We start from the raw sequence: 144,179 nt of genomic DNA on the forward strand, positions 1-144,179 counted from the left end.
ACATACACATTCATCCAAACATGTGTGCCTACGCAACTGCATTTGGCATGCAAGCCTACACACACAAGCACCATCCATGTCTCACACATGACAGCCCTCGCATGTGTTAGCCTCACGGTCCTGTACACCCCCACCCATACTCGGCCCCATACAAAGAGATGTGCAACCGGCACACTACTGGCACATCACCACACGTACAGCTTACAATCATGATGCATGTACACTTACCGCTCGACTCCAGACGGGTCTGCCTCTCAAGGACCTGGACGTGGAGCACTGGGGATATGCGTTCCAGGACCCTCATCTGATCTTCCGACAAATGGCCCCGGCGCCCCTTAGCATCCGCTGCCTTCAAGAGGCGCCGGGCCTTGTTCAGGGTCCTGGACCTGAAGTCCTCCCAGCGCTTCTTGACATGTTGGAAGTCGCGGACTGCCACCCCCTCCGCCTTGATGGCAGTCACGATGTCGGTCCAGATCCGAGTCCGTCCTTCCTGTCGGCACGCACCCTTCCATAGAGGGCATCATACTGCCCCAGGACTTGCTCCACCAGGACACCAACTTCCCTGGCATTGAAGCTGGTGCCCCTCTGCCTCTCTGGCCGGGGGCTGTCAGTGGTGCCAGATGTTGCAGTGCCCGACATGACAACCCCAGAAGCAGGAGTGGGTGGGCAACTGGGTCCTGGGGCTGGGCTGTGGAGCGATGGAATCCCAGTCGGGAGTCTTCGGTTCGAGCAGGGGTGGTCACAGCAACAGCACCCCTGGCTGATGTGCAGGCAGCAAATGGAAGGGCACGTGGGCAGCAGGCAGTCAGGCAGCAGCAGATGGCAGGTGGGAGCGTGCTCGGGGCTCTGGGGGGCAGTAATTCGGCCTTGTGGGCAGGAGCGTGGTCTTCCGTGTGCTTACGCGTGGCCAGCTTGATACGGAGTGATTTGGCACGTGAAAATCCTGCACGTCTGCGTGTAAATCGAGGAAAGGCCCTTAGCGTGTATGCACGTCAGCACGCATATGCGATTTCATTGGACCAAAGGCCCTTAGCGCGTGAGTGCGTCTGTGACGTGACGTGACGCGCGCGGGTGTTTCCCTCATAACACGTGATGACAGAGCACACGTGGATTTCCACCAATTGCGTGTGGAACTTCCCGCGCACCCCGAAGTACACGTACCGAGGCCAATCGCGTGTACGCTCACTTCCCTCCGATTGCACGCGATGACACTCGGACGTGCAGTTTCACCACGTGTGCTCTGTGTGTGTAGGCTTGCATGCCAAATGCAGTTGCGTGGGCACACATGTTTGGATGAATGTGTATGTAAGTGGGCATGTTCGTGATGTCACGCATGTATGTTGTTTTCAGCTGCATGTATCAGCACTGTGTACATGCGCATGTGTGTGTATTTGACAAGGGTGCAACAGTGAGGTAACATGGATGCATGTGACAGCGGGATGTGGAAGCCTGATTGGCAGATGTGACATGGATGGCCATCGGAACACTGCGACAGTTGGCTGAGGTGTACACATGCATGCAAGTGTGGTGGTGGCGTGCATGTGTAGTGCACTCCCTGTGTTGCATGTGATGTCTGGCTCATGTGTGCAAGTTGAAATGACATGTGTGTTGCCGATTGTGATGCCATGTCTGAGGTTTGCCAATGCCACTCATGTGCAACTGTCATGTGTGTATGTGTCCATTGTACAGTGCCCTGATGCCTGTCTTTTATTTCTCCCTGTCTGCAGCGTCAACTGATGAAGAGGGCGGAGAAGGTGCTGTGGAGCACAGCGGCGGGGATCGCACCGCCAGCCGGAGACGCAAGGCCCGGCTCCCCTCCCAGGTTGTGATCTCGTCGGGGAGTGAGGAGTCCGGTGCCGCGTCCCAGGCCGCAGCTTCCGGGGGGAGGTCCAAGAGGCGGAGGTCGGAGTTGGACTCCTCGGCAGCAGAAGGGGCAGCTGGGACCCCACAGGGCCCAACGGGGGAAGATGGCACAGAGTCATCCCGGTTGGTGGTGGGTTTGGTGGGGGAGGAGGCTGTGCAAGCAACAGAGATGGGGTCTAGAGGTTGGGATTCCACTGGTGCTAGTGGTGCAGTGCAGGACCAGGGACAGGAGGCAGCACAGGTCGCCGCGGATGTGCCTGTGTGCAATCCTGTCTCTGATCCTGTCACTGCATCATCTTGCACCAGCAGGGATGCCTACGTCCAAACCCGTTTTCAGGCAGGGGATGAGCTCACGACAACTGGCCTTCCTCTGCCTGCGGACGTGGCTATCCGGGTCCGGGTTGAGCCTGTCCTGACTGGTGTGGCGTTGCATCAACGGGCCATGCGAGGTGACCTGCAGTCTTTTCATGAGGAGACTGCACGTCATCTCGAATGGCTCGTTGACCGGGTCGGCCTACTGGGACAGGTCACCCAGGCCGGATTCCTCCGTTTGATGGGGCTTGCTACGACCCCCTCCTCAAATGAACCCCCTATGCGCCAGTCGTCCTCCGTGCCATCTTCCCACCCATCAGTCACCTGGGTGCCCTGTGGAGCTGCCTCTGCCGGTGAGGCCAGGCTGGTGGAGGAGGCATCCTGCCACAGTCGGGAGTCGGACGTCCAGCAGGGGTGGCCACATCAACGACTGCACCCCAGCCAGCGGAGGATGTGCAGGCAGCAGGAGGCAGTGCACGGGCAGAGCCGCAGCAGCAGCAACGTGGTGGGAGCCATGATGGCTCGGGGCCTTCCACATCGGAGGGGCAGGCATCGTCCGGAGGGCAGGAGGACCCAGGACGGGAAGTGTCTTCCGTGTGGCAGCGGTTAGGCCACGCCATAGATGCGGGGCGGCAGCTGGCGGAAGAGGCACGGCTCACGATGGTCAGGGCGGAGAACTCCATGCGGAGGGCCTTGAGGCGTGCCGAGTGCCTCGAGGCAATCCGCAGGGAGTTTGGGGGGAACATGTGGACGGCCCTGCGGACCCTCGGGGCCATGGAGGAGGAGCGCCTCCGGGACATTGTGCAGGAGTTCGATGATGCCCTGGCCCGGAACATCCCAAAGTGAGCCATCGGACTAGCCCGCTGCCCTTGTAAATAGTTATATAGTTAGTGTTAGGTTTCCTTTGGTTTAGCATTTTTTTTGGACCTTTTGGACAATGGGCCACATGTTTGTATATAGTTATTTTTTTTAGGTAGTGTTATTAGATAGGTTTCATTTCTTCGGTTGGGATCATGGACCCTGGATTGTATATCTGTACATAGTTGATTTTGGGATTTTCAATTTTTATTATGATTTCCCCATGGAGCAATGGTTTTCGATTTTATTTTTCCATTGGATTTACTTTTGTGGACTGTGACTTTGGACACCTTTCCTTTGCATTATGATTTGTGGTTTAGCATTATTTCACGGACCTGCTGTTTTTTTTTTTTTAATTTCTATTATTGTTTGTTTATTTTTGATTCAATTTATGTTGCTTTTAATACATATTTTTTCTTCAAAGTTCAATGTGTAGTATCATCTCATTGGTTTCATGCATATCATGATATGGGTTTTGACATTCACTGACACCCATTGGGTGTATGTGAGGGCCATGTGTTCATTTCCAAACTTGCAATTGGGCTTCTATCATGTTTTTGCCATTTCTAAGTGGGTGGATGCAATACTCGGGTGGGTGTTTGGCATTTGGAGGCTGACCATAAGGGCCAGGGATCTACATTGTGGTGACATGTTGGCTGGGGGACATGAGTGGGGGCCTGGTGGAGGCTGCCCCTGGTGGCTGGGGGGTGGGGGTGGTGGGAGACATGGGTGGGAGCCTGGTGGAGGCTGCCCCTGGTGGCTGGGGGGTGGGGGTGGTGGGAGACATGAGTGGGGGCCTGGCGGAGGCTGCCCCTGCACTGCTGGGGGGTGGGGGTGCAGGGAGACATGAGTGGGGGCCTGGTGGAGGCTGCTCCTGCACTGCTGGGGGGTGGGGGTGCAGGGAGACATGAGTTGGACATGAGTGGGGGCCTGGTGGAGGCTGACCCTGCACTGCTGGGGGATGGGGGTGGTGGTTGACATGGGTGGGGGCCTGGTGGAGGCTGCCCCTGCACTGCTGGGGGGTGGGGGTGGTGGTAGACATGGGTGGGGGCCTGGTGGAGGCTGCCCCTGGTGGCTGGGGGGTGGGGGTGGTGGGAGACATGAGAGGGGGCCTGGTGGAGGCTGCCCCTGCACTGCTGGGGGGTGGAGGTGCAGGGAGATGAAGTGGGAGAATGGAAAACCAGGCTCCCGTCCTTCACCTCTCGCGCTTGGCCTAGAGGGTCACGACCCAAACACCCGCCACGAGAAGAGTTTGCCCATTTACCAGACGACCAGATACCCTGGTACAGGAACATACGGGTGTGTCCATCTGCCTGCCCAGCAGCCCGCACTGGCCATGCCGACACCTGCGGCACGGATCAACTAGACTAAAATCTACACGTCGTTAGAGATGCCATGACGACCTAGACAACGGGAAGCACATCTGTACAAATATACACACTGGACATTCCCACACCACCCTACACGAAGAATATACTCAGTGCTATGACGTAGGTGACAGGCATATTCACGGACGTGCATCTTTATTATTTTTATATAGGCTTTCAGAATGCAGAAACGCAAGACGCGTCATGAACTTTTACTAGCTTGCTCACGCTTCTCTTTGAAATCAGGTACAACGATGAGAAATATAATAAAGACAATACCGATTATGGAATTATATGCTCCTATAACTTAAAGCACCTGTGCACCAAACGGACAACTTATGCACCGGGCCAAAGTAGGCCTCAAACAAGAGCTCCCGTGGACATCAACAAGACAAGAGTCAGTTGCTGATCCTACAGAATGAGCTTGGCGAAGCAACCAGCCAAGGTCGCAATGTTGCAAACCCACGTTCCAAGAGCAAATCATCAAAGGCACGATGTTGCAACCTCGCACTCCGCGCACCAACGTTAAAGTCACATCGACAAATTAAACCAGACGCGCAGTAGAAAAACAATATTAATTGTGCAGAATTATGCCTCTTTCACGGTCCCTCCCCACGTGATCAAGCCGAACCTGACGAGATGCCAAACCCGGGAGAACAGAGGCGTCTGGATCCCTCGCTACGAGACACTGGCAGATACACTTGAAAGGCTCAATGGACATCTGCAACAGTGGGAACGGTACCCCGTCTAGCTATGAATAAGTCCTCACATTGTCTGCATGTACCCATAGTGAAACATTGTTGCAACTTACAGGTACACCGAGAGCTGGGAACGACGGTGGTCCCAGGCTGGGAAGCTCACGGGTGCACCAATCAGAACATGGGGCTCTTATCACTGACGCCAGCACATTTAGCCAATCCTCAGGAGCCTTCATGTAACAATTTTCATGTATCTAATTGTAGGGACAACCCAGATATACCACCTGACTACACCTTGTCCACTAATATCTTTCTCTATATGTGTGCTATACTAACCCTACCACTCGAACACCCAATTAAGAGTGGCGATAGGTTTTTTGTTAACTTTCTGAAGTGACGCAAGTAGCGCGTCATAATACAGTAAAAAGGGCCTGCGAGCCCCACAATTGAGTGTGTGTCAGGACGAACGCGTGCGCTCCTTGACCCATCCCTGCCGTTTTGTCTAATAAACAGCAGAGTCACCTTGCTCCTTGTGTGCGTCTCATACTCTATCTCATCTTATCTGGGATACACACGGGAGGAGTTGGGGCCTCCCTGCCTGGAGGTCTGCGGACGGTCCGGCCGACCCCGGCAGAATTTCCCCCCGACAAGTTGGAGGCACTGCTGAGATCTGTTTAAGATCGACTTTTATTTTTACTTTTTCCAGGCACTCCCGTTGCGAGGAGGCCCGGCGGCGCGGCCCCCTCTGCCGTTGCCCCCTTCTGAGGACTACAGGACCATCGCGGAGCTGCGAGAAGACCGGACAGCGCAATCCGGATATTGGCCCTCGGGAGCCGGTTGAGAAGTATCCCGCCCGCGGTTGGCGAGTGTCCAGACGTGGTCCAGACGAGGGGAGGTGGCGAGCCGCTTGGAGGGGTGCACGCAGTCGAGCGGCCCTGCATCGAGAGAACTTGGTGAGCATGACACACACAACGAGCAATGCGAAATTGTGAGGGAGGGGGGAGGAATTAAATGAGGGAGGAGGGAGGTGTTGCACAGGTGCGCGGCGAAGGTTTGACAATATAGTGTTGGCAATGGAATAAAAGGGAGCGAAAAGAGTGCGAGAGCAGTGACGTGAAAGAGGGGGGCGGAGCACGAAACATCACGTGTGGCCGCTCGTAGACACTGATTGGCCTAAATCGCGACTAACGTGTAGGGGTGGGCGTGTGTGGTTTCCTACGATTTGGCATTTATTGATCAATGAGTAGATGAGGTTCCCTATTGTTCGAGCAAGAAACTCGATAGGTAGATGAGGTTTCCTATTGGTCGAGCAAGAAACTCGATAGGTAGATGAGGTTTCCTATTGTTCGAGCAAGAAACTCGATAGGTAGATGACGTTTCCCTGTAGGGGGTAGCTAGTTGCATAGTTGCCAAATACGGAAGATAATTGGCTGGTTAAGCCCTCCTGTTGAGGGGCGTATCACACGCGAGGCGACGCAGCGTGTGCAGTCCAATTATATTATTGATGAGATTACCTTGTTCCAGGAGAGACAGGAAGACAGCTGTAGGGTTAGCGGGGGTAAATTGCAAGTGTATTTTGAAACTAATAATGAGACTGTACTAGTAGCGTAGAGACATCGGTGACGTCACCAGTAGGGATTTTATAGGATATCACGAGCACAAGGAACATTGAGTTTTGAAAGTGGTGGGGAAGAGAAAAATGATGAGGGAGCGGGTACGAAGATAAGCAATAAACGAGTGGATTGGAAGAGGAGAAGGGGAGAGGGGCGTGGCTGAGCACGGAGAACGCCAGCAACGGCAAATGTAAAAGGGTGAGGAGAACGAGGAATAAGGACGACTGTATAAGATCGTCGTAAGGGGTACGCAGTCACAGGGGGCTGCGTGCGCTTCGGCCGCAGGGGGCCGTAGGGGAAGGAATATACAATACAAAATTATACATATATATATATTTGTGTTTTATTATTTCTTGTTTTTTTTATTATTATTGCATACTTTGTAAAGGATTGTCGTAAGTCCCCACACTTACGGGGCCAGGTAAACAATATAAGGTTGTAAATTGCAAACTGATAGCGAAGGGAGGAGTAACAAGTGGGGCACAACTATGTCATATGGGACAGGGTCGGGAGGGTGGGGGAACACCCTCACTACCCCACTACAACACATATGCACAACACTGCCACCCCATAGGGAGAAATTAATTAAGTACAGTATAGAGTGGACCCAGGGGACGGATAACAAAATGTTAACACCATGGCCGCCTAATGGTAGTTTCGATCCATATGCCCAACATTCATTGCTAAACCATCTGCACAATACATACAAGGGGAAGAAGTTGGCGAGCCATATGGAGGTGTTTAACTTATGGAGGATGTTCCAGGGATCCCGACCAGGACCAAATGGAATGTTTTCTATGGGAGAAACACCGGAAGTAAAGGAGATTATGAAAGAGGGAACGGATGGGGAAAAGGGGTGTGAAAGGAAAAAGAATGCGGAGAATGAAGGAGAGGGAAGAGAAAAGATTGACACATTAGAAGACATAAAAAAGGAACCGAGCAACGAGATACCCATAACACCGGGAGTGAAAACAGAGAGAGAAGGGTTGTACCCTTTAAGAGAACTAGGAGAAATGGAAGGACAGTTAAGGGCGGCTGAAGGATACTCGAACCCGGCATACAGCCCTCCACCATATGTGGCTCACAGGAAGATAGTGGGGGAGGGGAGGATTGGAGAAGAGCAGATTGTAGAGATAGGACATGATGAGTGGGTAGCTGCACAGATATTATTAAAATTACGGGGTTCACTAACGGGAGAAGAAAGGGAGGCTGTAAAGAGAACAGGCGAGGATAGTAGAAGGGAGAGTGAGATGAAGGGGGAGGAGCTACTAATACAAAGAGAAGAGATTTTGGAGGAAAAATTGGCAAAACTAAGGGATGAGCAGAATGAATTACTAACACAGCTTGAGAAGGGGGAAAAAGAGAGAGTGAGGAAAAGGAAAGAGGGTAAAAACGAATTGGACAAATTAAGGGAACGAAATGAGGAGCAAAGGATAGAAGATGGAAGGGTAAGAGCAGCAGCAGAAAGGGTGTCAAGAGTAGTATTGAGAGAAAAAAAGAAGGAAGAAGAGGAAAAGGAAAGGGAATTGGAAATATGGAGGAGGAGGGTAGTATCAGAGGCAGCTAAGAAATATGAAGAAGAGAAAGCAATAGAAAGAGAAAGGGTGAAATGGGAAAGAAAGAAAGAAGATGAAAGAATATTGGAACAGATGAGCAACGAAGTGATGGAGGAATTAAAAAGGAAAAGGGAGGAAAATAGTAGGGAAGTGGAGGAGAGGAGTGAAGGGGAAAGAGGAGGGAGAAATAAGGAGAGTGAAAAATGGGGGGATGTATATAGAAGTAGAGAAGTAGCAACAACATCAACACCCGGGGGAACAGTTGGTAACAAAGGAAGAGGAGAAATGGAGCTAATAGACTTAGAAACAGTAACAGTAAAGGGGAAAAGAACAGAGTGGGGGATACCATCTATGACTGATTTTTGCAGTGAGGAGGAAGAAGGAGTAGAAAGGGTAGGAAGAAAGAGTGAAAGGGAAAGCTTAGATAAGCTGTACCTCACTAGAACCAATATAGACTCGCCATGGATCCGTAAGAGAAGGGAGGAGCTGGAACAAAGTGAGGAGAGGGTGCAACAACTAGTGGAAAAACAAACCCATGAAGCCACACCATCGCCATCTCCATCACGCCCTCCCCCATCGCACCCTACATGCTCAACCACCACACGCACGCTGCGCAAAATAAAGCTTGCGCCATTCATGGACGAAGTGACTCCCTATGCGTGCCGGCTTAGAGACCTCCCTAGCCGCAGGCAAGACAGACAGATAAACATACCCATATTAAACACATGGGATGACGAAACAAGGGGAAGGGACGGAGAGGTAGGTAGGAGGAGGGGTAGCAAGGAAGAATTTGAAGTGGTAAGGGAAACAGGGGAGGAGGAGGGGTGTGAGGACTCAATATTATGGAACATAAAGGGTGACACAAGACACAACTTAATGCCACTGTTGGAGAGAGGAGGGGTTAGACCGCAGTATGTACCATGGAAGCATACGGATAAAGAAAATATAAAATGTAGGCTCCCATCACTAAGTGGAGGTGCGGGTAAGTGGATATATGAAATGGAAAAACACACCGCAGGGCAGAAACTAGCAGTAGGAGATGTGAAAGGCCTGTTAATATCGATATTAGGGGATAGAGCGGACGACATCTGGAAGAGAGCGGGATTCCATGGGATAACAATAACGAACACATCGCATGATGGGGCGCCATTTGCAAACTGCAGACATGCGCTATGGCAGGCACTGAGAGTACAGTACCCAGACACATCAGACATAGGAGCAATCACTTCCCGTAAGATGCGTGAGAATGAAGATCCCGTTGATTATATACAGGATATTCAAGAGAAGTGGCGCATGGAAACGAGAGAACAATGGGATAAAACACCAGCCATATTTTATCATATACTAGTACAAGGGCTCCCAGAAGGAGTACAGAAACAACTAAAGAAAGTAGTGGGAATGGAAGTAAAACTATGGCCTGAAATACAGCTGACAATAGTACATCACTGCAGGATATGGCAAGGAAAAATGAAACAAAAGGAAGAGGACAGGAAAACGGAAGAGGCCAAACTAGTACAGAAAAAACTAACTAAATATACAATGGAGGGGGCACTAATAACTGCGCCCACAACAATGGCCCAAAGCCCCACGCAAATAGTGGCTGCACAAGACCCAGCTCTAATAGCACCTCGACAAAGTATAATACAGCAAATGCCGCCACTACAATTACACGCACAAAACGTGGGAGGAGGGTACCAGATGCAAGGAGCTGGGTATTATGGTTATAACAGAGGGAGAGGAGGATTTATGAGAGGGAGAGGATACGGATATAATACCCAACAGCAGGTGGGGGGAGTTGGAAGTTCATACCCCACAGGGCAACAGGTATACCAGGACAACACAGGGAGCTTTCCATGGCAAAACAGAGAACCACCCGTGTGTTGGAGTTGTGGACTACTAGGACACATGTCACGCACGTGTAGGGTCAGGCCAGGAACACCAGCATGGAATGAGCAGGCACAACCTAGGTTACCACAAGAACAACAGCCACTGCAGCAACAGCAATTAACACAACAACAGCCACTGCAGCAACAGCAATTAACACAACAACAGCCACTGCAGCAACAGCAATTAACACAACAACAGCCACTGCCACAACAACAAGTAGTGATAACACAACAACCCCAAAATGAACAAACGCAATTGGGTAGGGTGACGGTATTGGGACACAACCCTTACACAGGAAATGGCCAATCATTGTACCCCCAATAGGACAGCCCACAGACGGCCTTGGTGTGTCCCATCCTGTCAGTAACACCTAATAGTGCGGAGGAGCCACGCATAGAGGTAACGATAGGTGACAAAAAGTTATCTTTCCTTGTTGACACCGGGGCAACCCGGTCTTGCATAAGGGAAGGTAAATTTAAGATGTCAGGCGAAGCCATGAACACCCAAGGATTTTCTGGGGCTAAAGGATTGGTTCCTTTTACTGATAACGTTCCCTTATCTATCGGAGATTACGATCTGTCAGTTCCACTCTTGTATTATAGTGCCTCACCAGTAAATATACTGGGGAGGGACATAATGAATAGGTTAAATATGACAATCTCCTTTACAGAGGATGGTATAATTTGCTCTACTCCAGGGATTAACATGCTAGCAGCACGACAGATTATGCAAGCATACTGTGGGCAGACAGCGATTAGGGCGGAACCAGTAGATGGCGAGATATTCCAGTATGGGACAGACATGGCAATTGCATGGATGCCAGGGATAGAAGGGAAAATATGGAGGAGGCCAGCAGCTTACCTGTTCCGACCAGAAACACCTGTTAATGAACAAGAAGGAAAGGTGTTTGCAATAGACATTGAAAGCATTATTACAACAGCTGAGTATATTGCTGTGCACGCCCAAGACAAAGAAGGAAGAGCATGGAGGGCAGTGATAGCACTAGCAGAAGGATGTAGGTTGACCCAGGTGTCAGATGAGGAACTGTTTTCAGAAGAAAAAGAGGAGGGGGAAATGGTGTTCATGATGAGTGTAGAAATATGGTTACGAGTGGCTCACAAACATATAGCGCAGAAAATTGCTATGGCACTTGAGGCACCTGCATGCACCCCAGTCCCCTTCTTTAAGGAGGATATGTCAAAGGTGCCCAAATCATTATGGACCATTAGCCCTTATGACGTAGGATGCATTAAAAGCATAGGGGGTGTACGGATAAAATTGAAAAAAGGTGCAATACTACCAAGAGTAAAACAGTACCCATTGTCAAAAGAGGCAGATGAGGGCATATATGAAACTATAACGGCCCTTATAAACAATGGCATATTGGTCCCCTCAGAATCACCATGTAACACGGCTGTGTACCCAGTGCGCAAGGCTAAAGGGGGGTCTTGGCGCTTCATACAGGACCTAAGGCCCTTGAACAACATAGTGGAAGCAGAATATCCAGTAACAGCAAACCCGGCCACAATATTGTGTGGCATTCCAGCAGAGGCATCACGATTTACAGTAATAGATCTTAAAAATGCTTTTTTCTCAATACCATTACACCCCGACTCACAAGATCTAACAAGTTTCACTTACCGAAATACTAAATGGAAACATACCAGGTTACCACAAGGGTATTGTGAATCACCCTCAATTTTCAATAGAGTGATACAGATGGATTTGGGTAACGTTGAGGTGGAAAGCACAGTGTTACAATATGTGGATGACATAATAATTTGCAGTATAAATGAAAGTAAATGCAGAGAGGACTCGTTAAAAATGTTGACTATATTGGCTGAAAAAGGGTATAAGGTAGACATGGAAAAAATACAATACTGTCAGGAACAGGTACTCTACATTGGCCAACTGATATCCCAATATGGAAGAAAGATTGCACCACAAAGAGCACAGGCCATCTCAAGCACTCCCATGCCACAGACTGTGAGAGAACTGCAGCAATTTCTGGGGCTATGCAACTACTGTAGAGCATGGGTATTTGATTACAGCTCATACATAGGACCCCTGCTTGAGGGGTTGAAGGAAGCAAATAAAGGGGAGAAAAGGTTGGGGTGGACTATGGAAATGAGGGAGGCATTTGACGAATTGAAGGACGCGATATCAACAGCTCCAGTACTGGCATCCCCAGACTATGAGCGACGATTTTTTATATTTTCACATTGCGACTCAGCAGTAATGAAAGCAGTATTGGCCCAAAAAACAAGCATGGGCTATAAACCAGTAGCATTTTATAGCGGTCACTTAGACCCCGTGATGTTAGGCCACTTCCCTTGCGAACAAGGCCTCGCTGCAGCTGCTTTTGCAGTAGAAAAGGCATCAGCAATAACCATGGGGTGTCCAACTACACTGTTTGTGGAACATGCATTATTTGCAATATTGAATAAACCCAAGTCCACACTAACGACACAAAGGGCATCAGGTTATGAGATCATTTTGTCTAGGGCTGAACTAGCGATTGTTAGATGTAGCACTGTTAACCCTGCAAAATTTCTAGCAGAAATAATTGAGGAGGGAGATTACGCCCACGACTGCACCCAACTAAATGAAATATATTCATGTACTAGAAAAGTTGAAGAGAATGCACTAGAGGGAGGTGAGCTTTTGTTTATTGATGGGTCATCAACTATTGATCAAGGAGATGGGATACGGAGAACTGGGGCAGCAGTGGTAAAAATGATGGAGGCTCCGGTGTGTGTGGCCATGAAATGTGTACAGTTACCGCAGCATTACTCTGCTCAAGCCGCTGAACTAGTTGCACTAATATTGGCATTGAAAGAAAGTTTTAACAAACGTGTAACAATATATTCCGACAGTGCATATGTCACATCCACTGTCCACTCAGGGCTAACAAAATGGAGGAGAAGAGGGTTTAGGAGAGCTGACGGCACTCCAGTGCAACATGCCCTCTTGTTGGCTGAATTAATTGAAGTAATAAACGACCCCCAAGAGCTAGCCCTAGTAAAATGCACCGCACACACCAATGGTGAAGACCATGTCTCAAAAGGGAATGCAGCAGCAGACGCACATGCGAAATATGCTGCATACTTTGGTGAGATATGGGACCCCACAGACTCACAGAGAGGGAGAGGGAGGGGAATGGCTAGGGAGATGTTAATAAGAGAAGGGTATGCCCACCTCCCAGCCACACAGATTATGGAATTACAAGCAGCAGCACCAATGGCCGAAAAGGAAATATGGGTAAAAAGAGGATGTACAATGTCACCAACCGACGCACTATGGCGCCAGAGTGGTACTGGGAAAGTTGTAATACCATTGGCACTTTTAAATACCGCCCTGAGCCAATTACATCACCCAGCCCATACAGGTAAGGAAATAATTGCAGCACGAATTAGAGATGATTGGTTCTGTCCCGAGTTAAATTCTCATGTTTCAAATTTTATCAGCAATTGTCTCACATGCCAACAGTTTACGGCCGGTCATACCCTAAAAGTGATAAGAGGTACCATACCCCGGCCAGAAGGACCCTTTCGGCACCTCCACATTGACTATGTTGATATGATCAACATATGTCAAGGTAATAGATACATGATTGTAGTAGTATGCCCATTTTCTAGGTGGATTGAAGCAGGGGCCTGTTCACACCCAGATGCATTTAGAGCAGCCAAATTCATAGTAAGGGAGGTCTTCCCCAGGTGGGGAGTGTGCGAAGTATTAAGATCAGATAATGGCCCACATTTCGCAAATGAAATGTTCCAACATATCACAGCCCTGCTGAGCATAAAGCACAAATTTGCATGTGCATATCACCCACAGGCTAACGGCGTATGTGAACGCCTAAATGGCTTATTGAAGGAGGCAATTGCAAAGATACAACAAACAACAAAGAAAAGTTGGTTGTATTGCCTTCCGTTAGCATTGTTCGAGCTGAGGAACAGGCCAGGGTCCGACCACCACCTCACCCCAAACGAGGTGGTTACTGGACGTCAAATGCGCCTTCCTCTAACGCCAACGTCAAGGGCATTCACTGACCACGAAAGTTCAGCGAGTATACTAGGTGATGAAATGTATCAATATGTGTCATCTTTGATTACTAGTGTTGTGTTTGTGTCTCAACAGCTCGAGCGCACGCGGGGCGGGTCCACCAGAGATAAAGAAGAAGGCGCCAGTACAGAATTAGAAAAAGAGAACTTGTGCAACCTTGCCAAAGGTGACCACGTGCTACTTCGCAATTTCAATAGAAGGTGGAACGACAAAAGGTTCACCGGTCCACATCTGGTAGAAGACGTATCAACAAGAGCAGTAAAACTAAAGGATAAGCGTGCTTGGAACCACCTACATGATGTAAAGATATACAAACTGCAGACCCGCCCCAGCGCCAACGACAGGTCCATTGGAACAACAGCAACAACATCCCTGACAGCGGAAGGAAGTTCTACCACAGACAACGACCCAATTGTTCCCTTACCTTCTCACTACCCAGACACCCCAGAGACAACAACTGACGAAGAAAGGGGTGATCACTACACTGCCCACCCCATGGTCACACGTTCAAAGAGTAAAAATAATTACGCCATCCCCCCCCCAGGACAGTTGTAACATAAACTGAAAGACATTGGCCGCACAAATACACATGTAAACACGTGAATGTTCTCTTTTTTCTCTCGCACATACAGGAACTGCGTATTATTGTATTATTAAGTAGAAAGCTAACTAACAAAGTCCACTGTCCAGGCGTAGATGGTACTCCCAGACGATAACTACCCAGAAGAATTGTCACACCAATTTGTATACGAAATAAAAAGGCCAACATACCTAAAAAGAAGAAGGGTACGTGTTTACTACACAGCCTTCCTCCTGGCCATAGAATATTACATGCCCCACCTCCGCCCATACTTGCCGGTCTTAAGAGACCAATCACTTAGAGTAGCATGGGAGCAGCTCTTCGCCTGGGCACTGAATGACTATTTGATAGGGAGAGCTTAAACAAAACAAAACTAACATTTAAAACGAGCATTTCTGAGAATTTTTAGGCGGGCAACTTTAACGTCGCAAGAATAAGCTGCCAGGACTGCAGCAAGGTAAGAGCAAAATGCCGGTGAGATTAGCAATTGTAATAAAAATAATAGGGATTTTGATAATCACCGGATTTTTGGCTGCTTCTGTATGGCAGTATAGCTGTGCTATCAATTTTGTTGCTGCACCCAAACCTAATATACCCCCGTTCCTTGCTGCAACAGGTGTTACGTCAGGTGGTAGTAGTAACATTGCACCAAAGAAAAATAGAGTTAAACGCAACACATACTCAGACAATAAAGGTATTGATAATTATGTACAAGATTCAGCACACGTCACAAACAATATATGGTACCAACACATGACCCGCATTGGTAAGCAGACAACTGAGGATAGCTGCTACGTCTGCTCATTAATACCATACGCCATGAGTGCTTCACGAACATTTGTTGCCACAGAAATAAATGAGAAGATAGCACAGTGCATAATATACTTGGCACTGTTCCAGACGAAAGGAAGGAGGGGAATGGCTAGGGAGATGTTAATAAGAGAAGGGTATACCCACCTCCCAGCCACACAGATTATGGAATTACAAGCAGCAGCACCAATGGCCGAAAAGGAAATATGGGTAAAAAGAGGATGTACAATGTCACCAACCGACGCACTATGGCGCCAGAGTGGTACTGGGAAAGTTGTAATACCATTGGCACTTTTAAATACCGCCCTGAGCCAATTACATCACCCAGCCCATACAGGCAAGGAAATAATTGCAGCACAAATTAGAGATGATTGGTTCTGTCCCGAGTTAAATTCTCATGTTTCAAATTTTATCAGCAATTGTCTCACATGCCAACAGTTTACGGCCGGTCATACCCTAAAAGTGATAAGAGGTACCATACCCCGGCCAGAAGGACCCTTTCGGCACCTCCACATTGACTATGTTGATATGATCAACATATGTCAAGGTAATAGATACATGATTGTAGTAGTATGCCCATTTTCTAGGTGGATTGAAGCAGGGCCCTGTTCACACCCAGATGCATTTAGAGCAGCCAAATTCATAGTAAGGGAGGTCTTCCCCAGGTGGGGAGTGTGCGAAGTATTAAGATCAGATAATGGCCCACATTCCGCAAACGAAATGTTCCAACATATCACAGCCCTGCTGAGCATAAAGCACAAATTTGCATGTGCATATCACCCACAGGCTAACGGCGTATGTGAACGCCTAAATGGCTTATTGAAGGAGGCAATTGCAAAGATACAACAAACAACAAAGAAAAGTTGGTTGTATTGCCTTCCGTTAGCATTGTTCGAGCTGAGGAACAGGCCAGGGTCCGACCACCACCTCACCCCACACGAGGTGGTTACTGGACGTCAAATGCGCCTTCCTCTAACGCCAACGTCAAGGGCATTCACTGACCACGAAAGTTCAGCGAGTATACTAGGTGATGAAATGTATCAATATGTGTACTAGTGTTGTGTTTGTGTCTCAACAGCTCGAGCGCACGCGGGGTGGGTCCACCAGAGATAAAGAAGAAGGCGCCAGTACAGAATTAGAAAAAGAGAACTTGTGCAACCTTGCCAAAGGTGACCACGTGCTACTTCGCAATTTCAATAGAAGGTGGAACGACAAAAGGTTCACCGGTCCACATCTGGTAGAAGACGTATCAACAAGAGCAGTAAAACTAAAGGATAAGCGTGCTTGGAACCACCTACATGATGTAAAGATATACAAACTGCAGACCCGCCCCAGCGCCAACGACAGGTCCATTGGAACAACAGCAACAACATCCCTGACAGCGGAAGGAAGTTCTACCACAGACAACGACCCAATTGTTCCCTTACCTTCTCACTACCCAGACACCCCAGAGACAACAACTGACGAAGAAAGGGGTGATCACTACACTGCCCACCCCATGGTCACACGTTCAAAGAGTAAAAATAATTACGCCATCCCCCCCCCAGGACAGTTGTAACATAAACTGAAAGACATTGGCCGCACAAATACACATGTAAACACGTGAATGTTCTCTTTTTTCTCTTGCACATACAGGAACTGCGTATTATTGTATTATTAAGTAGAAAGCTAACTAACAAAGTCCACTGTCCAGGCGTAGATGGTACTCCCAGACGATAACTACCCAGAAGAATTGTCACACCAATTTGTATACGAAATAAAAAGGCCAACATACCTAAAAAGAAGAAGGGTACGTGTTTACTACACAGCCTTCCTCCTGGCCATAGAATATTACATGCCCCACCTCCGCCCATACTTGCCGGTCTTAAGAGACCAATCACTTAGAGTAGCATGGGAGCAGCTCTTCGCCTGGGCACTGAATGACTATTTGATAGGGAGAGCTTAAACAAAACAAAACTAACATTTAAAACGAGCATTTCTGAGAATTTTTAGGCGGGCAACTTTAACGTCGCAAGAATAAGCTGCCAGGACTGCAGCAAGGTAAGAGCAAAATGCCGGTGAGATTAGCAATTGTAATAAAAATAATAGGGATTTTGATAATCACCGGATTTTTGGCTGCTTCTGTATGGCAGTATAGCTGTGCTATCAATTTTGTTGCTGCACCCAAACCTAATATACCCCCGTTCCTTGCTGCAACAGGTGTTACGTCAGGTGGTAGTAGTAACATTGCACCAAAGAAAAATAGAGTTAAACGCAACACATACTCAGACAATAAAGGTATTGATAATTATGTACAAGATTCAGCACACGTCACAAACAATATATGGTACCAACACATGACCCGCATTGGTAAGCAGACAACTGAGGATAGCTGCTACGTCTGCTCATTAATACCATACGCCATGAGTGCTTCACGAACATTTGTTGCCACAGAAATAAATGAGAAGATAGCACAGTGCATAATATACTTGGCACTGTTCCAGACGAAAGGAAGGAGGGGAATGGCTAGGGAGATGTTAATAAGAGAAGGGTATACCCACCTCCCAGCCACACAGATTATGGAATTACAAGCAGCAGCACCAATGGCCGAAAAGGAAATATGGGTAAAAAGAGGATGTACAATGTCACCAACCGACGCACTATGGCGCCAGAGTGGTACTGGGAAAGTTGTAATACCATTGGCACTTTTAAATACCGCCCTGAGCCAATTACATCACCCAGCCCATACAGGCAAGGAAATAATTGCAGCACAAATTAGAGATGATTGGTTCTGTCCCGAGTTAAATTCTCATGTTTCAAATTTTATCAGCAATTGTCTCACATGCCAACAGTTTACGGCCGGTCATACCCTAAAAGTGATAAGAGGTACCATACCCCGGCCAGAAGGACCCTTTCGGCACCTCCACATTGACTATGTTGATATGATCAACATATGTCAAGGTAATAGATACATGATTGTAGTAGTATGCCCATTTTCTAGGTGGATTGAAGCAGGGCCCTGTTCACACCCAGATGCATTTAGAGCAGCCAAATTCATAGTAAGGGAGGTCTTCCCCAGGTGGGGAGTGTGCGAAGTATTAAGATCAGATAATGGCCCACATTTCGCAAACAAAATGTTCCAACATATCACAGCCCTGCTGAGCATAAAGCACAAATTTGCATGTGCATATCACCCACAGGCTAACGGCGAATGTGAACGCCTAAATGGCTTATTGAAGGAGGCAATTGCAAAGATACAACAAACAACAAAGAAAAGTTGGTTGTATTGCCTTCCGTTAGCATTGTTCGAGCTGAGGAACAGGCCAGGGTCCGACCACCACCTCACCCCACACGAGGTGGTTACTGGACGTCAAATGCGCCTTCCTCTAACGCCAACGTCAAGGGCATTCACTGACCACGAAAGTTCAGCGAGTATACTAGGTGATGAAATGTATCAATATGTGTACTAGTGTTGTGTTTGTGTCTCAACAGCTCGAGCGCACGCGGGGCGGGTCCACCAGAGATAAAGAAGAAGGCGCCAGTACAGAATTAGAAAAAGAGAACTTGTGCAACCTTGCCAAAGGTGACCACGTGCTACTTCGCAATTTCAATAGAAGGTGGAACGACAAAAGGTTCACCGGTCCACATCTGGTAGAAGACGTATCAACAAGAGCAGTAAAACTAAAGGATAAGCGTGCTTGGAACCACCTACATGATGTAAAGATATACAAACTGCAGACCCGCCCCAGCGCCAACGACAGGTCCATTGGAACAACAGCAACAACATCCCTGACAGCGGAAGGAAGTTCTACCACAGACAACGACCCAATTGTTCCCTTACCTTCTCACTACCCAGACACCCCAGAGACAACAACTGACGAAGAAAGGGGTGATCACTACACTGCCCACCCCATGGTCACACGTTCAAAGAGTAAAAATAATTACGCCATCCCCCCCCCAGGACAGTTGTAACATAAACTGAAAGACATTGGCCGCACAAATACACATGTAAACACGTGAATGTTCTCTTTTTTCTCTCGCACATACAGGAACTGCGTATTATTGTATTATTAAGTAGAAAGCTAACTAACAAAGTCCACTGTCCAGGCGTAGATGGTACTCCCAGACGATAACTACCCAGAAGAATTGTCACACCAATTTGTATACGAAATAAAAAGGCCAACATACCTAAAAAGAAGAAGGGTACGTGTTTACTACACAGCCTTCCTCCTGGCCATAGAATATTACATGCCCCACCTCCGCCCATACTTGCCGGTCTTAAGAGACCAATCACTTAGAGTAGCATGGGAGCAGCTCTTCGCCTGGGCACTGAATGACTATTTGATAGGGAGAGCTTAAACAAAACAAAACTAACATTTAAAACGAGCATTTCTGAGAATTTTTAGGCGGGCAACTTTAACGTCGCAAGAATAAGCTGCCAGGACTGCAGCAAGGTAAGAGCAAAATGCCGGTGAGATTAGCAATTGTAATAAAAATAATAGGGATTTTGATAATCACCGGATTTTTGGCTGCTTCTGTATGGCAGTATAGCTGTGCTATCAATTTTGTTGCTGCACCCAAACCTAATATACCCCCGTTCCTTGCTGCAACAGGTGTTACGTCAGGTGGTAGTAGTAACATTGCACCAAAGAAAAATAGAGTTAAACGCAACACATACTCAGACAATAAAGGTATTGATAATTATGTACAAGATTCAGCACACGTCACAAACAATATATGGTACCAACACATGACCCGCATTGGTAAGCAGACAACTGAGGATAGCTGCTACGTCTGCTCATTAATACCATACGCCATGAGTGCTTCACGAACATTTGTTGCCACAGAAATAAATGAGAAGATAGCACAGTGCATAATATACTTGGCACTGTTCCAGACGAAAGGAAGATTTCAAGGAACTGTAGTGCACATGACATGGAAAACACGAGACTCATACCCATATGAAAACAACTTCCTCAAGACCTACTTGAGTTATCACAAGACCAGTTTACATGCTGAAGCATTCAAATATATAACAAGTGGCCCTGCAAAAGGAGAAACACAGAAAGTAACACTGCAGTATCTACCATGTGATTGGTACGCCACTGAAATTCCGGGTAAACAAGGATGCTGGGAGAGGCCGCTACTGACGATAACAGGAAAGGTGTATCTGGATAACAGCTGGGAGATAGGAGTGATTGGCAGCAACATGGTAACAAAAGAAACTATCTCAACCATCGAGACACACAATCACCAATGTTGGACGACGTGGTTCAAGTATGTACCAATGCTCACATGGGTAGAAGAAGATGAAGACCCAATAACGATACTACCGTTGACTGCGCCCAAGGTATGTTACCAGCATAAAGGAGAGGTGGACGTAGGATATAACACCAATTGCGCAAGTGTGACGGAGTTACCTGAGGGGGGAGCAGGAACAGCAGTAATAATGGATCATTATTGGGCCTGTGGAGAAAAGGCATACCATACACTGCCTCCCCTGTGGAATGGTGTGTGCACAATGGTACACGTCAATGTACCATCACTAGTGGTACCTAAGAAGCACGTTGATGTGGCGAAATTTCCTAGAATGAATGAAGGGGATAAGAGAAGAAAGAGATCTGCACCACTCCAGGAGGAGCAAGGGAACAGGACCAACAGCAATGGCACTGTCCTAAATAGAAGAAAAAGACAAGGAGAGCCGCTGACAGGAAATTACCTGTGGGGAAGGTCGGAAACGGCACTAACATCAATACCGCCAGAACACAGACTATTCAGCAGAGCAGCAATGTTCTTCTCCTCAATAATACACCCGGGATTACAGGCTTACGCAAACGCAAAATGGCTCCAAATAACTAGATGGGAACTAATGATGACCATCAATTCTACAGTAAATGGGTTCAACGCAATAAAAGAGGAGCTGCGAGCTGTAAGGATGGTAGCACTACAGAACAGATATGTATTGGACCTTCTCACAGCAATGGAAGGAGGAGTTTGTGCAAAGATAGGACAATCATGCTGCACGTTCATACCTGCCAATGATGCTGACAATGGTACACTGACAGAAGCAGTTTCACAATTAGCTCAGATGCACTCCAAAATGACGGATGAAAGCAATGGTTTGAACAAGGATGAGAGCTGGTTTTCACTATTATGGTCATGGATGCCATCCTGGCTGTCAGATGGACTGAAAATAATAGTGGGCTGTACTATATTGGCTGGAGCTACCCTGATCATAATTAGATTTTGGAAGGCACGAAAGGCACGCACTACTGACGAATTGCTGGAAATGGTGGGAATGCACCCCTTGATGCCAGCAGATGACGGCCAGCATACAGGTGTAATTATACAGGAAAGGGAGAAGCTGCGCACCCAAATAATTACCAACCATCTAGACCCACCGTCAGTAAAGACCGAGAACCCAAGAAACCCCAGGAGCTACATAGGAAGATGGGTATACTGTACTCCTGGGGGTACCTGTGAATATATGTATTGGTCATTTGAAGATCATGTAAACCACTATGGACATCTCGGAGGAATAACTAAGATATGGCGAGTAAGAGGAGATAACGAGAAGGATATGTTTGTGGTCGACAAGTCGACCAGAGGGGGGACTGAAGTGGGAGAATGGAAAACCAGGCTCCCGTCCTTCACCTCTCGTGCTTGGCCTAGAGGGTCACGACCCAAACACCCGCCACGAGAAGAGTTTGCCCATTTACCAGACGACCAGATACCCTGGTACAGGAACATACGGGTGTGTCCATCTGCCTGCCCAGCAGCCCGCACTGGCCATGCCGACACCTGCGGCACGGATCAACTAGACTAAAATCTACACGTCGTTAGAGATGCCATGACGACCTAGACAACGGGAAGCACATCTGTACAAATATACACACTGGACATTCCCACACCACCCTACACGAAGAATATACTCAGTGCTATGACGTAGGTGACAGGCATATTCACGGACGTGCATCTTTATTATTTTTATATAGGCTTTCAGAATGCAGAAACGCAAGACGCGTCATGAACTTTTACTAGCTTGCTCACGCTTCTCTTTGAAATCAGGTACAACGATGAGAAATATAATAAAGACAATACCGATTATGGAATTATATGCTCCTATAACTTAAAGCACCTGTGCACCAAACAGACAACTTATGCACCGGGCCAAAGTAGGCCTCAAATAAGAGCTCCCGTGGACATCAACAAGACAAGAGTCAGTTGCTGATCCTACAGAATGAGCTTGGCGAAGCAACCAGCCAAGGTCGCAATGTTGCAAACCCACGTTCCAAGAGCAAATCATCAAAGGCACGATGTTGCAACCTCGCACTCCGCGCACCAACGTTAAAGTCACACCGACAAATTAAACCAGACGCGCAGTAGAAAAACAATATTAATTGTGCAGAATTATGCCTCTTTCACGGTCCCTCCCCACGTGATCAAGCCGAACCTGGCGAGATGCCAAACCCGGGAGAACAGAGGCGTCTGGATCCCTCGCTACGAGACACTGGCAGATACACTTGAAAGGCTCAATGGACATCTGCAACAGTGGGAACGGTACCCCGTCTAGCTATGAATAAGTCCTCACATTGTCTGCATGTACCCATAGTGAAACATTGTTGCAACTTACAGGTACACCGAGAGCTGGGAACGACGGTGGTCCCAGGCTGGGAAGCTCACGGGTGCACCAATCAGAACATGGGGCTCTTATCACTGACGCCAGCACATTTAGCCAATCCTCAGGAGCCTTCATGTAACAATTTTCATGTATCTAATTGTAGGGACAACCCAGATATACCACCTGACTACACCTTGTCCACTAATATCTTTCTCTATATGTGTGCTATACTAACCCTACCACTCGAACACCCAATTAAGAGTGGCGATAGGTTTTTTGTTAACTTTCTGAAGTGACGCAAGTAGCGCGTCATAATACAGTAAAAAGGGCCTGCGAGCCCCACAATTGAGTGTGTGTCAGGACGAACGCGTGCGCTCCTTGACCCATCCCTGCCGTTTTGTCTAATAAACAGCAGAGTCACCTTGCTCCTTGTGTGCGTCTCATACTCTATCTCATCTTATCTGGGATACACACGGGAGGAGTTGGGGCCTCCCTGCCTGGAGGTCTGCGGACGGTCCGGCCGACCCCGGCAGAATTTCCCCCCGACAGAGACATGAGTGGGGGCCTGGTGGAGGCTGCCCCTGCACTGCTGGGGTGTGGGGGTGCAGGGGGACATGAGTGAGGGCCTTTTGGAGGCTGCCCCTGGTGGCTGGGGGGTGGGGGTGCATGGGGACATGAGTGGGGGCCTGGTGGAGGCTGCCCCTGGTAGCTGGGGGGTGGGGGTGGTGGTAGACATGGGTGGGGGCCTGGTGGAGGCTGCCCCTGATGGCTGGGGGGTGGGGGTGCAGGGAGACATGAGTTGGACATGAGTGGGGGCCTGGTGGATGCTGCCCCTGGTGGCTGGGGGTGCAGGGGGACATGAGTGGGGGCCTGGTGGAGGCTGCCCTTGGTGGTTGGGGGGTGGGGGTGGTGGTAGACATGGGTGGGGGCCTGGTGGAGGCTGCCCCTGCTGGCTGGGGGGGTGGGGTGGTGGGAGACATGGGTGGGGGCCTGGTGGAGGCTGCCCTGGTGGCTGGGGGGTGGGGGTGGTGGGAGACATGAGTGGGGGCCTGGTGGAGGCTGCCCCTGGTGGCTGGGGGGTGGGGTTGGTGGGAGACATGGGTGGGGGCCTGGTGGAGGCTGTCCCTGGTGGCTGGGGGTGGGGTTGCAGGGGGACATGAGTGGGGGCCTGGTGGAGGCTGCCCCTGGTGGTTGGGGCGTGGGGGTGGTGGTAGGCATGGGTGGGGGCCTGGTGGAGGCTGTCCCTGGTGGCTGGGGGGTGGGGGTGGTGGTAGACATGAGTGGGGGCCTGGTGGAAGCTGCCCCTGGTGGCTGGGGGGTGGGGGTGGTGGGAGACATGGGTGGGGGCCTGGTGGAGGCTGCCCCTGGTGGCTGGAGGGTGGGGGTGGTGGTAGACATGGGTGGGGGCCTGGTGGAGGCTGCCCCTGGTGGCTGGGGGGTGGGGAGGTGGTAGACATGAGTGGGCCCTGGTGGAGGCTGCTCCTGTGGCTGGGGGGTGGGGGTGGTGAGAGACATGGGTGGGGGCCTGGTGGAGGCTGCCCCTGATGGCTGGGGGGTGGGGGTGGTGGTAGACATGGGTGGCGGCCTGGTGGAGGCTGCCCCTGCACTGCTGGTGGGTGGGGGTGGTGGTAGATGTTAGGGAGAATTCTCTGTTTAGGCTGAATTTCCTAACCTATTGAGTCCCCCAGCAGCTTTGCTGGATTTCTGGAGTTTGTTTTTTTCATCCTGCCAAGAGTGAGACTCTTTTTCTCCCACTCTTGGACATGAATGTGTGTAATTCCTTTGAATGTCAATGTGTTCTATGGGCTATGGGGTCTTTTACTCCATAGGGTCTCATATGTTTTTCTATGTGTGCTACACCGCACCCTACGTGCCGTAACACTGGGGCGTCCTAGCGGACCTCCATCATAGACTCCATACCCGGGGACTGACTACTGTCTCCCGGGCATGTAAAGTCACCATTGGCTTTACTAGACCTAAATTTACTAACAGAACTAGTACAAACCATCCTATTGTGGATGTACTAGTAGGGGTAATTCGATTACTCCTAGGTCTGTTATTTGAGGGGGCACTGTCCCATCCCCCCTCGTCGAGTTTTGGCTGGTGGCAGTGGAAACTACTTGTTATATTCGACCCTGAATATAACCCTATGGGATTCTTCCCATTGTTAGAGATTGATACTGTTTCTCGTTAATCTCTAACATACCACCGGTCTACTTATCTTAAATAAGTCTATCGGATGGTATTTTCTGCCAGAACTCGGTTTTTAAAATGGCGTCTGTGTTCGTCTCTGTGACTCCTAAACCAAAGGTCGAGCCCTTTGTTCCACTTTTGGCGGGCTCTGTACAGAGACCCTCCAAAGTGGTGCCATTCTGTCTGGGTTACCACAGGGGTGTGGGAGGGGGTTTAGGCACCCTGGACCGAGTTGCCTTGCCAACTCCGGTCGCACTCTGGTGTGATTGGCCCAAGTGGTGAGCCTTTCCGCTCACCACTTAGCATGTGTTGATTGACAGCTAGGCTGAATGAATGGGGGTTTTCTGCATAAAAGCAGCGCTTTTGGGACTGGATCTTCAGAAGTCGCCACAGGACCTAAGAATCCGACGAGGGTAAAGCTGAGCCGACCTGCAACGACGACACCTCCGGTGGAGCCCTGCTGAGCCGACTCACCACTTCCCGACGACAGAGGAGATCTCCCTGCCGGAGAGTCTCTTCCCCTGACTGGTGGGAACAACCAGTCCCCTTTGCTTTTTATTCGCCTCAGGACGCAGTGGTCGAATTGCCCGTGCAGAGCACCTCGGCAACCGGATAGCCACTACCCCTGTACCGCGACCAAAAGGTGGTGCCTTGTGACGGAGCACTCCGTGGCTGGTCTCTTCCCTGGTGGTGCACCGGACTTCACTTTCCTTCGACGACGAGATCATCTCTACTCTTGGCAAAGACCCGACGTGCATCAACCACCAGGAACAACTGCCGCGCCGTAGCTGCCCTCCACAACAAGGTACCGTGTCCGCCTGGCTTCCCTTTCGTTCAGTTCGAGTGAGGTGTCTTAATCCTCTCCGTTCCGCTGGGTCTCCTCCAAGCTTTGCTCATTCTTTGTTCTGAACTGGTTCAATCTGCCGATAACAATTTGCTATAAAGACTTGAATGCATCTCCACTAGAGACTTTTTGGGACACTCTCCGAGTAGGCCTGGCCTCTGAACTTTATGATCTATTGTGATTCTTGCCTTCCTGCCTTGCATTTTATCCGCGTAGGATTGAACTGTGTTGATTTCATAACCTGCCTATCTTTTTCTCTCCCTTCCTAACTAATATTCGAGTGTCATCTAGGTTGAGGTATACACCTCTGTCTGAAAATAAGTGGTAGCAGTAGAACCTAGAGTTGTCGATATTTTACTAGGGGGATTGATCAATTTCTACTTCGTAGAGTAATTGTGTTTGATTTGTTTGCTGTGATTTGCTTTAGTGTTTTCCACAGATGTTGTGTTATAAATAAATACCTCGATATCTTTACACTAAGCCTCGTTGCGTGTTTGCTTGTCTTGCTGTGAAGAATTGCCCTATTTTGTATACTCCACATACTGCTCAACTTTTCTTGAGAGAAGTCTGACTGCTCAGCCACAGCTACCAAGTGAATCTGTGTGGTGCAGACTGCTACCAAGTGGGTTCACCGCCAACGCCTGTAGTCCTAAATCTTTTGCAGTGGTCCCAGAGGGAACTGCACAGGTTTCCACCTAACAGTAGACATGGGTGGGGGCCTGGTGGAGGCTGCCACTGCACTGCTGGGGGGTGGGGGTGCAGGGAGACATGAGTGGGGGCCTGGTGGAGGCTGCCCTTGGTGGCTGGGGGTTGGGGGTACAGGGAGACATGAGTGGGGGCCTGGTGGAGGCTGCCCCTGGTGGCTGGGGGGTGGGGGTGCAGGGGGACATGAGTGGGGGCCTGGTGGAGGCTGCCCTTGGTGGCTGGGGGGTGGGGGTGGTGGTAGACATGGGTGGGGGCCTGGTGGAGGCTGCCTCTGGTGGCTGGGGGTGGGGGTGCAGGGAGACATGAGTTGGACATGAGTGGGGGCCTGGTGGAGGCTGCCCCTGGTGGCTGGGGGGTGGGGGTGCAGGGGGACATGAGTGGGGGCCTGGTGGAGGCTGCCCCTGGTGGCTGGGGGGTGGGGGTGGTGGGAGACATGAGTGGGGGCCTGGTGGAGGCTGTCCCTGCAATGCTGGGGGGTGGGGGTGCAGGGAGACATGAGTGGGGGCCTGGTGGAGGCTGCCCCTGCACTGCTGGGGGGTGGGGGTGCAGGGAGACATGAGTTGGACATGAGTGGGGGCCTGGTGGAGGCTGCCCCTGCACTGCCGGGGGGTGGGGTTGGTGGTAGACATGGGTGGGGGCCTGGTGGAGGCTGCCCCTGCACTGCTGGGGGGTGGGGGTGGTGGTAGACATGGGTGGGGGCCTGGTGGAGGCTGCCCCTGCACTGCTGGGGGGTTTGGGTGCAGGGAGACATGAGTGGGGGCCTGGTGGAGGCTGCCCCTGCACTGCTGGGGGGTGGGGGTGGTGGTAGACATGGGTGGGGGCCTGGTGGAGGCTGCCCCTGGTGGCTGGGGGGTGGGGGTGGTGGGAGACATGAGTGGGGGCCTGGTTGGCCGACGTGCATCAACCACCAGGAACAACTGCCCCGCCGTAGCTGCCCTCCACAGCAAGGTACCGTGTCCGCCTGGCTTCCCTTTCATTCGGGTCGAGTGAGGTGTCTTAATCCTCTCCGTTCCGCTGGGTCGCCTCCAAGCTTTGCTCATTCTTTGTTCTGAACTGGTTCAATCTGCCGATAACAATTTGCTATAAAGACTTGAATGCATCTCCACTAGAGACTTTTTGGGACATCGCGCCTTGCCTCTCTCCGAGTGGGCCTGGCCTCTGAACTTTATGATCTATTGTGATTCTTGCCTTCCTGCCTTGCATTTTATCCGCGTAGGATTGAACTTTGTTGATTTCATAACCTGCCTATCTTTTTCTCTCCCTTCCTAACTAATATTCGTGGTCATCTAGGTTGAGGTATACACCTCTGTCTGAAAATAAGTGGTAGCAGTAGAACCTAGAGTTGTCGATATTTTACTAGGGGGATTGATCGATTTCTACTTTGTAGAGTAATTGTGTTTGATTTGTTTGCAGTGATTTGCTTTAGTGTTTTCCATAGATGTTGTGTTATAAATAAATACCTTAATATCTTTACACTAAGCCTCGTTGCGTGTTTGCTTGTCTTGCTGTGAAGAATTGCCCTATTTTGTATACTCCACATACTGCTCAACTTTTCTTGAGAGAAGTCTGACTGTTCAGCCACAGCTACCAAGTGAATCTGTGTGGTGCAGACTGCTACCAAGTGGGTTCACCGCCAACGCCTGTAGTCCTAAATCTTTTGCAGTGGTCCCAGAGGGAACTGCACAGGTTTCCGCCTAACACTGGTGTACAGCGGTGGGATTTGTATCGAGTATACAGCTTAGAGTGCTTTTCGACACTGTAGGATAACTAACCACAAAACTTTGCACAAAAAGCAACTTTCAAAAAACATGTCTACGATGGAAACTTACAGTCAAGAGTCTTTGTCAGGTGAAAATACTGAGAGTTTGCGAGCTCTCTGTAGGCAAGCAAATCTTTCTGTAAGAGGCAAGAAGTTAGAACTAATAGAGAGATTGCTGGCGAACCAAAGTCTGGGTCCTGGTTCAGAGGAACCAATCTCCCCAGCGAATGTAGACGACAGGAATGGTGTTGATCTGAATCGTAATTCTGATGATAGCGATGAAGAGGCTGACGAGGACGGAGAGGCTAATGAAACTGTCTCCCCCGCTCCTCTACCTGCCTTACCAGCTGTGCCTACGGGGCCCATACCAGGTCCCACAAGTAACCCTGCTTATTTTGAACTTGAACAAATGAAGTTCGAACTAGAATACAAACGGTTCTTGGCTCAATCTGAACGAAACCAAGAACTCGAGTTCAGACAGATGAATGCCCAGGCTGAGCAGAAGCAAGCTGAGTTAAGACTCAGAGAAATAGAACTTAATCACGAATTAGAGATGAAAAAGTTGTCTATGGAAAATGCTTCTCTCTCCTCTGGTTCCTCTAGGAGCTCCAGTCCCAAAAGACCCCGGATGCCGAAGGAATTAGTGGGTATGTATGAACCGAGATTGGATGTGTTGGATTGGCTGAAACTGTTTGAATACAATCATGGGCTCCAGGACATCACCGGGAATGCTTTGCTTCCCTGGTTGTTCTCTAGGCTCCCTCCTGTTGCAACTGATGTGGTAATGGAGTTGGGGGAGGCGGATAAGACGGATTACGAAAGTGTGAAACTAGCTTTGATAGCTAGATTCGGGAAGACCCCTTCCCAGTATCTTAAGAGGTTTAGAACCCTCAAAAAGCATGATGGTACCCCTTGGGCTACCTGGGTGAGTGAAGGGTTGAAAAACTTAGAGGGATGGATTAAGGGTTACAAAGTGAACACTTATGAGGGTATGAGAAATCTTTTTATGTTGGAGTCTATTTATGATGCCTGTTCTCCTGAGCTCAGACAGCACTTGGCTGATTCGAAGGAATTGGATTCCAGGGCACTAGCTAAGGCTGCTGACTTGTGGGTTGCCAACAGGGCTACTCATAAGGAGTCTGGGGCAAATCAGAAAAAGGATGAGGGAAAACAGCCTTAAAAAGACTCAAAAGAGAATTCGAATAACTCACCTTCCAAAGAGGGCCCCAAACAAAACCAGAAGGGTAAGCCACCGGGAAAACCACAGCAGAATAGTGTGTCTTCTGGTGCCAAACCGGAAGGAGGTCAGAACAAGCCACCATTCCAGAAAGCATTCGGTAAATTCTTTGTTTGTGGCTCGACTGACCACGTGAAAGGAGATCCCAGATGTAAGGGTAAACCTTCAGGGGTCCAGCTTGTCTCCTTAGCCTTCGCTCCAGAGGAGGAAGTCCAAATGGCAAGTGGAAACTTTCTACTGCTAGCTGACGAACCCATTGGAGTCTCAGCCAGCGTTTCTTTAGTATCTCTGTGGTTGTGGGAACAACAAAATTTAGATGTCTATAATTCTATCCCCGATAATACTAAAGAGTATTATAAGGACAGTGTCCAGGTGAATGGTCAGGAGACTCTAACCAGACCCGCAAGAGAGAACCATGCGCGGTACTCTCCAGGATATGATGAAGAAAGAAATCACTCCTGCTCCACTGGAATTGTCGGCCGCTGTCTCCAAGAAATCAGAAGCAAAGGGGAAACCTAAGACTTCTATCCCGAAACCAGCAGCCAGCATTCCAGTGCAGCTGACACGGACTTCCCCGCGGTTGTCCAACGTCACACCCATAACTCCACCTCCAGCGGAGGCTGAGAGGGAGGTACAACCCTGCGTGGTAGAATTAGACTCTGAGGAAGAGCTAATGGAAGGCCAGGAACTCATTGGAGATCTGGATCCTGTTGACCATCCTGAGCTGCAGTCTTTACTGGCAGAAGGTGGACCCAGCAGGGCAGACTTCAGTAAGGGACAGAGAGAATGTCCAACTCTGGAAGGTCTTCGCCATCAGGCAGAAGCTCAGGCTGAAGGGCAAGAGCCTGGGAAATACAGGTAGCACTGGGAAGATGGCCTCTTCTACAGTGAACCGTCCGAGTCTGCACCTGGAGACTACAAACGACTTGTAGTACCCCAAGAGAACAGACCACAGTTCTTGCAGTTAGCCCACGAGATTCCTTTGGCTGGTCACTTGAGTTTAAAGAAGACTAAGGAAAGGCTCTCTCTCTATTTCTATTGGCCAAAGATGGGGGCCGAAGTAGAAAAGCACCGCAGGAGCTGCCACACCTGCCAGACCTCTGGTAAGGTTGGCTCCAAGAATGTGGCACCTTTAGTGCCTCTCCCAGTCGTGGGAGTCCCATTTGAGAGAGTAGGGATTGACATCGTTGGTCCCCTTGATCCTCCAACCTCCTCAGGCAACAGGTTTATACTTGTTGTAGTAGACCATGCTACTAGGTATCCTGAGGCAATTCCTATGAGGACTGTTACAGCTCCGGCTGTGGCTAAGGCCCTCCTTGGTATTTTTACCAGGGTCGGGTTTCCTAAGGAAGTAATCTCTGACAGGGGGTCAAACTTTATGTCCCACTACATGAAAGCCATGTGGAAAACCTGCAGAGTAACTTACAAGTTTTCAATGGCTTACCACCCACAAACCAATGGGTTGGTAGAACGGTTCAACCGAACCATGAAGAGCATGATAGGTGCTTTAGAGGAACCCCTTAAGCGTAAGTGGGACCTTCTACTGCCATGCCTTCTTTTTGCTTATAGAGAAGTCCCTCAGGAGGGAGTAGGCTACTCTCCCTTCGAACTACTCTATGGTCATCCCGTCAGAGGTCCATTGGCCCTGATTAAGGAGGGGTTGGAGAGTGCTCCTTCCCCCAAGCCAGTCCGAGTGACTGACTACGTGATAGGGCTCCGGAGGAGAATGTCGCACATGATGACGGAAGCAAACGATAACTTGAAAGCTGGACAAGCATTGGTCAAGCACTGGCACGATCAAAAAGCTAACATGGTTGAGTTCGCTCAAGATCAGCTCATTCTCGTTATGATCCCAACAAGGCAGAGGGCCTTGCAAGATAAGTGGATGGGACCCTACAGAGTAGTGGGTAAACTCAGAGAGGATAACTATCTGGTGGACTTGGGCAATTCCAAGGAGGCTTCGACAGTCTTTCACACCAACCGACTTAAAGCGTATGTCTCGCGACCTGATGTAGGAGCGTTGCTTCTAGCATCATCCGAGGAAGAAGAAGAGAGTGAAGCTCTTTCGGATCACCTCAGAGGCTTACCTTTAGATGAAAAAATTGAAGGAGTGAATCTCTCCTCCAAACTGACACCTGAGCAACAAGAAGAGTGCAAATCTATGTTGAATCAGTTTGCCTCTCTGTTCTCGCTTTCAGCAGGCTTGACCCCTTGGGGCCAGCACGACATACTCACTGGTGACTGTCTGCCGGTCAAAAGCAGAGGATACCGCATGTCAGAAAACGTACGAACCCACATCAAAGGTGAGGTCAGCAAGATGCTCGATCTCGGGGTAATAGAGCCCTCTACTAGTCCATGGTCTAGCCCAGTTGTGTTAGTACCAAAGGCTGGATCTAAAGAACTTAGATTCTGCGTGGATTATCGAGCTCTTAATGCAGTCACCAAGACTGATGCCCACCCTTTGCCAAGAACAGATGGGTTGGTGGATAAACTTGGTGCCGCCAAGTTCCTGAGCACATTTGACTTGTTGTCAGGCTATTGGCAAATAGCCCTGACAGACCATGCCAAGGAGAAAACTGCATTTTCTACCCCCGTTGGCTTAGACCAGTTTAAGGTAATGCCTTTCGGATTGAAGAATGCACCTGCTACGTTTCAACGGATGCTAAACAAGGTTCTGAATGGGATGGAGGACTTCTGCATGGCATACTTGGATGACATCGCAGTGTTCAGCAATTCCTGGGAAGAACATGTAATCCACCTGAGATATGTTTTGCAGGCTCTTGGACGAGCCAATCTGACCATAAAGGCGAGTAAATGCCAAATTGGACAGAGTAAGGTAGTCTATCTTGGGCATGAGGTAGGCGGTGGAGAAATAAGGCCTTTGCTCAGTAAGATTGAAGCTGTGCAAAATTGGACAACACCGACTACTCAAACCCAGGTGAGAGCCTTTCTAGGCCTCACTGGGTATTACAGGAATTTCATAGAGAACTATGGGACCATAGCTTCTCCACTGAATGTCATCTCCTCGCCCAAATTCCCTAAAAAGGTTAAATGGAACGAGGAGTGCAATCAGGCTTTTGAAAACCTGAAACAGGCTCTTTGCCAAGCCCCAGTACTCAGAGCTCCTGATTACCGCCAACACTTCATTGTGCAGACAGATGCTTCAAATGTAGGAATAGGTGCCGTACTCAGTCAACTGGATGGGAAAGGTAGGGAGCACCCCGTTTGCTTCAACAGCCGCAAGCTGAAGGATCCTGAAACAAGGTGGGCAACAATCGAAAGAGATTGCTTTGCTATCGTGTGGGCTCTGAAGAAGTTTAGGCCGTACTTGTATGGTTCTACTTTTGTTATTCAGACTGACCACCAACCCTTGAGATGGTTAATGCAAATGAAAGGGGAAAACCCAAAACTATTGAGATGGTCAATCTGCCTGCAAGGGTTTGATTTCATCATTGAGCACAGGTCAGGGTGTCACCACCAAAATGCTGATGGTCTCTCTAGGATGTATGTCATCGACTAGAGGTATGAGATTCATCCAGGAGTGGATTAAATCCTCCTGTCCCTTAGTCTGGGGGGGGCGAGTGTTAGGGAGAATCCTCTGTTTAGGCTGAATTTCCTAACCTAGTGAGACCCCAGCAGCTTTGCTGGATTTCAGGAGTTTGTTTTTTTCCATCCTGCCAAGAGTGAGACTCTTTTCCTCCCACTCTTGGACATGTATGTGTATAATTCCTTTGAAATGTCAATGTGTTCGATGGGCTATGGGGTCTTTTACTCCATAGGGTCTCATAAGTTTTTCTATGCGTGTGTTACACCGCACCCTACGTGCCGTAACACTGGGGTGTCCTAGCGGACCTCTACCATAGACTCCATACCCGGGGACTGACTACTGTCTCCCCGGGCATGTAAAGTCACCATTGGCTTTACTAGACCTAAATTTACTAACAGAACTAGTACAAACCATCTTATTGTGGACGTACTAGTAGGGGTAATTCGATTACTCCTAGATCTGTTACTCGAGGGGGCACTGTCCCGTCCCCCCTCGTCGAGTTTTGGCTGGTGGCAGTGGAAACTACTTGTTATATTCGACCCCGAACATAACCCTATGGGATTCGTCCCATTGTTGGAGATTGGCTCTTTTTCTCGTTAATCTCTAACGTACCACCGGTCTCCTTTCTTAAATAAGTTTATCGGATGGTATTTTCTGCCAGAACTCGGTTTTTAAATGGCGTCTGTGCTCGTCTCTGTGACTCCTAAACCAAAGGTTGAGCCCTTTGTTCCACTTTTGGCGGGCTCTGTACAGAGACCCTCCAACGTGGTGCTATTCTGTCTGGGTTACCACAGGGGTGTGGGAGGGGGTTTAGGCACCCTGGACCGATTTGCCTTGCCAACTCCGGTCACACTCTGGAGTGATTGGCCCAAGTTGTGAGCGTTCCCGCTCACCACTTAGCTTGTGTTGATTGACAGCTAGGCTGAATGAATGGGGGTCTTCTGCATAAAAGCAGGGCTTTTGGGACTGGATCTTCAGAAGTCGCCACAGGAGCTAAGAATCCGACGAGGGTAATGCTGAGCCGACCTGCAACGACGACACCTCCGGTGGAGCCCTGCTGAGCCGACTCACCACTTCCCGACGACAGAGGAGATCTCCCTGCCGGAGAGTCTCTTCCCCTGACTGGTGGGAACAACCAGTCCCGTTTGCTTTTTATTCGCCTCAGGACGCAGTGGTCGAATTGCCCGTGCAGAGCACCTCGGCAACCGGATAGCCACTACCCCTGTACCGCGACCAAAAGGTGGTGCCTTGTGACGGAGCACTCCGTGGCTGGTCTCTTCCCTGGTGGTGCACCGGACTTCACTTTCCTTCGACGACGAGATCATCTCTACTCTTGGCAAAGACCCGACGTGCATCAACCACCAGGAACAACTGCCGCGCCGTAGCTGCCCTCCACAACAAGGTACCGTGTCCGCCTGGCTTCCCTTTCGTTCGGTTCGAGTGAGGTGTCTTAATCCTCTCCGTTCCGCTGGGTCTCCTCCAAGCTTTGCTCATTCTTTGTTCTGAACTGATTCAATCTGCCGATAACAATTTGCTATAAAGACTTGAATGCATCTCCACTAGAGACTTTTTGGGACATCGCGCCTTGCCTCTCTCCGAGTGGGCCTGGCCTCTGAACTTTATGATCTATTGTGATTCTTGCCTTCCTGCCTTGCATTTTATCCGCGTAGGATTGAACTGTGTTGATTTCATAACCTGCCTATCTTTTTCTCTCCCTTCCTAACTAATATTCGAGTGTCATCTAGGTTGAGGTATACACCTCTGTCTGAAAATAAGTGGTAGCAGTAGAACCTAGAGTTGTCGATATTTTACTAGGGGGATTGATCGATTTCTACTTCGTAGAGTAATTGTGTTTGATTTGTTTGCCGTGATTTGCTTTAGTGTTTTCCATAGATGTTGTGTTATAAATAAATACCTTGATATCTTTACACTAAGCCTCGTTGCGTGTTTGCTTGTCTTGCTGTGAAGAATTGCCCTATTTTGTATACTCCACATACTGCTCAACTTTTCTTGAGAGAAGTCTGACTGCTCAGCCACAGCTACCAAGTGAATCTGTGTGGTGCAGACTGCTACCAAGTGGGTTCACCGCCAACGCCTGTAGTCCTAAATCTTTTGCAGTGGTCCCAGAGGGAACTGCACAGGTTTCCATCTAACAGTAGACATGGGTGGGGGCCTGGTGGAGGCTGCCACTGCACTGCTGGGGGGTGGGGGTGCAGGGAGACATGAGTGGGGGCCTGGTGGAGGCTGCCCCTGGTGGCTGGGGGTTGGGGGTGCAGGGAGACATGAGTGGGGGCCTGGTGGAGGCTGCCCCTGGTGGCTGGGGGGTGGGGGTGCAGGGGGACATGAGTGGGGGCCTGGTGGAGGCTGCCCTTGGTGGCTGGGGGGTGGGGGTGGTGGTAGACATGGGTGGGGGCCTGGTGGAGGCTGCCTCTGGTGGCTGGGGGGTGGGGGTGCAGGGAGACATGAGTTGGACATGAGTGGGGGCCTGGTGGAGGCTGCCCCTGGTGGCTGGGGGGTGGGGGTGCCGGAGGACATGAGTGGGGGCCTGGTGGAGGCTGCCCCTGGTGGCTGGGGGGTGGGGGTGGTGGGAGACATGAGTGGGGGCCTGGTGGAGGCTGTCCCTGCAATGCTGGGGGGTGGGGGTGCAGGGAGACATGAGTGGGGGCCTGGTGGAGGCCGCCCCTGCACTGCTGGGGGGTGGGGGTGCAGGGAGACATGAGTTGGACATGAGTGGGGGCCTGGTGGAGGCTGCCCCTGCACTGCCGGGGGGTGGGGTTGGTGGTAGACATGGGTGGGGGCCTGGTGGAGGCTGCCCCTGCACTGCTGGGGGGTGGGGGTGGTGGTAGACATGGGTGGGGGCCTGGTGGAGGCTGCCCCTTCACTGCTGGGGGGTTTGGGTGCAGGGAGACATGAGTGGGGGCCTGGTGGAGGCTGCCCCTGCACTGCTGGGGGGTGGGGGTGGTGGTAGACATGGGTGGGGGCCTGGTGGAGGCTGCCCCTGGTGGCTGGGGGGTGGGGGTGGTGGGAGACATGAGTGGGGGCCTGGTGGAGGCTGCCCCTGCACTGCTGGGGGGTTGGGGGTGCAGGGAGACATGAGTGGGGGCCTGGTGGAGGCTGCCCCTGCAATGCTGGGGGGCTGGGGTACAGGGGGACATGAGTGGGGGCCTGGTGGAGGCTGCCCCTGCACTGCTGGGGGGTGGGGGTGGTGGTAGACATGGGTGGGGGCCTGGTGGAGGCTGCCCCTGGTGGCTAGGGGGTGGGGGTGCAGGGAGACATGAGTTGGACATGAGTGGGGGCCTGGTGGAGGCTGCCCCTGCACTGCTGGGGGGTGGGGGTGCAGGGAGACATGAGTGGGGGCCTGGTGGAGGCTGCCCCTGCACTGCTGGGGGTGGGGGTGCAGGACACATGAGTTGGACATGAGTGGGGGCCTGGTGGAGGCTGCCCCTGCACTGCTGGGGGGTGGGGGTGGTGGTAGACATGGGTGGGGGCCTGGTGGAGGCTGCACCTGCACTGCTGGGGGGTGGGGGTGGTGGTAGACATAGGTGGGGGCCTGGTGGAGGCTGCCCCGGCACTGCTGGGGGGTTGGGGTGCAGGGAGACATGATTGGGGGCCTGGTGGAGGCTGCCCCTACACTGCTGGGGGGTGGGGGTGGTGGTAGACATGGGTGGGGGCCTGGTGGAGGCTGCCCCTGCTGGCTGGGGGGTGGTGGTAGACATGGGTGGGGGCCTGGTGGAGGCTGCCCCTGGTGGCTGGGGGGGGGTGCAGGGAGACATGAGTTGGACATGAGTGGGGGCCTGGTGGAGGCTGCCCCTGCACTGCTGGGGGGTGGGGGTGCAGGGAGACATGAGTGGGGGCCTGGTGGAGGCTGCCCCTGCACTGCTGGGGGTTGGGGGTGCAGGGACACATGAGTTGGACATGAGTGGGGGCCTGGTGGAGGCTGCCCCTGCACTGCCAGGGGGTGGGGGTGGTGGTAGACATGGGTGGGGTCCTGGTGGAGGCTGCCTCTGCACTGCTGGGGGGTGGGGGTGGTGGTAGACATAGGTGGGGGCCTGGTGGAGTCTGCCCCTGCACTGCTGGGGGGTTGGGGTGCAGGGAGACATGAGTGGGGGCCTGGTGGAGGCTGCCCCTGCACTGCTGGGGGGTGGGGGTGATGGTAGACATGGGTGGGGGCCTGGTGGAGGCTGCCCCTGGTGGCTGGGGGGTGGGGGTGGTGGGAGACATGAGTGGGGGCCTGGTGGAGGCTGCCCCTGCACTGCTGGGGGGTGGGGGTGCAGGGAGACATGGGTGGGGGCCTTGTGGAGGCTGCCCCTGCACTGCTGAGGTGTGGGGGTGCAGGGAGACATGAGTGGGGGCCTGGTGGAGGCTGCCCCTGCACTGCTGGGGGGTGGGGGTGGTGGGAGACATGAGTGGGGGCCTGGTGGAGGCTGCCCCTGCACTGCTGGGGCTGGGGGTGGTGGTAGACATGGGTGGGGGCCTGGTGGAGGCTGCCCCTGGTGGCTGGGGGGTGGGGGTGGTGGGAGACATGAGTGGGGGCCTGGTGGAGGCTGCCCCTGCACTGCTGGGGGGTGGGGGTGCAGGGGGATATGAGTGGGGGCCTTGTGGAGGCTGCCCCTGGTGGCTGGGGGGTGGGGGTGGTGGTAGACATGGGTGGGGGCCTGGTGGAGGCTGCCCCTGGTGGCTGGGGGGTGGGGGTGGTGGGAGACATGAGTGGGGGCCTGGTGGAGGTTGCCCCTGCACTGCTGGGGGGTGGGGGTGCAGGGAGACATGGGTGGGGGCCTTTTGGAGGCTGCCCCTGCACTGCTGGGGTGTGGGGGTGCAGGGAGACATGAGTGGGGGCCTGGTGGAGGCTGCCCCTGCACTGCTGGGGGGTGGGGGTGGTGGGAGACATGAGTGGGGGCCTGGTGGAGGCTGCCCCTGCACTGCTGGGGGTGGGGGTGGTGATAGACATGGGTGGGGGCCTGGTGGAGGCTGCCCCTGGTGGCTGGGGGGTGGGGGTGATGGGAGACATGAGTGGGGGCCTGGTGGAGGCTGCCCCTGCACTGCTGGGATGTGGGGGTGCAGGGAGACATGAGTGGGGGCCTGGTGGAGGCTGCCCCTGCACTGCTGGAGGGTGGGGGGGCAGGGGGACATGAGTGGGGGCCTGGTGGAGGCTGCCCCTGCACTGCTGGGGTGTGTGGGTGGTGGTAGTCATGGGTGGGGGCCTGGTGGAGGGTGCCCCTGGTGGCTGGGGGGTGGGGGTGCAGGGCGACATGTGTTGGTGACCAGTAGTGCAAGGTGACATGTGGGTTGGCTGGGGGGCATGGCCATGGTGGATGGGTTGCCTGTGGGACATGAGCAGGGGTGCAGGGTAGTCCCCTGTGGTGTGGGCTGCCTGCAGGGGCTGTGGAGGGTGTAGAGGGAACACCTGGGAGGACCCACACGGCCAAATCACGTGTAGCATTCCCAGGCACCACCTAAATACATGTACCCTGCTGAAATTGCGTGTGAATCTTCCCGCGCACCTCGGAATACACGTACCCTGCTGAAATCGCGTGTGGAATTCCCGCGCATCCCGAAGTACACGTACCCAGGCCAATCGCGTGTGGAACTTCCCGCGCACCCCGAAGTACACGTACCCAGGCCAATCGTGTATGGAACTTCCCGCGCACCCCAAAATACACGTACCCAGGCCAATCGCATGTGGAACTTCCCACGCACCCCGAAACACACGTACCCAGGCCAATCGCGTGTGGAACTTCCCGCGCACCCCGAAACACACGTACCCAGGCTAATCGCGTGTGCAATTTCCCGCGCATCCCGTAGTACACGTACCCAGGCTAATCGCGTGTGGAACTTCCCGCGCACCCCGAAGTACACGTACCCAGGCCAATCGCATGTGGAACTTCCCGCGGATACCGAAGTACACGTACCCAGGCCAATCACGTGTGGAACTTCCCGCGCACTCCGTAGTACACGTACCAAGGCTAATCGCGTGTGGGACTTCCCACGCCCCCCGAAACACACATACCCAGGCTAATCGCGTGTGGAACTTCCCACGCACCCCGAAACACACGTACCCAGGCTAATCATGTGTGGAACTTCCCACGCACCCCGTAGTACACGTACCCAGGCTAATCGCGTGTGGGACTTCCCGCGCACCCCGAAGTACACACCCAGGCCAATCGCGTGTGGAACTTCCAGCGCATACCGAAGTACACGTACCCAGGCCAATCGCGTGTGGAACTTCCCGCGCACCCCGAAGTACACGTACCCAGGCCAATCGCATGTGGAAATTCCCACGCACCCCGAAACACACGTACCCAGGCTAATTGCATGTGGAACTTCCCGCGCACCCCGAAACACACGTACCCAGGCTAATCACGTGTGGAACTTCCCGCGCACCCCGTAGTACACGTACCCAGGCTAATCGCGTGTGGGACTTCCCGCGCACCCCAAAGTACACGTACCCAGGCCAATCGCGTGTGGAACTTCCCGCGCACCCCAAAGTACACGTACCCAGGCCAATCGCGTGTGGGACTTCCCGCGCACCCAGGTACACACGCACACGCTATTTTTCACACAGCGGGTGTCCGTGTTTGTCGGTACCCCTTTGCACCTCCTTTGTCCTAGAGGGCCACTGTATGGACCATTCATCATGGCTGTATATGGGTGCTTTTTGTTATCGCACATTTTGGCGCACATTTTTTCAGGCGCAGGGACGCTACCGCCTGCTTTCTTGTGGTGTACTTGTTTGGCCCTGTGCGCGTCTTTGACCGTGCGCTGGTTTGCCCTATTCGATTCCATGAATACGGGTTGTAGGCGAGCGTGTGGGCGTTCCGCGCACTTGCCCCCTGTACTTCCCCCGTGACGTCCATATTTTCACACGTTGTTCCCCATTCCGAGTGTTACGCCCCGTGTTCCGCTATGTGCGATTTTGCAGTGGCCGTGGCGCACGCTGTTGGATGACCTGTGCGCCGGCGTGCGCGGCGCACATTTTCAGCGAACATCCAATGTTTTTCTCGCGCACGGACTTCCATGAATCTATGTGCGCTGGATTCCCTGCGATTTTCGCACTTGCACTGCGATTTTCGCACTTTTACTGCGAATCGCACGTTTTGGCACCTCTGCGCGGGAATTTTCGGCGCACATTAATTCCATGAATCGACCCCTTCATTTCTTATAGTTGAATGATGTGTTGATATCCTTTTGATATCATGGAAAGTGGTTTCACAAGTAGGTCCTGTAATGCAGGTCAATGAATTTCCTTGTAGTCCTGTGTACTTGCGCACTGGACAGGTATCCAAATTTTGCAGTAATTTAATTTTGATTTTGTCTTTGCTTTTTACATATTTATTGAGGAATTGGCGTAAAGATTTGAAACATTGTTTGGGAATGTTACACATTTGACGTGCATGGCCATTTGTACACTAGACGTTCTGATTCAGTTGAATCGAGGGGTAACTCTAAGTTTTCAGGGAATATTTTTGTAAAGAGTACTTCTTGTTCCATTATGGTATTATTCACTTTTTCATAACCTCGACCACTGCTATGTATGGCAATTGTATTTGTTTGCTTTTGTTTGTACGCTTCTCCATTAAAATATGCTTCTGTGCTCGTAGTGTGATTCCATTCACCTCCGCAGATACTTAAGAAGTTCTTTCTGTTGACATTTCGCTTATTGAGAAGTCTTTTTTGTAATTTAGTTATTAGTTTTGTTAGTGGTTTCATTTTGTTTAACAGTAAAATAAATAACTTTCTTTTCAGAAGAATTTCACTGTCCATCAACGCTTCTAAGATTAATTTCCTACGATAGGTTTTAAGCATTGAACCTGATTTCTCTCCTGTTTTTATAAGATTTTGAAGGACTTTGTGACGGTACATTTTGGCTAAAATACTTTGCACTATATTAAAATTTGAAGAAGTAGTTTTATCTGTAGTGATAGCTGATTTTCTGTTAATTGTTTTTTGGTTTGTTTTACATTTTGATAGAGGAGGCAAAGTTTTGATACTTGAAACTTCTTGTGTTTCACTAAATGACTGTATTAGCTGTTTTGTTTCAACATTTTTTACAAATTCTGCTAGAGATGGATGCTTATGTTGGTCACTTTTATTTTAATTTGCTCTACTTTTTGCGTTGCTTTCTACGGACTTGACTTTTGGTAGGCATTCTTTAGGGTCTGTTGAAAAAAATAAAGAAGATATGGGTTGGGGTGTTCTGGAATGTATGTGTGCTGTGTGCATGAGTGTTTGAGTAAGATGATAAAGATGTATGTAATGGTGTGTGATTGTGCATTGGGAACTACAACTAGTAGGGATAGGTATTCTTGAATTTATGTGTTACTAAACTGGGTTCAGATGACAAAAAAAAAGTAAGCTAGTGGTGTGGAAAAGTGCAAATAGTAAATCTAATGTATACAATTAAAACAGTTGTTTGTTCGATAATATGAAAATTGTAGCGGTTCAGTTGGGTAATTTGTGTGTCCAAAAATAGGAATTTGTGGACCATTCTGGCTGTAAATCGCTGTTTAAGACATGGAGATTTTTGGAAAAAATGGTATAGTATGTTTGATTAAAAATACAAATATTATGGTGATATTCTACTTACTTTTTTTCTTAAATTAACAGGTAACTTTTTAGTTCTTCTTTGTTCTTCAAATTCGGCTGCTTCTTTTCAGTAGACTGGTCTTCACTGCAATTGTAAAAGCTTCAAATTAGTAACTTTGTTTGTATATAGCGCTGTTTTTAATTTAGATTTGATTTTTTAAATTGCAATCCTCAGTGCCTTCTTTAAAACCATTAAACTAATTTATTTACATAAGATACATTGCATCAGTTCAGTACATATGATATGTTCTTAGTGAACAAATTGTATTGAATGACTAACTGTAGCAAAAAAAATATCTTTACTATGTCTTGTGAAATTTATAATATACCAGTGAATACTACTATTTCTGTAAGTAAGCTGTTCTAGGTAATAGCGCCTCAATGTCATGTCTAAATTAAAGTAATTAAGTAAATAAATGAATAAAACCAAAAAAAATGAAATTGTATAAGTATTTTTTTAAAGATTTAAACATAGATTGTGCTTGCATGCAATTTTGTTTGAATATATGTAGTCTACATATTTCATTTAAAAAATGTTAGTTTAACATTATTTGAGTGTGTGTGTATATAGAAAGTAAAGAGTATAAAGGTTTATAAGTGATAGTTGATTTTAGGATATTGAAAAAAATACAGTAAATTCATTTTACAGATTACACAAGCTAAAAGTCTGTTTGAAAATGTGTTCATCTACTGTACAGAAAATATGCATAGCTGAAGTTTGTGTTCATGCATATGGATATGCATGGAGCTGCAAGTAGAAATCTTGGAGCCTTGTACAGTATTTCTGGTAGATGGTGCTTGCCAATGATATGACACTTGTACTCAGAGAGATTCACAGTACATTTGCAGTGCTGATCTATGATGATGCAGTTAGATCTAGAGGTCTTGAATGTGATTGGTGCATGGTCATGTGATTTTTTTTAGCTACATCCAATGAGGGAATGGCAGAGAGAGTGAAGTGGAAATGGTAGAAGGGCTGTTCATGTTACGATATGTCCGCAGACATGGCGGTAGTTCATGGACATCAGGAGTTACATCCGGGGATTTTTGGGTTCAGAAGTCATGCAAATGAGAATAAACACTGAAAGGGTTTAGTGGGTGTGTTGTGCCAGGAGAGAGTTTCTCAGATACTCTTTTTGCTGAGAGAACAAAAGATAGCTATGGCTGTGTGTTTCAGAAAACAGATTGTTTGGATTTTGGGAGATTCGTGGATACATTGGTTGAAGGTGCATGCAGAAAGCTGTGTAGCTGTAGATCTTGGATTCCCATATGTGGAAGTACACTTGCATGGAGTATGTGGAATGAAGTGGTTGGACTTGCTACCTCTCTGTGCTACTTTGGAGACAGAGCAACATCCAGACATAATTGTAATTCATTGTGGAGGGAACAGTTTAGGACATGTGACTGGAATTTATTTGCAATTTGCTATGAAAGAAGGACTTGGGAAGGTTATGGACATGTTTCTTAATTCTCAAGTGATATTTTCACCGATTGCGCAGAGACAAATGTGGGTTCGTTCTTCTTCATTTTGTCCACAAATGGAAAAAGCAAGGCGCAATGTTAATAAGGCTGTTTGTGCCTTTCTAAGAGATTTTGGCATGTCCTCTTTTCACAATGAAAATATTATGTTTCGTAGTACATACATTTTTCGCAGAGATGGAGTCCATCTTACTTATGCTGGCAATCAGATTTTTCTGAGAAATGTACAAAATGCATTGCAACCTTTTTTGGAATTACAAAAACCATTTTGAAGTAGGTGTTAAGCATTTATATTTTTTGACTTACAAACACCACCCAAAGGCTCTTTTCAGAGCCACCACTTCTTCCCAGAGAAAATTGCAATGTTTGTGATGGGGTAGCAACCCAATTTTTTAAATGTTCGCGACCTGTCCGCGGACTTCTAAAAAATACAAAGGGCACTGCTTCATTTATTTTCACTTCTATTTTTTAACTGTGAAAGGCGGCTCTGAAAAGAGCCTTATTTTTTTTTATTTTTGATTTTTTGTATCTTTTTTGGTTTTCTATACACGACACACTAGGAGAGGAGAGGAAAGGAAGGTAAAGGGGGGAACACCAACCACAGGGATACGAAAGGGCGAGCTGAGAGAGGAAGATGTAGAGTGGGTTTTATTTGGGTAGTTAGCAGATCTTCCCGTGCTCTGAGACGATAGTCTCAAAAGCACTACGAAGTCGCTCCCCCCTGCAGAGTACTGTGTCACAGTACATACATACAACTGTGACCCTCGAAAAGGTAAGGGTCATCAGCATTCTGTTTGGCCTGTGAGGCAGCTTGAGGAAGATGCTGTCCGACAGAGGTGGTCCTTGTGGTGACAGGACAAGAAACAGAGGATGAAGTAGAGGAAATCAACCTGCTACGTTCTTCGCAAGGTACAACCCTGCAAATAGCCCCAGAGTGAAATAACCTCAGGTGTCGCTTCATAGTAGTGTTCCCAAAGCTGTACTTACCGTGCTTCCCACGACTGAGTATCATTTTGCACTCATTGCAGGTAACACGGTTCGCACGAGCCTTAGGAACATTACCATGAATGGTAAATAACCGCCACACCCAAGACTCACGCCTAGTGCGGGTAGTAGGGTTTTCCTCTACCTCATTCTCATCATCCTCTTCTTCCTCCTCCGCATCCTCACTCCTGTTCCCCTCTTCAGGCCATTGGGAGGTGGTGGTGGTGGAGGGGGTGGGGGTGGTGCTGAAGCAGGTGCAGCACCAGGTGGCAGTTCTGCAGCCAGGGATGCCATCTCGATGGTGTAATCAGCAAGTTGCTGGAGAAATAGCTGTGCTCTGAAGAATAGCCAGAAACACAATGAGAATAAGCTCTAGGGCGTGGTCTTTTATAGGGGTGCCTGTGTGCGGTTCGCGGACATGCGCGCTGTCCACGGACAGATCGAACACAAAAAAAAGTTTGAAAAGTTTCAAAATGTATGTAGAAACTCAGGATTACTATGTGGGACTTGTGCCATGGTGAGATTTTATTGAAAAATATTATGGATTAATTGAAAATGTACTTTTAATTTGTTCGGGGACCCGAACAGTGTCCTCATTCAGAACACGCGATCAGCGTGGGCGCGGTCATATGATCCGTTCGCGAACAAGTCCGCGAAGGAAGCACATGTCCACAGGACACCAAATGCACGGAGATTGGCTAGCGCATGCGCGTTGATGTTCTTCGGACACTGTTCGGGTCCTGAACTAATTAAAATTGCGTCACACGTGAAACGAACATTTCAGGACACTGCGTGTGTTCTTAGAACAGTTTAAATTTGCTAGCGAACAGTAAGGACAGATATACTGTTCTTCAGGACACGTTCAATTTCGTTTATGTACAAACATTTCAGGATACCAATTGTGTTCTTAGAACATTTTCAAGTTGCAAGCGAACAGTACGGACAGGTATAGTGTTCTTTAAGACACCTCCATTTTCGTTTAATTACGAACAATTCAGGACACCGCGTGTGTTCTTAGAACAGTTTGAACTTGCTAGCGAACACTACGGACACATATAGTGTTCTTTAGGACACTTTAAAGGCATGGTCTAGTAAAACATTTTATTTAAAAAATAGATAGGCAACATAAAAAAAATACTAGCATTCTCTTTTTTAAAACTTCCTATGTAAAATTTTGAGCTATTCAAGCTCAAAATTTGCAAAAGCAAGCACATGGGCGCATCCATTTTGTGAAATGGAGGCCCTCCTGTGCTGGCTTTTGCTTTTGCGGCGCTAATGAAGGAAAAGCCAGCCAGCTGTAGTAAACAAAGGTTACCGCTGGGTGGCTTTCCCTTCATTAGTGCTGTACGCGGAGGACGGGGACCGGAGACCAGAGCAGGAAAGCTGCAGCTGAATCTCGGTAAGTGTTTTTTATTTATTTTTTTAAAATAAGCACTAGCTGCGGGTTTTTTCTAAGTTTTCCGGGCTGGAGGAGCCCGGAAAACTTAGAAATAAAACCGCAGCTTTAAAAACGTTGTATTTATGTTTGCGGTCGTTTTTGAAGCGACCGCAAACATAAATACAATGTTATTGTGTTCGAAAACGCTGCAGTTTTTCTTTCCAAGTTTCTCAGACTCCTCCGGCTCGGAGGAGCCTGAGAATCTCGGAAAGAAAAACCGCAGCGTTTTCCAACACAACCGCGTTGTTTCTGCCTGAATCTGCTTTCCCATTTGGGGCTCTGGTTCTCCCCACGGGGAGCCCGAGAGCCCCAAATGGGAAAGCAGATTTAGGCAGACACAACGCAGCATTTAGCATTTCCCATTTGGGGCTCTCGTTTTCCCATTTGGGAAATCAGCTGTAGGTAGAAACACTATGCGGCATGTAAACATAACCGCGTTGTGTTTCTGCCTGCTGTGGCTTTCACTTTGGGTCTCCGGTGCTCTCCTGGGAGCACCGGAGACCCACAGTGATAGCCACAGCAGGCAGAAGCACAACGCGGTTGTGTTGGAAAACGCTGCGGTTTTTCTTTCCGAGTTTCAAAGGAGGCGGAGGAGCCTGAGAAACTTGGAAAGAAAAACTGCAGCGTTTTCCAAAACAATAACGTTGTATTTATGTTTGCGGTCGCTTCAAAAGCGACCGCAAACATAAATACAATGTTTTTAAAGCTGCGGTTTTATTTTCTAAGTTTTCCGGGCTCCTCCAGCCCGGAAAACTTAGAAAAAAAAACGCAGCTAGTGCTTATTTTTTAAAAAAAAATAAATAGCACTTACCGAGATTCAGCTGCAGCTTTCCTGCTCTGGTCTCCGGTCCCCGTCCTCCGCGTACAGCACTAATGAAGGGAAAGCCACCCAGCGGTAGCTTTTGTTTACTACAGCTGGCTGGCTTTTCCTTCATTAGTGCCGCAAAAGCAAAAGCCAGCACAGGAGGGCCTCCATTTCACAAAATGTATGCGCCCATGTCCTTGCTTTTGCAAATTTTGAGCTTGAATAGCTCAAAATTTTACATAGGAAGTTTTAAAAAAGAGAATGCTAGTATTTTTAAATACATTTTTTTACTAGACCATGCCTTTAATTTTTTTTTACGAACATTTCAGGACACCGCGTGTGTTCTTAGAATAGTTTCATCTTGCTAGCGAACAGTAGGTATAGTGTACTTCAGGACACCTCCATTTTCGTTTATTTATGAACATTTTAGAACACCTGCACTGTCCGCGGACGCCTACATTGGTTTTAAAAAAAAAAAAACAAATCTATTTACAACACAATATACAAATTAAACTTTATTTAACATATATTAATAATTTATGACAGAGAAGGTGAGGCAGAAACAGAAACAAAAACAGGAGAATTAGGGGTTTCATCATGATTGTTATTAGGTGAAGAAGGGATGGAAGTCTCATCAAAATGTTTTGGGTTATGGAGAGGGTTTGGGGATAATTGACTGGGATATGGTGAGGGGGGACAAGTACATGTGGGGCAATGGTATGACGTTTTTGTTTTAAAATGATCTTCAACACAAGTTTTCAAATTATTAAAATTGGTCAACAATAAATCAATTTTTTCTTTTATGCTGTCAAGCGTGTTTTCCATAACAGCTTCGGCAGAGGTAGTTTCTATTTTGTTATGCTCTGTACAAAAATAAATATATATATGTTAAATGTATACAAAATAATAATAATTAAATGGTTTATATTTATAAAGTGTTTACCATTAGTTTCACTATCTTGTGGCATTTCTTCATGTGGGAAATGTTCCTCTAGCCATTCCAGAGTGCTAGACATTTCTGTGAGAGAGAAAAAAAAAAGATAATATATTTTTTTATCTAATACAGAAAGTTTATAAATATATGTATACAATTAAGTACACTTACTATTTCAGGTAAGATATGTCCTATGTACTCAGTGGGTCTGCTCTTGTTCTCAGTTCTGTTGTGTTTGTGAGGTAAATATGTTGGAAGCCAATTTATTTTCTTGTGGTATATTCCATTTTAGAACATAGTGCATTTAAATGAATGGTTAGTGTTTTGTATATATGGGTTACATTTCTTATGTATTAGTATATATAATGTGTTTGTGTGCTTTTTTATAAATTTGTTAAATGTTCCTATGTTATGATATAACAATCAACATACCCCCCCAGAGTTTTTTAGGTAGTGGTACTGTTCTTCGAACATGTCCGCGAACATTAAATGAGTTCGCGGACATCAAGTACAGTAGAAGAGATTCAGTCAGTTCCATATGATATGTATATAAAGTAAAAGTCATTATTGTTAAGTTGCACTACTAAAAACCTATGAAATTCAGTGAAAAAACTTTGTTAAAGGTATGTTATGGTTAAGTTGCGCTACTAAAAACATATGAAATTCAGTGAAAAAACTTTGTGAAAGGGACATTATGGTTAAGTTGCGCTACTAAAAACCTATGAAATTCAGTGAAAAAACTTTGTCAAAGGGACGTTATGGTTCCAAGTAAAACCGAAGAACCCTTGAAATTCGCCAGTTATGGTAAGCTAAGCAACCATAACTCGCGCCACCACCGTGCACTGCTAAGACTAACACCCAGGACATCAAAGATGACATCACAAATGTCATTGATGACATCACTGATGACATCACATGTCTGGCTCGCTCTTTTTTCTTTTGCTGACATGTCTAGGCCACATGGTTTTCTTCAGTAACAGTCAGAAACTAAACATTTTATTTTATTTGTAGACGTATCCTTCAAGTAGGTTCTTAGAGTAATTCCCTTAGAGTCCAGTCACATCATATGAAACATATACATACGGGAAGACACAAGCTTGAAAGACAGCAATCCTTTTTGTGCATAAAGATAATCAATAGACTTATGAGCACTTCCTGATAGTTCTGTTTTTTTTTTTTATGGCTGTACTTTCCCTGTGGGTCCAATTACATCAAGTGATACATATACATAGGGTAAATAGCAGCTTTGAAACAGAGCAATCATTTATTTGCATGAAAATAATCAGTTAAGTTATGAATTGTTTCTGCTACTACTTGTGCTTTTTTGCTAACTTCACTTTCCCTGTATATACCCATATTGGTGTGTGTTCTTGTGTCTTTGTGTTTTGTCTATAGTAATGCAATCATGTAATACATGTGTTTTATTAGCTACGTATTACATATTTCACAGTACACAAAAATCTATTAAGAAAACAATTATCATTTCATTATTCAACATATTAACATTACGAATATTATACCTTCATCTTGTATGCTGCACACAATGTTATGTTTCTGTATGAGTAGCTTAGCATACCAGATAGAACCCTGTAATAGAATGCTATTTATATCAATGCATCGTTCAATGCACTAATTAGGGTATGATATTTATTGCAATGATCCTTGACACTTGTTTCGCAACATTGTAATAAGAATCCCTTGTACACATATTTCATGAAAAGTACATACACATGTGATGTCATCAGTGATGTCATCAATGACATTTGTGATGTCATCTTTGATGTCCTGGGTGTTAGTCTTAGCAGTGCACGGTGGTGGCTCGAGTTATGGTTGCTTAGCTTACCATAACTGGCGAATTTCAAGGGTTTTTCGGTTTTACTTGGAACCATAACGTCCCTTTGACAAAGTTTTTTCACTGAATTTCATAGGTTTTTAGTAGCGCAACTTAACCATAACGTCCCTTTAACAAAGTTTTTTTCACTGAATATATATATATATATATGTATATATATATATATATATATATATATATATATATATATATATATATATATATATACATATATATATATATAATAGGGCGGCAGTCACCACTCTATAGTTAAGGTGAGTCGGAGACACATAGGAACCTCTCAAAATTCAATTGTTAATAACTTTTGATTCAAGTAACGGATGTGGCTGAATTTCCAAAAGCGATTGAAAGTCTGCACCACCCACCACACACACACCCACACACCCCCAGACTATAAAGTTTTGTAAAGATTTGTCGTTACTCAATAAAAATGTTATTAAGCATCAAAAAGATTTATTTTTTTCCCCAAAAGTGCAGTCTACTTCCAATTAATTTTCCCATAGACAAAAACTGTATGTTTTTGCCAAAGCACACAGCCTAAACCACTGGACGGATTTGGACCAGGTCTGAAACAACTTGGACACAAAGCGTTGGCTCGTGACCCATGTGTGGTTTTGGCTCCACCCTGGCACAGTATGTTTGTATGTGTCTGTGTATATATATACATAGGTATGGTGCCTCACCATGGCTGTTACCTGTGATTTTATTTTTTCTACCCACCCTCTTATCTCCCCAAAATGTTTTCCTTTTCTCATACCTTCACCTCCACGCTCCCATGACATACTTCATCCACCGCCTTTCCTCAGCCATCTGGTCAGTGAGTGCCGTCATCCTCTGTCTGCACAGCCCAAGGGGCCCGATCCTTTGCTGCAAAATAACTGTCTCCAGAGACGTAGACAGGGTAGGGCCTGACCGGGCAAGGTCCAACAGAAATCTGTGAATGCCCACTTAGCAGCAGGCATTTACAGATGTCCATGTCACTGCTGTGGGCCCAACTACATTAGCTTCAGGCCCCACTAGTTAGGCAATCCTGGCTATGCCTCGGACTGTCACTACATCCAGATTATGGGCTGAGGAAGGGGAGTAAATGTAGACCAAGAGGAGACCTCAGTGCTTTTGGCTGATTAGAAACATGATGTGAAATACACGATTCCATGTCCACTCAGCCGTATATTTAAAGACACAGTATCCCTCTTACCCCATATGGGGATTGCATCAAACATTAGCTGCAGGTCCACACATATATCTCCTCTTTACATAATGATCAAGCTTTCTTATGTGGGAACTTTGCATTCATTTTAGATCTAGGCCAATTCGTAGAGTATCGAATCATCCATCTTTACCCAGAAGCGTTGACCTATTTCCCACACGCAGGCGGCTTATTTTGAGGTTTCAGCAAGGATTCATTTCCAAGTTCAGATATTGTTGAAGGTGAACTTGTAATCACAGGAAAGAAAATGTAAACCTCAGAAGTGTTGACGGCTTTGTCTGCCCTGGTGGAACCTGCAACCTTGTCCTGCTGTTTACATATATATATATATATATATATATCCACTACAAAAAAAACTTTGTTGAGGGGACGTTATGGTTAAGTAGCCCTAACAAAAACCTGTACACTTCACTAAAAAAAACTTTCCTCCTCCCCTTTATGCTTCAAATTAAAACCGAAAAACCCCTGAAATTCAACAGTTATGGTAAAGTAAGCCCCCAACCCTGCCACCACCCCTGTGCACTGCTAACACTAACACCCAGACCATGAACGATGTCATCTCAAATGTCAATGCTGACATCAATGCCAACATCACTTGTTTAGCCCCTTTCTTTTCCTTCCCTGCCATACATATATATGTGCATTCAGTAAAAAAAAAATCACTAAAGGAATGTTATACTTCACAGTGCAACCAATCACCACTGAACATTCCCCCATTATAGTAAGCTAAGCAACCATAACTCGGACAATCTACGTGCATTGCTAAGACTAACACCCAGGACATCAAAGATGACATCACACATATCATTGATGACATCACTGATGACATCACATGTGTGCCTCACTTATTTTGGTGCATTGAAAAATGTAGGCTAGGTGGTTTTATTCACTGACCAGCACAATATGAAAATTGTGCCTGTTCGACCTATCCGCATGGAATGGAATGTGGGTGCTGTGTAATGTCAAGTAAGACAGATGTGATGTGTGACTGCACCATCTGGTGAAATTGTGCGTACATAAACAGAAAGGGGTGTCCAAATGATATACTACCTCGGCGTACCGCTTGTAAACGAGATAATACATGTTCGTAGAACACACCTGATGTGCGCAATGGGTGTAAATGAGGAAAATAGGAGTGTGTGAAGGACATTATAGCGGTCCGTATTGGGCGCAGCCAAAATGTTGCCGTCCGTAGAACAGGCATGGTTGCCAGCAAGTGCATAGGCAAACAAAATGGAGTTGTCCTAAGGACATAGGAACTGTCCGTACAGTGAAAATAGCATGCGTGCACATGTGCAGGAGAAACTTTAAGTATTGCGAACATCGCACCTGTTCCTAACTGTCCGTCTCACTTGTGTCGCACTTTGAAGTAGTTTGAGAACCCGAACACTGTCCGTAGGACACTTGTGCGCATGCACATGTTTGATTCGTTGCATTTGCTGTCCAGGAGACTTGAATTACTGGGGCGAATGTGTTGAGGACGTCATCATGTGACCGCACCTACGCTGAGCGTGGGGACTAATTGCTGCAGTTGGTGTTCTCCCCCAATAATACAAATAACCTTGTAGACACAAGGCAAAGTATTGTAGAGTGTAAAAATGTAATTTCACACATTCCAAACAATAGGCCACCTCAGGACTTGCTGTGTAAAATTTGTGTACCGCTTGGTAGGGATGATGACGGTCACGAGGCACACCCCTGAACTCCTACAAAAGGCCACACCCCCAAGCGCATATTCATTGTCCTTCTAGCTATAGCAGATTGAGGTGTGTTGCCTTTACTGCTTTAGTGACCAAAAGGAAACTAATCAGTATGGCTTCCATGGCTGCTGTTGGCTCATTAGCCTCTGCACCACCCCCAAACCCGCCACTACCACCTCCTCAACAAGGTCCTGCAGAGAAATATATGGATGAGGATGTAGAGATCGAGGAAGAAGAGGAGGAAGAGAATGAAGTGGAGGAACTCCGCACTAGGAGCACTCGGCGGGAGTCGTGTGTGTGGCGGTTGTTTTCCATTTATGGAAATGTCCCAAACGCACGTGCAAACCTGGTGAAGTGTAACCAGTGCGAGGTGGTGTTGAGTCACGGGTGATTTGGAGCATACAGTTTTGGTACGACAACCATGAAGCCACACCTCACTTCGTTCCACACTGCGGACATTCGCAAGGTGGTGCCATGTGAAGAGCGTAGTCGTTTGAGTTCCTCTACAGCATCCTCGATATCCAATCCTCCCACCACAAGAGACACTCCTGTGGGGGAGTGCCTTCCTCCAGCTGCCTCACAAGCCATTCACAATGCTGTTGACCGTTACCTTTCAAAGGTGACAGTAGTGTGCAAGTATTGTGATGCAGTACTCTGCAGGGGGGAGAGTTCTCAAAGTGCTTTTGAGGCTGCAGTCACCGAGCACCAGAAGATCTGCTCCTTACCTAAATAAAGCTCACCCTAAATCTTTCTCTGTTTTGTTGCCCTTTTTTATCCCTGTGGCTGGTGTCCCTTCCTTACCCTCCTTTCGCCTCTTCTCCTAGTGTGTCCAGTGCTGCTAAGCAATGAACGTAAAAACAACAAAAATTACAGAAAAGGCTCTTTTCAGAGCCGCCTTTCTCAGTATAACAATAGAACTATGAAGTGACAGCCGTAGACCGCTGCAGAGTTTGGAAAAGTTTGCGGACAGTCGTACAGGAAAAAAGGGAGGGTGCATGCAGAGCAAACGCAATAGAGTGCACATTGAGAGTAAGTGGTGGCTCTGAAAAGAGCCTTTCGGTGGTGTGTTGTGTGGGTCAAAAACAGTGGATTGGGGAAAACGGATTGTCAGATAGGTTAGTGTGATTGCAAAAGAGGTTGCAATGCATTTTGTACATTGCGAAGAAAAATCTGCTTGCCAGCATATATGAGGTGGACTCCATCTCTGCGGAAAATGAAAGTGCTGCGAGACAAAATGTTTTCATTGTGGAAAGAGGACATGCCAACATCTCTTAAAAGTGCACACACAGCCTTATTCACATTGTGTCTCGCTTTCTCCATGTGTGGACCAAATGCAGAAGAACGCAGCCATATTTGTCTTTGGGCAATACGGGGAAAAAGTATTTGACAATTTGGAAACATGTCAATGAGCTTCGCGAGTCCTTCCTTCATTGAAAATTGCAAAGAAATTCCAGATACATGGCCTAAACTGTTTCCTCCACAATGAATGATCAGTATATCTGGAGGATGCTCTGTCAGTAAAGTAACACAAAGAGGTAACAAGTCCAGCCATTCATGACACGCACGCCATGCCAGTGCACTTCCGCATGTGGAAATCCGAGATTTGTAGATAAACTGCAGCTACTGCATGCACCTTCCACCAATGTATCCATGAATCTCCCAAAATCCATATAATCTGTTTTCGAGCATGGAAAGCCATGGCTGTTCGATCTCCTGTAAGGGAGAAGACGGTCTTATTAAAGTACGTCAGTCAGAACAATCCCTAGCACCGCTCATTATCATTTACATGCGGCTCCACCCTTGTGCTGGCTGGCTGTGTTGGCTGCTAACGACCGCCATGTTCGCGGACATGTACAGGATCAGAGCGTGACAACGGTACAGTAAAGTACTATTCCCCTTTTCCCCTTTAAGGTATGCTCTGCAAAGAGCATTTTTTTTTCTTCTTTTGGCCTGATACCGTACAGACATCTGGTATTTTATGAATGCACGCATGCCGCCATTGATGATACACCTCCCGATGCTTTGATCTGGACAGAAAACAGAAGTGTTGTTCCATTGTACTCTCGGGAGTAAAGCAGAAAAAAATACTTTAGTTGTTGGGAAGATGGTCATGATTGCTTCAACCAACTGTGCCAAATCTGCCAACAAAGTACGTGAAGTCAGGTATCCCAAATGGCAAGCACCGTAGTGCAAAATTACCACATGAGGAATGGTCATTCTACGCATGTCTCTACAAACTAGCAGAATTGCCACAGCATTGGCATCAGTGTCAGCGCTCCACACCACCTCCACTCCTCGCAACGAAATGGTGTGCCACATGCCTACTCTCGTCATAGTATTGTAAGCCTTGCACAAAAATGTCTCCAAGCATCAAAACCCTGACCCTCTCCACCTCTGCCATCTTCAGTGTGCGCACCGTCTTTCCACACAAAAGAGTAATGTGAACATCTGATTGGCTGATGCCTACAGTCGCCTTTCCATGCAGGATTTGCTTTAGAAACCCGTATGTGACACGCACCTACCAGTGGACAAGCCTTGCCTTCGTGCGGCACGTAACACTTACCCAGTCCTTCCACCCTTTCTACAGCGGCACCAAAGCGAGTCCCTCATTGGACACAACGGTCGCACAATCATCCACCAATTACATAGAACATCGCTAATTTTAACTCCGTCATCAACATTGTGCACTTCAAATTTACTGTTGGTGATTCTGAATGGAAGTCGCATACCATTGCAAAGCACCTACTTCACAAGCTACTGTGCAAGGATTGCGAATTTCTACGTACAGCTCCATACCTGTCCATATGCATCAGTATAGAGCACAGGTATGTATATTTTAATCAGAGAACAAGTAGAAGCCTTATGATTTAAATTAGACAAAATAATGCTGCTAAATGTCCATAGGGAACACATAACAACGCTCCCCCTTTAAAGTGCAAGATTGGCGATTTGTCATTCACAAATCGCACGACTGCTTACTGTCTTCCGCATAACCTGTACATACGTTGCAAGCATGCCTATTTAGCGCCAACCTCAATTTTGTATGTGAGAGCATCAGAGTTCTGTACTCTGTACGGCCTACAGTAATGCTACTTGCAATGTGATCGTATGAGAATAGTAAGCGCTCCTGATTGTAGTGCTGACATTTCCTTCTGAGGATCTCCTGTTTTTTTGACATTGTGCTTTTCATTGACAAGTAAAAAATGTTTCCCCATCTAGTACTTTGCCTTATCGCTTACAAACCTCTATGCTATGCATAGTACACTTCGTAAAGAACAAGGCATTTCCATACCCTTAAAAGATTTAGTTATTTTGAAGGACTTACAAGAACCATATTGCAAGTACTATGCCAAGACTTCCAGAGTGAAGTTAAATGTGCACCTGCACTGGGTTTAAATATGAAAGTTCAATCATCTGACTAAAGAAGTGCAAGTAATGTCTGCAGTATCATCACTGCTGCAAACACACAAAGTAATTGATTTTGTTTTTTTTAATTCGCAGTGAAGACTACTGTCCTGAGAATCAACAGCATCTACCCTGCAGATGACATATTCGAAGAAACCTGGTCATCTTTCACAAAAAGCAAGTACAGTACAACCTTTATATTCTAACTACTCGTTAGAGAGGCTGCATGGCTTATTTTTTTATTTTGGGCACCAAAGCAGGCATTGATTTGTAAACCATTCTACCTACAAATATCCATTTATTGAACAAAGAATAACAGGCAGAATGGCTGACAAATCTCTGTGTGTTTGGTACTGAAATAACATAGGTAATCCTAAGAAGGGTAGATTGTGAAAAGAAGTTGCTGTAGCAGGTTTTTGGCATTTCGGTTATTAATAATGGTTCTCGTCACAAGTAGACCACTTTGTACTCTCATCTGAAGCACATTGTATTAGTATACAAACAGTAAAGTAGCCTTACCAAATGAATGTTAGAGTTCACTGTACGTTGACACACCATGACAAAGAGATTCCCCAACAGACTTATGCACACATTCACACTGCACACATACATTGGACAACAGACCAAAGTATATATTTTTTCTCAACAGACACCAAAAAATGCCTACCAAAAAGCAACTCCATAGAAAGGAATGCAGAATTAGAGCAAAGAAAAATAAAGGTGCCCAATGTAAGCATCCACCTGTTGTAGAGTGTGTAGAGAATCTTGGTACAAACCAGCTAATGCAGTTGGGTAACATAATAAAGGAAGTCTCAACTACCGAAACTGTACCTCCTCCATCAAAGTGTCACAAAACACAAAAATGTTGTCAAAAAATGGCTGCCAGTACAGCTAATAATGTTCCTAATAATCCTGATAGTGTAAGAAGAACCCATAGTAAAAAAAGTATTTTAGCAAAAATGTTTCGTCACAGAGTCCTTCAGAATCTACTAAGAAGAGGACCAAAATCATCCTCACCCCTTAACACCTACCATAAAAAGTTAATCCTACAGGCTCTCGTGGACAGTACAATAGTTCTCAAAAGGAAGTTGTTCATATTAGTGTTAAATAGGATGAAAACACTAACAAAACTAAGTACCAAACAACAAAAGAAACTTAGCAATAAACGGAATGTGAACAAAAATGATTTCTTGCATGTTTGTGGTGGTAAATGGAGTCGCACAACAACCACAGAGCCATATTTTAATGAAGAAGCATACAAACAAAATCAAACAAACACAATTGCCATCCATAGCAATGGGAGAGGGTATGAGAAAATCAATACTACCATCATGGAACAAAAAACACTGCTTACAAACTGTCTCCTGAAAACTCAGAATTAGCTCTCGATTCAGTAGGAGCACACCGTCCAGTATACACATGGCCGTGCACATCAATGTGTGCAATTCCAAACAAAGCTTTTAAATCTTTACGTCAGTTTCTCAATCAATATGTTAAAGATAAAGATAAAAGTAAAATGAAAGTGCTGCAAAATATGGATATTTGTGCAGTGCGAAAGAGACAGGACTAAAAGGACATTCATTAGCATGCATTTCTGGGCCTATTTGCAAATGTACCTTCCATGATATCAAAAGAATATCAGTACATCATTCCAATGTAAGACATTTAGTGTATAAAATATACTATGCAAAAAGTCCAGCTTCAGAACTAGGCAATTTAAATACCACTCTTCTGCATGGTACACCCAAATACTTACAAGAGGAAATGGAACGTATCCAGAAAAAGTATTTTGGAAGTGAGAGCCATGTAGAAAATGCAACAGTTTTGGAACATAGTAGCAACAATTCTGCACATAGCAAACTTCTACTACACACAAACAGAAAAGAAATAGTAAAATGTACAAGGTCATCAGCTGAAGTACCAAACCATGTGTGTGTGTGTTGCCACAGAACGTTTTACAAAAGGAACACAAAAAATGTGGACATAGCATACAAAATAGAAAACAATGAAGACTCTAAATGGTTTGAATTAGCTTTGTACCTTTTAGCTGAAAACAAATTTGAAATAACTGAATGCCTAACATGTTGCAGTTACTGTGCTGCAAGATTAGACAACAACCACACTCCTTCACATGCTATTACAAATAATTTGGAATTGTTTCTATTACCAAAAATCCTGCAACAGCTCAATTTGCATGAGAGCATAATAATTCAAACAGTTCACCCATTTCAAGCAATTATACGCCTTCATCCAAAAAAAGCAAAATTACCTTCCTCTGAATTGGTGAAAGGCATTTGTGGCAAAGTAGTTTATTTGCAATTAGATCTAACAGCAAATGCACACACTCTAGGAGAGGAACGTTCAATAGAGCATTCTTTAATAGGCTTGGCAAATGGAGTGCCAACACAGGACAAACAAATTTGGCAACAATTAGTGGACTTACATAAAGTTAGACAAGCATTGCAATATCTAAAAGACAATAATGAGTACTACAAGGAAATAAATATTGATGAAAGCTTAAGGCAAACAACTGAAATAATTCAGGAGCCATCAGAAACTGGACAATTTGAACTTCTGGATCCAGCTACAGTATCCACTCTTTCGGACCATTACACAATTCATCCATTGCATTCCAATGAAAGCATAGATGATGCACTAGAAATTTACCAAATGCAACAAACCAAAGGGTCACCAATGAGTATTTGGGAAAAAAGTATAGAAGCATGTGCTTTTCCACTGCTATTTCCTGCTGGCAAAGGTGGGAGATACGATGATAGACCCACTCAGATTGGAGCATCAGAATACCGCTCATTACGAATGTATTCGCAAGATCCCAGATTTAGACAAAATGTGGAATACATATTCCACCTACTCTATGAAAGTGAATTAGCAACACTATGTTATGGAGTTGCACACCTTCTTAAATCTGTAACGCACTTTCAAAATATGTCAGCTACGCAGTTAATACAAAAAGTACAAGAAAAAGATGAGGTTTTACAATCAAGTATAACACATTTGTTTGCAAACATGCGTGGTACAAAGGAATACTGGTTCAGACGGCACAAAGACGTGCGTTGTTTGATCAGAAACCTTGGACCACTAACTTGGTTTGTTACGCTAAATTGCGCAGAATATGCATGGGAAGATTTATATGAGTTCCTACGCATAGCAAACAGCAACAAAAACAACATAGATATATTAACACCTGGAGAAATGTTCTCTCTAGAACCAGTTAGAGATATTTCCATCATCGTTTCATTGCAATGCTACACTTTATTTGCAATAAAACTGTTCCTCCCCTTGGAGAAGTGCAACACTTCTTTTGGAGAAAAGAATATCAAGCGAGAGGAGCACCACATATTCACATGCTGTTATGGATCAAAGGTGCACCGAAATTTGGGCACAACAGTGATAGCACTGTTTTGCAGTTTATCCAAAAATATGTCACATGTGAAATCCCTTCACAACAGACACATAGTAGGCTGCATGGGCAGATTTTACAATTTCAAAGACACAAATGTGGCAAATATTGTCTTCGTAAATACAAAAACAAAGATAAATACTTCACCAAATGCTGCTTTGGTTTCCCTAGACCAGTTACAGGAACAGGTGAAGTAAACAACTTAATGTCTTCAGTTCGACATAGTGTTAAAGGTAAATCACCTAAAAACACGTATTACATAAAAAGAAGGGAAGAATCAAAATATAGCAATGATTACAATGCAATCATTGCCCTATATTGGAATGCAAACATAGATGTGCAGTACATTGCAGACAAGTCAACTGCTGTTGCATGATATGTTACAGCCTACTTAACGAAAGCAGAAAAAACAGAGCTTCAAGACCTCTGGGATGACCTAGCATCAGACAAAACATTATCACAGAAACTGGACAGCCTAGGCATAAAAATGCTCTCTCATAGAGAATGTGGGGCCTATGAAGCAGCAGATAGTTTAACCAGCACTGCTTTGCATGGAAAATCAGACCACATAGTATGGCTCAGTCTTGGTCCTGCAAAATCTAGAAAAAGAGTGCTAAAATCATATGAGGACATAGAAACAATTGCCAGAAATGATCCCAATAGCCAAGACATTCTAAAAAAACAATTTACTGGACACATACTATCCGTACAGGAGTACCAATCTGGAAAGCATGTGTCTATACCACAAAGCGCAAAACTTTGCATACAAAAATAATGTAAAACCCGATGAAAGCAAACGTAGATATAGAGTGACCGATTATGAATGGAGCTTAGTGAAACTTAATAAACGAAGCTTAATTAATCATGTGAAATTGTCATTAAAAACTCCTCAACAGAAATAACTATATTACATGTCTTTGTTACAACTTTTCAAACGATGGACAAAAGAGGAAGACATACTAGATAATTGTGAGTGCTATGAAGATGCTTTCAAAACAAATGAAAGCACTATCACCGATGTGAACTTTACGCAGTACAAAACAATGTTACACAATGAGCAGCAACAGGAAGAAGGAATTCCGGCCCAACTAGATAAAGACTCTTCCGACAGTAATCAACCTTCTGTAACTGGAAGTCAAGAACCATTAGGACAACCACTAATAGCAAATGAGGCTGAAGTTGCTATGGCAGAAGTAGAAAACACGATGTATCAGTATCAAGAAGATACAGAAGACTTAACTGTACAACAAGCAAAACTTAACAACGATCAGCGCATCATTGTTGAAGACATAACAAAACAAATTGTACATGGTGTACAACACGAAAATAAAGAATGTACCTGCCAAAATTACAAACCTATACTGCTGTACTTCAGTGGTGAAGCTGGATCAGGGAAAACATTCTTAATCAAAATTGTTAGCAAGTTCCTTCAACAATTGACAAAAATCACACTGTCAGCTGTTGTAACAGCCCCCACAGGTTTAACTGCCTACAACATAGGCGGTGTGACTTTACACCGATTACTACTGCTTCCAGTAGAGCATCAAAAAAAAATTACACTACTACAAAATTTCTGCAGAAGCTGCAATGGAATTACATAGAGTATTGAAACAAATGAAAAGGCTACTAATAGATGAAGTGAGCATGGTATCCAACCTAATGTTGGCTTTGATTCATCTCAGATTGCAAGAAGTAATAACGAAGAACTCTTTGCAGGGAAAACCATTATCGTTTTCGGAGATCTTCTACAATTGACACCAGTGAAAGGTGAACCGATTTTTAAAACCTTAGGCCACAAACTCTGCCGGAAAACTGTTGGTAGCATAGGTAATGTTAACCTTTGGCAACATTTCCAATACAGAGAATTAACTGAGAACATGCGGCAATCTGCAGATCTCACTTATGGCAACATCTTAAAAAGTATTAGAGTTGGTGTATTATCGCAAGAAGCACAGGCTGTATTGAAAAAGCGGCATATAGATGCACTTTATGGCGATAATGCATGTGCAACGGATGTTATGGAACAAATAACACACAAAAATGCCAATTGTAGGGCCTTAATGTCAACTCTTGCTAGCTGTTTCAAATTCAATGAAACAATGTTAAAGAAAGAAATGCAAGCAATAATAGAAATTAGTGCCACAGACAAACTAGACGTACATGGTACGGCAGTACCCATGTGTGAGCAAGCCACAACAAGACTAAATAGTTTAGAAAATTCAATCTCCAACACAGCTGGGTTGGAAAAAATATTGAAATTATCATTAAATTGTAGAGTAATGCTTAAACGTAACCTTGACGTAGAGCAAGGGCTAGTTAATGGAGCACTGGGCACAGTTGTTGGCTTTAAATCATACCCATGTGATAGCAACATTCAGTTTGTAAATATTCGCTTTGATAAAGTTTCAGAAGTGAAAAGGATAGGGCACTCAATTGCTCGATTCCTTCTCTTCAAAGACATGTATGTACGTAGAGAGCAATTTTCTCTCACTCTTGCATATGAAGTTACCATTCATAAATCCCACGGTCTTACCCTTGAGAAAGCATCAATAGATATAGGAAAGACAGTGTTTAAGGAAGGCATGAGCTACGTAGCATTATCACGCTTACTTACACTTGACGGTCTATTGCTAATAAACTATGATTCAAGTAAAGTCAAAGCTGATATTCCTTGCATTCTAGAATACAATAGATTGCGTTCACTGTACACCCCTCTTCTGAAACAATACCATGTTCCAGATAAAGTGAAACGTGGTAAAAGAAAAGTAAATGAAACAGAAATGCAACAGAATGCAACAGCAAATTCTGCAAAGAAAACAGAAGAAGGTAAAGTTTCATCAATTGCTGCAAACATAGAAGAACCTATTAGGGAATGTAAACCAGGCACGTCGGCAAAGAAGCAACAGAAAAAATGAAAAATGCACTCAGATACAGAACTTGCTGGCCCATTCAAATTTACAAATGAAAGTGGGGTAAGTTGCTATGCAAATGTAGCAATGAATATTCTATTTCAATTGCCACCAATTGTTATCAATATTTACCTGCATAGCACAGACCAATTGTGTTTGCAAATGGTAGTGCTGCATAGAAATGCAACAAGCAATCCTGACAACACATACAGGAGGTAATTCATAGAATTCAGCGCACAAGTGGCGCACGCGGCTGGCGCACAGTGTGCGCGTGCGATTCCCTGCGCCAGCCGCGTGCGCCAAAACCCATTTCCGCGCACAACGTATTCATGGATTCCAGCTACCAAAACCAGCCATGGCTCACAGTGGCGCAGCGACCCTGCAGCAGCGCCAGTTACGCCCCCAAGAATGCCTCTCGCGCAGGGAAAAGCCATCAAAATCCCCAATCCAGAGCAAAGGGCTGTGCTAACCCTGTACCAGCACGGCAAGCGGGCTACGTGTATCACTGGGGTGCGCAGTAAGTACCTCACGTCATTTCAGCTGGGTACGTGCATTTCAGGGGTGCGCGGGAAGTTTCACACGCAATTCCATCATGGTATGTGTATTTCAGGGGTGCGCGTGAAGTTCCACACGCGATTTCAGCAGGGTACGTGTATTTCAGGGGTGCGCGGGAAGTTATACACGCGATTTCAGCAGGGTACGTGTATTACAGGGGTGCGCTTGAAGTTCCACACGCGATTCTATCAGGGTACGTGTACATCAGGGGTGCGCGAGAATTTTCACACGTGAATTCAGCAGGGTACGTGTATTCCAGGGGTGCGCGGGAAGTTCCACACGCGAATGTCCAGGCTACGTGTATTTCGGGGTGCGCGGGAAGTTTCACACGCGATATCAGCAGGGTACGTGTATTCCAGGGGTGCGCGGGAAGTTCCACACGCGAATGTCCAGGCTACGTGTATTTCGGGGTGTGCGGGAAGTTTCACACGCGATATCAGCAGGGTACGTGTATTCCAGGGGTGCGCGGGAATTTCCAAACGCGATTTCAGCAGGTTACGTGTATTACAGGGGTGCGCTTGAAGTTCCACACGCGATTCCATCAGCGTACGTGTACATCAGGGGTGCGCATGAATTTTCACACGTGAATTCAGCAGGGTACGTGTATTCCAGGGGTGCGCGGGAAGTTCCACACGTGAATGTCCAGGCTACGTGTATTTTGGGGTGCGCGGGAAGTTTCACACGTGATATCAGCAGGGTATGTGTATTCCAGGGGTGTGCGGGAAGTTCCACACGCAAATGTCCAGGCTACGTGTATTTCGGGGTGCGCGGGAAGTTTCACACGCGATATCAGCAGGGTACGTGTATTCCAGGGGTGCGCGGGAATTTCCACACGCGAATGTCCAGGCTACGTGTATTTCGGGGTGCGCGGGAAGTTCCACACGCGATTTCAGCAGGGTACGTGTATTCCAGGGGTGCGTCTGAACTTCCACACGCGATTTCAGCAGGGTATGTGTATTACAGGAGTGCGCTTGAACTTCCACACGCGATTCCATCAGGGTACGTGTATTACAGGGGTGCGCGGGGAGCACCACACGTGAATTGCACGTGTGGGTCCTCCCAGGTGTTCCCTCTACACCCTCCACGGCCCCTGCAGGTGGCTCAAACCACAGGGGCCTACCCTGCACATGTCCTGCATGCACCCATCCACCATGGCCATGCCCCCCAGCCAACCCACATGTCATCTTGCACTACTGCCAACCAATGCATGTCCCCCTGCACCCCCAGCCACCAGGGGCACCCTCCACCAGGCCCCCACCCATGTCTCCCACCACCCCCACCACCCAGCAGTGCAGGGGCAGCCTCCACCAGGCCCCCACCCATGTCTCCCACCACCCCCACCCCCAGCAGTGCAGGGGCACCCTCCACCAGGCCCCCACCCATGTCTCCCACCACCCCCACCCGCCAGCAGTGCAGGGGCACCCTCCACCAGGCCCCCAGCCATGTCTCCCACCACCCCCACGCCCCAGCAGTGCAGGGGCACCCTCTACCAGGCTCCCACCCATGTCTCCCACCATCGCTTCCCCCAAGCAGTGCAGGGGCACCCTCCACCAGGCCCCACCCATGTCTCCCACCACCCCCACCCCCCAGCAGTGCAGGGGCACCCTCCACCAGGCCCCCACCCATGTCCAACTCATGTCCCCACCACCCCTACCCCCCAGCAGTGCATGGGCACCCTCCACCAGGACCCACCCATGTCTCCCACCACCCCCACCCCCCAGCAGTGCAGGGGCAGCCTCCACCAGGCCCCCACCCATGTCTCCCACCACCCCCACCCCCAGCAGCACAGGGGCACCCTCTACCAGGCCCCCACCCATGTCTCCCACCACCCCCACCCCCCAGCACTGTGGGGCACCTGCCAGCAGGCCTCCACCCATGTCCAACTCATGTTCCCCACCACCCCCACTCCCCAGCACTGTGGGGCACCTGCCAGCAGACCCCCACCCATGTCCAACTCATTTCCCCACCACCCCCACCCCCCAGCAGTGCAGGGGCACCCTCCACCAGGCCCCGACCCATGTCTCCCACCACCCCCACCCCCCAGCACTGTGGGGAACCTGCCAGCAGGCCGCAACCCATGTCCAACTCATGTCTCCACCACCCCCAGCACTGTGGGGCACCTGCCAGCAGGCCCCCACCCATGTCCAACTCATGTCCCCACCAGCCCCACCCCCCAGCACTGTGGGGCACCTGCCTCCAGGCCCCCACCCATGTCCAACTCATGTTCCCCACCACCCCCACCCCCAGCACTGTGGGGCACCTGCCAGCAGGCCCCCACCCATGTCCAACTCATGTTCCCCACCACCCCCACCCCCCAGCACTGTGGGGCACCTGCCAGCAGGCCCCCACCCATGTCCAACTCATGTTCCCCACCACCCCCACCCCCGAGCACTGTGGGGCACCTGCCAGCAGGCCCCCACCAATGTCCAACTCATGTCCCCACCACCCCACCCCCCAGCACTGTGGGGCACCTGCCAGCAGGCCCCCACCCATGTCCAACTCATGTCCCCACCACCCCCACCCCCCAGCAGTGCAGGGGCACCCTCCACCAGGGCCCCACCCATGTCTCCCACCACCCCCACTCCCCAGCACTGTGGGGCACCTGCCAGCAGGCCCCCACCCATGTCCAACTCATGTCCCCACCACCCCCACCCCCCAGCACTGTGGGGCACCTGCCAGCAGGCCCCCACCCATGTCCAACTCATGTTCCCCACCACCCCCACACCCCAGCACTGTGGGGCACCTGCCAGCAGGCCCCCACCCATGTCCAGCTCATGTCCCCACCGCCCCCACCCCCCAGCACTGTGGGGCACCTGCCAGCAGGCCCCCACCCATGTCCAACTCATGTTCCCACCACCCCCACCCCCAAGCACTGTGGGGCACCTGCCAGCAGGCCCACACCCATGTCCAACTCATGTTCCCCACCACCCCCACCCCCCAGCACTGTGGGGAACCTGCCAGCAGGCCCCCACCCATGTCCAACTCATGTTCCCCACCACCCCCACCCCCCAGCACTGTAGGCCCCAACTCATGTTCCCCAGCCAACATGTCATCACAATCTAGATCCCTGGTCCCTATGGTCAGCCTCCAAATGCAAAACACCCACCTGAATATTGCATCCACCCACTCTGAAATGGCAATTAAATGACAGAACACCAATTGCAAGTTTCGAAACAAACACATGTCCCTCACATACACCCAATGGGTGTCAGTGAATCTCAAAACCCATATCATGATATGCATGAAACCAATGAGATGATACTACACATTGAAGTTCGATAAAAAAATATGTATTAAAGGAAACATAAATAGATTCAAAAATAAAGAAACAGAAATGGGAATGTACAGAAATGAAAAGAAGCATGTCCGTGAAAAAAAGCAAAACCAAAAATCATAATACAAAGTAATGGTGTCCAAAGTCACTGTCCACAAAAGAAAATCCAATGGGAAATAATAATTGAAAGCCATTGCTCCATGGGTAAATTGTGAAAGTGAAATAAAATCCAACAGTGAACTATGTACAGACGAACAAGCCAGGGTCCATTGTCCCAACCAAAGAAATGAAACCTATCTAACAACACTAACTAATAAAATAAACTATATACAAAAATGTGGCCAATGTCCAAAAGGTCCAAAAAAAATCAAAAAACAAAGGAAACCTAACACTAGCTGTATAACTATTTACATGGGCAGCGGGCTAGTCCAACGGCTCACTGGATGTTGTCATGGGCCAGGGCATCATCGAACTCCTGTTCAATGGCTTGGAGGCGGGCATGTTCCCTGGCCCCGAGGTCTCGCAGGGATAAAGCAGTGTCCAGCTCCAACTCCCTGCGAAGACCCTCGAGGCACTCAGCCAGCCTCAGCGCCCTCCGCATGGAGTTCTCCGCCCTGACCATTGTGAGCCGTTCCTCCTCTGCCCGCTGCCGCACCTATCTGCTGACCCAACCGCTCCCACACGGAAGCCACTCCCTTGATGTGCTCTGTCATCACATGTAATGAGGGAAACACCAACGCGAGTCACGTCACAGACGCGCTCACGCGCTAAGGGCCTTTGGTCCAATGAAATCGCATATGCGTGCTGACGTGCATACGCGCTAGGTGCCTTTCCTCGAATTACACGCAGACGTGCAGGATTTTCACGTGCCAATTCACTCCGTATCAAGCTGGCCATGCGTAAGCCCACGGAAGACCACGCTCCTGCCCAGAAGGCCGAATCACTGCCCCCCAGAGCCCTGAGCACGCTCCCACCTGCCATCTGCTGCTGCCTGCTGCCCACGTGCCCTGCCATTTGCTGCCTGCACATAAGCCAGGGGTGCTGTTGCTGTGACCACCCCTGCTGGAACCGAAGACTCCCGACTGGGATTCCATCGCTCCACAGCCCAGCCCCAGGACCCAGTTGCCCACCCACTCCTGCCTCTGGGGTTGTCATGTCGGGCACTGCAACATCTGGCACCACTGACAACCCCCGGTCAGAGAGGCAGAGGGGCACCAGCTTCAGTGCCACCGAAGTTGGTGTCCTGGTGGAGCAATTCCTGGGGCAGTATGATGCCCTCTTCGGAAGTTCCCGCGCCGACAAGGAAGGACGGACTCGGATCTGGACTGACATCGTGACAGCCATCAACGCGGAGGGGGTGGCAGTCCGCGACTTCCAACATGTCAAGAAGCGCTGGGAGGACTTCAGGTCCAGGACCCTGAACAAGGCTCGGCGCCTCTTGAAGGCAGCGGATGCCAAGGGGCGCCGGGGCCACTTGTCAGAAGAGCAGATGAGGGTCCTGGAACGCATATCCCCAGCGCTCCACGTCCAGGTCCTTGAGAGGCAGACCCGTCTGGAGTCGAGCGGTAAGTGTACATGCATCCTGTTTGTGAGCTGTGCGTGTGGTGATGTTTCAGTAGTGTGCAGGTTGCACATCTGTTTGTATGGGGTCGAGTATGGATGGGGGTGTACAGGGCTGTGGGGCTAACACATGCGAGGGCTGTAATGTGTGAGACATGGATGGTGCTTGTGTGTGTAGGCTTGCATGCCAAATGCAGTTGTGTGGGCACACATGTTTGGATGAATGTGTATGTAAGTAGACATGTCCGTGATGTCACGCATGTATGTTATTTTCAGCTGCATGTATCAGCACTGTGTACATGTGCAATTGTGTGTATTTGACAAGGGTGCAACAGTGATGCAACATGGATGCATGTGACAGCGGGATGTGGAAGTCTGATCGGCAGATGTGACATGGATGCCCGTCTGAACACTGCAACACTTGGCAGAGGTGTACACATGCATGCAAGTGTGGTGGTGTGTGTACATGTGTGGTGCACTTCCTGTGTTGCATGTGATGTCTGGCTCAGCTTTGCCTGCTCATGCTGTTGTATGTGTATGGATGGTGCTGGCACTTGCGATATGGATGTGGTATGGCTCATGTGTGCAAGTTCAAATGACATGTGTGTTGGGGATTGTGATGGCATGTCTGAGGTTTGCCAATGCCACTCATGTACAACTGTCATGTGTGTATGTGTCCATTGTACAGTGCCCTGATGCCTGTGTTTTATTTCTCCCTGTCTGCAGCGTCAACTGATGAAGACGGCGGAGAAGGTGCTGTGGAGCACAGCGGCGGGGATCCCACCGCCAGCCAGAGACGCAAGGCCCGGCTCCCCTCCCAGGTTGTGATCTCGTCGGGGAGTGAGGAGTCCGGTGCCGCGTCCCAGGCCGCAGCTGCCGGGGGGAGGTCCAAGAGGCGGAGGTCGGAGTTGGACTCCTCGGCAGCAGATGGGCAGCTGGGACCCCACAGGGCCCAACGGGGGAAGATGGCACGGAGTCATCCAGGTTGGTGGGGGGTTTGGTGGAGGAGGAGGCCGTGCAAGCAACAGAGACGGGATCTGGAGGTGGGGATTCCACTGGTGCTAGTGGTGCAGTGCAGGACCAGGGACAGGAGGCTGCAGAGGTCGCCGCGGAGATGCCTGTGTGCAATGCTGTCTCTGATCCTGTCACTGCATCATCTTGCACCAGCAGGGATGCCTACGTCCAGACCCGTTTTCAGGCAGGGGATGAGCTCATGACATCTGGCCTTCCTCTGCCTGCGGACGTGGCTATCCGGGTCCGGGTTGAGCCTGTCCTGACTGGTGTGGCGTTGCGTCAACGGGCCATGCGAGGTGACCTGCAGTCTTTCCATGAGGAGACTGCACGTCATCTCGAATGGCTCGTTGACCGCGTCAGGACAGGTCACCCAGGCTGGATTCCTCCGTTTGATGGGGCTTGCTACGACCCCCTCCTCAACTGAACCCCCTATGCGCCAGTCGTCTTCCGTGCCATCTTCCCACCCATCAGTCACCTGGGTGCCCTGTGGAGCTGCCTCTGACGGTGCGGCCAGGCTGGTGGAGGAGGCATCCCTGCCACAGTCGGGAGTCAGACGTCCAGCAGGGGTGGCCACATCAACGACTGCACCCCAGCCAGCGGAGGCTGTGCAGGCAGCAGGAGGCAGTGCACGGGCAGAGCCGCAGCAGCAGCAACATGGTGGGAGCCATGATGGCTCGGGGCCTTCCACATCGGAGGAGCAGGCATCGGCCGGAGGGCAGGAGGACCCAGGACGGGAAGTGTCTTCCGTGTGGCAGCGGTTGGGCCACGCCATAGCTGCGGAACGGCAGCGGGCGGAAGAGGCACGGCTCACAATGGTCAGGACGTAGAACTCCATGCGGAGGGCCCAGAGGTGTGCCGAGTGCCTCGAGGCAATCCGCAGGGAGTTCGGGGGGGAACATGTGCAGGCCCTGCGGACCCTCGGGCCATGGAGGAGGAGCGCCTCCGGGACATTGAGCAGGAGTTTGATGATGCCCTGGCCCGGAACATCCCGAAGTGAGCCGTCGGACTAGCCCGCTGCCCTTGTAAATAGTTATATAGTTAGTGTTAGGTTTCCTTTGGTTTAGCATTTTCTTTGGACCTTTTGGACAATGGGCCACATTTTTGTATATAGTTATTTTTTTTAGGTAGTGTTATTAGATAGGTTTCATTTCTTCGGTTGGGATCATGGACCCTGGATTGTTTATCTGTACATAGTTGATTTTGGGATTTCTATTTTTATTATGATTTCCCCATGGAGCAATGGTTTTCGATTTTATTTTTCCATTGGATTTACTTTTGTGGACTGTGACTTTGGACACCTTTCCTTTGCATTATGATTTGTGGTTTAGCATTATTTCACGGACCTGCTGTTTGTTTTTTTTTTAATTCTATTATTGTTTGTTTATTTTTGATTCAATTTATGTTGCTTTTAATACATATTTTTTCTTCAAAGTTCAATGTGTAGTATCATCTCATTGGTTTCATGCATATCATGATATGGGTTTTGACATTCACTGACACCCATTGGGTGTATGTGAGGGACATGTGTTCATTTCCAAACTTGCAATTGGGCTTCTATCTTGTTTTTGCCATTTCTAAGTGGGTGGATGCAATACTCGGGTGGGTGTTTGGCATTTGGAGGCTGACCATAAGGGCCAGGGATCTACATTGTGGTGACATTTTGGCTGGGGGACATGAGTGGGGGCATGGTGGAGGCTGCCCCTAGTGGCTGGGGGGTGGGGGTGCAGGGGGACATGAGTGGGGGCCTGGTGGAGGCTGCCCCTGGTGGCTGGGGGGTGGGGGTGCAGGGGGACATGAGTGGGGGCCTGGTGGAGGCTGCCCCTGCACTGCTGGGGGGTGGTGGGAGACATGCGTGGCGGCCTGGTGGAGGCTGCCCCTGCACTGCTGGGGGGTGGGGGTGCAGGGAGACATGAGTGGGGGCCTGGTGGAGGCTGCCCCTGTTGGCTGGGGGGTGGGGGTGGTGGGAGACATGGGTGGGGGCCTGGTGGAGGCTGCCCCTGCACTGCTGGGGGGTGGGGGTGGTGGTAGACATGAGTGGGGGCCTGGTGGAGGCTGCCCCTGCACTGCTGGGGGGTGGGGGTGCAGGAAGACATGAGTGGGGGCCTGGTGGAGGCTGCCCCTGGTGGCTGGGGGTTGAGGGTGGTGGGAGACATGGGTGGGGGCCTGGTGGAGACTGCCCCTGCACTGCTGGGGGTGGGGGTGGTGGTAGACATGAGTGGGGGCCTGGTGGAGGCTGCCCCTGCACTGCTGGGGGGTGGGGGTGGTGGTAGACATGAGTGGGGGCCTGGTGGAGGCTGCCCCTGCACTGCTGGGGGGTGGGGGTGCAGGGAGATATGAGTGGGGGCCTGGTGGAGGCTGCCCCTGTACTGCTGGGGGGTGGGGGTGCAGGGAGATATGAGTGGGGGCCTGGTGGAGGCTGCCCCTGGTGGCTGAGAGGTGGGGGTGGTGGGAGACATGGGTGGGGGCCTGGTGGAGGCTGCCCCTGCACTGCTGGGGGTGGGGGTGGTGGTAGACATGAGTGGGGGCCTGGTGGAGGCTGCCCCTGCAATGCTGGGGGGTGCGGGTGCAGGGAGACATGAGTGGAGGCCTGGTGGAGGCTGCCCCTAGTGGCTGGGGGGTGGGGGTGGTGGGAGACATGGGTGGGGGCCTGGTGGAGGCTGCCCCTGGTGGCTGGGGGGTGAGGGTGGTGGGAGACATGAGTGGGGGCCTGGTGGAGGCTGCCCCTGCACTGCTGGGAGGTGGGGGTGGTGGGGGTGCAGGGAGACATGAGTGGGGGCCTGGTGGAGGCTGCCCCTGCACTGCTGGAGGGTGGGGGTGCAGGAAGACATGAGTGGGGGCCTGGTGGAGGCTGCCCCTGGTGGCTGGGGGGTGGGGGTGGTGGGAGACATGGGTGGGGGCCTGGTGGAGGCTGCACTGCACTGCTGGGGGGTGGGGGTGGTGGTAGACATGAGTGGGGGCCTGGTGGAGGCTGCCCCTGCACTGCTGGGGTGTGGGGGCGCAGGGAGACATGAGTGGAGGCCTGGTGGAGGCTGCCCCTGGTGGCTGGGGGGTGGGGGTGGTGGGAGACATGAGTGGGGGCCTGGTGGAGGCTGCCCCTGCACTGCTGGGGGGTGGGGGTGATAGGGGACATGAGTGGGGGCCTGGTGGAGGCTGCCCCTGCACTGCCGGGGGGTGGGGGTGGTGGTAGACATGAGTGGGGGCCTGGTGGAGGCTGCCCCTGCACTGCTGGGGGGTGGGGGTACAGGGAGACATGAGTGGGGGCCTGGTGAAGGCTGCCCTTGGTGGCTGGGGGGTGGGGGTGGTGGGAGACATGGGTGGGGGCCTGGTGGAGGCTGCCCCTGCACTGCTGGGGGGTGGGGGTGGTGGTAGACATGAGTGGGGACCTGGTGGAGGCTGCCCCTGCACTGCTGGGGGGTGGGGGTGCAGGGAGACATGAGTGGGGGCCTGGTGGAGTCTGCCCCTGGTGGCTGGGGGGTGGGGGTGGTGGTAGACATGGGTGGGGGCCTGGTGGAGGCTGCCCCTGGTGGCTGGGGGATGGGGGTGCAGGGAGACATGAGTGGGGGCCTGTTGGAGGCTGCCCCTGGTGGCTGGGGGGTGGGGGTGGTGGGAGACATGGGTGGGGGCCTGGTGGAGGCTGCCCCTGCACTGCTGGGTGGTGGGGCTGCAGGGAGACATATGTGGAGGCCTGGTGGAGGCTGCCCCTGGGGGGTGGGGGTGGTGGGAGACATGGCTGGGGGCCTGGTGGAGGCTGCCCCTGGTGGCTGGGGGGTGGGGGTGGTGATAGACATGAGTGGGGGCCTGGTGGAGGCTGCCCCTGCACTGCTGGGTGGTGGGGGTGCAGGGAGACATGAGTGGGGGCCTGGTGGAGGCTGCCCCTGCACTGCTGGGTGGTGGGGGTGCAGGGAGACATGAGTGGAGGCCTGGCGGAGGCTGCCCCTGGGGGGTGGGGGTGGTGGGAGACATGGCTGGGGGCCTGGTGGAGGCTACCCCTGGTGGCTGGGGGGTGGGGGTGGTGGGAGACATGACTGGGGGCCTGGTGGAGGCTGCCCCTGCACTGCTGGGGGGTGGGGGTGATAGGGGACATGAGTGGGGGCCTGGTGGAGGCTGCCTCTGCACTGCTGGGGGGTGGGGGTGGTGGTAGACATGAGTGGGGGCCTGGTGGGGGCTGCCCCTGCACTGCTGGGGGTGGGGGTGCAGGGAGACATGAGTGGGGGCCTGGTGGAGGCTGCCCCTGGTGGCTGGGGGGTTGGGGTCGTGGGAGACATGGGTGGGGGCCTGGTGGAGGCTGCCCCTGCACTGCTGGGGGGTGGGGGTGCAGGGAGACATGAGTGGGGGCCTGGTGGAGGACGCCCCTGGTTGGATGGGGGGTGGTGGGAGACATGAGTGGAGCCTGGTGGAGGCTGCCCCTGCACTGCTGGGGGGTGTGGGTGGTGGTAGACATGAGTGGGGGCCTGGTGGAGGCTGCCCCTGCACTGCTGGGGGGTGGGGGTGCAGGGAGACATGAGTGTGGGCCTGGTGGAGGCTGCCCCTGGTGGCTCTGGGGTGGGGGTGGTGGTAGACATGGGTGGGGGCCTGGTGGAGGCTGCCCCTGGTGGCTGGGGGGTTGGGGTGCAGGGAGACATGAGTGGGGGCCTGTTTGAGGCTGCCCCTGGTGGCTGGGGGGTGGGGGTGGTGGGAGACATGGGTGGGGGCCTGGTGGAGGCTGCCCCTGCACTGCTGGGAAGTGGGGGTGCAGGGAGACATGAGTGGGGGCCTGGTGGAGGCTGCCCCTGGTGGCTGGGGGTGGGGGTGGTGGTAGACATTGGTGGGGGCCTGGTGGAGGCTGCCCCTGCACTGCTGGGGGGTGGGCTGGTGATAGACATGAGTGGGGGCCTGGTGGAGGCTTCCCCTGCACTGCTGGGGGGTGGGGGTGCAGGGAGATATGAGTGGAGGCCTGTTGGAGGCTGCCCCTGTTGGCTGGGGGGTGGGGGTGGTGGGAGACATGGGTGGGGGCCTGGTGGAGGCTGCCCCTGGTGGCTGCGGGGTGGGGGTGGTGGGAGACATGAGTGGGGGCCTGGTGGAGGCTGCCCCTGCACTGCTGGGGGGTGTGGGTGGTGGTAGACATGAGTGGGGGCTTGGTGGAGGGTGCCCCTGCACTGCTGGGCGGTGGGGGTGCAGGGAGACATGAGTGGGGGCCTGGTGGAGGCTGCCCCTGCACTGCTGGGGGGTGGGGGTGCAAGGAGACATGAGTGGGGGCCTGGTAGAGGCTGCCCCTGGTGGCTGGGGGGTGGGGGTGGTGGTAGACATGGGTGGGGGCCTGGTGGAGGCTGCCCTGGTGGCTGGGGGGTGGGGGTGCAGGGAGACATGAGTGGGGGCCTGGTTGAGGCTGCCCCTGGTGGCTGGGGGGTGGGGGTGGTGGGAGACATGGGTGGGGGCCTGGTGGAGGGTGCCCCTGGTGGCTGGGGTTGCAGGGGGACATGCGTTGGTGGACAGTAGTGCAAGTTGACATGTGGGTTGGCTGGGGGGCATGGCCATGGTGGATGGGGTGCCTGCAGGACATGTGCAGGGTAGGCCCCTGTGGTGTGAGCCACCTGCAGGGGCCATGGAGGGTGTAGAGGGAACAGCTGGGAGGACCCACACATGCAATTCACGTGTGGTGCTCCCCGCGCACCCCTGTAATACACGTACCCTGATGGAATCGCATGTGGAACTTCCCGCACACCCCGAAATACACGTAGCCTGGACATTCGCGTGTGGAACTTCCCACGCACCCCTGTAATATTTAGGGAGAATTCTCTGTTTAGGCTGAATTTCCTAACCTAGTGAGTCCCCCAGCAGCTTTGCTGGATTTCTGGAGTTCGTTTTTTCCATCCTGCCAAGAGTGAGACTCTTTTCTCCCACTCTTGGACATGTATGTGTGTAATTCCTTTGAAATGTCAATGTGTTCGATGGGCTACGGGGTCTTTTACTCCATAGGGTCTCATATGTTTTTCTATGTGTGTTACACCGCACCCTACGTGCCGTAACACAGGGGCGTCCTAGCGGATCCCCCACCATAGACTCCATACCCGGGGACTGACTACTGTCTCCCCGGGCCTGTAAAGTCACCATTGGCTTTACTAGACCTAAATTTACTAACAGTAGAGGGAACAGCTGGGAGGACCCACACATGCAATTCACGTGTGGTGCTCCCCGCGCACCCCTGTAATACACGTACCCTGATGGAATCGCATGTGGAACTTCCCGCACACCCCGTAAATACACGTAGCCTGGACATTCGCGTGTGGAACTTCCCACGCACCCCTGTAATATTTAGGGAGAATTCTCTGTTTAGGCTGAATTTCCTAACCTAGTGAGTCCCCCAGCAGCTTTGCTGGATTTCTGGAGTTCGTTTTTTCCATCCTGCCAAGAGTGAGACTCTTTTCTCCCACTCTTGGACATGTATGTGTGTAATTCCTTTGAAATGTCAATGTGTTCGATGGGCTATGGGGTCTTTTACTCCATAGGGTCTCATATGTTTTTCTATGTGTGTTACACCGCACCCTACGTGCCGTAACACAGGGGCGTCCTAGCGGATCCCCCACCATAGACTCCATACCCGGGGACTGACTACTGTCTCCCCGGGCCTGTAAAGTCACCATTGGCTTTACTAGACCTAAATTTACTAACATAACTAGTACAAACCATCTTATTGTGGACGTACTAGTAGGGGTAATTCGATTACTCCTGGATCTGTTACTCGAGGGGGCACTGTCCCGTCCCCCCTCGTCGAGTTTTGGCTGGTGGCAGTGGAAACTACTTGTTATGTTCGACCCCGAGCATAACCCTATGGGACTAGTCCCATTGTTGGAGATTGATACTTTTTCTCATTTATCTCTGACGTACCACCGATCTACTTATCTTAAATAGGTTTATCGAGTGGTATTTTCTGCCAGAACTCGGTTTGTAAAATGGCGTCTGTGTTCGTCTCTGTGACTCCTAAACCAAAGGTTGAGCCCTTTGTTCCACTTTTGGCGGGCCTCTGTACAGAGACCCTCCAAAGTGGTGCCATTCTGTCTGGGTTACCACAGAGGTGTGGGAGGGGGTTTAGGCACCCTGGACCGAGTTGCCTTGCCAACTCCGGTCGCACTCTGGAGTGATTGGCCCAGGTGGTGAGCCTTCCCGCTCACCACTTAGCATGGGTTGATTGACAGCTAGGCTGAATGAATGGGGGTTTTCTGCATAAAAGCTGGGCTTTTGGGACTGGATCTTCAGAAGTCGCCACAGCGGTGGGATTTGTATCGAGTATACAGTTTAGAGTGCTTTTCGACACTGTAGGATAACTAACCACACAACTTTGCACAAAAAGCAACTTTCAAAAAACATGTCTACGATGGAAACATACAGTCAAGAGTCTTTGTCAAGTGAAAATACTGAGAGTCTGCGAGCTCTCTGTAGGCAAGAGAATCTTCCTGTAAGAGGCAAGAAGTTAGAACTAATCGAGAGATTGCTGGCGAACCAAAGTCGGGGTACTGGTTCAGAGGAACCAATCTCTCCAGCAACTGTAGAAAACAGTAATGGTGTTGATCTGAATCGTGATTCTGATGATAGCGATGAAGAGGCTGACGAGGACGGAGAGGCTAACGAACCTGTCTCCCCTGCTCCTCTACCTGCCTTACCAGCTGTGCCTACGGGGCCCATACCAGGTCCCACAAGTAACCCTGCTTATTTTGAACTTGAAAAAATGAAGCTCGAACTAGAATATAAACGGTTCTTGGCTCAATCTGAACGAAACCAAGAGCTCGAGTTCAGATGGATGAATGCCCAGGCTGAGCAGAAGCAAGCTGAGTTAAGACTCAGAGAAATAGAACTTAATCACGAGTTAGAGATGAAAAAGTTATCTATGGAAAATGCTTCTCTCTCTTCTGGTTCCTCTAGGAGCTCCAGTCCCAAAAGACCCCGGATGCCTAAGGAATTAGTGGGTATGTATGAACCGAGATTGGATGTGTTGGATTGGTTGAAACTGTTTGAATACAATCATGGGCTCCAGGACATCACAGGGAATGCGTTGCTCCCCTGGTTGTTCTCTAGGCTCCCTCCTGTTGCGACTGATGTGGTAATGGAGTTGGGGGAGGCGGATAAGACAGATTACGAAAGTGTGTAACTAGCTTTAATAGCTAGATTTGGGAAGACCCCTTCCCAGTATCTTAAGAGGTTTAGAACCCTCAAAAAGCATGATGGTACCCCTTGGGCAGCCTGGGTGAGTGAAGGGTTAAAAAACTTAGAGGGATGGATTAAGGGTTACAAGGTGAACACTTATGAGGGTATGAGAAATCTTTTTATGTTGGAGTCTATTTATGATGCCTGTTCTCCTGAGCTCAGACAGCACTTGGCTGATTCGAATGAATTGGATTCCAGGGAGCTAGCTAAGGCTGCTGATTTATGGGTTGCCAACAGGGCTACTCATAAGGATTCTGGGGCAACTCAGAAAAAGGACGAGGCAAAACAGCCTAAAAAAGACTCAAAAGAGAATTCGAATAACTCACATTCTAAAGAGGGCGCCAAACAAAACCAGAAGGATAAGCCACCGGGAAAACCATAGCAGAATAGTGTGTCTTCTGGTGCCAAACCGGAAGGAGCTCAGAACAAGCCATCATTCCGAAAGCATTCGGTAAATGCTTTGTTTGTGGCTCGACTGATCACGTGAAAGTAGATCCCAGATGTAAGAGTAAACCTTCAGGGGTCCAGCTTGTCTCCTTAGCCTTCGCTCCAGAGGAGAAAGTCCAAATGGCAAGTGGAAACTTTCTACTGCTAGTGACGAACCCATTGGAGTCTCAGCCAGTGTTTCTTTAGTATCTCTGGGGTTGTGGGAACAACAGAATTTAGATGTCTATAATTCTATCCCCGATAATACTAAAGAGTATTATATGGACAGTGTCTAGGTGAATGGTCAGGAGACTCCTGCCATTAGGGACACTGGGGCCAGCATAACTGTGGTGCATAAATCGTTTTTTCAGGCCGAGGATGTTGCTAAGGCACCCAAACGCCTCACCAAGTTAGCTGGAGGGCCTGAGCAGATGCTTCCCCAATTACCAGTTCTCATCCAGTGTAACGACATGACTGTGAAGATACCTGTCAGCATACAGAGTGAGGTACCAGGACGCGTACTGTTGGGTAACGATTTAAAAACTCTCGGAGTTGTATCGCATACTCCCAGACCTCCTAGTAAACAGTTACAGGAGCTGACCAGACCCGCAAGAGAGAGGACCATGTGCGGAACTCTCCAGGAGATGATGAAGAAAGATGTCACTTCTGCACCACTGGAATTGTCGGCCGCTGTCTCCAAGAAATCAGAAGCGAAAGGGAAACCTAAGACTTCTATCCCGAAACCAGCAGCCAGCATTCCAGTGCAGCCAACACGGACTTCCCCTCGGTTGTCCAAAGTTACACCCGTAACTCCACCTCCAGCCGAGGCTGAGAGGGAGGTACAAACCTGTTTGGTAGACTTAGACTCTGAGGAAGAGCTAATGGAAGGCCAGGAACTCATTGGAGATCTGGATCCTGTTGACCATCCTGAGCTGAAGTCTTTACTGGCAGAAGGTGGACCCAACAGGGCAGACTTCAGTAAGGGACAGAGAGAATGTCCAACTCTGGAAGGTCTTCGCCACCAGGCAGAAGCTCAGGCTGAAGGGCAAGAGCCTGGGAAATACAGGTTTCACTGGTAAGATGGCCTCTTCTACAGTGAACCGACCGAGTCTGCACCTGGAGACTACAAACGACTTGTAGTACCCCAAGAGAACAGACCACAGTTCTTGCAGTTAGCCCAAGAGATTCCTTTGGCTGGTCACTTGAGTTTAAAGAAGACTAAGGAAAGGCTCTCGCTCTACTTCTATTGGCCAAAGATGGGGGCCGAAGTAGAAAAACACTGCAGGAGCTGCCACACCTGCCAGATCTCTGGTAAGGTTGGATCCAAGAATGTGGCACCATTAGTGCCTCTCCCAGTTGTGGGAGTCCCATTTGAGAGAGTAGAGATTGACATCGTTGGTCCCCTTGATCCTCCAACCTCCTCAGGCAACAGGTTTATACTTGTTGTAGTAGACCATGCTACTAGGTATCCTGAGGCAATTCCTATGAGGACTGTTACAGCTCCGGCTGTGGCTAAGGCCCTCCTTGGTATTTTTACTAGGGTCGGATTTCCTAAGGAAGTAATCTCTCACAGGGGGTCAAACTTTATCTCCCACTACATGAAAGCCATGTGGAAAACCTGTGGAGTTACTTACAAGTTCTCAACAGCTTACCACCCACAAACCAATGGGTTGGTAGAACGGTTCAACCGAACCATGAAGAGCATGATAGGTGCTTTAGAAGAACCCCTTAAGCGTAAGTGGGACCTTCTACTGCCATGCCTTCTCTTTGCTTATAGAGAAGTCCCTCAGGGGGGAGTAGGTTACTCTCCCTTCGAACTACTCTATGGTCATCCCGTCAGAGGTCCATTGGCCCTGATTAAGGAGGGGTTGGAGAGTGCTCCTTCCCCCAAGCCAGTCAGAGTGACTGACTACGTGATAGGTCTCCGGAGGAGAATGTCGCACATGATGACGGAAGCAAGCGATAACTTGAAAGCTGGACAAGCATTGGTCAAGCACTGGCACAATCAAAAGGCTAACATGGTTGAGTTCGCTCAAGACCAGCTCGTTCTCGTTATGATCCCAACAAGGCAGAGGCCTTGCAAGATAAGTGGAAGGGACCCTTCCGAGTAGTGGGTAAACTCGGAGAGGTTAACTATCTGGTGGACTTGGGCAATCCCAAAGAGGCTCTGACAGTCTTTCACACCAACCGACTTAAAGCGTATGTCTCGCGACCTGATGTAGGAGCGTTGCTTCTAGCGTCATCCGAGGAAGAAGAAGAGAGTGAAGCTCTTCCGGATCTCCTCAGAGGCTTACCTTTAGATGAAAAAATTGAAGGAGTGAATCTCTCCTCCAATCTGACACCCGAGCAACAAGAAGAGTGCAAATCTATGTTGAATCAGTTTGCCTCCCTGTTCTCACTTTCACCAGGCTTGACCCCTTGGGGCCAGCACAACATACTCACTGGTGACTGTCTGCCGGTCAAAAGCAGAGGATACCGCATGTCAGAAAACGTACGAACCCACATCAAAGGTGAGGTCAGCAAGATGCTCGATCTCGGGGTAATAGAGCCCTCTACTACTCCATGGTCTAGCCCAGTTGTGTTAGTACCAAAGGCCGGATCTAAAGAGCTTAGATTCTGCGTGGATTATAGAGCTCTGAATGCAGTCACCAAGTCTGATGCCCATCCTTTGCCAAGAACAGATGAGTTGGTGGATAAACTTGGCGCCGCCAAGTTCCTCAGCACATTTGACTTGACGTCAGGCTATTGGCAAATAGCCCTGACAGACCATGCCAAGGGGAAAACTGCATTTTCTACCCCCGTTGGCTTATACCAGTTTAAGGTAATGCCTTTCGGACTGAAGAATGCACCTGCTACGTTTCAATGGATGGTAAACCAGGTTCTAAATGGGATGGAGGACTTCTGCATGGCATACTTGGATGACATCGCAGTGTTCAGCAATTCCTGGGAAGAACATGTAACCCACCTGAAAGATGTTTTGCAGGCTCTTGGACGAGCCAATCTGACCATAAAGGCAAGCAAATGCCAAATTGGACAGAGTAAGGTAGTCTATCTTGGGCATGAGGTAGGCGGTGGAGAAATAAGGCCTTTGCTCAGTAAGATTGAAGCTGTGCAAAATTGGACAACACCGACTACTCAAACCCAGGTGAGAGCCTTACTAGGCCTCACTGGGTATTACAGGAATTTCATAGAGAACTATGGGACCATAGCTTCTCCACTGAATGTCATCTCCTCGCCCAAATTCCCTAAAAAGGTTAAATGGAACGAGGAGTGCAATCAGGCTTTTGAAAACCTGAAAAAGGCTCTTTGCCAAGCCCCAGTACTCAGAGCTCCTGATTACCGCCAACACTTCATTGTGCAGACAGATGCTTCAAATGTAGGAATAGGTGCCGTACTCAGTCAACTGGATGGGAAAGGTAGGGAGCACCCCGTTTGCTTCATCAGCCGCAAGCTGAAGGATCCTGAAACAAGGTGGGCAACAATCGAAAGAGAGTGCTTTGCTATCGTGTGGGCTCTGAAGAAGTTTAGGCCGTACTTGTATGGTTCTACTTTCGTCATTCAGACTGACCACCAACCCTTGAGATGGTTAATGCAAATGAAAGGGGAAAACCCAAAACTACTGAGATGGTCGATCTGCCTCCAAGGGTTTGATTTCACCATTGAGCACAGGTCAGGGTGTCACCACCAAAATGCTGATGGTCTCTCTAGGATGTATGTCATCGACTAGAGGTATGAGATTCATCCAGGAGTGGATTAAATCCTCCTGTCCCTTAGTCTGGGGGGGGGGGCGAGTGTTAGGGAGGATTCTCTGTTTAGGCTGAATTTCCTAACCTAGTGAGTCCCCCAGCAGCTTTGCTGGATTTCTGGAGTTTGTTTTTTCCATCCTGCCAAGAGTGAGACTCTTTTCTCCCACTCTTGGACATGTATGTGTGTAATTCCTTTGAAATGTCAATGTGTTCGATGGGCTATGGGTTCTTTTACTCCATAGGGTCTCATATGTTTTTCTATGTGTGTTACACCGCACCCTACGTGCCGTAACACAGGGGCGTCCTAGCGGATCCCCCACCATAGACTCCATACCCGGGGACTGACTACTGTCTCCCCGGGCATGTAAAGTCACCATTGGCTTTACTAGACCTAAATTTACTAACAGAACTAGTACAAACCATCTTATTGTGGATGTACTAGTAGGGGTAATTTGATTACTCCTGGATCTGTTACTCGAGGGGGCACTGTCCCGTCCCCCCTCGTCGAGTTTTGGCTGGTGGCAGTGGAAACTACTTGTTATTTTCGACCCAGAGCATAACCCTATGGGACTAGTCCCATTGTTGGTGATGGATACTTTTTCTCATTTATCTCTGACGTACCACCGATCTACTTATCTTAAATAGGTTTATCGAGTGGTATTTTCTGCCAGAACTCGGTTTGTAAAATGGCATCTGTGTTCGTCTCTGTGACTCCTAAACCAAAGGTTGAGCCCTTTGTTCCACTTTTGGCGGGCCTCTGTACAGAGACCCTCCAAAGTGGGGCCATTCTGTCTGGGTTACCACAGGGGTGTGGGAGGGGGTTTATGCACCCTGGACCGAGTTGCCTTGCCAACTCCGGTCGCACTCTGGAGTGATTGGCCCAGGTGGTGAGCCTTCCTCCTCACCACTTAGCATGGGTTGATTGACAGCTAGGCTGAATGAATGGGGGTTTTCTGCATAAAAGCAGGGCTTTTGTGACTGGATCTTCAGAAGTCGCCACAGGACCTAAAAATCCGACGAGGGTAAAGCTGAGCCGACCTCCACGACGACACCTCCGGTGGAGCCCTGCGGAACCGACTCACCACTTCCCGACGACAGAGGAGATCTCCCTGCCGGAGAGTCTCTTCCCCTGACTGGTGGGAACAACCAGTCCCCTTTGCTTTTTATTCGCCTCAGGACGCAGTGGTCGAATTGCCCGTGCAGAAGCACCTCGGCAACCGGATAGCCACTACCCCTGAATTGCGACCAAAAGGTGGTGCCTTGTGACGGAGCACTCCGCGGCTGGTCTCTTCCCTGGTGGTGCACCGGACTTCATTTTCTTCGACGACGAGATCATCTCTACTCTTGGCAAAGAACCAACGTGCATCCACCACCAGGAACAACTGCCCCCGCCGGAGCTGCCCTCCACAACAAGGTACTGTGCCCGCCTGGCTTCCCTTTCGATCGGTCCGAGTGAGGTGTCTTAATCCTCTCCGTTCCGTTGGGTCGCCTCCAAGCTTTTCTCATTCGTTGTTCTGAACTGGTTCTATCCACCAATAACAATTTGCAATACAGACTTGAATGCATCTCGACTAGAGACTTTTTGGGACATCGTGCCTTGCCTCTCTCCGAGTGGGCCTGGCCTCTGAACTTTACGATCTATTGTGATTCTTGCCTTCCTGCCTTGCATTTTATCCGCTTGGATCGAACTGTGTTGATTTCGTAACCTGCCTATCTTTTTCTCTCCCGTCCTAATTAATATTCGAGTGTCATCTGGGTTGAGGTATACACCTCTGTCTGAAAATAAGTGGTAGCAGTAGAACCTAGAGTTGTCGATATTGCTAGGGGGATTGATCGTCTACTTCGTAGAGTAATTGTGTTTGATTTGTTTGCCGTGATTTGCCTTAGTGTTTTTCATAGACATTTTGTTATAAATAAATACCTTAATATCTTTACACTAAGCCTCGTTGGTGTTTGCTTGTCTTGCTGTGAAGAATTGCCCTATGTTGTATATTCCACATACTGCTCAACTTTTCTTGAGAGAAGTCTGACTGCTCAGCCACAGCTACCACGTGAATCTGTGTGGTGCAGACTGCTACCAAGTGGGTTCACCGCCAACGCCTGTAGTCCTAAATCTTTTGCAGTGGTCCCAGAGGGAACTGCACAGGTTTCCGCCTAACAGTAATACACGTACCATGATAGAATCGCGTGTGATACTTTCCGCGCACCCCTGATATGCACGTACCCCGCTCAATCGCGTGTGTAACTTCCCGCGTAACCCCGAAATACACATAATCCGCTCAATCGCGTGTGTAACTTCCCACGCACCCCTGTAATACACGTACCCTGATGGAATCGCGTGTGAAACTTCCCGCGCACCCCGAAATACACGTAGCCTGGACATTCGCGTGTGGAACTTCCCGCGCACCCCTGTAATACACGTACCCAGATGGAATCGCGTGTGATACTTTCCGCGCACCCCTGATATGCACGTACCCCGCTCAATCGCGTGTGTAAGTTCCCACGCACCCCGAAATACACCTGGCCTGGACATTCGCGTGTGGAACTTGCCGCGCACCCCTGTAATACACGTACCCTGATGGAATCGCGTGTGATACTTTCCGCGCAGCCCTGATATGCACGTACCCCGCTCAATCGCGTGTGTAACTTCCCATGCAACCCCGAAATACATGTACCCCGCTCAATCGCGTGTGTAACTTCCCGCGCACCCCTGTAATACACGTACCCTAATGGAATTGCGTGTGAAACTTCCCACGCACCCCAAAATACACGTAGCCTGGACATTTGCGTGTGGAACTTCCCGCGCACCCCCGAAATACACGTACCCCGTTCAATCGCGTTTGTAACTTCCCGCGCACCCCCGAAATACAGGTGCCCCGCTCGCACAGGCCCAATTGCTGTATGTTGCCACTTTTGTAATGCGCAGGGACGCTACCGCCTGCCTTCGTGTGGCAGACTTGTTTCGGCTTGTGCGTGTCTTTGGCTGTGCGTGGCTTTGCCCTATTCGATTCCATGAATACGCGTGGTTCGAGTTCGTGTGGGCGTTCCGTCTGCTTCCCTGCAGTACATCCCCAGTTACGCCCTTATTTTCTTGGGTTGTTCCCCATTCCGCGCGTTACGCCCCGTGTTCCGCCCACTTTCTGGTGTATGCACCGAGGTTGTGCGCTTTCACTGTGCGCGTCGCGCACGCCTTTCGGGATGTTGCAGTGACGTGTGCGCCATGCACGGGTTTGGCGCACATCCCGAGGAAAACACGCGCAGGGACTTCCATGAATCGCATGCGTGCGCGTGCGCATGTTTTTTTTCCGCTTGCGACTGCTTGCGCCTGCTTGCGCAAACATTTTCAGCGCACGTTTGTTCCATGAATCGGCCCCACAGTGTTCATGGAGTAAGGCAACAATTCGACGAATGTGCTGGAATGGTGAGATTCACTATGAACTCACAAGAAGATCCACAAGAATTTCTAATGTACATACTATTAGTATCAGAAAACAAAAGCATACCTGTAAATGAAATCTTCCTCATTTTTTACATGTGGAAATGTACATGCACTCTCTGTAACAAAGTGAAACAGGAAGAAATCCCATATGAGTGATTTGTGGATGTTTCCATACTAAATAGTGAGAGCATTCCATTTCAGGAACTTGTACAAAATGCAAACCATAGCAGATTATGTAGTATTTGCAATTCAGACAATCGGTCTACCTTACTGATACAATCGCATAAGCCTACATAATACTTATGCTTCTACGTTATAATGCAGATGGCACCAAAAACAACTGCAAACTGACTGGATTCACGCACGGTCAAGTGTCACTTGGAAAGAAAACCTTTACAACAGTAGGAATAATCTACCATGCAGGAGCTACAACCAATGCAGGTCACTTCACTGAATACATTAAAAAGAATTCTGGATGGTTTGAATGTAATGATAGTATGATTACTCTCAGAGGTTGCCAGCTAACCTAACAAATGCGCATTTAATGTTCTTGAAGCCAAAATGTACGAATTAATGTGTACTTCAAAAGTGTCAACAATGTATGTGAAAGACTACAAACAGTTAGAATACACCCACAGGTATCGAACTACCCAGCAGGATGGAAGAATGACACAAATAAATTATTATCACAGTCCGTTGAAAACAAATGCACAGGTAGAATACGCCTATAGGTATCTAACTGTTGTTAAAAATGGGCAGGAAGGCAACAAACATAACATTGATCAGAAAGATGAAGAAAACAATGAAGTACTTAGTACCATATGAAATTAAGGTTTTTTTTAATCCGACAAGGATTTTTTTTTCCAGACCCAAGGATTAGAAAAGCAAACACAGAAACTGAGCGCAATGCACAGTACACTGGTTTGTAAACTAAATATGAGGGTAAAAAAAAGTTAACTGTCCATTATGCAATGTAGTAAATCACAGAAATGGAAAAAGTGATACTTCCGCCAAGTACGATAGCCAATCAAATAGAAAGTATATGGAATCTGAACAAAGTAAGGAGTAAGTATATTGGCAGGCATTTTGTAGACATGGGAATCTACACGTCTAATCTATGGTACTAATATGCTGCAGTGCCTGTAGGCTGCCCTTCCATCTTTGGTGAGTAACCTACCACCTACGCCTCACAACCAAGGTACAGTTCCTATCCACAACCATCGCTGCATATGGAAACCATGGTCCTTGTAAATTAACTGCTTATAAATTTACTTTTCGGACCATCGTCACAGCCATGAAGTTAAGACACTAGGGCATCAACACAACTAGCACATTCCAGTACATCCATGTTGAATTGTAACTCCACTGCTTATGACTTTATTCTTGCGTGCATGGCCTTTAGCCATGCACCCAAGAGTGCAGGGTCTCCCCACAACTGCCTTGGTGATGTGTGGTAGTGGGGGTTATTCTATAGGTGTGTTATCCTTCAGCACCTCTGCCCAGAGGCTTCCCTCCTAGCTGTATGTCTGTAGATCTTACATGGGATGGGTATGCAGTGTCTTCTAAGTCTAGTACTTACCACTTTGTTCTTGGTTGCATGGCCTTTGGCCATGCAACCAAGACTGCACGCACTCCCCACAACTTGTCAATCAAAACGCAACAATACAGGTGTATGCATGGGTGGCACATGCAGCGGTGGTTGTGGCAAGGGCCTACAGTCTTGGAAGTAAGGCCTTCGGCCTTCGGCCGACAGCCATGCATCCAAGACTCTAGGCCCTAGCCACAACCACCATTGCATGTGCCACCCATGGCGGCGTACTAATGAATCTAATAATGGCCATTGGAAAAAATTAATGCATTCACGGCATGTTGTAAATTTCAATGTCGCCTACCAATAAGCGTGTGCTTTCAACAGTTACAAATTTCCTGTCCACTACATGGACTGAAGTGTTACACATTTCCTGACCACTACTTGGACTGAAGTGCTATCTTTATTACACCCCACATTTACTGTGCGTACAAGGTGTCCATAGAAATTACATCATGGCGACCGAAGAAAAAATGCATTGATCACCCATGTCTTACTGTCTGAACCTTTCCCAATGCTCTGTGATACAGGAAAATAGTTTAATGAAAAAAGCATGTGTACGTTGCTCTGCTTTCCCCGGATCCAAAATGTCGGGCGCATCCAAACCATCTGACGCAGAACACGTCTCGCAGCAGCCAATGGGCAGAGACGTCGCGTGTCTGTGGTCATGACGCCAGCCCCTTTGTGACCACGGAACGAACATAGATATCACTAATTATTTCTGACCTACTTTTTGATAATTATAAAGAAACATACTGCATGGATGGTGACCAAATTTACAAAAGCATGCTTTCTGGACCAAACCCCTGTACCTGCCGCAGATTTTGTCAAACTCTGTCCAGCGGTTTCACCTGTAGCCGTGCGCAAAGTGTTTGCCCCATTCAGTCTAAGGGAAAAAAAATGTTTTGGGACCCCCCCTATAACTTTGCCCCCTCGGCCCAAACATCTCCTAACTTTGCAAAAGAATTCAGAGGGGCCATATACTTTTTTTGCAAAGTTTGGTGATGATTCGTCCAGGGGGAGCAAAGTTATAAGCTGCCCAAAAAGTGCTCTGCCTATGGAAACAGCAACTTAACCATAACTATTTGTTATATATGTATATATTTATATTCAGTAATGACATTTGTGATGTTATCTTTGATGTCCTGGGTGTTAGTCTTAGCAGTGCACGTTGGTGGCGCGAGTTATGGTTGCTAAGCTTACCATAACTGGTGAATTTCAGGGGTTTTTCGGTTTTACTTGGAACCATAACGTCCCTTTAACAACGTTTTTTTACTGAATTTCATAGGTTTTTAGTAGCGCAACTTAACCATAATGTCCCTTTAACAAAGTTTTTTTACTGAATTCCATAGGTTTTTAGTAGCGCGACTTAACCATAATGTCCCTTTAACAAAGTTTTTTTACTAAATTTCATAGGTTTTTCGTAGCGCAACTGAACCATAACGTCCCTTTAACAAAGTTTTTTTACTGAATTTCATAGTTTTTTGGTAGCACAACTTAACAATAATAAATTTGACTTTATGTACATGTAATATGGAACATACAGAACCCTTTCTACTGAATTTGACTGTCCGCGGACATGTTCGGACAACAGTACCACCACCTAAAAACTCTGGGGGGGTATGTGTAATTGTTCTATCATAACATAGGAACATTTAACAAATTCACAAAGTAGCACACATACAAAGTATATGTAGTAATACTTAAGAAATGTAACCCATATATGTAACACACTAACCATTCATTTAAATACAATATGTTCGAAAATGGAATATACCAAAAGAAGATAAAGTGGCTTCCAACATAATTACCTCACAGACACTCCACAACTAAGAGCAAGACCAGACGTACAGACTACTCATCACATATCTTACCTGAAATAGTAAGTGCACTTCATTTTACTCATATATTTATAAACTTTCTGTATTAGATAAAAAAAATATATTACTTTTTTGTTTTCTCACAGAAATGTGTAGTACTCTGGAGTGGCTAGAGGAGCATTTCCCACGAGAGGAAATGTCAGAAGATAGTGCACCTAATGGTACACACTTTGCTATATGAACCAATGAATAAATATTATTTTGAATACATTTAACATATACATTTTTTTTTGTACAGACCATACAAAAATTGAAACTACTATAGAAAAAGAAGCAGTGGATAACACTCTGGAACACATAAATGAAAAAATGGACCAACTTATGGCAAATTTTACCAATTTAAAAAACTTTGTGGAAGATCACTTAAAACTAACAACAAGATACCATTGTCCCACCTGTACTTGTCCCCCCTCACCATATCCCACTCATTTAACCCCAAACCCTCTCCATGGACCAAAACGTTTGGATGACATTTCCATCCCTTCTTCACCTGATCCCAATTATGTTAAAATCCCTAATTCTCCTGTTTTTGTTTCCGTTTCTGCCCCATCTTCTCAGTCATAAATTGTTAATATATGTCAAATAAAGTTACTTTTTTATATTGTGTTGTAATTAGTTTCAGTCTTTTTTGTTAAAACCAATTTAGGTGTCCACGGACAGCGCGGTTGTTCGGAAATGTTCGAAAATAGACGAAAATGTAAGTGTCCTGAGGACACTATATCTATCCGTAATGTTCTCATGCAAGTTGAAACTGTTCTAAGAACACTCGTAGTGTCCTGAAATGTTCGTAAAGAAACGAAAAATGGAGGTGTCCTTAAGAACACTATGCCTGTTCGATGTGTTCGCTAGCAAGTTGAAACTGTTCTAAGAACACTCGTGGTGTCCTGAATTGTTCGTAAATAAACAAAAATGGAGGTGTGCTGGGGACGCTATATCTGTCCGTATTGTTCGCAAGTAAGTTAAACTGTGCTAAGAACAAACGGCTGTCTGTAACTGTTAATTTTACGTGCAACGCACTTTTAATTAGTTCAGGACCCGAACACTGTCCGTAGAACAACTACTTGCATGCGCAAAACAATGTCCGTACATTGGGTGTCCTGCGGATGGCCGCTTCCTTAGCGAACATGCTCACGAAGCAATCATGTGACCGTGCCCACGCTGATCACGTGTTCTGAATGCGGACACTGTTTGTGTCCTCGAACAGTTTAAAAGTACATTTCCAAGTAATCCACAATATTTCTCATTAAAAAGTCACCATACCACAAATCCCACATACTAATCCTAAGTTTCCACATAGTTTTTGTGACTTTTTCAACCTTTTTTGGTGTTTGATCTGTCTTGCGGACGGCGCGCATGTCTGCGAACCGCGTACAATCACCCCTATAAAAGACCACGCCCTAGAGCTCATTCTCATTGCGTTTCTGGCTATTCCACAGAGCACACTGCATTTTGCTGCATACTTTGCAGATTTTGAGATTTTCATCTCCAAGCCGATGACATCCATGGCTCCACTATTGCCACCTGGTGCTACATCTGCCTCAGCACCACCCCCACCCCCTCCACCACCACCATTTCCCCAAGGGCCTGAAGAGGGGAACAGGAGTGAGGATACAGAGGAGGAAGAAGAGGATGACGAGAATGAGGTAGAGGAAATCCCTACTACCCGCCCTCAGTGTGATTCTTGGGTGTGGCAGTTGTTTACCGTTCATGGGAATGGTCCTAAGGCTCGTGCGAACCGTGTCACCTGCAATGAGTGCAAAATGGTACTCATTCGCAGGAGGCATGGTTCGTACAGCTTTGGGACCACTACCATGAAGCGACACCTCAACTCATTCCACACTGGGGCCATTCGCCAGGTTGTACCTTGCGAAGAGCGTAGTAGGTTGATTGTCTCTACTTCATCCTCCGTTTCTGATCCTGTCACCACAAGGAACACCTCTGTGGGACAGCGTCTTCCTCAAGCTGCCTCACAGGCCATACAGAATTCTGATGACCCTTACCTTTTGAGGGTCACAGTTGAATGTATGTACAGTGACACAGTACTCTGCAGGGGGGAGCGACTTCGGAGTGCTTTTGAGACTATCGTCTCACAGCACGAGAAGACCTGCTCACTACCCAAATAAAACCCACTCTACATCTTCCTCTCTCAGCTCACCCTTTCTTATCCCTGTGGTTGGTGTCACCCCTTCACCCTCCTTTCCCCTCCTCTCCTAGTGTGTCGTGTATAAAAAACAAAAAAAATACAAAATACAAAATAACAAAAATCAAAAATAAATAAGGCTCTTTTCAGAGCTGCCTTTCACAGTTAAAAATTAGAAGTGAAGATAAATAAAGCAGGGCCCTTTGTATTTCTTGAAAGTCCGCGGACAGTCCACAAACATAAAAAAAATTGGGGTGCTACCCTATTGTAAATATTGCATTTTTCTCTGGGAGGAAGTGGTGGCTCTGAAAAGAGCCTTTGGGAGGTGTTTGTATGTCAAAAATTATAAATACTTAACACCTACTTCAAAATGGATGCTGTATTTCTAAAAAAGGTTGCAATGCATTTTGTACATTTCTCAGAAAAATCTGATTGCCAGCATAAGTAAGATGGACTCCATCTCTCCGAAAAATGTATTTACTACCAAAACATAATATTTTCATTGTGAAAAGAGGACATGCCAAAATCTCTTAGGAAGGCACAAACAGCCTTATTAACATTACACCTTGCTTTCTCCATTTGTGGACCATATGAGAAAGAACGAAGCCACATTTGTCTCTGAGCAATCCGTGAAAAAATTACTTTGGAGTTTGGAAACATGTCCATGATCTTCTGAGGTCCTTCTTTCATTGCATATTGCAAAGAAATTCCAGACACATGTCCTAAACTGTTCCCTCCACAATGAATTCCGATTTTGTCTGGATGTTCCTCTATCTTCAAAGTTGCACAGAGAGGTAGCAAGTCCAACCACTTCATTCCACGTACTCCATGCCAGTGCACTTCCACATGTGCGAATCCAAGATCTATAGATACTCCACAGATTTCTGCATGCACCTTCAACCAATGTATCCACGAGTCTTGCAAAATCCACACAAATTGGGTTTTTGAAACACTCAACCATAGCTATCTGTTCTTCTCTCAGCAAAAAGAATATCTGAGATAACCTCTCCTAGCACAACACACTCACTAAACTTTACTGACCAATCCCTTGCTACATTCAATCTCATTTGCATGCCTCCCCACCCCAAATTCCCCGGGTGTAATACGCGGTGTCCTAGAACTACTGCCATGTCCGCGAACATATCGTAACATGGACAGCCCTTCTACCATTTCCACTTCACTCTCTGTGCCATTCCCTCATTGGATGTAGCTAAGAAATCACATTACCATCCACCAATCAAATCCAAGACCTCTACATATAACTACATCATCATAGATCAGCACTGCAAATGTACGGTGAATCTCTCGGAGTACAAGTCTCATACCATTGGCAAGCACGATCTACGAGAAATACTATACAAGTCTCCAAGATTTCTACTTGCAGCTTCGTTCATATCCATATGCATAAACACAAACTACAGGTATGCATATTTTCTATACAGTACATGAACACATTTTCTAACTGACTTTTACCTTGTATAATCTGTAAAATGAATTTACAATCATTTTTTCATTGTCTTAAAATGAACTGTGACTTACAAACCTTTATACCGTTTAATTTCTTCATACACACACACACACACGCAAATAATGTTAAACTAACATTTTTTAAATAAAATATATAGACTACATATAATCAAACAAAATTACATGCACACTCTATGATCAAATCTCAAACAATAATATTTGTACAAACACATAATTTGTTTTAATTTTTTTAATTTATATAATCTCTATATTTATATAGGACAAGCAGCCTATGACGTGGAAAAGCAGGCTATGACATTGACTCACTATTACGTGGAAAAGCTTATTTAAAGGAATAGTGGTATACAGTGGTACATTATGTTTTTCACAAGCCATAGTAAATATATTCTCTTTCCTACAGTTAGTCATAAAATAGTTTTAATGGTTTTGAGGAAGGTGCTGAGCATTTCAATTTAAAAAATCTATGTCTAAATTAAAAACAGTGCTACATACAAACCAAATAACTCATTTCTTTATTTTACAATTGCAGTGAAGACCATTTTCCTGAAAAGAAGCAGCCGAATTTGAAGTACAAAGAACAACTAAGAAGCAAACTGCTCATTTTAGAAAAAAAGTAAGTAGAATGTTACCATAATATTTGAATTATTACTCAAACACACTGTAAGGTTAATTCATGCTATTTCTATGCCTAAAGATAGAGATTCTGCACCATTCTGACCAAAAATCCCCCCGTCTTAAACAGTGATTTACTGGCAGAATGGCCCACAAATTCCTATTTTTCGACACACAAATTACCAAACTCAGCCGCTAGGATTTAGATGTTGTAGAACAAACAACAGTTTTAATTGTATAGCTTCAGATATACTATTTATACTTCACCACACCACTGGCTTACTTTTTTCTGTCATCTGAACCCCAGTTTAGTAACACATTAATTCAAGAATACCCATCCCTAGTAGTTGTACTTCCCATTGCACAATCACACACCATTACATACATCTTTATCATCTTACTCAAACACTCATGCACACAACACACATGCATTGCAGAACACCCCAACCCATACCTTCTGTATTTTTTTCAACAGACCCTAAAGAATGCCTACCAAAAAGCAACTCCCTAGAAAGGAACACAGAGGTAGAGCAAATGAAAAGAAAAGTCTCCAACATAAACATCCAACTATAGCAGAATGTGTAAAAAAATGTTGAAACACAACAGCTAATACAGTCATGTAGTGAAACAGAAGAAGTTTCTAATACAAAAACGTTGCCTCCTCTATCAAAAAGTAAAACAACCCAAAAAACAATTAACAGAAAATCAACTATCACTACGAATACAACTTTATATAGTACAAAGTAAGCATACGAAGAAAAGTATTTTAGCCAAAATGTTCCGTCACAAAGTCCTTCAAAATCTTATAAAAACAGGAGAGAAACCAGGTTCAACACTTCAAACCTATCGTAGGAAAGTAAGCTTAGAAGCGTTGATAGACAGTGCAATTCTTCTCAAAAGAATGTTATTTATTTTTGTGTTAAACAGAATGAAACCACTAACAAAACTAATAACTAAATTACAAAAAAGACTTCTGAATAAACGAAATGTCAACAGAAATAACTTCTTAAATATCTGTGGAGGTGAATGGAGTCACACTACAAACAGAGAACCATACTTGAAAGAAGAAGCGTACAAACAAAAGCAAACAAATACAATTGCCATACATAGCAATGGTCGAGGTTATGAAAAAGTTAATAATACCATAATGGAACAAGAAGTACTCCTTACAAAAATATGCCCTGAAAAAGTAGATTTACCCATCCATTCAACTGAATCAGAACATCTAGCGTACAAATGGCCATGCACGTCAATGTGTAACATTCCCAAAAAAATGTTCAAGTCTTTACGCCAATTCCTCAATCAATATGTGAAAAGCAAAGACAAAATCAAAATTAAACTACTGCAAAATATGGATGCTTGTCCAGTACGCAAGTACACAGGACTCAAAGGACATTCACTGGCCTGCATTACAGAACCTACTTGCAAAACAACCTTCCATGATTTCAAAAGGATATCAACACATCATGCAAGTGCAAGAAATCTAGTTTATAAACTGTACTATGCTAAAAGTCCTGCTTTAGCACTAGCCAATTTAAATAACATTCTTCTAAATGGTACAGCAAAAGACCTACTAGAAGAAATCGACTATATCCAGACAAAATAATTTGGAAGTGAAACCCACTTACAAGATGAATTCGCTGTAAACCAACTTAGTAACAATTCTGCACATGGCAACCTTTCACTACACACATACAAAAAAGAAATACTAAAATTTGAAAGTACTTCAGCTGAAGTACCAAACCACGTGTGTGTATGTTGCCGCAGAACTTTTTATAAAAGTAACACAAAAACTGTAGACCTATCATACAAAATAGAAGACAATAAAGATTCTAAATGGTTTGAATTAGCTCTCTACCTTATAGCAGAAAACAAATACGAAATAACTGACCCCATAATACTTTGCAGTTACTGCACTACAAAACTTGACAACAACCAAACTCCTTCACGTGCTATCACAAATAACTTGGAATTATATCCACTACCAAAACCCCTTCAACAACTTAATTTATATGAGAGCATCACAATTCAAACATTGCACCCATTTCAAGCAATAATACGCCTTCAACCAAAAACTGCAAAATTACCTCCCTCTGAATTAGTGAAAGGTATTCGTGGAAAAGTAGTGTATTTACCATTAGATCTAAAAGAAAATGTGCACACTCTAGGAGTGCAACGTCCAATGCAACAAACTTTAATTATCTTGGTAAATGGAGTACCTACAAAAGACAAAATAAATTGGCAACAACTGTATGTAGATGTACATAAAGTTAGTGAAGCCCTGCAATATCTTAAAGAGAATAATGAATATTACAAAGAAATTAATATTGAAGAAAACTTGAAAGATACAACTGAAATAATTCAACAGACACAAGAAGCTGGTCAATTTGAGCTCCTAGATCCTGCTACAATATCAAACACTTTAGACCATTAAACAATTCATCCATTGCACTCTAATGACACCATAGAAGATGCACTGGAAACGTACCAAATAAGTCAAACAAAAGGATCACCAATCAGCATATGGGAAAAAAATATAGAAGCACGTGCTTTTCCTCTACTCTTTCCTACTGGCAAAGGAGGAAGATACGATGATAGACCTATTCAAATATCAGCTTCAGAATACCGCTCATTACGAATGTATTCTGAAGATCCCAGATTTCAACAAAATGTGGAATACATATTCCACCTACTCTTTGAAAGTGAACTAGCAACTTTATGTTACGGAGTTGCACACATATTAAAATCAGGATCACACTTTCAAAATATGACAGCTACACAATTATTACAAAAAGTTCAACAAAAAGATGAGGTTTTACAAACAAATCTTACAAATCTATTAGCAAATATGCGTGGTACTAAAGAGTACCGGTTTCGACGTCATGGAGATGTACGTTGTATGATCAGAAACCTTGGCCCACCCACTTGGTTTGTTACATTAAGTTGTGCAGAAAATGCATGGGAAGATTTACATGCTTTCCTACACATATCAACCGAAAACAAAACAAACATAGATATACTAACACCTGGAGAACTTTGTTCTCGGGATCCTGTTAATGTTTCAAGATATTTTCACCATCGCTTTATTGCTGTGCTACATTTTATTTTTAATAAAACTGTTCCTCCCCTTGGAGAAGTACAACACTTATTTTGGAGAAAAGAATACCAAGCCAGAGGAGCACCACATGTCGACATGCTTTTATGGATTAAAGATGCTCCTAAATTTGGTCAAGACAGTGATGCCACTGTTTTACAGTTTATTGAAAAATATGTCACTTGTGAAATTACAAATGTGGCACATACTGTCGTCGCAAATACAAAAACAAAGGGAAATACTACACCAAATGCCAATCTGGTTTCCCTAGACCAGTTACAAATACAGGTCAAGTGAACACCCTCATGTCTTCAGTTAGACATAGTGTTAAAGGTAAGTCACCTAAAAATACATATTGCATAAAAGAAAAGAAGAAGAAAAATATATCAATGATTATAATGCAATCATTGCCCACTTATGGAATGCAAACATAGATGTGCAGTACATTGCAGACAATTCTACTGCAGTTGCACGATATGTCACAGCATACTTAACCAAATCAGAAAAGACAGAGCTCCAAGACCTCTGGAATGACCTGTCATCAGATAAAACAGTGTCTCATAAATTATACAGCTTGGGCATAAAAATGCTGTCCCATAGAGAATGCGGATCCTATGAAGCAGTTGATCGATTAACTGGTACTGCATTGTATGGTAAATCTGAAAATATAGTATGGCTAAGTCTTGGTCAAGCTAAATCTAGAAAAAGAGTTCTAAAATCATACAACGATATAGAAACAATAGCCAAACATGATCCCAACAGCCAAGACATTTTAAAAAACAATTTATTGGACACATACTACCCAAACAGGAGTACCACTTTGGAAACCATGTGTCTATACCACATAGCACAAAACTACACATACAAAAATAATATAAAACCTGATGAACAAAACCGTAAATACAAAGTGACAAACTGTGAAGGCAGCTTAGTAAAAATCACCAAACCAAATATAATTAATCATATCAACTTGTCATTAAAGACTCCTCAACATAAAGAAGTATATTACATGTCCCTGCTACAACTCTTTAAACCATGGAGAAAAGAAGAAGAAATACTAGATAACTATGACTCATATGAAGACGCTTTCAAAGCAAATGAAAGCAGTATAACTGATGTATACTTTGCACAGTACAAAACAATGTTGCACAATGAACCGCAACACGAACAAGAACTCCAGGCCCAACTAGATAAGGACACTCCTGACAGTAGTCAACCTTCTCTCACAGGAAGCCAAGAACCACTGGGAAACCCACTAATAGCAAGTGAGGCAGAATTAGCTATGATAGAAGTAGAAAACAAAATGTGTCAGTATGAAGATAAAGAAGCTTAACTATACTACAATCAAAGCTAAACAATGAGCAACGTAGCATTTTTCAAGAAGCAACAAAAGAAATTGCACATGGTGTACAAAATGAAAACAAAGAATGCACCTGTCAAAATTACAAAGCTATACTATTGTATGTCAGTGGTGAAGCTGGTTCTGGAAAAACATTCCTAATCAAAATCATCAGTAAGTTCCTTCAACAATTGACAAACAACAAACTGTCAGCTGTTGTCACTGCCCCCACAGATTTAGCTGCCTACAACATAGGTGGTGTCACTTTGCACCGATTACTACTCCTGCCAGTAGAACACCAAAACAAATTAGATTATTACAAACTTTCTGCAGAAGCTGCAATGGAACTATGCAGAGTATTGAAACAAATGAAAATGCTTTTAATAGATGAAGGTAGCATGGCGTCCAACCTAATGTTGGCTTTGATTCACCTCAGATTACAAGAAGTACTCAAAACAAACTATGAAGAGCTCTTTGCAGTGAAAACACATTATTGTTTTCGGAGATCTTCTTCAATTGACACCAGTTAAAGGTGAGCCTATTTTTAAAACATTAGGACACAAACTCTGGCGTAAAACTGTTGGCAGCATGGGAAATGTCAACCTTTGGCAACATTTACAATGCAGAGAATTAACAGATCTCACTTATGCCAACATCTTAAAAAGTATCAGAGTTGGTATACTTTCTAAAGAAGCAGAAGCAATATTGAAAACCCGGCATATTCATGCACTTTATGGTGATAATGCATGTGCTACAGATGTTATGGAACAATTAGCCCACAAAAATGTCAATTGTATGGCCTTAATGCTAACTCTTGCAAGCTGTTTCAAATTCAATGAAATAATGTTAAGTAAAGAAATGCAACCAATAATGGAAATTAGCGCCACAGACAAACTAGATGTACATGGAATGACACTACCCATGTGTGACCCAGCCACAACAAGACTAAATAGTTTAGAAAAATCAATCTCAAACACAGCAGGCTTGGAAAAGATATTCAAATTATCCTTAAATTGCAGAGTAATACTGAAACATAACCTTGACGTGGACCAAGGGCTAGTAATGGAGCACTGGGTACAGTTGTTGGCTTTCAAACATACCCACATGACAACAAAATTCAGTTTGTCAATATTCTCTTTGACAAACTTTCAGAAGTAAAAAGAATAGGATGCTCAACAGCTCGATTCCTTCTCTTCAAAGACATGTATGTACGCAGAGAACAATTTTCTCTAACTCTTGCATACACAGTCACCATTCATAAATCACAAGGTCTTACCCTAGACAAAGCAATGATATACATTGGTAACACAGTCTTTAAAGAAGGCATGAGCTTCGTAGCACTATCACGCTTACGTACACTTGACGGTCTATTTCTAATCAACTTTGATGCAAGTAAAATAAACACTGATATTCCTTTCATTTTAGAATACAATAGACTTTGTTCACTATACACTCCCCATCTAAACACATATTCTGTTCCACAAAAAGTAAAACATTATAAAAGAAAAATAAATCAAACAGAAAAGCAACAGGATGTCACTGCAAATCCTCCAAAGAGAGTAAAAGAAAGTAATACTTCATCAAGTGCCACAAGCAAAAAAGAATCAATTAGGGAAAGTAAACCAGGTACTTCTTCAAAGAAGGAAGACAAACTCCAAAAAAAGCAGTCAGATACAGAACTACCTGGTCCATTTAAGCTCTCAAATATAGTTGGTGTAAGTTGCTACGCAAATGTAGCAATGAATATTCTATTTCAATTACCACCAATTGTTGAGAACATTTACTTACACAGTACAGACCCATTGTGTTTGCAAATGTTAGTACTTCATAGAAATGCAGCAAACAATCCTGACAACAAGTATAGTGTTTATGGAATAAGACAAAAATTGGACTACTGTGCTGGAACGGTGAAAGTCACTATAAACTCACAGGAAAATCCACAAGAATTTCTAATGTACTTACCACAAGTACTGGAAAACAAAAACATACCTATAAATAATATCTTTCAGATTTCATACATGTGGAAACATACATGCACTCTCTGCAACAATGTGACACAAGAACAAATCCCCAATGAACGCTTTGTGTATATATCAATACCTAATTGTGAATCTGTTCCATTTCAGCAACTTGTACTAAATTCAAACCATGGTAGATTATGTTCAACCTGCAATTCAGATAATCGCTCCACGTTAGTAATACAAACACATAGTAAATACGTAATACTAATGCTTCTACGTTCCAATGCAGATGGTACCAAAAACAACTGCAAGCTGACTGGATTCACACATGGTCAAATATCACTTGGTAGGAAAACCTTCACAACAATAGGTATAATCTACCACGCAGGAGCCACAACCAATTCAGGGCACTACACTGCATATATAAAAAAGAAATGTGGATGGTTTGAATGTAATGATAGTACCATTACTCTAAAGCAGAGATTACCAGCAAATCTTACAAAAACGCTTATTTTTTTTTTTTTTTTGTTTATTTGTTCTTGGTTTAAACAAACCTTTACAAAATCAATCTTACAAGATAACACTTTTTTTTTACAATGAAAAGGAAAAAAAAGAACAAAACACTGTTAAGAATTTACAATCAAAATCATAATGAAAGCATCAGAAACCGAACCATATACACATTTAGAAAAGATAAAAACATTTCTAACTTAAATCACATACTGTTTTTAAAAACGTAATTAATCGAATAATCAGAGTCGATGAGTAACCATTTCTCATTCTGTACCATATGAACTTCGGGTCATTACAAGTACCATTATCAAATAACTCCATAAAATAATCTGATCTTTGTTTACGCAAATAGGAACATTTCACCAAAATATGTTCTAAAGTCTCTTCCATTTCTGGGATGTTACAAAAGCGACACCATCTCTTTTCTTCCAAAGGATTCCTTAAGTTTAATATACTACGAGTGTACATAACATTGAGTCTAAATCGCATGAAAGAGTTTCTATACCTTCTAGATGGATATTTGTTTAAGTAGTTTTCCATAACCATATCAAGTTTCCAGAAAGAGTGCACCTGATTATACAATTTAGAAGCATATACTTTTGATTTGGTAAGAGACCAATCCATCCCTTTTAAAATCCTTTTACATTTGTTAGGTTTGTTTATCACCGTGCATTTAGCTATACCACAGTCCTCAATCGTGGATTCAATGGATTTATTTAGATCAAGCATAAAAGGACATGAAGTGTCAATGCCTGCTTCCAAATAAAAGTTTGTGGGGCCTAATAACCTTCATTTTCTCCATAACATGCATCTTTTGGTTACAACAAGTGAATGAAGTGATTGTAAACCCAATTCATACCTTAGCACTTCAAAGGGTATACAGCTAGGCAGAAAGAATAATAGACCCCTCCATATTAGACTTTCCAGAGATTTCAAAAAGTCTGCAATACCTACATGATAGAATTCCAAACCATAAGTGATCCGCGGGACCACCTTTCTTAAATAAAACTCTCTCATCGGTTTCAAAGAAAACCCCCCAAATTTTCTTTCTAGCATTCTCATCTGTCATAAGGCCACCTCTGCTTTAGTCTTCAATTGGTTTTTTAGTAAACTGACTGATTCTACGCCTGTAAAACAGTATCCAAGAAACTTGAATGCCTTCTGTATCTTAATTCGTTTACCCTCACAAAACCAAGAGTAAGAATCTTGTTTCTTGTTTACTCGTCCCATTCGTATGATAGTCGTTTTATCAGGATTGATTTTCAAAAACAAATTACATATAAATTGTTCAAAAATGACAATCAGTCGCTGTAAGCCCACCTTGGTATTATCCATGAGAATGAAATCGTCGGCATAAGCCAACCAAGATATTTCCTTCCCATTCAATTTAGGCGAAATCAAACCTCCATTTGCAAAAGCAGATTGGGCTCCACTAACATACAGATTAAAGATTGTCGGTGCCAACATGCACCCTTGGCGTAATCCGTTATTGGTTACAAACTCCGTGGATAGATCTCCCCCCGCATTCATTCGTACCACTAGTCTTGTGTCCGTATACAACTCTATAACGATGTCTAATAAATGATTCGGCATTTTTAAGGATTGTAATTTGTGCCATAGCCTTTGTCTGTCCACAAGATCAAATGCCTGGCTAAGGTCCATAGATGCAACGTAAGTTTGGCCCTTTCCTTTAGTCCAGGTTTTACTTTGCAGACATTTCAAAATCAATCCACCACAGTCAGTACCACAATTTTTTCTAAAGCCAATTTGATTCATACTCAAGATATGATTCTGATCCATCCATCTCTGAATATCAATAAGAACCAAAGAGGCAAATATTTTGGAGTCCGAATCTGCAATCGCTATTGGTCTATAGTTGGTGGGCAATAATCTTGAGCCTTTTTTAAATATCGGAATAACCACAGAGACTCTCCAAGAAAGAGGGATAGTTTTCGACATACACACATCCTTAAATAGAATACATAATATTTTTGCCCACAATAGTGGGTTACATTTCAATACCTTATTACTTAAGTTATTGAGGCCCGGGGCCCCCGTGTTTTTAGATTTCATTATAAGACTCCTAATTATATCCACCTCGCATCTCATGGACCATTCAGAAGATCCCAATCTCAGAAATGCTTGACTTTGTTCATTGGATTTATATAGCTCTGCAAAATAACCCGCCCAAGTACTTTCAGGAATTGGCTTTACCGTTGTCATCACCTGAGATGAATCCACATTGTTCATTAATTGCCAAAAGTTTGAGGATGTCACCCCCCTCATAGCATTCAAAATACTTTCTCCATCGCGTTGGGCGATGATACCTTTATGGCTAATCAGCCAATTTTTATATGATTGTTTCAGACGTTTAATGTCAATCCAGGCACTGGCATCAGTTCTACTCAATTTGCATAGTCTACGGATCTCCCTATTCAGCTCTCTTTTTCTTTCATAAATCTCTATATCCATAGAGTGTCTATGGAGTATGGGTTGAATTTTTTTATCATACTTCATTACACTTTTAATTTTGGTTCCAATAGTAGTATTAAATTCTGGTACAGAAAACATTTGGAGACGTTGTTCCAGATTAGTGTTATCGTATTCAGCAACCATAGTCGATATAAATTTATTGGTAGTATTAAAAGACCATTTTATTCTATTGTTGGCAGTATTGACCAATAGTTCCTTATTGTAACTTCGTTTAGTTTTCTCATAAATTGTAGATTCAAAGTCCACTATCAGCATACAATGGTCACTCGTCGCTACATTTCTTACTTCTAATTTAGACATCGAATAACTCAGTTTGGCACTCAAAAAAATATAATCAATCGTGGACACACAACCTCTCGCATTCCAAGTATAATGATCATTGGGTATCTGCTTTAGTCCCCACATTTCAGTATATTTTAGCCATAGGAAGCCTCTAAGTTTCTGGTTGCCAAATAAACTAGATGCTATTTGGAGATACAAAAGTTCTCCTGTCAGTTTATCTACGCTACAATCGGCATTAAGGTCACCTGCTATAATAATCTGGCCGTCAAGGTTTATTAATGTCCACTGGTCAATTATAGTACCTAGGTCGATTAAGTTAGTTTCGAGCTGTTGATCTCTTAATTCATTGGCATTCCAGTATACATTAATGACCAGTAAAGAGAAACAGTTCGACTTCTCACCAACAACATATTCCGTAATGAGAAAGGAGTGACCTTGTTTCTGAGAATTTATCTTCGAGATACTTGAGGAAACTTTAGATGCCGTAAATATGCCACCCTTTGGTCTGCCTTTTGGTCCCTTTTTGGCACATAGGTTGTCCACTACAAAGTCTACCAAACCTACACGCGAAGTAAGCCAAGTTTCCTGTAACATTAAGAAATCAAAACCATGTAACTCTTTCATCAGTTGTTCATTATTGAAAAGATTGAAGTTGCCTCGCGAATTCCAGCAAAGCAGCTTCAAATTGTGTTTACTAGCTATGCAGGTTTAACCAATTCTTTTAAGTTGGAGATTGCATCACGCAATGATAGTGCCAGCCATCTCCAATCTTGTTTTTCTAATACTTCATCATTACTTTGTTTCGGGGGGTATTTTACCTGTTCAGAACCTTCTTGTACTGAGGGTCTTCCTCTATCCAGGGCTTGCTCCGTGGTTGATAAGTTATTGAAGGGAAAAAGATCAAACCCCATGCGTTGCAGTGCTTCTGCCTCCTTCAAAATCATTGAACGAACTAAAGGGGATGGAATTACCAACCTTACAAAGTCTATTCTTTCATTATCTATAAAATCAACCAGATGAATATCAGCTGAAGTGATAAGTTTGAGTTCAGGTACCCCCGCAAATAGTGAAAGAATATTAGATCTATTCAATGGTAAATTTCTCTCATCTTTAAACAATGAGCATAGAATCAGTCCCGGCATCGTTGGAAAAGCCAAAGGTCTAGACTCTTGAACCTGGTTTTGATCATAAGGAGGTTTTTCGTTGTACCATTTATCTTCCCCTCTTACATAAGAGCGATATTCACATTCATTCCTCTCTTCATATGACAAGACCTTTTCTCTATTCTCACATGTATGAGGTGCATCTTTATTCCGCAACCTTTTATTATCTTCCACAATATCCTGCATATTTTTTAGCAGTTCACCAATTAGATCTCGTTCATTAGCTTCATTTGGTTTAAATTTATCCGATACAATCCTGGTTGGTTTCTCTGTTTGTGATATCTGTCCATCATTTTTAGTGTATGGGATATCACTCTTAACATTATTCGCATCGTTTTTTTCTTTTAACCTTTTGTTTTCAATCATCAAATCCTGCATGTTTCTGAGAAAATCCTCCATATATAGCTGCATCTTTGTTGGGGATGGATTGGAATTGGGAAATCCTTCCTTATTACATTGAGGTGAGGATATTTCATCTAGTTTGTTACCAGAAGTAACAGACATTTTGCTTGTAAATGACAAAGTGTTATCTTTCAGAGTATCTTTATGATATAAACCAGTATTTACCGAGTGAACAATTGGCCTTATTCTGGGCTTAGTTAACTCACCATGGTCACTGGATAGTTGGTTTTTAGTAATTTGATCAGTACCAGAGTTATTTTCAGAGATCTTGTTAATTTCATCCGTCTCACGTATAGTTACACCCTTACCCTCAATGGTAGGTGATACTTTAAAGATCTTAAAAATGTCACTTAGCCCATTTTCCAGTCTCTTGTTCTCCACAAGTAAATCCATTGTTTTTTTCTTTTTCATCACTTCATATATGCCATCCATTCCTTCTTCATACTCACTCTGGGTCGCCTGATCTAAGCAGGTTCTCCCAGTTTCCAACATAATCGTATGCCTGTCACCCTTTTGTAAGGCCATATCGGCAGTAGCATCTTCTACCTCCTCATCAATCATATGCCTCATATCCAGAGCTCTTAAGTATTTCCTTGAGGATTTATTCTTGAGGTCAGCCTTTTTTGATTTATTATTATTTTTTTGGCTTGTTTTTTGGCTGCCCTGGATAGCGTATTGCCCGTCTCGGGGTCTATAATTATGATCTTTGGGTCATTTTTGGGTATAGCTACAGCCTTCTTTGCCGCAATATCTGAAAAAGTGGGGACTCTCTCAGTATTCATGGATATTGTTTTTTTTTTCATCAATTCGGAGGAATCAGATGGGCTCGATATCTGCCCTTGGTCTTCCGCATTACCCCAACATTTCTTTTCGATTGCCCTCTTTGTCATAGACTCCTTTAGTAGGGGCATTAACAAATCAGATAAATCTTTAGGTAATACCTTTATACTTTTCACTATTGGTGTAAAGGCATCTGATATAGATTTTGGAATCTTGTCAAAAGCTGATACTAATGTCGTCAGCAATTCATTATTTTTCCTCAGTTCAACCAGAATGGCTCTATTAAAGAGACCCAACATGGTCATGGTATCTTCCATATGTGGAAAATCGTTGACACCCCCCGAGTTTATGTCATATATGGGGTCCGGCAAGTTATCATCCGAAATAAAGATGGCGGGAGTGTCTAGATCAAGAATGCCCATCCCATCAGTAATTTTTTCTTGAAGTGTGTTACTACGCGTCTCTTCAGTTGTATCAACCCCTTGCTGTAATTCGCCACATATCCCTTCTAACTCATGATCAAACATTGGTTGGGAAGGGTCCACATTTCCATCATTGTTTCTGATTTCTGCTGAGCAGTCTTGCGCACATTGTAACATTTCTTCCTCATCTACACAAGGGGCAGGTAAGGGTAGGGCAGCCGCACGGGCTAAACTAGCCCTGCGAGTGCTGACGGCATTAAAGAAATCCGCTCTATGATCTTTACGAAGAGCGTTTAATTTAAATTTACCCATATCGCTATTATTGTTGGAAGAAAAGATGTCTTCTATCACAGTCTAATAAAGACTAGATATTAGTAGAAACTTTCCCCTGCACAACAGAGTATTCAACTCTCATTAGGAAACCTTCAAAAACCTGGCACCACCTAGGATATAGATTTAAAAAACTAAAACGAAAACGAAGTCATTTAACAAAACAAAAAACACAAACCGCGAACAGCAAACAGCGCTTTACTGTGCTTCGCGGTGCGCACGCGAGTGCGCTGCACCATGGGAATTTGTAGAAGTGAGAAAGTGCCCGAGGCACAAAATAGGCGGAGCCACCAACGCACACTAGAAAAACAAAGAAAAAAGAAATTGTAAATACAATATACGACCAAGTCCATATGGCAAAGTCCGTTTGTAGTCCAGGAGAAAGAGAAAAAAAAAAAAAGAAAACCAAGAGGAATGTTTCACACGCTCAATCACCTCCAGGCAGCGTGGTGCAACTGCTAAAGACGTCCTCCAGCCCAATACTTCGTGAATCCAGTAGGAGACTTCACGAGCACTGTGTAGACGATCCTGACTGGCCAGCAAACATCGCTTTACTGTGCTTCCCGGTGCGCGCGCGAGTGCGCTGCACCATGGGAATTTGTAGAAGTGAGAAAGTGCCCGAGGCACAAAATAGGCGAAGCCACCAACGCACACTCCAGGCAGCGTGGTGCAACTGCTAAAGACGTCCTCCAGCCCAATACTTCGTGAATCCAGTAGGAGACTTCACGAGCACTGTGTAGACGATCCTGACTGGCCAGCAAACAGCGCTTTACTGTGCTTCCCGGTGCGCGCGCGAGTGCGCTGCACCATGGGAATTTGTAGAAGTGAGAAAGTGCCCGAGGCACAAAATAGGCGGAGCCACCAACGCACACTCCAGGCAGCCTGGTGCAACTGCTAAAGACGTCCTCCAGCCCAATACTTCGTGAATCCAGTAGGAGACTTCACGAGCACTGTGTAGACGATCCTGACTGGCCAGCAAACAGCACTTTACTGTGCTTCCCGGTCCACGCTTATTTAATGTTCTTAAAACCAAAATGTGATAACTAAACTGTACTTAAACCTTATGTACACTTGTAGTAAAAAAAATATAAACTGTCACAATATTCCAAAAGCTATCTAACTGCCCAAAGATGCTACAACAATTAATCAGATAAATTAATACCACTCAAATAGAGAAAGAAATAGTCAGTTAGAATACACCAATTGGTATCTAACTGCTCCAAAATTTTACAATATCCAAACAAATACCTAATACGAGAATAAAACGCAAGATGGACCAACTTGATTGGATAGAGACCTTAACACTGGTTGGACAAAACAAACTCCTCTGTCACGTGAACTTTGAACCAAAAAAACTACATACACCGAACGAAGTTCTGAAGAGATTTCCAGACAAGTTTTTAAGATCCGTCTTCTTGCGCTCTCGCCTTAATTTACTGCCGACAAAAGAAATAAGGGCTATTAGAGGCCAATCTCAAACAAACCTCTGTCGATTGTGTGGAACGGCACGTGAGCCAGAAACCATAACACATCTTCCTCTGCATTGCCCTGAAACAATAAAGTGGAGAAGAGCTTACTTGAGACCACTAATAGATAGCGACTCCTTGTATGAAGAAAAAATCTGGTGGAATCGACTGATGAGTGGATCGAGGACAACTTGGGCTTTGGTAACTTCCAAAATATTAAAGAATGCTTTAGAGTCTTGTCTACGCAAATCAGAGGGGCCAGAAGGAGCAAATTCCAGTTTACCGAAAGGTACAAGTTTAGCGAGAAATCCAATCAGACTTTTAAGTTCAAAAGGGTAACTGCAAAGGCCAAACTCTAACTTCAAGACAAATTAAGCTTGCGAAGAAAGAACAGAAAAGAAATTTTGATACACTTGTTCGTCCTGTTTTTGCAAAATCATTGATTTGATAGAAGCAAATAAAAATTAAAAAAAATAAAAAAAATACCTAATATCTTACTGATCCCAAAAACTAGAACAATCCAATGTATAAAGCATTAGCCAGAAACAACAAGTAAACACTGAAAACAAACAAACAAATAAACTGTAGCATAACAGAAAAAGGTTTTTTTTAATCCACCAAGGATTTTCTTTCTCCCACAGACCCAATGATTTTTGCAACAAACACAGAAACTGAGCAAATTGCACAGTACTCTGGTTTGTCATGTACTAAATATGAGGGCAAAAAAAGAAGAACATGTTGATTGTACAATGTAATAAGTCTTTATAAAATACTAATAGTATCTTGCTATTTTCTTTTATCACAGAAATGAACAATAAAAACATGGACTCCCGTTACTAAACCAAATAGTAAGTATAACATGATAAATACAACCATCGCAGCATATCACACCCAGACTGGCTTATAACATTGTTCCGTATAAATTTGTTTTTGACCCAAAGTTATAAGCCACTATGAGTGTGATATGCTGCAGTGCTTGTGGCCAGGGCATAGACTCTGGGGTGCATGGCATATGAGTGTGATATGCTGCAGAGGTTGTGGCCAGGGCATAGAGTCTTCGGTGCATGGCCAAATGGCCATGCACCCAACATTATATACCCTGGCCACAACCACCACAGCATATCACACCCATAGATTCAAGCATTGCAACCATTTTAATGTCTGCAGACACAAGGAAGTTCCTAGAACACATTTAACTTGCCAGATGACGATACGGACAGCGTCCTCCGGACACACCCATTTTCTTTATGTACGAACATTTCAGGACACCGTAAGTGTTCTTAGAACACTTTCAGCTTGCCAACGTACAATACAGACAACGTCTTCAGGACACCCCCTGCGAACATTCCAGGACCCCATGAGTGTTCTTAGAACACTTTCAACTTGACACCGAATCCATTCTGTTTATTTACGAACATTTCAGAACAGCCGTGTAGTCCGCAGACAAATCGAACACAACAAAAGCATCTAGCACATAATAAAAATACAACATTGCACCTATCTCATACTCCCCCACCCTCCCCAAACACTCTTACACACCAACACACTCCACTAAATACAATTTTTAAACCAAGTTTCACCTCGCTGTCCGCGGTCGTCTGCGCATGCAAGATGTCGGGCACCACCAAAAATCTGACGCGCTAAACGCTCCACGCCGTCCAATCAGCGAACACGTCGGATGTCCGCAGACATTGCGCAAGCCGCTCGGCCAATCAGGGCACTGTCCGCGGAGCGAACCGGGAAGTCCGTCCGCAGAGCGAACGGAGATATCACAAATGTTTTTGCCTTACATTTTGGTCATTTTAAAAAAAAAACTACTGGACGGATTTACACCAAATTTGCAAAAGCACACTTTCGGGACCAAGCCCCTGCCGCAAATTTGGTGTAAATTCGTCCAGCGGTTTGGGCTGTAGGCGTGCGCTAAGTTTTTTCCCATTATGTCTATGGGAAAAAAAAGTTTTGGGACCCCTCCCTATAACTTTGCCCCCCCCGGACCAAACCTCTCCAAACTTTGCAAAAAATTCAGAGTGGGCCATATAGCCATATACTTTTTTTGCAAAGTTTGGTGAGGATTCGTCCGGAGGGAGCGAAGTTATAAGCCACCCAGAAAATGCTCTTCCTATGGAAACACCAACTTAACCATAACTATAAGGAGGCTACCGCGTCCATGTAATATATATATATATATATATATATATATATATATATATATATATATATATATATATATATATATATATATATATATATATATATATATATAAAAACTTTGTTGAGGGGAGGTTATGGTTAAGTTGCCCTACCAAAAACCTGTGCACTTCACTAAAAAAAAAATGTTCGCCCTCCCCATTATGGTTCAAATTAAAACTGAAAAACCCCTGAAATTCACCAGTTATGGCAGACAGAGCACCCATGCTTGCCATCACCACTGTGCACTGATGTATCTCAAATGTAACTGATGACATCACTGACCACATCACATGTTTAGCCCCTTTGTTTTCATTCCCTGCTCTATATGTATGTACATTCTGTAAAAAAAACTTTGTAAGCTCAGCAAACATAACTCGCAGCATCTACGTGCATTGCTAAGACTAACACCCAGGACATCAAATATGACATCACATATGCTGGCGCACAGCATGGGGGCGTTTTCGAAAAGTCATACGCACTTCACAATGACATGTGTAACTGGGTGGTAGTGGAGAAGTACATTGTATATTCTTGTACGAACTTGAAAATGAAAAATTTCCGGCACAGAACTCCACAAGGCAAGTGTGCAACACAATATAAGCAAGAGTGCATACCAATGTATCTGGATCATTAACCCCCATTCCTCCCCAAAGAGTGGGGGATGAATGCCATAAGCAATTGAGATTTTACAGCACTAACCCATGCTACCAAGAAAGAGGATTTTTTGTCTTCAACCGGAACGCCTCCGGCATTCCCGGCTGAAGAAAACAAATCCTTCTTTAAGATGGTCACCATGGAAAGGGAAGAGGGGTGTTGGATAGAAACCCTTCTTCGCTTTCCATTGCAGGCTACAGAAAGCAAAAATGAAACTGTGTGACCGTAAAGGCAGCACCACATTTGTGTTCCTTGAGAAATGTATGGTTATAAGCAACACCTTCGCCAGAAAGGCAGTCCCTGGTGGACATGGCAACCTGAATGCAATGTTTTGTCCCTTCCAGTAATAGCCTGTAGCCACATCCCCAACATTGTGGCCACTAACCATACATATATGTTACCCCTCAGAGACAGAAGCTGTACCGTTGATTTGTTATGTACATGAGTACACTTGTTAAACATCAAAACACTATCACATGCACAACATAAACCTTTTCAGATGTTGGCAATGACCTTTACTTACATGTGTAGTAAATGTACTAATTTTTTTCTGTTAAAAATGTGCTTACAAAAAGCAAAGGAGTACTCTACTTACGGTTACATAAAATCTGAAACAAACTCTGTGATGGGAAGCACAATGACGTTAGAAGTACTGGAAGCAACACCATTACCACTCACCGTTCGACACATAATTTTGTAAGTGGCACAGGTCGAAAGGTGTGAAGATATGTGTATTGGGAGGGTGTAACCATGTATTATTTTACAGACATTTCTGTGCACCAAACACTTATGGTGCACCTTACCTCATTTTCCCACTTTTAAGAAGATAGTAAGTATTCTGAACTAATGTTGCTTAATAGCGCATCTGGGTGATAAAAATTGGTCTGACGGTGACAGAAATTGGCCTGACGGCACTAAAGCATATGATATGGGCCTGACCCTCCCGTAGCCAAAGCAGATGGGGTATGCAGTACCTTTCTCCATAACGTTCCTTGGCAGCTTCAACAAATACGACCATATTGACGTATGTGCTGTGATGTAGCACCTACAAAAGAATACATTACAACATACAACGTAGCATGCCACAATGTGAAAGCAGAGAGTAAATTTGTAAAAAAAATACTGACATTTGAAAATTAGTACATTAGTTTTATTTCACAATAAACGAAGCAAAATGATCGCCCTAAGCAATTAGTAAAGTAGTTGTGTTTCACAATGAACTGTGCAAAATGATTTCCCTATGCACATTTCCATACAAGTAGTAAGTTTCTGTCTTTCGTCGACAATGAAAATGTTAATGGGTACATTGATTTCTTTCACACACAGAATGTGAGCGTTGCTGCCACAATAGTCATTTTCCTCCCACATTGATGTGCAAGACGACGTCAACCACTGTGATCTACACCACCAGAAAGGATGGAATGTTACTTCTTATTGCGACAGCAGCGTACGGACAGAGAGGTCCAACACAATCATCCCACTCAATTATAACGCACAGACAACCGGTAATGAACAGTTTCATTTGACGGTTAAAAAATGCGTCACTCGGCAGCTGTAATCCGTGACAATCACAATAGGGAATGAAGTATCTGAGGGGAAAAGCGTAAATAAAAGGTATATCAATACGCAACCTCTGCACAAAACAAAGTTGTAACACATAGTTTTATTAGTAAAGAATAATTTAAATTTGGGGAAATGTACTGGCACCCTACAAATGGCGACAATGTGCAATATGACGCACAGACAACCGGTAATGAACAGTTGGATTTGACAGTTAAAAAAGGCGTCACTCGCCAGCTGTAAACTGTGACAATCACAATAGGAAAGGAAATATCTCAGGAGAGAAGCGTAAATGAAATGTATATCAATACGCAACCTCTGCACAAAACAAAGTTGTAACACATACTTTTACTACTAAATATTATTTTAATTTGGGTATATGTAGTGGCACCCTGTAAAAGGCGACAATGTGCAATTTCCATAATGGGGAAAAAAAATGCAACGGCACTTCAACCTTGTAATGCAGTAGGAAAAAATATTTTTTTTCCTCCAAAGTAAAAATGTACTGTCAATTTTGTATATAGGCGGGAAAAATACACTTGCATGATGTGGACCGGCTCCATTGCGTTAGCTGCAGTCAGACAGTAGTGTAACTAATACTTCATGGTTGGTTCAAACGTTTTTGAAGCATAACCTTATCAAATGATATGTTTTTCTAACTGTTACTCCCTACATTCTTTCTGCTCTTTCCTTGGACCTCAAGGTTAAAAACAACTGCCCCTTATAGCTGTCGACAAATTTGCGGCCGTACCGAGCTTGTATTTCAAACAGAAAATGAAGTGGCCTTCACTGCGAATGCAAATACATTCTCATTTTGCAACAACATATCAGCGGAAATCATGAGAAGTGTTACTCACGTACACGGGCGGAACTTCTGTGTGTAGGAAATAGAGAAGGTGGCTGCCTCAGATTCCCGCCAGTCTGACCGCAGTAATGTTGTTTATGTATTGTAAAATGGACGCAGTAAGTTCATTTCGTACAATGAGTAGCAAGTTTCACTGTCCTGTACGACAGTGCTAACAAGAATACTTCAATGGTTCACTTTCTACTATCAAGTCTCATTAATGCTCACCCTTTGAAACAGTGTTCCATAAGTGTAACAAGTGCATTGGTGTCTTCTTCGTTTAGGTATATTAGCAGCGATGGCCGCGTTCAACAGAAAACGAAGTAAACAAGGCAGACGTATCGAAAGATTAAGATGCACTTCACGCTGTGCCACAACCAATTGGTGAAAGCCAACATGGTCACGGCCAGCACGCCACGGAATAGCCAATTGCAATCTTCTCCACGGAGCGAACAGGGAATTGTGACTGCAGAGAATTTGTAAACACATACTTTTTGATCATTTTTAGGGAAACTACTGGACGTATTGTCACCAAATTTACAAAAGCACGCTTTTGGGACCAAGCCCCTGCCCCTGCCGCAAATTTGGTGAAAAACCGTCAGGCGGTTTGGCCTGTAGCCATGCGCAAAGTTTTTCCCTCATTCAGTTTATGGGAAAAAAAGACGTTTTGGGACCCCCCCATTACCTCCCCCCCAGACGAATCCTCAAAAAACTTTGCAAAGAGATTCAGAGTGCCCCACATACTTTTTTTTGCAAAGTTTGGTCAGGATTCGTCCAGGGGGAGCGGAGTTATAGGCCGCCCAAAAAGTGCTCTTCCTATGGAAACACCAACTTAACCATAGCTACACAGCCACTACTGTGGCTATGTAATACACATATGTAGATATATATATATCTCCTTCAGGGATAGCCAGCACAGTGTGAGCCTTATTCTGATGTATGAATGTGTCCATAGGATTTAGGCAAATAGATGACCCTGTTTTATTGTGTTTCTGTGCACATTTTGAAATTCCCACCATAAAAAAACCCTTCCAGAAATAAACTCTCTACTGCAAAGATTCTTTGAAGACGCTCATATACTTATATTGGAAAGACACCATGTACAGTGGATGTGCATAGGGGAACATCAAGTGTTGCATACACCCTCCCTGGGCCTGTACTCTTTGCCTAGTGGTCCTGCCTGACTAACATATGGCTGGCACTAGATCGAACAGGGCACTGCAGTGTTATATGAAATACAATATGCACAGGAGAGTGTGAAGTAGTGCCTCTAAGAAATTGCCACTGGCCCCTGATTATTAGGCGAACAAGCGGGGAACACCATGGTGAGCGCCCATCAGAACTTCCATCTGGTTCTGAATCCATTCCTGCTGCTTTGCATGGAGTGGAGACTCAGCCAACAGTTGACTTAAAGTGAATAAAAAAAAAAAATGAGTGAGTTTGTGTCTGTTCCTTGTTTGTGTTTGTGTGTGTGTATTATTGTCAGTGTGTTTATAAGTGATTGGGTTGAGTGTGTGGTTGTCTTAGGGTGTGTGCCTGCCTGATCCCAGTGGCACTGCCATCCTATATTGTGCACAGGACATTATCTACTGTGGCAATGTTGGCATACAAAATTGCTGTATTATAATGATCATGTGACAGACTGGTAAGACCTGTGTCTGTTGTGAGCACACCTCCATGAAGTTAATGTGGCAAGAGTGGCATATATTGGTTCATTTTTATTAACATAATCTACCTGGAAATTGTAGCATATATTGTGGGTGCATGTCATGAAAATAATGTAAGTGACAATGGTTGAATATAATGGCACCGTTTCATTAGTAATGCATAGTGGTAATTCTGGCATATATTGTGCGTGCTGAATCATGAAGTGATAGGCAGTGACAACACTGGCTTGTATTTAGGGCATAGAATCAGGAATGTGGCATTCAATTGATATGGTGATATATATATATATATATATATATATATATATATATATATATATATATATATATATATATATATATATGTATATGAGTATATATATATATATATATATATATATATGTATATATATATATATATATATATCATAGGGCGGCAGTCACCACCCTATAGTTAAGGTGAGTCGGAGACACATAGGAACCCCGCAACATTCAATTGTTAATAACCTTTGATTCAAGTAACGGATGTGGCTGAAATTCCGAAAGTGATTAAAAATCTGCACCACCCACGCCCCCACATACCCCCAGACTACAAAGTTTTGTAAAGATTTGTCGTTACTCAATAAAAACGTTATTAGCATCAAAAAGATTATTTTTTCCTCCAAAAGTGCGGTCTACTTCCAATTCATTTTCCCATAGACAAAAACTGTAAGTTTTTGCCAAAGCGCACAGCCTAAACCACTGGACGGATTTGCACCAGGTCTGAAACAACTTGGACACGAAGCGTTGGCTCGCGACCCATGCGTGGTTTGGTATTATTCCATTACATAGTTATTTTAAAATTTAACGGAGTAGGGGGTGCCCCCTTCACCAAAAATTATAGTTATAGTCCCATGGTGCATTGGTTTTAAGAAATGAAATGATCGCCATCTTGTTTGTCTCTCAAGGCGAGAGATATTCACGGCTATAGCCGAGGCCATGGGAAAATGAAACGCAGTAAAACGGTATTTGCGGTTCAGAAAAACATACAAATGCCATCAAGGTAGAGGTGGGGCGATGGATAGAAACCACTGATTAAAACCGGGATTTGGAGGGGGTCAAGTGCAACACATAGTTTTCTGTAGCCTCGGCTATAGCCTATATCTGAAAACAAACTGCGTCACAGAAGTAGTGTGTGCTCTGGGGTGAAAGGGAGAGAGCAGTGAAGGTGAGGAGCCTGTCTGGGGATTGGTGGGAGCTGTCACAGATGAGGGGGAACTTGCTGATGGCCTGGGGGGGCAGGGAAACATTTTCTTCCAGTTGTTTTGCCGATAATATTCACTGCTATATGCAAGGTAACAAAGCACTACAGACAACTGCGGGTATGTGTTGCAATCCAGGTCTCTCCTTCATGCAGTCACCAGGACAGACTCTGCTTAGCTTAAAGTGAGGAAGGGGCCAGCCTCCTCAGGCCATGTTGCCTAATAAATGAGACAAAGTTACAAGACCATTTAGAGGAATGGGCCAGCCCTTTTCTTGCTTTGAAGCTAAGCTGGGTCAGTCCCAGTTGCTGCATGGAAGTTGACCTTCTGCTGTCAGACCTTCCAGGTTTTGCACACACACACACACACACACACACACACACACACACACACACACACACGCACGCACGCACGCACGCACGCACGCACGCACGCACGCACGCACGCACGCACGCACACACACACCCCCTCCCTCCCCGTTTGCACATGCACACATCATTAAATTGTATAATCCCTGATAATATGGGGAAAGTGACTTAGATCGTGTGATGTTATACATGTGACTGCCTCTGAATGTTATTGTGAGGTACTTCAAATTCATCATTATTATCATGTGGCCACTTTGTTGGTAATTAATAAACCTATTTATTAACAGCCCGGTAGCTTTATACACTATGTTCCATAGAGTTACTGGGTATTTCGTCCATATAGATGGGTATAGATGTAAAGATTGCATGAGCTAAGCTACAAATCACATCTACTGTGTGAATACATCTACCTTTTTTAACAGATGCTTACAGAGACTACAACTCCCAAAGTGCATCGGTCTGTTAAAACGATAGACCGAACATGGTTTCACGATGACACAGAGTATTTGGCCATCAACTTGTTGGGAATAACTTTCCGTAAATGAAGCCGAGATTTGTGATAAATGAACCTTGCCTCTGCCGTAGGCAGTACAATATCAATTAGTTAATTTTTTTTTCTCCAAGAAATCTAATTATCACTGCCCAGTAAAATGACTGTAAAAGTCCCCCCATATGTTAAGCAGATGTATAATGAACTGGAAATCGGGTGCTCTGTGGCCAGAGGTGAACCTTGCTCGTATTACCTCTTATAGTTAAGGCCAATATGTACCGAAGTAACAGTTGATTCGAGAAACATATCAAATGGACTTCATGTACTTTTCCTTGTGCCATGACTGCATCCAAATTGGAAATCAAACCTGATTAGCAAAACCAAGTCTGAGACATCGCAGATGACGCGTACATTTTAGCAGCGTGGTCAAGAGGGAGGCATCGTTAGGACACGGTTTACTACACAGAACAGTAGACGTATTTATCTGTCCCTCCAGGCTGTTCGCCATGCTAGGATGCATTGCTAATGGGGCGGGAGAAATGGGAAAACTTCGTGTGGTTATCGCTTGACCTCAAGAAAATGCTAAACCGGGGAGTGTTCCGTGGCCTCGGTGCCAGAAAAGAGTCAATCGAACGTCAACCCCTGTAAAGATCCGGGTATCGAGTCAAAAGCGGCCACGCCAAATGCTTCTCGGAACATTTACGTCAGCGCTCACCTCTGTGGGGCATGGGGCAGGGCACAGTGGTCCTACTCCACCGTCAGCTATGCCACCGTGCTCAAGAAGGGCAGGAAATGGTCTCTGGCCGATTTTCCACTGCTGGTTAGCACCAGCATTAAAATGCTCCGTGTTCCTGACCTGATGCCCACACCGTTTTCAATGCAGTCCACTTTTACAGGAGTCAACTAAGGTTAACATAATTTAAAACTTGGCACTGAAAAAGTGTCGGGGAAGGAGAGCGAGGAATAGGGAACACTACCACGGAACTGAAGTGTCTTCGACTTACATGAGCTTGTTGCTGGTGTGCACCGCCAAAGGGTGCTCAGTATTGCCCATAACATTGGAACAAGTCTCTGCCCAAGCAGGGACCACAACGCTTTGTGATGGGGCACACACATTAAACGTAGAAAACTGGTCTAAATACATCTGGTATCAGGGTCGGACCGGGACAAGAAATAGGGCCAGATACCCAAAAAATAGTGGCCCACCCCTCGCCTCAAAAAAGTGTCCCACCCCTAGCCTCACGACCCTTGATCTCCGATGACATCACCGGAAGTGATGTTATTTGACTCCACCCCAAAGTGAAATCCCAGGAATTGATGAAACACAATCTTTCAGCCCTCGACAAAACAAGAAGTGGCATCAAATAGCATTGTTCTTAAGTACACTACGAAAAATATGGGTGTGATTTCACCAATGTAATATACATTTCATACAAGAATGGATCACCATATGTATCATTAATATCTGTGTGTATAGATCCATATTTTCAAATTACTGTGAATGCAAGCAGACGTCCAAGGCCAAATGATAATATGTTATTGTGTAGCACTTGCGCTTAATCTCTTTTTTATAGAACAAATATACATACAATATCACCCAACCTGTGTTGGTACTCATTTACCGACCTCAGAAGGATGAAATGCTGAGATGGTCTTGCTGGGATTCAAACCTGCAAACTGCAGATCATACACACATTGCAGCAGCGAGCACTGAACCCACTGAGATGTCATATTGGCTATAGTAAAAGGTGCAATAATTCTGTAGTGGATACTATTAAACTGGTAACTGAGATTTAACAGCAGACCAGTTAAGTTTATCTGCAGGTCTGGTGCAAAGTTGGCCGCATGTCAAGCCTGGGTGCATCTACTTTCAGGCTTCAGAGGTTGGCAAAATAGGGAAAGCACTGCACTCACAGGACATCCCATACTCTGAGCACTTGTTACCTCATACACGCAAACAAACATCTTGTACAGCATGCCAGGGAGATGGGAAAGATAGACACATGATATGATATGATAGTTTATTTATATAGCACCTATACACAATGTGTTTCAAAGATCATCAAGGCAAGGGAGGGAACAACGGAAAATACAGAGACATTCTTACAGGCCATGAACAGTAAGGATGTGAAATTTACTATTGTACTTGGCCTGACAACATTTCAGATAGTGCAAGAGCTAAGACATAGATACGGAAGGGAGGGGGAGAGTGGCAAGGAAATGAAAACAGACAGACGACTACCGTACTGGGCCTGATGACATTTGTGGTAGAGCCAGAGAAAACAAAAGGTGAGGGTGCAGAAAGGGAGGGGAGGAACAAAACAAGTGACTATTCAGATAGTGCTGGGGGTGGAGGCAAGTAAGGGGAGGGGAGAGGAGACAGATGAGGTTGCTATCATACTAGGTCCAGGGACAACTCTGATAGAGTAAGTGCATAGAATAAAGTAAAGGGAGGAGGGGAGGAGACAGGAAATGGGAGAAGGGGAAAGGAGAAAACAGAGAGTAAGCAGTCAAAAAGAGCGGAGAAGCACGAGGGGAGAGCAAATAAAATTGTAGAAGTCAGTAGTAACACATAATGTTGCAAGCCTAGATACAAGATGAAGAGGGAACAGCATGATTCAGGGCCACCATGAGTACAAGATGCAGGGGAATCCAGCATGACAGTTGAGAAAGGGTGATGCACCGTGAATTAATGAAGTCCATAAAAGTCAAATTCAGCATTGGCCACAAGACGGTGGTGGTGAAACCAGAATGTATCAGGACAGACTCCTGCAGAAGTAGGCTGGAGGGTGGGGGGAGCGGCGTAGAAGAATCAAGCAAAACAGGCAACACCTGTGTGCGAGAAGGGGGGGAGTATTACTTAACCCAGAATTGTACGATCAGACCGAAAACAAAAGGTCCGACCGTACAAAAAGCCCGGAAAATGCTACCACCAAAGAAAGGTTCAAACACCAAAACGTGGTAGCATTGTACGTAAGTATATAACAAAAAAAATACTGTGGGGGTGTCCCCCGCTCACTATACTGTGTGGTACAGTGAGCAGGGTGTTGCGGGGGACACCCTCGCAGCACAACCGAGAAAAAAAACAAAAAGAAAATGGGGCTGCCTGGGTAACCTCTGAAGCCCCTGTGAAAAAAAAAAGAAAAGGACCCTGCGGCGCCGGTTCTCGATCACGGAAGTGAAAGGGAACTGGCACCACAGGGAGACAGCGTGAAGAGAAGTTAAGTAGGTTTTGTTTATTGTTGGGGGTGTGGGTGGGAGGTGTGTTGAGGGTGTGGGTGGGGGGTGTGTTGAGGGTGTGGATGGGGGGTGTATCATGGGTGTGTTGTGGGTGTGGGTGGGGGTGTGGGTATGTAGGGGTTTTGTACGTGTGTTCGCATGGGAAATGGACGAACCATTTGTGGTTCGTACATTTCACATGCAAACATTTCAGCCACGGAAAAATCAGCTGCGGTCGAATCATGTACATCCATTTAACCCTACCATATTCATCATCACCCACAATAACATACCACCTTTCCCCACTATGCAACAGTGGCATATAATAAATCCCCTACTCTATGATGCCACACTACCAAAAGACACACCACCATGCACTGTTGTACCCCACTACCATTTTGTACCACAATGCTACACAACCCTACTCTACCTTGCCCTGATAGCATATCACACCATAAATTACAACTGTACTCCTTCACACCACCCTACCAAGTTTTACACGTTATCAAGTCATACCACAATAACGCGCCACTCTGCTTTATCATGTAATCGTTTGATCCTGCAACACCAGACTACCTAACTCTAGCATGGCACGCAACCATTCCAAACCATAATAGTCCATCACACCAAAGGACTGTGTGGCATTATTATATGCCCCTGTGACTCAGCCAACTATATTACAATAGTCCAGTACCTGCCATTCACAGATGCCATATTTTTTTTTCTTTTTTTAATTGCTTGATTTAACTATTTCTAGTTCTTAAAAGTTTTGTCACCTGGTTAGAGATATGTATTTTCGCTTGTCTTTTTTTGTTTTCTTAAAAGAAAGTAAATTCAGCAATAATTGTCCTTTAGTTGCAATCAGTTCATGTTTTGAACTATTTTGAGTCCAGGTTGAGGCTTTCAAGGAAGTTCTGCACTGCAATGACCGGTTTGGTGTGTTCTCCATTCATCAAGTATGCCCACCAGTATTCTTCTTCCAGACTACTTATGTAAGTGTAGAGATGACCAAGATATGTGCTTCCGATAGTCAATAGGCCTTTTCAGTTGAGGAGCAGATGTTTTAATGTTTCCACTGTTTGAGGCTCCTTAGAATATCGGCATTTGTTGGACTTGGTTTTATCCCGAATCACTTGAATTTCCATTGTTTTTAGGATGTTCGGCCTGGCTCTCATGAAAGTCTTGCTCTTTTTTTTGTTGGGGAATTTCACCAGGTAATTTACATGCATGCTCAGTTTTTGAGCTGATATAGGTGAGTAAGATGTCAATTTGTTCTTCCCAGCTGTCTCCAATGTTTTGCACCAATTCAGTTCTCTCAGTTTTTGCAGTTTTCTTTGGGTTTTCCTCAAGCTCTTTCTCTGAGCTACTAATTTACTCCAAGAGCAGCAGATTTTTGCGGACCCATGATACCAGCATCCTGTTGTTTCCTTTATTTATTTCATTCTGAATCATCTGATAGATTTTCTGAGTTGGTACATGAACGTTCCTAAACAGCATTAGACCATTGAGGTCAACGATGGCTTTTAATGAGGTTAGGCTTAGCTCCCACCTAATTGATGCTATCGTTGTTGAGGGTGGCAGGTGTAGTGTTTTCCTCAAAAATAGTCCTTCTATTTTGGACCAGAATTCAGATGGTATGGCTGGCATTGCTTCAGCACCGTAGACTATTGCTGGAACTACTTTAATTTTATAAAAATTGATTGATTCTTTGAGGGAGAATCATCCGAACCTTCTGTCTATCATCTGTGTTTGGATGCTTAAGGTTTCTGTTTTTTGGCGGATGGTTTCCTGCATGGGTTTTTCTTGTGCATTGGTGCTGATTGTAATGCCTAGATATTTAAATGCTTGCACTCTTTCTACTTCGTCTTTTACTAGATGCCATGTTGGTGATCTTTTCTTTTTTGAGATAGTTTTTCTATGATCATCACTTTGTTTTTTGTTCGGTTTATCTCGAGATCATTCAGTGTAAGATAAACCAAAAGGTTATAAAGTTTCCTTTGTAACCCGACAGCAGTCTGGTCGATCAGGATAATTTCATCGGCATAGAGGAGTCTGACGATCTTTTCCTCACCCAATGAGGGAAGGTTCTAATATCACTTTCAGACCTTTGAAGACCACTGATGTAGGCCTTTTAGAGAGCCGGGGCGAGGGGGCAGCCTTGCTTGACCCTCTGTACTTTGGAATGCTTCGGGAGAGGAGTCCAGTCTTGTTAAGTCTTACTTTCACAAAGGTATCTGTGTGAAGGGCTTTGATGGGGGCCAAGATGGATGATGGACAACCCCATGAGGAAGGTTTGATCCATAGTTTGTCTCTATTCACCTTGACAAAAGCCTGGGAGAGATCTATAAAGGCTAGCATAAGACAAGGAGAACCTTCTAGGACTTTTGCTTTTAAGATACTAAGTATCATGATGTTGACAAATGTTCCTATGTTTTTAGTAAAGCCAGTTTGGAAATGGTCATATCCTTTTGAAGATAGAGCCCATGATCTAAATGTTTCAAGCAGGAATGCTCCAAAAAGCTTACCGATGCAGTCCAGTAATGTGATGGGTCTATAGCTGGCCGGATTTCCCTTGGCCCCCTTTTTGTATATCGGGACAATATTGGCTGTTTTCCAGGACTTGGGTTTCGTGTTGGTCTCTTTGCACGTTCTGAAGATTTCTGTGATCAAGTTTGCCCAGGCTTCAGGGTTTGCTTTTAAGTCCATATTTGACAACCCATCAGGACCGGGCGCTCTAGATGTTTTTAATTTGTTGATTTTGTTCGTAATGGATGACTTGTCTAGCTCTATATCCCATTTTTCATGTGTAGGAACAGTTTCCCGGTTGTTAGTTTGAAGTTTATCGAAGAGATTTGAGAAATATAAAGACCACTCGTGTTCACTGACACTGTTGAATAGAGTGTCTTCCGTCGCTCTTTTGTCGGCTGAGATTAAAGACCAGAATGCTTTTGTCTGTTTCGCACTTAATGTTCTTAACATATTTTCTGAGTCTTTCTGATATAGACTGATCTTATATGATTTTAGCCAGTGTTTGTAGTTCCTCGTTGTGGCTTTGGCAACTTCTACTGTGTGAGTGGAAGGATATTTCTTTGCATTACGAGAGCCGCCTTATTTCCAAGCGTTTCTGTCTCAGGATTTGATTAGTCGAGTGGCAATAAGCCACAGTTTGATTTGGTCTTGAAGCCGTTCGCTGGTAGGGAACAAGCAGAGGACGGTAGCCTTTTGTTGGAGTTATATTAATTGAGGCAGCTTGATCATTGTTTGCCAAGTACCTTGTTATTTCCTCAATTGCTTCATCAGTTAACCTCAGCCTAGTACCAGCTAGGGTAGTCACCACTCTTGCCTCCATTTGCTGGTCCTTTGACCGTGGTTCCAGGTATTGCGTTTTCCATGTAGTTTTAAGGAGATTATGGTCGCTGTTCTGTGTACATATTACTTTAAAAGAAGTTGCATTTGCTAGGAGGTTTCTGGTGGTGTAGATATGGTCAAGAGAAGATTGTTTCCCTGCTAGTTCCCATGTTGGAAATCTTAAATCTTTCTTGGATGTCAGCCAATGAAGATTATGGAGGTCCCAGGAATCAATAGCTACCCTCCATTGCGTCCATCTAGCTGTTGATTCAGGGTCAAGGTGAGATTGATTTCTTTTACGTTTGTCAGGAAGATCTGGAAATTGGGCATCAAACTGTCCTAACGATTCAATTGTTGCATTCAAGTCCCGGCACAGAATGATGTTATCTGTTGAGCCATCTTCGGTGTCATTCTCAAACAGAGCATCAATTTTAGTAACAAAGTGCTCCACTGAGAAATATTTGGGGTTGCAGTAAAGATTAATCACCAAATAGGTTTTAGGTCTAATTTTGTGGTTTCCCAAGGTTTTGGGTGCCAAGAAACTAAGGTGGCAAGGATGTGTGGGTCTCTTGTTAATGTTCTTTCAAGGTGGAGGGAGGACCCTGACCTGACGGTAGTCAGAAGCCCAGCTCTCGGTCTTCCGAGTGGGCCTTTTAATGCGGGGGAGAAACAAATTTGTAGCCGTTGAGCGATGGTTTATTTTGCTTCCAAGTCTCTTTTAGACATAAAAGGTCGAAAGAACCTAAGTTTATGTCCGAGGTGGACGTCAGGTGTGAGAAGCCCCTCGTGTTCAATGATCCCAGTGTTATAAAGTTGGTTTACTTCGTCAGAGTCCCTGCATTGCAGTTGTTAGCTGAAGTACTTTGTTGCTATGATTTGTTGGCGATCAAAGCTTCCGGGAGCCAGGACCATCTTTTTTTTCAATGATCCTCCTTTGTTGCTTTGAGGAACATTTTTCATTGATTCCTTTATTCTTTGAGATGTCTTGATCAATAGTAATGAACCCATTTTTTTGAGGACCTACTGGAATTCTCTCTTTCTCGAACAAGCTCTCCCGATAGGAACTGATGTCAACTTTGGAGTTCCTAAAAAGCTGCCAATACCAGTCTACTACACATTGCAATTATGTAACTGAGAGTCTAGCAATTGACTTCCTTTCAGAGTAACCAGGGACTGTTATTTATCCTAACATGTATCACAATATATTGGAAGGCCCCTTCTCTCCCCCAGTGTTAGACTGAAAACATTTAGGAATTGTTATTTATAATCACCCACCACCAAATTCAGAGTGCCCCAAACTCGAAATATCAAGTTTCCCCATCTCATCAATGTGCAGTCCCTCCAGTCTTGTGTTTGCCTATTTGCATTCTGGGACATGTAGTCCTGCATTCACAATGCGGAAAGTGCAACTAGAGAGTACCCAAAGGTGAAGAGTAAACCCTCGACTGTATGGGCCGTACACTTATGAGAGTTTAAGGGAAGGCATGAAGTGTGTGGTCATTGGCAGTTTTTCTCAGTGGAAAAACATGTGCAGGCTTCTGAGAGGCGCATGGCAGCCCAGAAGCCTATAGCTGGAAATGGACCGACCATGCTGTGCAATGAGAAAGTGTATCAGGTTAACCCTGCAGCTGGTGATAGCCGCCTCCTGAACTCTGAGACACGCTCTGTGAAAGGGACCAGCATTTGTTGCCAGGGGATGCTGCACTTTCTCCAGTGTCATGCAGAGGGACTTGCAGAGGATGAGACTAACCAGTGAGTTGGTCATGTAACAGTGAATGAATATTCTTTTAAAATATAAAATACATAATTATCATCACATTTTATCAAAAACCTCCCTCGTGGTTATTACTCAAATACTCTGTCATACAAGGAATGAATCGCCAGTTGCAATGTTGGCCACTTTTTCATGGGTGCCCGAGACAGTTGTATGCCCCAGAGCCCTTCCATGTCTGTCTGAGTGCTGAGGATGTGCCATGCATGGTGTTGCTGCTTGGCGCTGAAATTGAGCTCTCAGTCCTACGGTTGCATTTTTTTAAAAAAATTGCCCTCTACTGGTGGCGCTTCCGAAATTGTACACGGGAGAACGGAGCAGACAGTGTAATGTGTAGGCTATGCAACCAAGAGCCGAGGGTTCGAGTCCCTTTAGTACCCGTAGTCCACAAAATATTCTATCATCGTGTGGAGGACAACCCATCGCTTTCATAGGCAGCCATCAGCGTCAAGTGCTTAGTAACAGGATACACGTATCCCATGATGAATGCACGTACATCATGATTCATGCAGTTCACTTCCTAATACAGTCAGAGCATGTCCCTTACCCGGGGCCGGTGTCACTGTGTCTTTCCCAGGACATGGTCAGGACATATGCCCAGGCCAGAGGCCCTGACATCCCCCAACCCGCTGTGGCGGATGCCCATTGCCCACATACCCGTCCCTTACCAGATCAGATGATGTTCTTATGCTGCAGAGGCAGGCCAGCAGCACTGCTGTGGTGGACAGTGGCACTGGTGGCCTCTCCGCTCCTCTGTCTCGCCTGGTCCTGGTGTGCACAGTGGCACCGCTCAGCTCTCTCTCAGTCTCTCTCTGCGTGCCCTTGACACGCCATGGTGGCCAAAATCATGCCCAAGGTTAGAGATGCCGAAGGCAAATATCCTGAGAGTTAGACACGTCACGTAGTGTGACGTCAACCTGGTCCTGGTGGCAGCACAGAGTCTGTGCCAGGCAGGCTGCAGCCACCTTTTCATTGGCCCGCCCTGCTGTTGTTCCGGCGCCCCCCCCCAGCTCCAGGCACAACAAGTTGCTTTCAACTTTTCAAAAAGTGCAACAAATTTGTTGTTACTTCCTGCAAAGTTGGAAGCAACTTAATGAGAGTGAAATGTTTATGTATGTGCGCTGTCACTGTGCCGCAGGAAAGGCCCGGGGGTGCGCGCCCAGGCCCAGCAGCCAGCTCCCTCCCAGCCCAGCCCTGCAGGCAGCTTCCAGGCCAGCCTGCCCTGCCCCACAGTCTTAGGTGTTACTACTGACACTAGTTTGCTTTGCAATTTGCATTTCAATCAGAGTCCATATCCCTGGAATCAGAAAGGCTTGGTTTCCTACATTTTCCTCACATGGTGCCGCGGGTGCACGGGCACTGGTGGGTTTAATAAAAAGGGGTCACCTCCCAAAAAAAAGGCTTCCAATTTCTATGGCGTGTCTGGCACCCTGAAACACCACCTGCTACTAGCACCCAGGGGTGTCTGTTTCTCCTGCGAGCAGACTGCATGGCGTCTCCTTGGCAATCCCAGAGATGAAGCGAAGAAGGCGGCAGCGGGAGCGAGACTCGCCCGGACCCCTTTCCGTCCGGAGCCGTATTCTCTGTCCACCCATGGCTGATCCCTCTCTCAGAGCCGCTCAGTGGGGGGGTGGCGGGAGGAGTGAACATTAAAACAGGAGGAGTGAACATTACAACAAAGCATTCATTGTGGCACAATGAGGTCAATGGCCACTTGATGTGTTATGGTCAAATATTTGTACACTGGACAGAAGCTTTTAAGCGCAAGGATTTTGTCAAGTGGCCAAGGACAGTGAGATGGAAGGTCTTGTGATGATCATACCAGAGACGGCAAAAAACAAAACATTTTTTTTTTCCAAACCGGCCCAGGCGTGGTCAGAAACCAGACGCCAGGAACTCGCCCGCATGCCCATGTTTTCAGCCCGCCATAGGGCGAGTGGCTGGTGGGCCAATGCGACTCTGTCTGGTATCTGATTATCACTGGAAGCTAAGCCTTCTACAGAGTTGTCCTTAAAACTGGGCCCATTGTGAGAGGGTTTCTTGCTTTATCTTGTTAATTATGGAAAAAAAATGTTCGAGAACATTGCTATGTGTAGAGGAAACTAAGCCCTATGTACTGATATTGCTTTAGACAATACAAAATGCCACTGTCCAGTACGTACATCAAAAGAGAAACATGAACCTCTTGCTCTTGTGTCGTTCTAATACTGTTGTCCCTGTGCTACCGACTACCACTCCTATAATACTTTCTGCAGTCATTTCCCACCTGCATGCATGCCATGCACATGTGCCCTGCTGCCAGTACTTTTTGCAACACTCTTTGCGAACACATTAGCTAGCGCCTTCGGCGTGAATTGACTACAGTCACGTCCATCTACGTGCTTTAAGCTAATCTTTCTGAAGGCCGCTCATGTTGCTGAAACAGTAGATGCAATGGGAGCTCCTGCATGGAGCTTCATTTTGTAATAACTCTGTCTGGCTTAATCCGCCCAAATCACATTACACCTACCTCTGAAATGCCTACCGTTGTGTGGCTGATTACTCAGGCGTCACATAATACAGAGCCTTGCACAATCACTCGGAAAGATGTCATTCAATGAGCAGCTGGGCCATTCAAAGGGCCTCATTACAAGTCCGGCGGTAACCGTGCCGGTAAAACCGGCAGCTTGCCACCGGTCTTGCAATATTTACCAGCACCTGGCTTGCCAGAAACACTGAGGAATTACAACCCTGGCGTTCTGGGATGTCACGTGCCGGTAAATGTTAATACCCATTCCTGTTTGAGTCCCATAGGACTCAATGGGAATGGGGACAATGGAAGCACCGGCACCGTTAATAATGGTGCCGGTGCTTCCGTAAAAGTCTGCCTACCATGGCCGCTGTGCCCGGCAGGGTCAGACCTGCCAGGCACATCAACTCCAGCAGGCAGATTCGTAGTGTTCTGGTCCGGTAACAACGGTGCAGGCAGGCATACCGGCAATGTTGTTACCGGACCGGCACACTCGTGATGAGCCCCAAAGTCTGGTGCAATGCCAGAGGACAGTTCTAATCAACCCAGAAGATTGCTCCAGGCAATTAGGGATATTTCACCTGAAGCCTGCCTAGAAGGAACCGGAATATCGTTGCAGTGTTTGAGATTTTGAAAAGCTGCTCTGAGGGACTGCTGTGCCATTCTCAACTCCTCTTCCATTGCCTTCCCATGGGGAAGAATCCTCCTCTTCATCATCCAGTGCACTGTAAATGCATGGCTCCAGCCCTGATCTGCCACTTCCACTGTGGATTCCATGCATTGCCATCCATCACACGCATCCTGGTGCTCAGAGTATTGTGGACAGAGTGCAGAATCCCCTCATGCCATGCTGATTAGTAAAGGACTAGCCTAGTTCCCACCAATGCCCAATGCTTAATGCATTGTGACCAGAGCCCACAATCGCCCTTATTGGACCTCCTGTCCACTTTGAAGGCTGAGAGACCACCCTCCACTGGTAAATTATAATTGTTTATTTATTTTATTTATTAGGTATTTATAATGCACCTATACACAATGTGTTTCAAGGCACAACACAACAAAGGGTTGACAAAACAAAAACAGTCCTACTCTGCTTTGTGTCATTTGGTTCGTACAAATGCAGGGAGAGGTTAGTGGGGGAATTGCCTGAGTGTTTAGAGAGTGCCAGGATAGGCCAGGTGGACAGAGCCCAGGGAGAAAGTGTGCAGGGGCAGAAGGTTCACGTGCTAAGTGCGAGGAACGGGGCTGGAAGGGCTCAGTGGGCATAGACCCAGCCAGGGTAGTTCAGGAGGATTAGTCCAGAAGGGCAACTGCAGGTTGGGGGGGGTCAAAGGAGACGAAATGCAGGGGTAGTCTCGCAAGGCAGGGCCTGATGCCCTGTAAGAGTCTGAAGGAACCAAGCAGCCAGTAAAGAAGCAAAGAGGGATCATTCGCAGGGGAGGAGGAGATAGAAGGATGAAGAGAAGAGGTGGGTTTTGAGAAGCTTCTCGAACTTAAGGAGTTCAAGTCTGAGAGGGGTGGGGACGCCATTCCAAAGGGAGGCACCTGCAGAGGAGAGAGGTCTACCCCTCAATCTCTGCTTGGAGAAGCTTCTGATCTGCAGAGAGTCATTTTCTGTTTCAACACTCACTTTGCCGTCTACGGGTAGTCATGTATAGCTGACAAAAGAGAACCCTGGTGTTGTTGTCGTAGCTCTAAAATGTCTCTGAAACTTCAAATATTGCTCTGCTCACAGAAGTGACATCTTACATTTAAGGTCTCTCACACCACCTCATCAAGGATCTCACTATCAAAACTATTATTATAAATATTATTGGGGGATATATTGAGTGTAGTCCTTGCTTCTGGAAGCTTTGGAGTACTTTAAAAGTCATAGGGAGAAGGACACGGTTATGCAAGCAGAATACATGGGCGGAGATAACAGGGTAAGGGAAGGTGGGCAATTTTGCAACAAAGTATATACAAACAATCATAAGGGGCATAGATACATGGGGGAGCTAACAGTGGAGCAAGGCCGGGTGGTCAATTTGACAGCATAGGATATACAAGCAACCAGAGGAGGAAACAGAGGGAGCAGATCGCACAGGCTCAATTTAGGTGGCGGGGAGTTGAGGGAGTGTGGACCTATGAGTTAGAGTGGAGCAATTTCTTGAAGAGGAGATTCTTGAGTTCCATCCTGAAATGGAGGAGCTGAGTCTGATTTTGATTGGGAGGAGGTTCCAGAGTCTAGGAGCATAGAACTAGAAGACATGTCATCTATTTCTTTCATTCCTGCACCGTTGAAGTTTAATTCTACACATGTCCTTACTTCTCTTGGATCGTAGGCCTCCGGAGATGCTGAGTTCCTCAGGGAGGTAGTGTAGGGACGTCTGAAGAAAGCTCTGTAGATGACACAGCAGGATTTGAAGATGATACCTGCGTGCAGAGGGACGCAGCACGCTTCAAAAAGGGTCAAGTGATGTGGTTGAATTTGCAGACTCCTTTGCTGAGTCAGAATGCAACATGTAAAACACTTCTCAGGAGTTCCATGGTAGTCACAGGAGGACCCAAAAAGGGCATTGCCGCCATGCAGGTGGGCGAGGCCCAAGACATGGACAGCAGATATGAAGTTGCATTCTGGGATGAAGATGAACATAATTACAAATGTGTCGCTGCTAGTTATTACATTTTGCAGGATGAGGGTTGCCAAAAGCTAAGACATTGCCTGTATGAGTATACTCACACATATGGGTGGGTGAGCATTTGATGGTGATGGCAGAAATGTGTGTATGCATTTAGTGCAGCCTACTGTATGTATCCTAGACATTTCCCTGAAGTGTACCTGTGTGTATGTTCAGTGCTAAATCCAATAGTGTAAATGGTGCAATTGAAAAACAAGTGAGACATGGAGTACGCCATGTATGCTCAGGCCAATATGTTGTATCCGACAGGGAGGGCTGCAATTGCATGATTCTTGAATAAACCAGCACCTGAGTGATAATCCAGAAAGATGGCCTGGAATATTTGAACAAGGAGGAACCGAAAGTTCTAATATCCTTTATAAAACAATGGCTGCTCCCATAATGTCAATCTGGCTAGTGACGTGATGAAGAAGCCACCACTGGAGGAATCGTTCACGATCACTGCAGAGTCCTTTCAAGTCAGCTTCTGAAGGTGACAGTCTGCTACTGTTGGCAACTACCATCTATCTTCGTTTTCACCAGAAAGATGTCCTGTGTGGTGATCCCTACCCATGACCTAGCAGACGCGGCTTGTCACCGGCTTAAGGAACCTTTGCTTTCCATGACCCCAACTGTTCTTCCAGAGATCATGGATGTGGTTGAGGCAACATCACAACCAGTAGCATAGAGAATCAACAGCAGTTGTGCATCTAGTCACTAAAGAAACAAACTAAACTGAACTGGGTAGCCTTGCACCCCATGCCCGCTAGAAGCCAGGCTTATGTAACGTTACTCACAGCGTTGGCTACGCCAATAAAGAGGTGAAAACACTTCACAGTAGACACGTGGTAGGTTAGAGTTGTTGAGTGTACTGTTGTCATGATTTGCTCCCTTCGCTCCCATTCCCACCACTTGGGTGCATGATTTGGGGTTTATTCCCTACTTGACTTTCCTTTCCGAACCTTATGCTACAGTGCTGTGATGAATTGGGAGCGCTAAATCCTTATTTTCCAAGCTACTTCCTTACCGGATCCATTCCAGGTTTTTGGCTGCCAGCATGCTGCTTTAATCAAATGACGATTCTTCCCAGAATGCCTGGCCCACAGCTTCATCTCCACCCTTGCAGGACAAGGCTGGGTGGAGGATAGGCAACACATGTGGCCTGAGGCGTGTGCTCGTTAGGCAGCTTTAAAAGCCTCTGTTTGCTTCAGTCCAGCGCTGGTCATTGATGCAGTATACCTGTTTGTGACTGGTCCCTTGTTCCTGGTTCTTAGCTTTGTGCCTAGTTCCAAGTCTCTATTCATTTTTCCTTATCCCTGGATTTAGAATGTATGTGCTTAATTGATTTCTGCTTCCTAGATTCCCTTTCTGTATTCCTCTGTTTGCAGGCAGAATTTCTCAGTGCTTTCCCTTTTGGTGCAGTCCAGTTTGTCTGTGTTCTATATTTCTTTGCTTTGTCCTTTGCTGCTGTAAACCTTGATGCTTTAGTCTTTCCTCTTTATAGATTTAGTTTCCTGCCTTTTTCCTTGGATGGGTGGGGGAAGTTTCACTTTGCAATTTCTTTTTCCCTGCTCCTGCTCCTTTACTTTCTCTTGGATTCCATTCCATGTTTTCCCTTGCACTTCTGCATTTATTTCCCATTGATTATTAGGTGTGGTATGCTGTTGTAGCTAGCTCCTGTGTGAATGCCTATGTTTTCCTCACTATTCTGTAATCACTATTCCTACTTGCCCCTTGTCTTGAGCCTTATGTATTTAGTTATCCTCCAATTGCTGTTATAGACTTTCTGGGTCCCTATTTGATCAACAGGGTGTGTGGGCTTGCTGACATTCAAGTGGTATTTCTTGTCCTCGTGAGTACTGTTTTTAAGTTCCCTTATTCAATACCATGAAGAGTGTTAGCTCACAGATCCTGTCATTGCTTGCCCTCTATGTGGGCTTAGCGCTGTCAGTACCTGTAACAGCAATTGTGGGTAAGGAGCTTGCCGACTTTCCTTGCAGTCATAACGAGCTTCTAAGTGCTTACCCCACATCCCTGTTCATATATTTGTATTATTGTCACACTCTATTTGAACTCCTGGGTTTTAGTATACATGAGTCTTGGTTCCTGTGTGCATGTTGTTTGACTCAAAGCTATTCACTGTGTGATTTTGTGCACATTTCCCTTGCCATATTCACTGCCTTTGTCCTCACCTGACAGAATGACCAGCCCACTATTCCCATTGAATATGACAAGTTTAAGAAAGAAAGGCAGCAAGGCCTCTAACAAGTTTGTACAGAATGTCTCCCTTACATTTACCTGTGACAATCTTATCACTAGTCCTGACAGAAATGAACTCCTTGTCATGATTGGGCATTTACGTGCAGAGTATTTTTCCCACAGGATGGTCTATCTTACATTACCTGATCCTAGTTATGACTTTTATTCTGATCCAGATTCTATGTCAGCACAAGCCTTAACAGCAGAAAACAACGCACTGTTAGACTTATTACACAAGAGTACCTCTGTTGTTGAACCCCATGATTCCAGTTGTGCTTCACCTCAGATTGAACAGTTTCATGATACAAACATAAAGAATGGAGGGGTTCTTTGCATAACTTCTTTTTTCTACCCTCAGTCTATAGCATACTCCTCTGCACAAGTACATACTGTAGTCCCTAATGCCAAGGGGTCTGATGTCAATAGTTTGTTTAAGGGAAACACAGATCAAGTTGGTAAGAGAAATAATAAATCACAGAACCTGCGAGCAGTAAATGACAATGTACAATCGGTGCACATCCAGATTGCTAGTGCAGGATCCAGCCCTGATGCCACCATGCCTCCCACTGTGCCTATGGATAGAGATGTACAGTTAAGGCAGGGCATGCTAAAAGCTAAGCTTGAGGAGTTAAAACAAGAATTAATTTCTTTACAAGAGGAGAATAAAACCTTACAGTCTTTACTGAATACACCTCAGACTTTATCCGTTGATGGTGATGAAGTGAATACTGTTCAGACCCTGAGTGCAGAGACTTTAGTAAACAATGATACTTGTCAATATGTAAGATCTATTGGGAGTGAACATCTTTCTTCTAGCACAGCGCTTGATCAGGGCACAGGTTCAGACAATTGTCCTGCTGTTTGCCAGGGATTGCAGTTAGCTGAACATTTACAAGCCACTGCTTTACCTAAGATGTCCAGTGTAGCAGCTTGTCATAGCCCTGAGCTTGCACACATGCAAGCTTCTGATTTCCAAACACATTCCACAATGGTGGCATACACAGAATCAGTCACTACAGTAGGCTTAGGCCCTGCTCTTGATCCAGCTGCTGAGACTGAAGTAGATGTTCAAGCTGATGTGGAAATCGATGTTACCTCTGGGTTCACTCTTCCTTCTGCCAATTTTGGTCACAACGAACAGTCAGAGGCAGTACAGATTTCAGGTTCTGATGGACTCATTCCACAGTATACAGAACCAAAAACCCAGCAGACGATTCCTGAACTGTTGATTGTTAATCACCACTTTCAGAAGCTAAAACAGATGAACGGAAAATTGACAAAATCCTGGCACAGAGAATTTACTATGGTGATTCCTCTGGTTGAATTTAACTTCTACAAAGAAAGAGACTCTGTGCCATCCACTAAGGAAAGGGACTGCCAGGGCACAGCTCAGTATTTGCTTACTGGTGCCAAGGAGTCTACTGCTCTAAGGGTGCCTTCCATTCCTGAGCCACAAATGTGTCTGCTGACTTCTGAGACTTCAGTCTGTCCTCATACAACCATTGACTCTTCTATGATCGAGTCCAAAGCTCTGCAGTCATATTTGGCACATGTGTCTTCAATCAATGAACCACTGCCATGTCTGCCATTTACTCAAGAGCCTCCACCATGCACGTGGTCAGTCCCAAAGACCCTGACATGTTTGTCTTCAGCTACCGAGATGGTGCCAGCTTGCATGCCTTCAGCCTCAAAATTTCCTCTGGCATGCCTGGCTTCAGCTACAGCGACTCATCCAGCATATCACTCTTCAGCCATAGAGCCTCCGGCAGTCCATCCTTAGTGCATGTCTTCAGTCCCAGAGCCTACCGCTTGTCTGTCTTCAGTGCATGAGACACCTGTATCCTGCTTAGCCTCACTGCCAATATCAGAGGTATACCTGTCTACGCCATCAGATTCTGTTGCATGTTCTTCTGCTCCAGAGTTTTCTCCTGAATCTGAACCATTTACTGCTGATGAACATCCAGCCTGCCCTTCTTATGCTTCAGGGGGATCACCAGAATTTCGGCTTTTTACACAAGACAATTCTCCCAACTGCTTGACTTTAGCATCATAGCCTCCCGAATATGTAGCATCAGAGTTTGAGACTTTTGCCCGCATGCCTGCAATTTCCTCACCTCCCGCATGTCTGCTCTCGGCAGAAAGTCTAACAGAGCATCTACCATTGTCTAATGCATGTTGTACTAGCCTGTCTTCCTCCTCAAGGACTTATAAGTGTCTGCTCCCAGTGACTGAGTTTCCTGAGCCTTCCAACTCTGCTTCAGATCCTGCATGTCTTTCATGCCTTTCTTCGACCCATGAGTATATTCCTCACCAGAAGCCTGCCTATGACTCTTCTAAACTGCAACCTGATTCTATGCACTCCAGTCCATCTGCCTTTGCCAACAGGCCACCATTTCCATCAGTGCCACCTCCAAAGAAAAAGCACTCCAATCATGGAAAGAAGATGGCTCGTGCATGTGGCGGGCACCAGAAGATGGCCATGGGAGGGGGTATACTGTCACAATTTGCTCCCTTCGCTCCTGTTCCCACCACTTGGGAGCATGATTTGGGGTTTATTCCCTAATGGACTTTCCTTCCGAACCTTATGCTACAGTGCTGTGATGAATTGAGAGTGCTAAATCCTTATTTTCTAAGCTACTTCCCTTCCGGATCCATTCCAGGTTTTTGGCAGCCAGCATGCTGCTTCAATCAAATGACTATGCTTCCCAGAATGCATGCCTGGCCCACAGCTTCATCTCCACCCTTGCAGGACAAGGCTGGATGGAGGATAGGCAACACCTGTGGCTGCAGGTGCAGCAAGCAGCACACCTTAGGTGTGTGCTCGTTTAACAGCTTTAAAAGCCTCAGTTTGTTTCAGTCCAGTGCTGGTCATTTATGCAGTGTTCCTGTTTGTGACTGGTCCCTTGTTCCTGGTTCTTAGCTTTGTGCCAAATTCCAAGTTTGTATTCCTTGTTCCTTATCCCTGGATTTCGAATGTATGTGCTTAATTGATTTCTGCTTCCTAGATTCCCTTTCTGTATTCCTCTGTTTGCAGGCAGTATTTCTCAGTGTGTTCCCTTTTGGTGCAGCCCAGTTTGTCTGTGTTCCATATTTCTTTGATTTTGTCTTTTCCTGCTGTAAACCTTGATGCTTTAGTCTTTCCTCTTTATAGATTTAGCTTCCTGCCATTTTCCTTGGATGGGTGGGGGAAGTTTGGCTTTGTAATTTTCTTTTCCCTGCTCCTGTTCCTTTACTCTCTCTTGGAATCCATTCCATGTTTTCCCTTGCGCTTCTGCATGTATTTGCCATTGATTATTAGGTGTGGTGTGCTGTTGTAGCTAGCTCCTGTGTGAATGCCTATGTTTTCCTCACTATTCTGTAATCACTATTCCTACTTGCCCCTTGTCTTGAGCCGTATGTATGTAGTTATCCTCCCGTTGCTGTTATAGCCTTTCTGGGTCCCTATTTGACCAACAGAGTTTGTGGGCTTGCTGACATTCAAGTGGTATTTCTCACCCTCGTGAATACTGTTTTTAAGGTCCTTTATTCAATACCATCAAGAGTGTTAGCTCACAGATCCTGTCATTGTTTGCCCTCTATGTGGGCTTAGTGCTGTCAGTACCTGTAAAAGCAATTGTGGGTAAGGAGCTTGTCGACTTTTCTTGCAGTCATAAGGAGCTTCTAAGTGCTTACCCCAAATCCCTTTTCATATATTTGTATTGTTGTCACACTTTATTTGCACTCCTGGGTTTTAGTATACATGAGTCTTGGTTCCTGTGTGCATGTTGTTTGACTCAAAACTATTCACTGTGTGAACTTGTGCCATTTCCATTGCCATAGTCACTGCCTTTGTCCTCACCTGACAACTGTGTGGTACACATCTTCCTTCCCTTCCTGTGTGGAAATAGTTGTATCAGAGCAAGCTTCCTGTGCATGGGTAAGGTGGAACTGTTAGCAGTTTGTTTGTGTCTGAAAAACACTTTAAGAGTACCCGTATTCACCTCGTATTGTCTCTGTTTCAGTCCTTGAATACTCTCAGTGATATATAACTATAATGTACTCCTGTCACCCCTCCACCCCGCTTATGAGTTGACAATTCTCAACAACAGCTAGCACTAAGTGTGCACGAGGAAACACACAAGACACACTGTTTGCCCACATTAGTAGTGATCTCATACCCTGCAGAGAGGGCTCAGGGAAAGAGACCTAGCAGCTTCTGGACTACATTAGTAGCCTTACAGCACCTGCAGATCGCTTGCTTGCAAACCAGCCCCAAGCCACCCCCCAACCCCTGCCGCCATCTGATTCCCTCTGCATTTTGAAAATAGCGATTTCTATTGCGTATTTGTGTCGCGGTGGGGTCCTGTTATCCCCGGCTTCTATTATGAACGGCAAATAGATTTATAAAGAAAAATAAGAAAATAAGAAATGTAATGTTAAATGCAAGTGTGTTCCAATACGTAGTATAATCCGCAGAGATGTAGTCTGTCCCATTTCCTTAGCAGATATAGGAAACTGGCATTCCGTTCACATCCAGAATGACAGAATTCATCCTTAATCCCTTTAGCAACGTTTATTCAAACCTTTGTTTTCCCTTCCGGTCTACATGGCGCATGTTATCTTAGTTTCGCAAGTGTGCTGACTGCGCACGCCAAAGGGGCTTTCCGATGCTTAATCTGAAATGAGGTCATCTATCCCATCCGGTATAATCAAAGAACAGGTATAGAATATCAGGGGCAAGCGAGGGCACCTGAAAAGAGAAGGCAGTGCTTGATATCCAAGCTATAATTGTGCATGGTCGGTTACAACAATGCACAGTGGAGAATGTATAGCCTACCCTGCAATACATTGCGAACAATGCCTGGCTGGGAGAGACTCACCAGGATGCAATTCACGTGGAGTGGAGATGGCGGGGAACCGAAAGCTACGACGAATCAATTCACCTCATAAGAATGGTCCAGTACTTTGTGAATCCACAAAACTTAATTAATATGAAATATATTGTGACACAGCTGCAGTCGACTCTATTCTTATCCTTATTAGTAGTAGTAGTATTAGTATTATTTATTTATTTGTGAACATTAAATATCGAAGTAATTAAGCGAAAATGTGAGAGACGTGTTTAATGGCGTTTAATGGTGTGGAGCAAGTATTTGTATGATGTATATTGTTGGGTAAATCATTTTCGATGTGTTCTTTTTGATAATGAAATGTAAAATGCAACATACCTTTTCCCCCCTTCCATATGCTAATATCCATTGGGTAAATTCCAGTTCTATTCTGTAGGATCCATTTGGTTTTTGGACATTTGACTTCATATGCTCATGACATTATGAAGGGAAAATGAATTGGTCAAAAAATAGCTTGCTTTAGAGAATATTCATGGTGCCCCATTCAATCAGGATTAATGTATTCTGGGCACTATTAAATAATAACTGCCCATAATTTCTGTAACCATTCCACTTGATGCTTTTGAATGTTCTCCCTTTTCCCTGCACATGGCATCTCCCCTTTTAGTCATTGCTAAAAAATTAGACTTAGACTCACAGGCATCACTCGGACTAAGAGATCTATACACAAATACAGAAATGTGTAGATATTATGAACCTAAACATGATACTCCGCTGATCTTACAACTTTGGCTTTTAACAGGTGGTAAGCTTTCTGAAAATAATTATCTTTAATATCTGAGGCCTGGAAGTATTCAAGCAATCTGCCAACAGTTAAATCGGGCTAATGGGTTGGTTGGATTGTTGTCAACCAGCATTTTTTAGTCTTTCATTTTAGTTTGTGACCCCTTGGTAGGTTCCTGACACAGGATAAGTGCAGTATTGACAGTGACAACTGAGGCCAAGGATCTAATGAGCGCAGTGCTATAAGATACGGCTATGCAGTGCAGTAATGCAGTGCAAGGTGTGAGTGTCATTTGCTCTCCTTTCGAGAAAAGAGAGCAGACCTAAAATAAAAGTGAAACGTCATTTGGAGAGATTAATTAACATGCACCTGGGGAAATGACGTCGTGGGCAGTGACATTTGTAATTTGAATTCAATTGTCCTTTCCTAATAGCAAAAGAGGTTCAAGGCAAATGGTGCCTTTTATGAAACAATCAAGAACTTGAAAAATAACCTGATAGAGTAGATGGTCTTAAAATGTTTTTGGCTAAGTATAAAAGGTGTGCATCTTTTAAATATATGAATCTTTGCCAAAATATTCAATACAAAGTAAAATAGCAATCTCAGATGTTTTAACTCCTTTGGTTATGCTTTGATGTGTTCTTGTAGGGAAGTGCATGACCAACGTTCAATTCCTGGCTTTTTCAAACAAGGGCTAAACCACTTTTTGACATCTGGCCTCAATAAGACCTAGCAGGGACAGCAGGTGTACACCATACATCTGCATGCTTCCTTGGCTTGCCCTCTAAAGTGGGACATTCCATTGGCTCCATCATCTGGTCATGGCCCAGAATCCACGCTAAAGCTAGCACTGACGCCGTCCCTGGATGGTAAAGCCGGTGGAACTGGGTTCTATTTGTATTAGTACCCTGGGCTTTTATCCCGGTGCCTAGAACAATTAATTTGTATAATGTAATGGGCCACAGCAAGGGCGGGGAAAGTTTCACACAAAGGAGTTCTCAACTAACATGTCACCCATGGAAATGGAGGGTGGAGCCTCTCTTCCATTTCAATGGCAGTGAGGTGGGAGGTCAGGTGAGGAAAGATGTTACAGCACCAGGAGACAGACAGGTCAGAGTGGGGAGTGGAGGACAGGGGAGGAGCAGACACAGAAGCCGGTAGGATGAAAGAGGAAGATGATGAGGGGGCATGAGCAGCATGGACCTTGATTAGAGTGTGGTCTTGGATCCTGATATTCAGATAGTGTTTTGAGCAAGTTGATTGTCTGCTGCACCCGTTGAGGGTGCTAATAAAGCTGAAAGACTTATAGGATGCGTGTTTCACAAATTCACTTTTAATCTCCCTGTGCTGCTCTTCCAAAAAGCAAATAAGCAAGCACATGACCCAAACCATGGTACATAATGGCTCATATAGTTATTCCAATGTCTGCAAAGTCATTAAAAGATTGTATTTTTTAATGAACAATTCTCTTTTATTATTGACAGATGAGTTACTATACTGGGGTTGTGAGGTGGAGGCCCCATCTTTCGGGCCATCAGATCAGTCCATGCCATTAAGGGCACAAGGCCTCTATCCTGGACTTTCATTTCGCCATTGAATTCTGGTAGATATGGGGCCTGATTTCACAGAAATGTTTCATAATGGCACAATCCCATTGGAAAACTCTCTGTGATTCAGGTGCATAGTCGTGAATCAGATCATCTGAGTAAACTGGGCAACCTTGAGACTTCAGTAAAAGCCAATCCTATTTGCTTGAAACACAATGCCCGTAGGCACCATTCAACCTTACTGATTGGTGAGGAAGCCTCCTTTGGCAGGGGAGTTCACCAGATAAAGTAAGAATTATTTAATGGGAAGTTCCTGTCATCCAGCAGTATCCCTGTCTACCGACAGGCAGCAGGCACTGCACATGTGTATAGTTCGAGCTCTGGAATGTATAACTAAACACTTGAGGATACTGAGATCTAACAATTCTTTTCTTCTGACTCTGCCTAGAGTTAGGTTGATCATGGTTTCTCAGGGTTCCTTCCAGTATGCTGCACCAAAATGATGGAATGCTCTTCCACCTGACTTAAGGGCATGTTGCTCCTTAGATTTTTTCAAGCATCTCCACCGACCTGGTGAACTTGGACCTCCCCCTCCCTGTGACCATCTGTGCACTTGCACGATCCATGCCCACCATGCCTGAAGTTTATCTGTCTGTTCACCCTTGTCTTCACCCCTTAATTGCCGTGGTAAAACTGCAGAATCGCCATCAGGCCTATTTGCTGTATTTTAAACTGTTAAATGTATCTTACGCCCTTACTCTGCCTGTGCAGACTATTATCGTCTCAGAATTTCAAAGGCTCTGAATGACTGTTGTTTTTTCCACAGGTTCCCACCCTCCTTGAGCGCTTTGAAACACTGCCTGTGTATAGACGCTTCATACATAAACAATACCATACCAATTGTGTTAGCCATATCTGGCATTTAGGCGTACTGTGCTAGTTAGCCATATTTGGCATTTCGGCCTTTTGTGCTAGTTGGCCATATCATGCATTAAGGCCAATTGTGTTAGTTAACAATATCTGGCATTTATGCCAATTGCGCTATTTAGACATATCTGGCCTTCAGGTCAAACATGTTAGCCATATTTGGCATTTACGCCAAGTGTATTAGCCATATCTGGCATCTGGGCCAATTGTGTTAGTTAGCCATATCTGGCATTTTGCCCTCAGGAATCTCAAATCTAGGTGTTTTGCACTTGTTGTTGTATCTAAAACTTATATTTTTTTTCCCTCAGTCCAGGAAACTCAAATCTAGGCGTTTTGTATTGGCTGATTTGTTTGAAACGTGGGCGTTTGTGTCTGAAACATAGGCTTGTTTTCCCTCTACCAAGAAAACTCAAATCTAGGTGTTTTGCATTTGGTGTTGTGTCTGAAATTTAGGCTCTTTTCCCTCTATCCAGGAAACTCAAATCTAGGTGTTTTGCTTTTGATGTTGTGTCTGCAACCTATGCTCTTTTCCTTCTATCTAGGAAACTCTACTCCAGGTGTTTTGCATTGCTGCTGTGTTTTGAAATTTAGGCTTTTTTCCCTCTATACATGAAACCCCAATCTAGGTGTTTTGCATTTGCTGCTGTGTTTGAAATGTTTGCGTTTTTTCTTCCTGACCAGGAGTCACAAACATAGGTGTTTTGCATTTTCTGTTATGTCTGAAACTTAGGCTTGTTTCCCTCTATCCGCAAATCTAGACACCCCCACAGCCCTCCCATCCAGCACCATGCTGCCAGCTGTAGGTGCTCCACCACCTCTACTGGTTCCAGCAAAAACTGCACTCTAGCGTTACAGCTGTGCTCTGAGTGAATCAACAGCAGAGCTAAATCTCCACATAGTAAGGGAATGCAACCTTAGGTGTTCCACCACCCCCATAATACTCAGAATCTAGGGATAGCTAGAGATAGCCCAAAGGATAAGGGCACCAAAGGTGTGCACCCACAAAGCACCACCACCTTTGCCTTAAAATCCCCTCCCTACCTAATCTGCTAGCTATCAGACCATAAAACCCCCCTTGGCTACTCCTCCTCATCCATAACCACAGGCTGCCAAAAACCACAAAAATGCTGAGGGACAACTACAATCGAAACAAAAATCAGGAATGTGTTGCTGACAGGCAAGGGCCCATGCGACCGAAACACAATAACGCAACTTCATTAAATGAGTAGACTCCAAAGGACCACAATATGCCAGGACACAGAACGGAAAGTTGAAAGAGAAAACTAGGAGAAAGAATCCATCAAATGGAACCACACCATGGCACCATGCCAACAAACACAGACACAACAATGGAACATACACCCTGTAAGCATGACAGGAAATAAAATAAACTCTAATAGAAGGAAAACATATTTATGCCTAATACCATACCACTCGAGAGACCAACGACCAGAACAAATCACAACCACCAACGTTGCTAGACACTCCAACACGAAACTGGAACTGCACAGGAAAAGGCCAGAACCATTCAGAAGGAGCAAGAGGGAAAACGAAACCCTCTGCAACTGCAACAAGAAATAGAAGAGGAACCATAAGAAGTCAGGGAGCCAACACAAAAACTAGCAGATCTACTCAATGACGAAACAAACCTATTGAACATACCTCACATCCTGAGAGCAACAATCAAAACCACCAACAAGACCACCATAAGATGAAACCAAGAAAACAAAGGGCTGTTAAAAAATATGCTGCAATCTAATCAATGCAAGATCAAGATCCAAACATGTAACATAGATCTAGGATCTACTCTATGGTGGAATAGACATCTTATTCGGCAGAGAAACCTGGTTAGATGACAACTAAAAAGTCACACTACACAGTGTAGGGGAAATTTGTGGCTTTTGCACTATCCCACTTGTTTCTTATGTTGTAGTTAATTGAGCCCACAGTCTGTACAGGCAAGCAGACTTACAGGATGCACACATGAGAAGCTGTAGGAGGGAGCTGAAACCATAGAAGGGGGTAGATGGATAATGCTTGTGAAAGATGAAGTAATTAAAGAAGCAGGCATGTTACTGAGCAGAGAGATAAAGCAAGCAGCATATCGCTTCACATGTGTTAGTACCCGGCGTGGGTGTGTGGCAGCCTCCCAGCTGATGGGGTGACTCGGAACAGAGCCATTACCAGACAGTAATCTCGCCACACTTAGCCTCTTCAGGGCTGGAGGCCGCCATCTCCCCCCGCTGTGGAATGAGGCAAGTGGCTCCCTCATCTTCCTCCCCCACTACTCTTTACCTCATATTTCCCTCCCTGCCTCCCTCCTGCCCCACTTACCTTATTCATTGCAGTCCTGTTCGTGAGCACAAGCACCAGGAACGCTTCTTTCTCTGGTGCGTCCACTCCCGATCTACCATGCATCACCATGGAAAGGGAGAAGGGACTGTTTGTAGTCCCTTCTACCTTTCTATGGTGGCCATTGTCTTTTTGATGGAAACCATGGAAAGGGAGAAGGGACTATGCTTCGCTAGGGCCTGTAACTATGGACCCCAGGGCATTAATTGAAGCCGTAAATGCCACTCCACCTGTTTGGGGCTTATTGCTTAATGAATGCCCTTCTTTGCTTTAACACCGCCCGTCATACCGATGCTAAGTTCTCATCATCCCCAGATTCAACTTGAAAACAGCGGGTGGAACTAGCTTCCCTGTACTAGCAGTCAAATCCTGGAATGCTCTCCCTATGACAATCAGGGCTGAGACCTCGTTCTGGTCATTCCGAGCCAAAGTAAAAGGACTCTTCGCTACTCAGCAAAAGACAGTCAGCTGCACTTAGCTAAAACATGTGTCCAAGCATCGTCATATTTATGTTTATAAGTCTCTGTCATATGTCTCCTTGTATCTTTCACCCTTCATATGTCCGGCGATAGACCACTGTGTAACCAGGTCACGCATACTCTGATTGCACTGTTTCACACTATAACCATGCTGTATGTGCAACTATCTGTAACATTGCTGCTCCTAAAATAATGTGCCCAGTTACCCGACGGTTCTGCTGTGCTCTGAAAATAAACAAACTAAACTAAACTAAGTTATCTAAACCCAATCTAATCTAAAATTCAACATAACACTTCTGGCCCCAGGCATTACACGTTGGACACGTTCTGTCCCCCGTTTATGAAATATAACTAGATTTTATTTATAACTCAAGATCGCCTGTTTCTGATTGAGGGTGTCACATTATAGGCCTTACCATCAAAAAGAATATCAACCGGCAGACATTTGAATAGCTTTCAAGTCAGAGGGCTCGCAATTCTGCCACTTGCCACTTTGTGTGATCTTAGGTGCATAGCTCTATCTAGCTCTGCCCTTGACCCACCATGTGAATTTAGGTGCAGAACTCTCTTGTCTCGTGTGCTCCACTGCAGAGAAGGAAGTCCTACAAATAGTGAAGTCAATATATTTTTTGTTTTGTTTCGTCTGCTCCCCCAAGTTCCTGGTCACTTGTTTTTTAATTTTTTTAATTTTTTTGGCTGCAGTCCACATTGCCGCCAAAATCGTGATCATATCAGTTTCGGCCTGTGATGATACACTTGTTAATTAGACTCCGATGACAGCCACCTCACCACTTCCCCACTATGCAATATAATGATTTAATACATTCCGGCCTCCCCTTATAAAAATGTCAGAAAACAAACACAAAAGCAGGCTAGACGGTTTGCTGTTATTGCTAAAAGCGTGCTCTGTGCCGTCAGATGTTTTAGAGATTATGGCAAAGGGTGAAAAAACGCAAAGGGAGGGAGAAAAACAGATGCCTTGCCAAGTTTTCGCTTCCAAACTCCATTTTGCGACTTTGACAAATGACGTGGAGTGGGAAATGTCTGCCGGGCCTCCAAAGCATTAGCGCATTATCGCGAGCAAAAGTGAGGCCTCATTTCTCCCCACTAGGGAGCCATTCACAAAGGCCCTGCAAATGAAGCTTCCACGGCGGTCCGTACGCTCAGAATCCTCGCTGGAGACAGCAAAGGGGACAGGCAGTGGCACTTGTGGACATTAAGACAACAGTGACACCTTGGTATTGGTGACGGTACAGTGCCCATGATTCTGAAACCATTAGTGGGTTAAGGGCTACTTAGAGGATGTAACATTTGCTTGCCTGCGATTTTCCAGAATTTAGTTCTTCACTACAATGTATTCAGAGACGTGAGTACCGCCGGACACCATTTGAATACATATTGGCATAGGCAACATAGTTTGGCTGTAGTTTGAAAAGTGCAGCTTCAGATTGCCAAAATAATGCCATGACTTGACTTAAGGAAAGCAATAACGATCACATCATTACATATGATAACATTCATTAAAACAGCAACAACAAAATTGAAGACAAGAAACATACACTTTTCTATTAAGACTCTTTCTGATAAATTGACAGGACAGGAAACCAATTTCAACCTATGCATATGCAGAATGTTCATCTTTGAGAAAAATCAAAATGCAACAAAGAAAACAAGTAAATAATAGCACATCACTAAGATGAATGTGTATTTAGGCACATTTGTCTTCAGCCTCTACCCATACTAATATTTTTTTTTTCTTTGACTAAGAGTTGCTCAAGTCACATTTATGAAGTGTTAAAACCTAAAAACTGTACCTGGATTTATTGGATAAAGGTAGACAAGATAATTTGTTATTTATTTTATGTTGCTTCTTATTCAGGTCTTGGTGCCTTCATCATCTTCCCAATAAATAGTATTGTCATGGTTTATTACATGGCACAAGCACTTCAGGAATCTCCTTCCCCTACAATGAAGGTGGCGCACAAGAAAAACGCTTTTTCTTTTCTACAACACAGATTATTTCTTGCGCAGGCCTCCAGCCTGTCTCGCACCCAACCTCCACAAACACCCTGTGTCACAATGGACTAGGAACCAGTACAGGGTGTATCAATAAGATATGTATTAATTTATTATTTAATGTCAA

Source organism: Ambystoma mexicanum, chromosome 3q (genome assembly GCF_040938575.1).
Source record: "Ambystoma mexicanum isolate Mex_15411 chromosome 3q, UKY_AmexF1_1, whole genome shotgun sequence".
Taxonomy (NCBI): domain Eukaryota; kingdom Metazoa; phylum Chordata; class Amphibia; order Caudata; family Ambystomatidae; genus Ambystoma; species Ambystoma mexicanum.